We start from the raw sequence: 144,179 nt of genomic DNA, 5'->3' as shown, positions 1-144,179 counted from the left end.
AAATTGCTGCTTTGGACAGTTGTGCTGGTAACTGTGGAATAAGTACCTACAAGGTAGAATAACTTCAATGGTGCAGTAGAGTTTAAAAAGGAAAGCAAAACAAAAATAAAACCAAAACAGCACAACCAATGTGGGCACCATTGCCCAGTGCTATCCGTCTGGTTCATGTGTTGGTCTGTACTTTCTGGTGGGGCAGGTTTGTCTGTTTTGTATTGGGGGGGTTTTAAGTTTGCTGGTAGGGGGCAGTGTGCAGCACCTTTGATTGCACCAGAGCCCTGATTAGGAGGTGGGGCTTCCCTGATTAGGTGGCCTACAAAGGCAACCAAGCAGCCAGCCAGTATCACAGAAACCAGCAAACAGAGCTGGAAACAGGGGAGTCTGAGGCTAGGGGTATGTCTACACTACGAAATTAGGTCAAATTTATAGAAGTTGATTTTTTAGGAAGTGATTTTATATAGTTAATTGTGTGTGTCTCCACTAAGTGCCCTAAGTTGGCAGAGTACATCCACAGTACCGAGGCTAGCATCGACTTTTGGAGCGTTGCTCTGTGGATTGCTATCCCACAGTTCCCTTAGTCTCCGTCACCCATTGGAATAGTGGGTTAAGCTCCCACTGCCTGATGAGGCAAAAACATTGTTGTGAGTGGTTTTGGGTACATGTCATCAGTTGCTCCTCCCTCTGTGAGAGCAGCAGCAGACAATCGTTTCATGCCTTTTTCCCACGCAGATGCCATACCATGGCAAGCATGCAGCCCGCTCAGCTCAGCCGCCGCTGTTGTGTCCTGGGTGCTGCTGGCAGCAGACGGTGCATTAGGGCTGCAAACCTTTGTCACACTTCCGCTGCCACTCTGCTCTCCTGCTCTGGCAACAGACAGTGCAGTACGGCTGCAAAGCATCGTCACACTTCCCTGCCACTCTGCTCTCCTGCAGACGCCATACCACAGCAAGCATGGAGCCCACTCAGATCACCATGGCACTTATGAGCACTGTAAACACCTTGTGCATTATTCTGGAGTATATGCAGCACCAGAACCTGCGAAAGCAGGCAAGGAGACGACGGCACGCGGTGACAAGAATGATGAGGACATAGACACAGACTTCTCTCAAAGCATGGGCCCTGGCAATTTGGACATCATGGTGGTAATCAGGCAGGTTCATGCCATGGAAGCCAATTCTGGGCCTGGGAAACCAGCACAGACTGGTGGGACAGCATAGTGTTGCAGGTCTGGGATGATTCCCAGTGGCTGCGAAACTTTTGCATGTGTAAGGGCACTTTCATGGAACTTTGTGACTTGCATTTCCCTGCCCTGAAAAGCAAGAATACCAAGATGAGAGCAGCCTTCACAGTTCACAAGCGAGTGGTGATAGCCCTCTGGAAGCTTGCAATGCCAGACAGCTACTGGTCAGTCGGGAATCAATTTGGAGTGGGAAAATCTACTGTGAAGGCTGCTGTGATCCAAGTAGACAATGCAATCACTGAGCTGCTGCTATCAAGGGTAGTGACTCTGGGAAATGTGCAGGTCATAGTGGATGGCTTTGCTGCAATGAGATTTCCTAACTGTGGAGTGGTGATAGACGGAACGCATATCCCTATCTTGGGACCGGAGCACCAAGGCAGCCAGTACATAAACCGAAAGGGGTACTTTTCAATGGTACTGCAAGCACTGGTGGATCACTAGGGATATTTCACCAACATCAACATGACACTCACATCTTCAGGAACTCTGGTCTGCCTGAATGGCTGCAGCAAGGAACTTACTTTCCAGACCAGAAAATAACCGCTGGGGATGTTGAAATGCCTATAGTTATCCTGGGGACCCAGCCTACCCCTTAATGCCATGGCTCATGAAGCCATATACAGGCAGCCTGGACAGTAGTCAGGAGCTGTTCAACTGTAGGCTGAGCAAGTGCAGAATGGTGGTAGAATGTGCATTTGGACATTTAAAAGCTCACTGGCACAGTTTAGTGACTCAGTTAGACCTCAGCAAAACCAATATTCCCATCATTATTATTGTTTGCTGTGTGCTCCACAATATCTGTGAGAGTAAGGGGGAGATGGTTATGGCAGGGTGGGAGGTTGAGGCAAATCACCTGGCTGCTGATTACATTAGGGTGACCAGATGTCCCGATTTTATAGGGACAGTCCCAATTTTGGGTTCTTTTTCTTATATAGGCTCCTATTACCCCCCACTCCAGTCCCGATTTTTCACATTTGCTGTCTGGTCACCCTAGATTACATGCAGCCCAACACAAGGGCGATTAGAAACAAGGCCAGCTTTAGGCCTATTCCACCAATTCCCCCGAATCGGGCCCCTCGCCTAAGATGTCCCCGTGGCCAGTGAGAATCCCTTCCCAGCTAGAGGTGCCTTTTTAATTTTTACTCACCTGGCGGCGCTTCGGGTCTTCAGCAGCACTTCAGCGGTGGGTCCTTAACTCACTCCGGGTCTTCAGCGGCACTTTGGCGGAGGGTCCTTCGCTTGCTCTGGGTCTTTGGTGGCACTTCAGTGGCGGGTCCTTCAGTGCCGCTGAAGACCTGAAGAGAGTGAAGGACCCACCGCCGAAGTGCCGCCGAAGACTCAGAGCACTGCCTGGTGAGTACAAGCCTCACTTATTTTTCTTCTTTTTTTTTTTAGTCATCCCTGCCGGGCCCCCGTCAAAACTGTTTGAATTGGGCCCTGCACTTCCTAAAGCTGGCCCTGATTAGAAGAGCACAGCAGAGTGCCCTGCGCATCAGAGAAGCTTTGAAAACTAGATTCATGACTGGCCAGGCTACGGTGTGAAAGTTCTGTTTGTTTCTCCTTGATGAAAACCCGCCCCCTTGGTTCACTCTACTTTCCTGTAAGCCAACCGCACTCCCCTCCCACCTTTGATAACTGTTTGCAGAGGCAATAAAGTCATTGTTGTTTCAAATTCATACATTCTTTATTAATTTGTCACACAAATAGGGGAATAACTGCTAAGGTAGCCTGGGTGGGGTGATGGAGGAGTGGAGAAGGGAAGGACAAGGCCACACTGCACTTCAAAGCTTATTGAATGCAAGCCTTCTGTTGCTTGGGCAGTCCTCTGAGATGGAGGCCCCCCCACCCACGTTCTTGGACGTCTGAGTGAGGAGGCTTTCGAACTTGGGGAGGAGGGTGGTTGATTACACAGGGCTGCAGCAGTGGTCTGTGCTCCTGCTGCCTTTCCTTCACCTCAGCCATACACCAGAGCATATCAGTTTGATCCTCCAGTAGCATCAGCATTGAATCCTGCCTCCTCTTATCAGGCTGCCGCCACTGCTCCTCTTGCTCAGCCATCTATCCTTTCAAGCATCCCACCTGTCCTTGCGTTCATTTTGTGCTTTCCTGTACTCTGACATTGTCTGCCTCCATGCATTCTGCTGGGCTCTTTCAGTGGGGGAGGACTGCATGAGCTCAGAGAACATTTCATCACGAGTGCGTTTTTTTCACCTTCTTGTCTGCACTAGCCTCTGGGATGGAGATGATAGGAGGAACGTTGAAACATTTGCAGCTACGGGAGGGAAAAAAGGGAGAGTTGGGTTGACCATTTAAAATGGGTTGGTCATTTAAAAGAAGGGGCTATGGTTTTCGGGTTAATGTGCAGCACAAACCCAACTGCTGCAGGTCCCCGTTAAACTTCCCCTCACACCCAATTCTCTGGGATGATCACTTCACCCCTCCCCGCACCACGTGGCTAACAGCAGGGATGATTTCTTTTCAGCCACAGACACACAGCCCAGCAGGAACGGCCACCTCTGAATGTCTCCTTAATAAAATCCTCCTATTTCAACCAGATGACCATGAATGATGTCACTCTCCTGAGGATAACACAGAGAGATAAAGAACGGATGTTGCTTGACTGCATTCCAGTAGCTTTATTGGCCGCGAATACATCTCAAGTCTTCAGACCAAATTAATCATTAAACACGCTTGTTTTTAAACCATGTATTATATTTACAAAGGTACACTCACCAGAGGTGCCTTCTCCCCCTTCAAGGTCCGGGAGCCCAGGTTAGGAGGGTTGGGAGGGTAATGTCTCCAGGGTGATAAACAGTTCCTGGCTGTCAGGGAGAATGGTTTCTCTGCTTGCCTGCTGTGCGCTATCTTCAACCTCCTCCCCAGCATCATCTTCCTCATCCCCAAAATCCTCATCCCTGTTGTGTGAGACTCCCTTGCAGGAACCCCCTAGAATTGCATGCAGCGCATCATAGAAGCGGCATGTCTGAGGGTCTGACCTGGAGCGGCTGTTTGCCTTTCTGTTTTTTTGGTAGGCTTGCCTCAGCTCCTTAAGTTTCACTCAGCACTGCTGCAGGTCCCTGTTAAGCCTTTGTCCTTCATGCCCTTGGAGATTTTCTCAAATATTTTGGCATTTTGTCTTTCGGAATGGAGTTCTGATAGCACAGATTTGTCTCCCCATACAGCAGTCAGATCCTGTACCTCCTATTCGGTCCATATTGGGGGTCTTTTGTGATTCTGGGACTGCATGGTCACCTCTACTGATGAGCTCTGCATGGTCACCTGTGCTGATCAGCTTGCCAAGCTGGCCAAACAGGAAATGAAATTCAAAAGTTTGTGGGCCTTTTTCTGTCTACCTGGCCAGTGCATCTGAGTTGAGAGTGCTGTCCAGAGCGGTCACAATGGAGCACTCTGGGATAGCTCCCAGAGGCCAATACCGTCAAATTGCGTCCAAGTTCTACCCAGCGATGTCGATTTCAGCACTAATCCCCTCGCTGGAAAGAAGTACAGAAATCGATTTTAAGACCCTGTTAAGTAGACAAAGCAGGCTTGGTCGTGTGGACGGGTGCAGGGTTAAATCGATCTAACGCTACTAAATTCAACCTAAACTCGTAGTGTAGACCAGGGCTATGTCTACACTACACGTCTTACAGCAGCACAGCTGTGCCGCTACAGCAGTACCACTGTAAGGCACACACTGTAATTACTCTTTGCTAGCGGGAGGGAGCTCTCCCGCCAACAAAATAAAACCACTCATAACAAGTGGCAGTAGCTAGGTTGGTGGGAAACGCTAACTTACTGACAAAGAGCTGTCCACACCAGTGCTTTTCATCGATAAAACTTTTGTTGGTCAGGGGTGCAGCGAGGAAAGTGCAGTGTAGACATAGCCTGAGTGGAAGTCTGTTAAGGGACTTTGAGAGAGGGAGTGTCTGGTGTTCTGTTTTTGTTTTGTTTGTGTCTTTACTTTTCCCATTGACCAGAGTTTAGATGAGAAGGCTATGATAAATACAGAGGCAGCAGTGGTAAGGACCCATGGAATGGAGGAGACAATGAGGATGACTGGATGCGTAAGCTGCGGCATGTACGTTATCCTGGAGCAGGTACCTGAAAAGTGCTTCATTTATATGAAGTGCTGCCTGATAAAGCTGATGGAAGAGAAGGTCTGAAGTTTGGATACACAGGTAAAAACTATGGTTGAAGTTCAAAGGGGATATGAGCAGATGATGGAGGGAAGGCGAGAGGAGACTGAAGGGAAAACTCAAGACTTGCAGGTGCAAGCTGGACTGGAGAACTGTGAGAGGAGACTGCTGGACGAGTAAAGTGGCAAGTGGAAGCATGTGACTAAGAGACCCAGGCAGATAAAAAGACCAGCTAGTGAAGGAAAAATGGTTTTGATGAGTTGGAAAATGAAGAGGTACAGCAGGCAGTAACTGAAGGTGGGAGTGCGAGAAAAAAAAGAAGAACAGCTAAGTCCTACAAGAAGAGGGAAAGAGTCAATGGAGAGAGCCAGAGTTTGGAGCCGCAGGAGGATAGAGGATGACATGCAGAAAATAGCAAGTGAGAACAAAAGACAAGAGGACATGCAGCCGGAAAGAACAAAAGGAGGAAGGCTGGAGAATCACACAAACACCAGGAAGGGGCCTCTCTACATGACTCGGGATTCCCTACTAAGAAGAATGGACAGGTCTATCACAAGAGATGAACTGGAGAAGAAGAAGGATATGATCTCTGCCAGGAGCTAAGATACAGGATGTGGACCTGAGGCTGAAGAGGATCCTAATGGGAGCTGAAAAGAATTCCCTGATTTCATGTGGGAACAAATGATACAATTAGATTCTCACTGGAATGAATCAAATGAGACTATGCCAGGCTGAGAAAGATACTTCAGTGGGATTCTACCTGTTGCTAGAGGAGGCGAGACAAGATTATGATGATCAACAGTTGGATCAGGCAGTGATGCTAGGGCTTTGGGATGTTCAACCACTGGGAGGCATTCATGGACATGGGACTATTCTTGTGGGAAGGACTCCACCTGAATAGGAAGGGAAATAGACTTCTGGGATGGAGGTTGGCACAACTGATTAAAATTAGGAATTCAGGGGGAGATGGTTGGGAGATGCTCATGTAAACTCCATGCCTGTTTCAAACACTGACTCAGGGGCCTGGCCACGGGTGGGCCTAGGTGGGCTGCAGCCCACCCACTTAGCAGCCAGCCTGGCTCTGCTCCAGCGCTAGCACTTGCCCAGCTCCACTCGCCAGCCTCATGCTCCAGCAGGGTCAAGGGCATTCCAGACAGGAAGCAGGCAAGCCCCCACGCCCCGACCCCACTCCCCAGCTGGAGCACTGGGTGGGCAGAATGGGACAATCCCCCATGCCTTGACCCCACTCCCCAGCTGAAGCACTAGATGGGTGGAATGGAGCAAGCCCCCGCACTCTGACCCCATCCTCCGGGTCCGAGCCTGGGTTGGGGGGACTGGACAGAGTGTCCATCGCCCCCTGCTAGTCTGGCTGGAGGGATGAGGGGAGGCAACCCTCATCCCTCCTGCCTCCACTCCCCCATCATTGCCTGCCCGCCCAAAGTCGGGGCCCACTCAAGTGTCCAGTCCAATCAGGGTTGCTAGGACTGTAGGGTTGCCAACTTTGTATTGGCACAAAACTGAACACCCTAGCCCCATCCCTTCCCTGAGGCCCCTCCCCCACTCACTACATTCCCCCTCCCTCGGTGACTTGCTCTCACCCACCCTCACTCACTTTCACTAGGCTGGGGCAAGGAGCTGGGGTGTGGGAAGAGGTGAGGGCTCTAACTGGGGAGGAGGGCTTCAGGGTGGAGCTAGAAATGAGGGGTTCAGGGTGCGGGAGTGGGCTGCGGGTTGAGGCAGGGGGCTGGGGTATATGAGGGGGTGAGGGCTCTGGGCTGGGGATCCTGGCTCTGCGGTGGGGCAGGGATGAGAGGTTTGGGGTGCAGGAGGGGCTCCAGGATGGGGGGTGTGGCTGAGGGATTTGGAGAGGACTGTGGGTTGAGGCACAGGTTGGGGTGCTGGACAGATTGAGGGCTCTGGAATGGAGCTAGGGATGAGGGGTTCACGGTGCAGGAGGGAGCTCTGGGCTGGGGCAGGGGTTGGAGTGTAGGGGGGTGAGGGTACTGGGCTGGGGGTGTGGGATGTGGTTGGGGCTGAGGATGAGGAATTTGTAATGCAGGAGGGGTCTCCGGGCTTGCAGGGCTCAGGGCTGAGGCAGAAGTTTGGGGCTCAGGTTTGGGGCATGAGCTTACCTCAGGTGGCTCCTGGTCAGCAGCACAGTGGGGCTAAGACAAGCTCCCTGCCTGTCCTGGCACCACGCTGAACACGCCCTGGAAACAGCCAGCAGGTCCGACACTAGTAGGCGGGAGGGCCAGGAGACTCTATACGCCACCCGCTCTTGCCCGCAGAAACCACCACCCCCTGCTCCCACTGGCCAGGAACCAGCCAATAAGAGTGAAGAGCTGATGCTGGGGATGGGGGCAGTGTGCAGAACTCCGTGCCCCCCCCCCAGGAGCCGGGCCTGCTGGCCGCTTCCGGGGCACAGCACAGTGCCAGCCAGGACAGGTAGGGACTAGCGAGCCTTAGCACTCCAGCACTGCCAACCGGACTTTTAACGGCCCAGTCGGTGGTGCTGACAAGAACTGCCAGGGTCCCTTTTTGACCGGGTGTTCCAGTTGAAAACTGGACACCTGGTCACCCTATGGCTATGTCGCTGCACTGACCAGGAACAAAATCAAGTAAAAGAAGATACAGCAATGGAGAAAAAAACAACAGAGGGTAGGAGAATGGACATCAAGAGGAAAGATAATGCCAGTACCAATATCACCAACAGTCTGGTAGGCAATACTGGCACTAGAATGACCGTACCTAATCAGGCAAGGAATCTGGGCCAAGCCAAACAGAAACATAGAAGATATCTGCACATCAATGCAAGGAGCCTGGGTAACAAAATGGAGGAACTAGAACTACTGGCACAGGAAGTGAAGCCAGATATTATAGGGATTGTAGAAACATAATGGAATAGTAGTAATGACTGGCGCATAGGTATTGAAGTGTATGGGTTGTTTAGGAAAGACAGAATTAAAGGTGGTGGTGTATATTAATGAGGTAGACTGTAAAGAAATTAGAAGTAATGGAATGAATAAAATAGAATCTGTTTGAGTTAAAATCACTTTGGGGAAGAAAGGTAAAAAAGGCTCCACTTGGATAGTGCTTGGGGTCTGCTACACACCCCCAGGATCCCATATGGATAGAAACCTATTTAATATTTTTAATGAAATAAATTTTACTGGGAATTGTGTCATTATAGGAGATTTTAATTTCCCAGATATAGATTGGAGGACAAATGCTATTAATAACAGCAGATCCCAGACATTCCGGGACACGATTGCTGACATTTCTTTCCTAAATAGTCACCGAACCAACAAGAGGTGAAGCCATTTTAGATTTAGTATTGATAAGTAGCAAAGACCTCATAGAAGACAACCTTGGTCCATCCTGTGAGCTAATTCAATTTAAACTAAATGGAAGGATAAACAAAAATAAGTCTGCAACTAAGGTCCTTGATTTCAAAATAGCAGACTTAGAAAAATTTATCGACTTAATTAGGGAAATGGACTGTACTGAAGAACTCAAGGATCTGAATGTGGAGGAGACTAGGAATTCCTTTAAGTCAAAGTTGCAGAAGCTGTCTAAAGCCTGGATCTCAAGCAAGGGGGAAACATTCATCGAGAAGGGTTGCAGATCAAACTAGATGAGCAAGCATCTCAAACAAACTATTAAGAGAAAGCAGAAAGCCTACAAGGAATGGAATATGGGAAAGATCAACAAGGAAAGCTACCAGAAAGTATAGGGAATAAGTGAGACCTACCAAAAGCCAAGCAGAATTGGACCTTGCAAGGGAAATTAAAACCAATAGTAAGAGGTTCTATAGCCACATACATTTTTTTTTTAAAGCAAGGGAAGAAGTGGGACTGATAAACAGTGAGAATGGGGTGAAGATTAAAGATAATCTAGGCATGGCCCAACATCTGAACAAATACTTTTCTTCAGCTTTTAGTAAGGGTAATGAGGAGTTTAAGGGTAGTGGTAGGGTGGTAAGTGGCACTGATCTTATGAAGGTAGAAATTAACACATCCGAGGTGGAAGTCAAACTCAAAAAATTTATTGAGACTAAATTGCAGGGCCCAGATCATCTCCATCAAATAATATTAAAGGAACTGATATATGAAATTGCAAGCCCAATAGCAAGGATTTTTAATGAACCTGTAAACTGATGGATCGTATCCTACGATTGGAGAATTGCTAATATAATAGCTATTTTTAAGAAAGGGGAAAAAAGTAATCTGGGAAATTATAGTCCTTTAGTTCGATCCCAATTTTATGCAAGGTCTTACAACAAACTTTGATCGACCTTACAAAAGGTAGATCATGCCAGACTACCCTGATCTCTTTCTTTGAGAAGATAACTTTTTTTTTTAGACCAAGAAAATGCAGTAGAACTAATCTAGCTGAATTTCAGAAAGGCATTTGATACAGTTCCACATGTGAAATTATTAGTTAAACTGAGGACGATGAGGATTAATAGGAGAATTGAAAGATGGATAAGGAACTGGTTAAAGGGGAGACTACAGTGGATCATATCGGAAGGTGAACTGTCAGGCTGGAGAGAGGATAAGTCATGTACTTAGGGTTTAACAACAATAATTTTTGCTATAAACTGGGACTTTTCAGTTGGAAGCTACAAAGGAGGAGATAGAGCTGGGTGTACTGACTGATCACAGAATGACTATCAGCTGCTAATATGATGTGGTTGTGAAAAAAGCCAATGCAGTCCAAGGATGCACCAGGCGACGTATTTCCAGTAGTGTCAGGGAAGTGTTAATACCATTATACAAGGTACTGGTGAGACCTCATCTGGCATACTGTGTGCAATTCTAGTCTCCCAGGTTTAAGAAAGATGAATTCAAACTGTAACAGTTGCAGAGAAGGGCTACTAGGATGATCAGAGGAATCCTAGTAAAACCTACTTTACATTAGAAGACTCCAGGAGCTTGGCTTGATTATCCTAATCAAAAGAAGGCTGAGGGGAGATATGATTGCTGTCTCTAAATACATCTGCAGGGGTAGTCAATAGGTGGGCTGCAGGCTAAACCCAGACCTCAAGATGCTTTTGAACGGAGCCTGAAATGTATTTATTTACTTATTATTTATTTATTTATTTATTTATTTTCTCTGGAGTCTTGATCTTGACCATACCTTGACCAAAAAATTTGGACCTTGACAAAAAATAATTGACTACCCCAGCATCAGAAGGAAAAACAACAGAGAAGGAGAGGGGCTTTTTAAGTTAAGTGCCAATGTTGACACAAGAACAAATAGATATAAACTGTCCATCAACAAGTTTAGGCTTAAGTTATACTAAGGTTTCTAACCATCAGAGAAGTGAAGTTCTGGAACAACCTTGTAAGAGGAGCAGTGTGAGCAAATAATCTAACTTTAAAGACTGAGCTGCCTTCCCAGTACATTTTCCTACTGGGCCCTGATCCTCAAATCCAGCCCTGGAAGAATAATGCCTTCCAAAGCAGGAACAACTAGCTGAAAAGCTATAGCCTGTGTTATGTAGGAGGTCAGATAACATTATCTACTCCTGGAGGAATTCTTATCTACTCCTGGAGGAATTCTGCATCACTGTGGCTCAGCAGAAAAATGCCCCTGCCCCCCACCGATTCTCTATTTTCCACAGAAAATGGCTTCTGTGGGGAAGCAAAGAAAAGCTGCACCAGTGATCACTTACCCCTCCCCAGCAGCTCAGACATGTCTGTTTGGGCAGCCGGGGGAGAGGTAAATCACTGGGGGTCTGGGGTTACCCCGGCCACCCAGGGACATTAGTCCCGGCTGGGCGGGGGAGGACAAGATGAGGACGATGGAGACAGAGTTCTCCCCACCCCATGCCTTCACAGAGTAGCCAGGGTTGGGTCAGATCAACCCCCAGAAACTTCCCTTGGCTGCAGGAAGCTCGGCATGAGGGGGGGAAGCTTGGTGGACAGGGTTCTGGGGTGCAGGGGAGTGAGGCTTGGCGCGGTGGGGTTCTGGGTGTGTGGGGGAGTCAGGCTCAGCGGGGGGGTTGGGTGTAGGGGGGTCCATATGCATGGGGACTGGGCAGACAAGAGGAACAACTCCCCGTACAGTGACCCCTTCCCCCACCCCTGGAATCCCCCCACTGAGTCCGCCCTGCATCAGTTCTTCTCATTTATTTCTCCCATGTTACAATTACGAATAGACACTCTTCTTAGAGAACTGTCTGCTACTCTTCTCTTCCATCTGAGAACCTTCTTCCTTGCTTTTCAGTCGGAAGAATTTGTCAGATTGCTTGATTTACGGTGAAAGACCCCTGCTCTCCACCATACAATATTATTGAAGCCAGTCAAACAAGCCCACACAGTTCTGTCCCCAGTATATTGGTATCCTTTACACTGAAGCAGAGAACATACAGAAGAGAAATAACCTGCTCAAGCAACTCTATGCCAGAGCAAGGAAAAGAACTTTGGAATCCAGACTCTCAGTCCCAGGAATCTTGACGTTCAGTCCCATGGTCTTAGCTGTAGAGTATTCCCTCCTTTGTTCTAGGAAACAAATAGTATATCGCTTGTGATATTCCAACTCGTCTCCAAACTGTGGTTGCACCATCATGGTTTGATCCTGGGTCCCATCAAAGGCTGAGATTCCCAATAGCTCTATAACAATTCTGGATATGTTACACAGGGGAGTGGGAGGACAGAGTAAGTTGTCATTATGTTTAATCAGTCCCTAAAGTGTAATACTTTCCTTTGCGTGCTCTTTCTTATTCACACATCTATAAAACTTGCCACATCCGGGTGACAGCATCCCTCCAGTCAACCAGATTGTTTGCAAACTGGAAAAGGCATTCTCTCTTGCTCTCTGCAAGGGAGGAGGGAGAAAATGTAACAAGTTGCTTGTGGTTTTCTCCTTCCAGGTTGAGCGATCAGGTCTCTGTAGGGGGTACACGGCAATTTAAGGACATTTTATACCTCAGAAGAATCGCAATCAGTAAATTGCCAGGAATGTATTTGATTCTTCTGCCCTCCTCCCCTCGGCAGTGTGCCACCATTGAGTCTATTGCTATGGACATCTTGTTGTCTGTGGTCTCATGGATCCCCTCCTTTGCCAGCGGACACCAAATGAATTTCCCAGAATGCTGGTTCTCAGTCCAGCTCTCCTTACATCATACATTTAAAAATGTTTCTTTTATGAAACTAAGAAACGAAAAATTAAAAGAAAAGAGAAAAAAACACATAACCAACCTATAAAGAGAACATAAAAGCTATTTAATGGAGTGCATAATGAAGCAGAGAGGAAACAGGCTTGCATTGATTTTCTCTGACATTTCACCTATTAAATTATAAGCTTCTTGAGGAAGAGCTTAAATATTTCTTTCAGTCAATTAAAGCCCTTTAATGAGTAACAAAGCCACTATTGTCTTCAGCAGGCTGAGCTTGCATGACAGGCAAAAATCAAAGAAGAATAAGCTTTATGTGGAGACCCCAAAGAAAATGTTCTTCTCAGAGCGTTCAGTGGAGGGAGACACCCCAAGACCCCCTGAAATAGGCTGCCTGGGCTATTGGCATTTCATGGTAGGGGTTAAAGGAAAATTGAGGGTTAAAGAGTAATATGATCAGGAAAGAACCAAACCAAGAATTAGGTTCATGGTCTAGTGATCTGAGCACAGGCCTAACACCCAGGAAACTTTCTGATCCCAGCTCTAACATGGACTGATTCTTGGGGCAGGTCACTTCTTTGCCAATCCACAAAGGCATCTTGGTGTCTAATTCCTACTGACTCCCACTGATGTGAATGGGAGTTAAGAACCTAAACAGGTTTGAGAACCTGGAGTCCCCAACAACTCAGTCTCCCAAAATGTAAAATGGATAATGATATTAACCCACCTACCAAGGATGCTGTGAGGATTAGTTAATATTTTTAAAGTACTTTGAAGGTAGAGTTTGTTATTATCATTCTTCTGGAGGTCTTTGAAAGCTTTTGAAAGCAATAGTTCAGAGATCTCACTATGTAACAGAGGGTAAAAGGCAGGCCCAGATGATGACAGCCCCTTAATGAGAGACAAGATGGGAAAAGAGCAGTGGAGCAGCAAAGTGAGATACAATGTATTTATTTATTCCTTTGAGCATAAATGATTTTTTTATTGTAACCTCAATTTCACAATTCAGTATTTTCTGACACAAAAATTCTCTAGCAATACAAGTGAGAGAACGTGTGTGTGTGTGAGAGTGTCCACCCACGCACATTAACTGTAACAAAAGGTGAGTAAAAGCTGAGGGAAATGAGACCACCTGGTTGGCAACTCAGCTGCTGCTGAAAAATCATTTCTAGAATACAATGTAGAACAAGCAATGAGGTTTGTAGGATTTGGCAAGGGCCTGACTGAGAGACTTCCTTTGTTCAAAAAGCCCTTGAAACATCTTGAATATTAATGGCCCTCTCTAAACCACAGTCCAGTTCTAAGTGCTGTGCCACAATACTCAACCAAATTTTCAAAAGCAGCCTGCACTCAAAACCAGGGGCAGATTTTCAAAAGAGTTCAGTTCTCATTTGAACACCAGAATAAATGGACTGATTTTCAGGAGAGCTCTGCACATTGAGTGCTGCATCCCCTCCAGGACTACACTACAGAATCAGCTTTTGTTATGAAATTATGGTGCCCGATTCTCTCTGCCCTTGCTCTGTCGCCATTTGTACCTGTGCAAAAGAAGTACAATGTGAATGTAAAACATTGACAAATCAGAATAGAAGCATTTTACACCTACTTTGCACGGGTGTCAATGAGGACTGAAGGTTCAAGGCAGGGGAAATCAGGCCTTTGGTGTGGGATTTGAATTTGTGACCTGCCACTAAGTCAGAGTAGCCAGGTTTGAAGCCTTGAATACTAGTGATATGGTTTCAGCCATGCCTGTGGCAGGTTTTGTTTTTTAATGTTTCTTTCAAAATGGATATTAAAGCACTTAAGGACAAATCCAAATTCCATTGAAGACAATAGCAAACCTCCCATTGACTTCAGTGTGACCAGGTCCTAAGTTTGTTACTTTACATTAGGAATTGTCATTGCATCATATCAAAAGAGGGCAGTGAAGAAGGCAATGAAGACATGTCAATTACAGTACCAGGCATATCATGACTCCTTAGAAGCATTATACGTGTGACACAGGAAAATACAATAGACTTTTGCTGCAAAAGTCTGCCGAAGTATTTAGAGTCTGGAGATGCCATGTGATCTTACCAGGCCTGTTTAAAAGGGGTTACTCGAAGGAAATGCCACTTCTCCTCCTAGACCGAGAGAAGGAAGTAATAATATAAAATTAGCAGAGCTGGTGCTTGGAGTGACTGGTGGGAGTCACTAGAGTATATATCTATAGTGGGATTACTTGGCACATGGGCTAATATTCAAATGGCTCAAAAATACAGTAGAATGATGTTTCTCTTGTGGTTTGCTGCAGATGAGCAATTTTTATGAACTATTTTTATTAATAAATAACATTATAGCACCATAAATTAAACAAACTCTGTGAAAAATAGAGCAAAGCATGTTCCCTGCTGTGAAGAGCTTACGACATAATCTTACAATATTGGATTTCCTCCAGTAAGTTTCCTTGCAGTTTTCAAAATGTACTGGGCTTGATTAGCCATTTCCATGTACTTAATTTAGTCATTTGCACCGGTGCACATAGCACACTGGCTATGAAATGAAATGCTGCCATTCCAATGCAGTAATATTTTACACTGGTGTAAAATACTACAAAGTCTCAGGCAAAGGAGAATCACCCCTACTCCTTTCAACCCCATTCCAACTTTTCAAGGCTGTTACCAGAGTAAGCCAAACAGCTCCTAAAAGTTTCTGTCTGAATTTCATCCCTCACTGTCCCAGCTGAGCATTTTGCTAGTAAACTAATCTAGAGTCAAATGAGAAGGGGTCCCTTTTGGACTGGAATTACCCAGTCATTGCCCCAGGTGAACTGCATTACCTAATGAAGGCCAATTTAGCATCAAATGGGTTCTACATCATACAGTGATGAGTGTCAGCAAAGATAGGTAGAAAGTTCTATTGGCTCATTTTACTGTTTGGATGAATGAGCTCACACATGACAATCTCAGGTATTATAAATTGCATGCTGGAGAGAAGTGAGAGTGAGTTAGCCAGCCCTTTGCTGCATAGTTTAGATTTTGAAACTGTAGGTTTCAGCTATGCAGCCAACCCACAGTTTTGTTTGTTTTCTCATAAATTGTTGAGCTTATTAAGACAACAGGAAAAAGAGCTATTTCTTTTGTGTTGGCTGTGAGCTCCCAGATGCTGTGATTTCCAAGTCTCTGTCTCACTCATCCTGGCATTGTTGATAGTTTGGAGAGGGACAGTAGTTTTCTTTAGTCAAGGCCTTAAGAAATTTAAATTTAAAGTAAGGAAGAGATGGCCTTGTCTGTCTTCTTGGAAGAATTAAAAAGGGTCAATTTAAAAAAATCTCAAAACAATATGTATATAAATATATTTTTAAAATCTGAAAATAAAACCCTAAATTTAGAAAGTAAAGTAACCTCTAATAGTATTAAATAATGTATTTGTCTTTTAATATGAGGATCCAAGTGGGTAGCGACGGATGAAACAACCTATAGTGTGGTAGCACATTTCTAGTTAAAGTCCGAGTGCTGGTCTATACTACAGAATTACTTTGGTATAACTATGTTGCTCAGAAGTGTGAATAATTCACACCCCTGAGCGATGTAGTTATACTGACCTAAGCACTGGGGTAGATGGTGCTATGTCAGTGGCAGAGCTTCTCCCACCAGCATAACTACAGCCTCTCATGGAGGTGGATTAACAAGACCAACAGAAGAGCTCTCTCCTGTCAGCATAGAATAGCTCCATTTGCGCTGATGCAGCATTTTAAGTGTAGACCTGCCCTCTGAAACTCACTCACTGTGTAATCATCTTTTCTGTTATGTGCTGAAAAATTCATGTGCTTACAGATTGCTTTGAAAATTGCTATGCCTCATGGAGATTTGGGGTAGGACTAATGGTCCAAATTTGGCATTGTTTGAGTAAGGGATTTCTGAGATATATACCCCAGAAAAAACTATGTGACATCAACATTCTATGGTTCTATTGGGGTTTTTTTTGTGCATGCCTAAGGCTCAGTATGTGGCTCTGATCATCCCCAAACTGATATCACACACTCAGTATTTATCTCACTAGTGGCTGGGACCCTCTGCCCCTCTGAGGAAATAATATTTAAAAAGTGAATCAGGGTAAAAGTTGGCTCTACAGTGTGGCGTGAGCCAAGCTGATGAGCCAGAGAAAGTAATTTCTGCATATGCAGCGGAATTGTGATTCTGTTGCAAACCAGAGTGTTTTCAGATAAACTGAGCTCTGAATAATTGGCTAGCTCAAGGTAATGGCCTTTGGCCACTGAACTAGTATCTTCCCCATTTGCAGTGAGTTCAAGGCCTAGTTATGGCTTCTTTTTGAGGAATGTGTGTTATCCATATTAGTATTCTGCAGCAAGGGAGATACAGATCAGAAATTAGGAAAAGATTTTAATGGTAAGGGTAGTTAAGCTCTGGGGTAGGCTTCCAAGGGAGGTTGTGGAATCCCCACCTGTGGAGGTTTTTAAGAACAGGTTGGACAGACACCTGTCAGGGTTGGTCTAGTTTACTTAGACCTGCCTCAGTGCAGGGGGCTGGACTTGATTACTTCTCAAGGTCCCTTCCAGCCCTACATTTCTATGGGCTTGTCTCCATGTACTGTGAATCAATGCTGTGGTGATTGATCCACTGGGGGTCAATTTAGCAGGTCTAGTGCACACTGCTAAATCAACCACCGATCGCTCTCTCATCAACTACAGTACTTCATCGGAATGAGAAGCATAAGGTAAGTCAAAGGGAGCATTTCTCCTATCAACCCAGCGCGGTGTAGACACCGCAATAAGTCGACCTAAGGTTTGTTGACTCCAGCTACATCATTCAAGTAGCTGGAGTTCTGTAATTTAGGTCAACTTAACCCCATAGTGTAGACCTGCCCTATGATTCTGCAGAGGCTCTTTCTGATAGTTTTACCCTAAAAGCAAATGTTCTGGTTTAAGAGCCTGTAATGGGGTGGATTCCCCACGCTAGCCCTTCAAGAGCTGTATTAGGCCAGGTGGGCCCAATCAGCTAATTAGGCAGCAAGCAGGAGAGCTTTAGGCTGGGGGCAGCTAATTAAAGACAGGCTCACCTGTGCAGGAACAGGCAGAGTCTGTATAAAGCCAGGTAGCCAGCTACAGAGGGGTGATTGCCCAGAAACCCAATAGGTACAGAGGGGTGATTTCTGCTGCTGGGAAAGGCTGTGGGGAAGTAGGCGGCAGTCGTTCCCTGAGTATAGGGCATTGGAGGCTGACAAACCCGGGGAGGGGAAGCTAGATATGTAGGAAGAAGCCTAGGGAAACAGTACCAAATGGTTGGATTGTAGGGGGACTGTGGCTGCTGTTATAGGGTCCCTCGGCTGGAACCCAGTGGAGAAGACAGGCCTGGGTTCCCCTACCAGCCACTGGGGAGTGGCAATGGTATTGGAGGTGCCAGACAGACAGCAGTCTGGAAATTCTGTGAATTCCCTGGAAAGGGACTTTAGTGACCTGGCTGGAGGGCCAAGCCACAGAGAGGAAGCTGTAGACTTGGGAATGAGCAAGGAAGCAGAGTGAGACAAGATGGGAGAAGACAACACTAGAGAAGCATGATGGGGAGGGATAGCTCAGTGGTTTGTGCATTGGCCTGCTAAACTCAGGGTTGTAAGCTCAATCCTTGAGGGGGCCACTTAGGGATCTGGGGCAAAATCAATACTTGGTCCTGCTAGTGAAGGCAGGGGGCTGGACCCAATGACCTTTCAAGGTCCCTTCTAGTTCTATGAGATAGGTAAAGAGAGCAAGTTGGGAGAGCTAATCATCAGGAGGTGTTACTGCAGTGAGTGGACTCCTTGACAGAGCCAATATTGCAAAATGTTCTAAAGTCCATATGCATACTCAGATTTTACTCTAAAAGTATTATCAAGGGAAAATGTGTGGTATTAGTAGAGAAAAGATGAAAGACTCCAATAAGCAGTTGCTATGCTATAGGGTAATGCAATCATGCTATATGCACCTTACTCATTTCAAGCACTCGTGTGATCAAACAAAAGCAAGTAGCTGCAACTTCATCAATGTCAGTATGATCAAAGGATCTGTCAGCATTAGGCCACATACCCATAATAGAGGGCTCCATTCTAAGGCCTGGTGTAATGTCAATATTGACTAAAGCAGTGCTGTCCATCAGTCAAAACAGTAATTTGTTTATCATGGAAAAATAAGCACTTTTTTTTTCTGATGATGTATCCAGTCTACATAAATCAAAGATTTATACCTATCAGTACTCACCCCAACCTGCTATCATTTTGGAGAGAAAAAAGGTCCAAGCAAAATGTCAGACACTAGGAAAATTTGTCATGTGGCCCCTTTGAAAACCATGATACTAAACATCAAATGATACTTTTCTTCCACAAACTGCTATAGAGAAATCAAGCTGTGCATAAACTATAACAACCATTTAAAAATGATAACCCAAGGGATACAATTTCTTACAAGTTTTTCACCCCTTTAAAAGGGAGATATTGCGGTGACCTTGCCTGTATTGGTGCTACTGCCCTACCATCAAATTGCTGTGACCCATTAAAGCCAGGGTTTTCCTGGTTTTCAGAGGTTTAGATATAGGTACATTCAACATTCTGGAAAGGTACAAAATATTTCTGACCAACCTTAACTCGGCACTAACAAAGTTTACAGCAGCAAATTAAAATCTGAGGCCTTATTCTGTATTGCAAGGGGTGAAAGTCAAAGTAGAAGTTAGTTCTATATATATGTAAATATCCTTAACAATCTTATTAATGATACATTTAGTTATAATAATAGAATATTTCAAAATGGTTAAATGTTGGGGGGGCACATTATTTTCCATCTTCCTTTAGTTTGGATAGACTAATCAGACAGGACAATTTCACTTTCTGGATTTAATTCAAATTGAATAAAATGCCTTTAATTTAAATCTATTTCAACCTAGAGTGAAGCTAAATTGGTGCAGTTTACACTTTCTTCTAGCATCCTGAACTCCTCTATCACATAACTGACTCTCCTAGGCTAGGTCTACAGTACAAACCTATATCAGTATAACTACATTGCTCAGGAGTGTGAAAAATCCACAGTCCTAAGGGACGTAGTTATACCAACTTCACCCCACCCCAGTGTAGACAGCACTATGTCAATGGGAGAGCTTCTCCAACTGACCTAGTTACTGCCTTTTAGGGTACGGGTTAACTAGGCTGATGGAAGATGTGAAGACACATCCCTGAGAGATGTAGCTAAACCAATGTAAGTTTGTAGTACAAACCAGCCCTAAGAGTGACTGATCTAAGCTTCTTTAGAACCACCCCGACTCACCATTTGTAACTGGCATGCCCCTTTGCACATTGTAGTAGAGAGCAAGAGAGAGCTTGGAGCACTGGGCCTGGTGTACGACCTGAAGCCTGAATCACAGTTAGCAAAACCAGGCCATGCTATGAGCAAGTCAGGCCCTATCATAGGCCAAATGCTTGTTTACAAGTACATTGTCCGGGACATGAACTTGGCAAAGGTACTGCTAGCATTGCTAATATACAGGCACACCTAAGTACTAGGTACTGGATATTCATGCGAACACATTCCTGGGAACACGCCGATCTGGAATAAGACAAGGATGGGAGGACAGAAAAATATTGAAGGGGGAAGTTTTGTTCAAACCAGCAGGTACAAGGTGTAGAGTTGGTAACTAACCACATCAGAAGGGTAACACAAACAGGTTGCATATCAATGTTTAAAAGAGAAATCATAGGAGGGGCATTTCCACTGACTGAGCTGCTCCATTGTAAAGGGCATACATGTGTTAATGTACCTGTAACAATTGATCCAGGACACTAGAACCATGTATGGTTAATAATAAACCTGGACAAGCATGAGTCTATACTCTTTCTGAGTAGTACTATCAAGGTGTGCCAAGTCAGCTACGTATGCAGAGCTGGGACAGCACACAGAGAGACATACACTTTATATGTAAAATGAGTCAGTTTTTTGGCATGTGTCTCGGAGGATCATCTCCCTGATCTCCCCCACCACTCCCAAACCTCAAGCAGACCCTGTACATGATGAGGGGATCAATGTGAACAGAAATCAGTGAATTACATATGGGAGGGGATAACAGAAAACACTTTCACAAGCCCACCCCAGAATTCTGTGGCCAATTGTACTTGTTAATTTTGGCCTGTTCTGAGGCTGGGACTGAGCTGTCCCGGTGACTGCCAAGCCATAAGGGCACCCCTATTGCCATGGCAGCTGCTCCAATCAGAACTTTTTTATTTTCCCCATCATACTTTTAGAACTTTATGAGGGATGCATCATATAGTCCCCTTCTCCTATCCTCGCCATGAGATTTTCCAACAGGGCTGACGGAGGAGAGGAGAAAGGCTCCTTCAGTACCTGCTGCCGACTACTATGCCCATATCCTCAAAGAACTTTAGGCATCTAACTTTGATTTTAAAATCAATGGGAGTTAGGTGCCTAAATACTTTTGGGGATCTAGGCACTAGTGCCTACTTTCCCACCATGCCCCAGCATGGAGTTTGAAGGGCCAGTATTGAGATGGAACCTGGAGCACTCTTGCACCACCACCACTAAAGCTCTCTGTGCCTGCTAGGAGAAGTCTCCTCTCACATCAGCCAGGACAGACTCTCTCTCTTCCATTTTGCTCATACCTTCTCTAGAATTCCCCCCACAGTCTCAGTTTCTCCTTTTTTTTGTGTCCTAAACTTTTGTGTAGCATTGCTGGCCACAGATATATAGCTGCCATGTTCTGTCCCAGAAATAGCTGCATCTCAGGGGTAAGTGAAGTGTATTCTCTATGATGACATCGATGTTATATATCATCCATTGCTGTACTATCTGAGCACCTTATGGAATAGAAGAATTCAAACAAGTATAGTGTCTACATTACTCTAGGAATCTTCGTGCGCATCTCCATCATTGGCACACCAGCAAAGGCACAAAAGAAGCAGAAGGTATCACTATTATCATTTGCTAGCTGCTTCTTACGCAGTGGCATGTAATGCAGCATGTAGCATTTAAAAAGAAAGGCCCTTTATGTCTTTATGGGGAGGTGTATTTTTCTCATAGCTGATTTGTAGACAGAGAAAGAGAAGCGGGTTACGTGCAAACTAGTTCCTGGCTATTGCTGTCCTCCTTGAGCAGGGATAATTGGGCACATGGCTGACGGCGGATGCCCTGGAAACATAAAGCAAAGTAGATATCCAGAAATAGTATCATGGCAAAATTCATGTGGATACAATGAAGTGAAACAATAAGCGTCTTCTCAGGGTCTTCTTTGCCCTGACATAGGATTGAACCTTGAACTACTAAATTGGGTGAGTTGGGGCAGGGCTAAAGGTGAAGCTAGACCACTTGAGGCCCACATGGTTTGAGAAATTAACTAATTAGGACCTTTCAGCTGTGACGTCAAAGGGAGTTCCTGGTTCCACAGCTGGTTTGACACTGGCAAGGTTTTTGGAGGCTCAGGAGGTCTGAAAGGTCAGCCATTCCCTGAAAGCTGGTCTGTTCTGCTCCCTGTCTTCTTCCCCCCTCTAAGGCAAGCAGCAACTAAAACAAACCACAAAAATAGTTTATTTATCTTTTTGCTTTTCCAGTGCATTGCTAGGAAGAGACACTTCCAGTCTGTGTAATTATCAATTATGAGAGGGGAAGTTCAAAAATAATCAAAAACACTGGAGCACCCTCAGCTCCCCAAACCCTGGCTCTGCTCCTATATTCAATGAATGTGGTCATTAACTGGCTGCATGTGACCACCAAAGGAAGTTGAGCTGGAGTCTGTGTTAATCTTGGACCTTGCTGGTGACTTTATGGCAATGGGCCAGGATTCAGTTAACTAGGATAAGGAGCTATCTCCACAGTACAAGTGTGCCAATGCTGAAGATGCACAGTTGCAGAGCACAGGCTGAGCATCCTTTGGTTTGCAGGAATGAATATGGAGGGTGGAAAGCTCCCACATCCAGGTAAGTTCCAGAGGGTACTTTCCTATCCTATTTGTGCTCTCAGCCCTATACAAGATGGAGGCGTCCTTGGCACTACTACCATCCATCCATCCCTGCTGGGCAGACCCAGACCCCTGCATGATAAAGGCTCTTCCATGCTGCTCCTGTACTTCCATTAGAGTAAAAAAATATTTAATGGTCAAAATCAAGACAAAATGGTTCACTTGACGCCAACCAAATTTTTTCCCTATTTTCAATCCATGAAAATATTCAAGATTTTGACTTTTCATCTTGATTCAAGATGGGAACATTTTTTGATATCTCAATAGTTTTTCCATTGTGCAAAAATGTTTTTCCACTCAGCTTTACTCATGTCCGCTATGTTGAAGAATTTGCCAAAGCCTCACTTTGCTTAGCCAATAAATGGGTTGGTAAAGGGATGGAGAAAGGAAGGAATGTGGCAAGCACCTGCTGGAGCCAGCTGCAAATTGGAAAGACTGTACAAGTTACTCTTTCTGCCTTTGATTGGATCTGGGGACCATCTCCATCTTATAAGGAGGAACACTAGCTACAGGAGGCCTTTTATTTGGGAAGTTTGAACAAGCTCTCTGAGCCCAAAATGTTGCTATTGTTTTCTTTAAATATGGCTTCCACTCTCCTGTTTCCTCATGCATCTCCAGCATTTTATCTATTCTCCATAAGTCTGTTTTTCCCCTCTTTGCAGGGCTATTTAGAGGAGAATTTTGAGTAACTGTTTCTTTTTGTTCTCTGCAGAGAAGGGGTGCTTTGTTCTTTCTCTGTCTTAACAGGCACAAGGATCTCTGGGTAGCAGGCAGCCTGCTCTCCATGACTAACAGGGTTTGGATGGAATAACAAGCCATCTCAAATGACTTTTCCTGAGTGGAAATGGCTGGGTCTGTAATCCTGGAGTGCTCAAACCTGGTAGTGCTCAGTGGAGCAGAATTTCCTTCAGGGTGACTGCTCAGTAAAGCAGAATTTAATTAAGGGCATCAGTTTCTCTCTGTGATTCAGTGGGCCAAGAGCAGAGCTATCTACATGATCATGTTCCAGGGGAAATTCTTCTATTGCCACTAGTGAACATTAGTCTTGGGATTACAAATAAAATAATCCCCACAATTATCTTGCTTCTCCCAGAATACCCCTGCAATTCAGAAGGCATCTTCATTTAACTATCAAATAACCACATTGGGTGAAATCCTGGTCATTGACTACAATGGAGCCAGGATTTCACCCTTTATTTCTAGTTATTTTAATTTTTCTTCTCAAGAATGTTTTCCTGGAGTTCATTCCTTCTGTTTTCTCCTGCTTGTTAACAAGTACCTCCCAGTATTGGGGTGGGACTCATCCAAGCAAAAAAGTGGTACAAGAGCCTTTAATCTTTTGGTTTTCAGCTCAAGTTGAGATAGTGACTGAAAGACATTGCTATTGGCGATTCAACATCCTATATTAAATGAGTTGGCGGGTCTCAGTCTAGTTTTTATTGGATAGGTCCAAACATCATAGAAATCAACATCATAACTGGCAGCTGACTGGTAGCCTTAGCTCACAACGTTTGAAGAGGCCAGTGAGAATTAAGTCCTCATAGAAGCGATGTCCATCCAGAATCCAGGCTGAGACACACTGGGGGAATCTTATAGGGTTGTACTTACTCTGTTGATAGGATTTTGATTTCCAAGGCCATCAGTCGGGCATCTTTGCCCAATCCTTAATTAAAGAACAAACAAACCAAAAATGCATAACTCAAACTCTGCAAAATAAGGACTTAAAAGTTCTGGAAAAGTAAAAAACATGGTAAAATAGAGGAAAACAGAAGTTGAAGGAAAGATTTACTTAAAAGGGATTTTTAAGGTTAAGTAGCAAAAATAGTCAGCAGAACCAAGTGTTACTGAGTCTTTCAAAGCCTGTGTACCCATTATAATTGGTCTTTGCTCTATTTGTTAACCGTCACCACAGGTAGTACACAGAAACTCTTGAAAGATACTGGATTTTGTTGTATGGCAACACACAGAACTACCAAAATCTTCATAACTATTCACTTGACATGTTATCTTCCAAAGTATGTTGTTTTTTCCCCAGAAATGTACACAAATTTAAAAGGTTTGTTTTTCTTTCTCAAGGTCAACCAGGTTTTCTTCTGTTACCTTTCAAAACATACAGTCACATTTTTTTGCCAAAGCTCTTAAATACAAATATTTGCCAAATCTCTGGGAGCTGATGACATAAAGAGAGAGAGAAAAAAATCAGTTTTGGGGTATATAAATCCTATAAGACCTTGTGATAAATTCCTGGAATAACAGGGCTGTGTGCATCTGAGCAGCTGAGTGAGAGACTTTTTTGTGTCAATTCTTTATTTTACAGAACGCCCCTTTTCCTATATCCACATAGAACCTCTGACTGACACTACCTGCATGATATAGCCAGCTCACCTGGCGAGGAGCTCATCTGTGAGAGCAGCTGAATATTAAATCTAGAACAGTGGCAGTATCCATGTAATATGGCAGGATCAAGGTTAAATCTGTACTTTCAATGAAGGCCTCATTTTCCCCCTTATCTGACCTCTACCATGTTGTTCTGATTCTCAGCATAGTAGACTGACACAGCTTCACTTAGAACTCTTGCAAGATTTGACCCACAATATTTCAGCTAATGAACTCAGCTAATGCAACTCCTGATCAGCCAGCAGGGGTCATTGTTTACGTACTACCCTGTGCAGTACCCTACTGCCTGGTGAACTTCAGAGCTATATATTAGGGCTTGATCCACACTGCCACTTAACACTGGTATAAATCTACATTGCTGGGCGAGAGGGGGGGAGAATAAGCCACCCCCCTGAGTTGTGTAAGTTACATCAACCTAAGCATTGGTGTGGACAGCACTAGGTCAGTGGGAGAGCTTCTCCTGCTGACATAGCTAGCACCTCTCATGGAGGAAGATTTATTAAGCTGACAAGAGAGCTCTCTCTCGTCGACATAGAGATGCATTCACTAGATGCATTAATGCAGCTATGCCACTGTAGTGCTTCTAGTGTAGACTAGCCCCTACTCAGAAGCATGGACAGTGGTTCAGGGAAGAGGGTGAGAGATGGAGGGAGGATCTGAGTGTCATCTTTGCCTTGTTGCTTACAGACTTATTGAAAAACACCATGAAGAGAAGTCTTCCCTAGGGACATTTGGGTGCAAAATGACACAGTTTGAATGTAAATTCCCAACAGCTTTGTGTAGCTATATCAAGGAGTTTGAGAGAATGTGGAATAATAAGCTCCTTCTCAGGGAAAGGAAACTTTATTAAAAAGAGGATCTGGAGAGCTGAATGTGAGATATGAGAAAGTGTGTAATAATTATATGCTATAATTGTCAATTCTCAGGGGTTTTCTGGTCCTCCTTGAAGGCTAGTGGGCTCTGCAGAGGAGTATCTCTTCTGCATAGCTAGAGGAGCACTCAAGGAAGGCAAAGCCATTGCATAGAAGTTAAATGAATTATTTGCATCAGTCTTCACTACAGAGGATTTCAGGAAGATTTACACACCAAAGCCAGTCTGTCTGGGTGACAAATCTGAGGAACTGTCTCAGATTAAGGTGTCAGTAGAGGAGGTTTTGGAACAAACTGATAAATTAGATAGTAACAAGTCACCAGGACTAGATGGTATTCACCCAAGAGTTCTGAAGGAACTCAGATATGAATCTGCAGAACTAACAACTGTGGTATGTAGCCTATCACTTATACCAGCCTCTATACCAGATGACTGGAGGATAGCTGATGTGACACTGATTTTTTTTAAAAGGATCCAGAGTCAATATAGGCAATTACAGGCTAGTAAGCCTAACTTCAGTACCAAGTAAATTGGTTGAATTTCTCCGTATAAATTTTACATATGTAGCATCCCTTGCAATCCACCACCCCAAGTCAGGTTAGCTTAGATCTGTGACCGTTTATATGGCATAGTTGAAGATATAGATATAGATATAGATAGATAGATCGATAGATACACACACACACTCCAGGTTGATCACTTGTCACACTGGGTCATCAGTTCCTGGCCAAAAAATCTAATAAAAATGGAGGATGTGGTGAAAGGCAAGGGCTTCACTCAGAGCAGCGTTGCTCTGACAGGATTCAAGTCTGAAGATCATATCACAGTTTACCCCAGGCAGCATAACCCCATTTGTTTTCCTGCATGCTGTACTACCATTACCTGGAACGTCCTGTCTGGAACACTCTTCATCAAAAAACAGAAAAGGGGCACACTGTATTTCCCAGCTCCAAAGCCTAATCACGCCTGAGTTTCTCCTACCGAGAAGGAATGAAGACTGGAGAGAAGAGAAATGGTCTGTGTCTCCTTTCCATTCCCCTCCCCATTCCTTCTCCCCACCCCCACCCCCAAGCAATCAAGCTGAAGCAAGGTAGCAGGGTGCAGCGAGTGATTTGAGTCAAACCCTTTTATATCAATTTCAGTTTCTGCTGGGCATTCTTCTGACAGATTTCAAAAGGCTGTGTTGCTAATGAAAAACACACATGCTCTTGAAATTAAGTTAACTTCTTTTATAAAAAAGAAAAAAAAGGAAAGGAAAAATCCCTTTTTGGCTCTATTGTTGCATATTAGAACCATATTGTACATCGCACCACTTTCTGCCTTATGAGCAGAAATACAGTAGTTAGTGCAAACTAGAAGAGTCAGGGTTTCCTCCTCATCCCTTTTCTGTTTTGGGAAGCAGGAGTAAAATAATTCAGACAGGCCCTGTGTAGACAAAACTATCCTAGTTCTGTTCCTCTCCTTGTTGTTTTCACTAATTCCCCTTAATTTTTTTTTTACCATGCACTATAATTGCTTTGAATTAATAGGCCAAATTCTTCTGAATGCTGGAATTTTCAACCCAGATCCAGTTTAGGCTAGGAGTTGGAGTTTAGGTTCATGGTGGAACCAGAGCTAAGGTTTGAGTTTGGCACTGAAGTCTCACGAGATCAGCTGCTCACGCAAGATTTCTGCAACTGTGGCCATTTACTGGGGTGAAATCTCCACTATCTAGAGTGATGTCCGCAGTTTGGATCCTCTTTACAGTTTTGACTGCAAACTGGAACCAAAGGAACATGGGTGAGTTTGAGTCAGACAATTTAAAAGTTCAGTGGAGATGGATTTTATTTATTTAGATTTACCTTTTGTGGGGATTTAAGGTTCTCATTCCATCTCTAATTTTCATATAAAGAAAGTCACTCTCATGCTGGATTTCCCCTGGAATGTATTACTGATTACAGGGACCATCATTTAAAAACCTCTCTCCTTTTCTGATGGAGGAGGATGCATTTTATTAATTAGTGGAAAGTTGGGGGAGGGGTTAACAAATGCTACCAGCTTAAACTGTGAATTCTTCAGAGTAAGGCTCATGTCTTCCTATGTGTTTGTTCAGAACCTTAAACAGAAAGGCCTCAGTCCTGGCTGGTGCCTCTGGGTGCTACCTCAAGAGCAATGCAAAATAATAAGAAAAGCAGATTGGAATAAAATGAGTTTACTGGATCCGTACCTAAAAGGAATCATTTCTGAAGTCCAGCAAGGTCCAGCTAATTTGTGTTAGTTTTTGTGTGTCTCTGGGCTTCCTAGTTCTTGCTGGAAGCAGAATTGCTGCAAAAATGCTATGCGAAAGGCCATTTGTCTGGAATTAGCAGCCTATCCAGAAATGGAAGAAGTAAGTCTGTCACTAGAGAAGAGACTGTTTTTGTGGTATTTCCAATCAGATTTCTAAACCAAAGGGGTTTCAAAAGCTGTTCAGCTCTTGGAAGCTCTTGTGAACTAAAGCTCCAAACCAGGGAAGGCTGTCCATCCCTTTGTAGCTGACAATGATTTATGCCACTATTGTATCTCCTGGTGAGTTTGATGAAGGCACTTGGAACCAGATTCTGAGCTCAGTAACACTGATATGAATGAACAGTAATTCCACATAATTCATTGGATTTGCTCTGGGTGTACATTGGCGAAAGTGAGATCAGAATCTGGTACTCAGTGTGTGAGTTACATTCAGTTTGCACACCTGTCAAAATTTAAATTGGTAGAGCTTATCCTACCTTACCACTTCTGTTTCCTAAGCAACTCTCACACAACATGTAACCTACCCCATCATTTATGATACAGCTTAATGAGACACAGAGACTTTCCTGAGAGTTTCACCTACATCCCTGAGTTTCTGCAGGCTGCATATGTCTGAATTTGTCCTTCTCTTTCTAGGATTCTGAGGTGCTTCACTGTCAGATGCTGTGAAAAAAGTATTCAAAGTACAACAACTTAGAGATCTCTATTGCTGAGGTTTTTTAGAGCTGAACCATAATGTCAATGAGGCTGAAACTTGGAATTATCCCCTTACTGTATGGGAGTTGTTACATCCATTTACTTTTTTTATAGGCAACATCACCAGCTGCAGAACCAAGAAACACACGGAAACCAAATTTATAAAAGGGCTTGAAAGACAAACCAAGCTGGAGGAGTTCTCCTCAGCAGCATCTTCAAACTTTGGCACAGACCCAGAGCTCTGAACCATGCAGGGTTTGAGAAGAATTGTTTTCAATGGACAAGATGTCTTAAAAACAAATAAAAGAGAGAGAACTTGTCACCTTAAGGATGGAAATCTTTTAACAGTCATGTTGTGTCTCTGCCCCACTATCCTCAGGCAGCTGGAAGATGCACCAGGGTGATCTCAGTGGTAAACAACGTCCAACATGTTTTTTCCCACTTTAGATAATGAGCTGTTTTCAGCAAAGGTTGGCCCACTCAGTGAGACTCGTGGTGAGTTCAGGACCACAAGGCTTCCTCTTTGGCAATGTGCTTTCAAAAGTTTCCAAGACAATGACATCATGAGAAAAGTGCCCATGTGATGTTGCCAGACCTTGTTTTTGAGAGTTGTGTGCTGTTTCCCTCTGCTCTGCTTCCGGAAGGTGAGTTGGACACGTTGGGCTAGATTTTCAAAAGAGCTCAGCTTTCAACAGCTTAAAGTAGGGCCCTGGTATATGCGACCAGATTTCAAAAGTGCTCAGCACTCAGCAACACTCATTGTTCTCAAAGGATGCAGATCTTTTCACAGTCTGATAACTTATTTAGGTGCTTCAGCTGTTGGGTGCCGAACTTATTAGGAAAACTGACCCTTGGTCACTGAGACTTACCCATTCCAGGCTGAGTCTACACTAGTGAGCTTACAGTAGCACAGTTGTACCGATGCAGCTGCACTGCTGGAAGATCTCTTGTGTAGCCGCTCTATGCCAGTAGGAGAGAGCTCTCTCGTCAGCATAATTAAACCATCCCCAGCGAGCAGCAGTAGCTATGTCGATGGGAGACGCTCTCCTATCAATATAGCACTGTGAACACTATCACTTATGCTGGCAAAACTTATGACACTCGGGGGAGGGGGTGTTTTTTTCACACTCCTGAGCGACATAAATTTTGCAGACATGAGTGGTAGTGTAGACAGGGATGGCTCCAGGCCCCAGCGCACCAAGCACGTGCTTGGGGCGGCAAGCCGTGGGGGGCGCTCTTCCGGTCGCCGGGACTGCGGCAAGCCTGCGGAGGGTCCACTGGTTCCGCGGCTCCAGTGGACCTCCTGCAGGTGTGCCTGTAGAGGGTCTGCTGGTTCCCCGGCTTCAGTGGAGCCACGGGACCAGCGGACCCTCCGCAGGCACGCCTGCGGGAGGTCCACTGAAGCAGCAGGACCGGCAACCGACAGAGCACCCTCAGCGGCATGCCACCATGCTTGGGGCGGCGAAATGTCTAGAGCCGCCCCTGAGTGTAGACATGGCCCTGGTATTACTCAGATAAGTCTCTAGTTGGGCTTTATTAGAGCTGAAAGACCACTCCAGAATGCATATTTTCAGACCAAGTTCAGATTTGTCAAAAGCAGATGCAATTGCAATGGTAATATGTGAAATGAATAAATGCACTGGTCCAAATTCTTGCTCCTCTGCTCTGTGGCCACAGAGCTCAGACACAGCTCCAGAGCCTGGCTAAGAGCGTAGAACAAAGGGCAGAGAACAAATTTATGGCCACATATCCCTCGGGTTCCAGGACTGCAAATCAGTTTGCAGGTATGGAGATCACTAATGACACTAGAGACACTTCAAGCTACTGTCTGAAGCTGAGCTAGCTCCACTGCTGAGCAGCCACTGTGACCTCTGGCCACAAGAATCAGCAGCTAAATAGCACAAGAAGTAATGTAGTTTAGTGGGCTAAGGGCAGCACGAGGCGATAGATATTCCTGCATTATAATCCTGGCTCAGACACTGACTCCCTCTGTAGTCTTGATCAAGTCATTTCACTTTTTGGCCTTAATTTCTCCATCTGAGAAATGGGGCTAATAATGTTTACTCACCTCAAAAGGGGGGTAAGGATGGCAATTAATGAAGATTTATAAAGCATTGTGTAAGTGTTTAAATCACCAGAGTATGCACAACGCCCAGCAGTGGCTGGAAGCCCAGTGAACAATTGCCCCTTTCTTATTGGGTAATTGCATTCTTGCAAAAAGAAAATGAAAACGTTGCCAGTTATGCATAGACCTACCCCAGGATGCTGGACTCTATTTCTCCTGCAGTAACAGATTGGAGGAACCTGGAGATCCACTAACACAAATACTCTAGCTCTACAAAATGAAGTGGGTAGAAATTACAATGCCGGGCCAGTATCAAGAAGTCTTAGGATAGATGAGAATCAGACCTTAATATTTTGCTTTTCTATTGCACTGCTCTTTCTATTGATCCCAGAATCCTCAAATCCATGTCAAACATTATCTAATCTTTATGACATCCCAGAAGATAAATAAATGTCACTCTCCCCATTTTACAGATGAGTACTTTGAGGCTCAGAGAGGAGAAGGTATCCAGACTCTCAGCCTAGATAGTAAGATCTTCAGGACAGGCTGCACCTTTATTCTATGTGTAAAAATGCCATGCACAGCAATAGGCTCAAGATATCTGTGTGTGCTTGGTGATTTAATTTTGAAAATGAACCACACCATTCAAAGTTTAACTCATCTTAAGGCTTCGGGTTGTGCTGAGTTAAATCAGCCTTGCTTTCCCAAAAAGGTTCATGAAGCTTAGGGAGCCTTTTGATGAACTTTGGCTGAAACTGAGTTTGAAAGAAGACATAAAAACGGGTGTATTTGACTTTGTTTCTGATTTTGTAACTAACGTTTTAGTGATTTTCATGGTCAGAAAGATGGTCTTGAGTCAAAACAGTGGTTCCAAATACCCTGAAACTTGGGGATGGTTCTGATCCAGATTTGAATTCTGGAGCTCAAACTCACATCTAGTTTCAAGGAAACAGAAGATGAGGTGTTACATCTGCTTCCCCTGACAAAGTGCTATGTTCTGAGTAACTTTCTTCAGATCATTTTGAAAGAGTCTCCCTTGTTTAGCTGTGGCAAAGGAATAGTGTGGCTGGTTCACTTTTAAGTGATTTCTTTATCTTTCACAATTTTTTTCTAAAGTCTTTTTCCCTTTTGAGAACTCTAATTAATGAAAGTCAAAGCTTCGACCACGTTGTATTAGTTATCAGCAACATTCAACATAGTTAAACTATACCGGAAGCTTCTTTTCTGCCCCCTTCTCCTCTGTGAAGAGTGAACAAAGGTTTGGAACCACAAAGTGGGAAATGACCTGTGCAGCCAACTGCAAAGCTGCAGTTCTGATTTTTTCCTGTGAATGCATGAGGGGATTTACCAAAGTCTTGCAAGAAAGATGGAGAGGAAGGCAGGCAAAAGCCTTAAAAGAAGGAAAGCAGGAAGGAATATGTGAGGAAAATTTCTGTTCAACCCCCTCAATGTCACTGGAATAAAAAGACAGAGAGGAAAAACAATTTAGATATAAGGGGGCACTGTCCTTAAGTAAACTATTTCCTCTGGGATTAATTGCTGTCATTCAAAAGCATTTATCTTATTCTGAGATATCAGGGGCCCCTCGGGGCCTACCATATAGTGGCTGGATATGTTCCCATGGCGGCTGAGGGAAATGATGTTTCAGTTTGTGGATTCTGCTTGGGGATGGGGTAAGCAGGAGAAGGGAGACAGATATCTCATAAGAGAGAAAAATAATCCCCTGTGTCAGGAGTCCTTTCTGCTGAACACAGAAGCATTGATCGTTGTCTGGCTTTCTAAGCTATTGGGTTAGGAGGGGCTGAGGGCTTGTGGGAGCAGCTGGTGGTTAAGTGGCAGAACAAACATGTCGATTCATAGTTCATGCTACGGTGTGTTAACCAGCTCTAAGTAGCTTGAGGACTGCCTGAAACATAGCTCAGGGCTGTCTGTTTTGTAACAGTTCATCTTTCACGGCCAATTGACTCCTATGAAACAGAGTGTTTATGGCACAACAGAAATAAAGAGGTGAGTGATTCATCTGTTTCCAGGGTTTGAAAGGTTGGCTTGAGGAACTGGGTAGGTTTGAAATGAAAAAATAAAACTTGAAAAGATTTGAAGTTGGGTTTAGATTGATACTGTAGGCCACGTTCCAGGGCAAAAGAAACTGGATTCACAAACAATACACTCGTGCTTGCCTTGTCCTTTGCTTTCTTAGTTCCCATAATAGGAGGGAAACAATAACACTTAGCATGCAAACAGTGCCTTCTCCATGAGGATCTCAAAGCACATCACAAACAGTAAGTTAGCCTTCACAACACCCCTGAAAAGCAGATAATATCATTGTCTCCATTTGACATATGGAGAAACTGATGCACAGATAGGTCAAGTCACTTAACCTAGGCCATACAGAAAGAAATTCACCTCAATATAGAAAGTCATCACTCACCAAGTACACTGCTTAATTTTCAATTAACCCCTCAAAAAAGCTAAGGTGCAACTTACATAGTGCATAAGCCTTGTCTGCTGGCCTACAGCATGGAGTGAATTTCAGCCATAGTGATTAATGTGGGAAATGCCCTGGTTCCCAGTTGTGATGAAGTGGGACTGTTCTTAATATTTCCTCTGAATATTGTAGGGGTGCCTCAGTTTCCCCTATGCATTTCTTAAGTCTCTAGGTGGTGGGATAAGCGGGTGTAATTGTTGCCGAGCAAAGGGCCAGTGTACATAAAAGGCTGACACTCTGTCTCCTGGCAACTGACGGCCTGGGCTCTTCCCTCATGCAAGGTGATAGCTAAAGGTGTTGGAGAACAAAGGAATCAGGTGATCTCCTGGCCAGGGAAAGGGACAAAGCCCAGAGAAGGAGGGGCTTGACAGTGAGTCAGTTTGGAGCTGGCTGGGGATGTGGAGTGAAGTGCAGATGTGGTTGTCTGGCTCACTGCCCCCCAAAATGGACCTGGCTGTGGGGTCCTGTTTTCTGTACCTACAATCTCTGTTTTAGACCGTGTTCCTGTCATCTAATAAACCTGTTTTACTGGCTGGCTAAGAGTCATGTCTGACTGCAAAGTTGGGGTGCAGGATCCTCTGGCTTCCCCAGGACCCTGCCTGGGCGGACTCGCTGTGGGAAGCGCACAGAGGGGCAGAGGATGCTGAATGCTCCAAGGTCAGACCCAGGAAGGTGGAAGCCGCGTGAGCTTCTTGCCCTGAAGACAGTCTGCTCACAGAGAGGAGACTTCACCAGAGTCCTGACTGGCTTTGTGGGGAGCAGTTCCAGAGCATCGCCTGGGAACTCCATGGCACCAGTCCACTGCTCTAACCACAAGCAAGTGCTGCTTCTCCTAGCATAGTGCAACTATGTTTATTCTAAAAGCAAAGTGGCAACAAATCATCAATGAACACATTGAAAACTATGCTCTTCTACTTCTGTACCTGCTCCTCAAACCAGAGTTACATTACACAGTTTCTCTTTTCCCCTGCAGACCCCCTCATCTGACTGCTTCTTCCCCATCACACACCTGCCTCTTCTGAACAGCTGATGTTCTGTAATCCAGGTCATATTGTTTCACTAAAGAAAGGCCATACTGAGTTGAACCAATGGTTCATCAAGCCCAGTATCTTGTCTTCTAACAGTGACCAGTACCAAATGTGTCAGAGGGAATGAACAGAACAGGGCAATTACAGAGTGATCCATCCCCTGTCATCCAGTCCCAGCATTTGGCAGTCAGAGGATTAGGGACATGCAGAGCAGGGGTTGTGTCCCTGACGATCTTGGCTAATAGCCATTGATAGACTTCTCCTAGGAGCTACTAAGGGGTAGAAGAGCTGTCACAGAGAAGGTATGACAGAACTGGTCAGAACTAAGGAAACTTGATGGATAGCAGGCTCTTCTGGAGCTCCCTAGTTAAAGAAGGAGAACAGGCTTACCCAGGAGCAGGTCAAAACCAAGAGCAGGATGGTGATCCTGGAGGAGTTTGGCAGAGATAGGGCTCTCAGGTGGAGGGACCTGAGGAGTGGAATGATGTAGGGAGCCCACTTACAGGTGCCCTGGTCTCAGAGTGTGATGAAACAGCTGTAAAAAGTGTGGTGAGTGGCCAGTGGTGTGGAGAACTTGGAATAGGGATGCAGGAATTACAGAATGATGTTTATTCACTCACAGGTAGACGGACTGGAGAATGGGCCCTGGAATAAGGACAGGAGAACTTATGGCTTTTACTTTAGTGTCCAGGGATGTTCTCATTTTAGAACTGTATAAAAAAATGCCTAGAAGCAGGCCTTGAATTGGACTTGGAGAAAGACATCATTCATTTTCTGGGTAGTTGTGATGGTTACTGGTTGGGTCTATAGGCAAAAGGATGGGCAACTCAGTTGGCCCTAGGGACAGCAAAGGGGTAACTGAGGTAGGACTTTTCCTATCCCATTGTGGTTGGATGCTTGAGGGTGCCCTGGTGGGGTGGGCGCTGTGATATAATGTAATGGAGCTTCTCAAAAATCCACTATAATTGGAAGTGTCAGATAACCTAAATATAGGGGTTGCTACCAGCTCCCCCTTTCTTAATAACAATAAACTGTGGTAGGCTGTTGGGTTAGATTTGATCTCTGGAGAAAATTATCTTAACTCTTTTTCCTCACAATTTTGCTATAAAAATGCTTCATGTAGCTTCTGCTGAAGCTACTGTGTGTAACCACACAGCGGTAGGCGACCCTCTCAGCCAATAGCAGGGAGGGTTCCAGAAGCAACAAGCCTCTTGGGTAAATGAAAATAGAAAACATTCCTCTGTTTTAATATATGTCCTTTTACCTCGAAAACTGTTGTTCCTGCAAATGCATAAAGTGTTTATTTTACTTAATTTTGTGTCATTTTTCTTACATTCCTCCTCCCATCCCAGAGTCTTGTTTGTTACAATGTAGCTGAAGTCAGCAGGTGACAGACTGTATACGGAAGATACCACACGAAGGCCCACATAGAGAGCTCATTGCATGATCAGGAGCTAAAAGTGGGGAGGAAAGGGAGGGAAAAAATAAATGTCTCAAATACTAGAGTCTTGTGCTACAACTAAAATGGCAGTAGTTAGGCTACTGAGGCTGCCCTAGTAGAGGTTATCCTTACTATACCATTTATTAGTCAGAAAACAATTACAAAATATCTACTAAACAGATCAGGAGGCAATAGTTTCAAAATTTCTTTTGGCCAAGTAGCATTCTGCCAGCCAATTGAAATGCTGGACAATTCAAGTGTGTAATAAATATATTTCCAAGGTATGTAGACCAGAGGAGAGTGGCAGGAGGATGGGATTACAATAGGAGGTTTTGCTGTAGATCAGGAGTGAAAGAAATTGACAGGGCTGTATGTGAAGAGCCCAAGACTGAGGTGCATTGGCATAGCTGTGTGTGTGAGGAGCCCAAAACTGAAATAGCTGGAGTTGCTGCGAGCCAGAAGTCTGGACTGAGGAACACTGGCAGAGCTATGGGTGGGAGGTTGTGTGTGGTCTAAGTTTACTTCTTATAAAGAAGATAGCTTCTATTTGAACAAACATCTTTGCCCAGATCCTCAGTGGTATTTAGGATCCTCACTTCCAGTGAAATCGATAGAAGTGAGAAACCTAAATACCTTTTGAGGATGTGGGCCTTTGTAATTACCAGTGATGAAGAAGCAGATAAGAAGAAAGTGCATGGGAAACATATCTGGAGGTAGGAAGGTGTTTGAGAACAAAATATTAAAATGTGGCTGTGCTGTGGTCCTTTGTGCCAAAGACTGACTTCTTGATATAGTGACAGGGAAACAGAAAGGAATTTAATTGGCAGAACCAATTAGACACGGACTAAGAAATGACACCAAAGGGTGGGGAAAGGGTCTTAGAGGCTTTCTTGAGCCAATTGAACCTTCCTTTGAAGACTTCAGCTCATGCACATGTTCTCCAGGCAACAGACAAAGAAATAAGTTCTTCAATCCAGTGCAAGGGACTTCGTAAAATGCAGGTTAAGAGAGGCCTTGTGACTGGAAATGTACTAGTATTGAACTTCAAATAGTCTGTAGATGTTCTGTTCTAAGGTAGAGCAAATCAGTTCTAATCTAGGACTATTACTGTCGACCTATTGTAACCCGTCCATGAGAAGAAGTATGAATTCTTTTCCCCTTGTGTTGGAGGTCAAGAATGTTCCCATCTGGCCCCCTAAAGGCTCAGTGAGAAATGCAGCATCAAAGAGGAGGACAGGTGTTTGGTTTTTCTAATTCAGGTAACATTTTTCTAAGATTCCATTTTATTTAGTTCTTGTGAAAGGTTCTGGATTAGCAGTCCTGGAGAAGAGAACCCTCAGTTTACCCCCATGGAGTAGACAAAGCATGGGCAGTGGCAGTGCAAGCATCCTCATACTTTCTGCTAATGTACCCCCTGCCTGACATGGAGGCAAAACCTATAAGAGTGATGAGCCAGTTCAGGATTCTTTCAGTCTTTAGTTTCCTTTCTGAGACAGCCTATTAGTAATTAATACCAGCTATAATGGTGGGAGGTGTTGTGATTGCCTTTTTGTGGTCTGTGATGAAGACATCCATCCTCTGGGAACTGGAAAAAGCCCTACAAACTTGCTCCACCTGGGTCATCAAACAGCCATCAGATGGTAACACATTTCAATTACTGCTGACTTGTGCTGGATTTGAATGTATGAGTTAGCTATGGAAAGTTCTATAGTCCACAAGCAACAGATTGAGTTATCTAGCCCGTCAAAAGAATTAGAAATTATTTAAATAGGAGGAGCTGCAGTCACACTAGCTGGTGTGGAAAAGCATAAAGTAGGCAACTCTGATGCGTCAGAATATAAACCAAAGTTTAATTGCCTGAGGTTATGAAAAAAAATCTTCTACTCAAGTTATGCCATAATTGTCCGCAATGGGTTTTTTCTCTTTCCTCTGAAGCATCAGTCTACATTAACTAAAGCAGGAAGTGCCAACATCCTCATGGGTGGTGATTTCAAAGATACATAACTTCATTTCATTTGGATTTTTCATAGTCCACATAAAAACAATACCTAGTGCTTTTCCTCAGTAGGTCTGAGGTCAGTATCTGTCTTATTATCCCCAGTTTGCGGCGGTGCACACACGGGAAGTGGCTTGCCCAAGCTTACCCAGCGTGCTACTGGCAAAGCTGGAAATGGATCCAGAAGTCCTGAGTCCAGTCCAGTGCTCTGTCTGCTAGGCCACATTTGCCAAAGTAATTAATATCATTTGAATATACCCCTACACAGCCATGTTTTTAATAACAGTTTAAATTAGTCATACAATTAACAATTTAATTAATACAAGTTAAGATTTTGTCTAAACAACAAAGTAAAAGAAGCAGAGGCAAAAAGGCATCCTGTAAAAAATGGAAGTTAAATCTTATTGAGGAAAATAGAAAGGAGCATAAACTTTAGGCAAGTGAAGTCTAAAAATATAATTAGGAAGGCCAAAAAAGAATTTGAAGAACAGCTAGCCAAAGACTCAAAAAGTAACAGCAAACATTTTTTTTAAGTACATCAGAAGCAGGAAGCCTGCTAAATAACCAGTGGGGCCACTGGACGATCGAGATGCTAAAGGAGCACTCAAGTAAGATGAGGCAATTGTGGAAAAACAAAGTGAATTATTTGCATCTGTCTTCAGGGTTGAGCATGTGAGGGAGATTCCCACACCTGAGCCATTCTTTTTAGGTGACAAATCTGAGGAACTGTCCCAGATTGAGGTGACATTAGATGAGATTTTAGCACAAATTCATAATTTTACCAGCAATAAGTCACCAGGACCAGATGGTATTCATCCAAGAGTTCTGAAGGAACTCAAATGCGAAATTGCAGAACTACTAACTGTGGTTTGTAACCTATCAGTGGAATCAGCTTCTGTACCAGATGACTGGCAGATAGCTAATGTGACGTCAGTTTTTTAAAAAGGCTCCAGAGGCAATCCTGGCAATTACAGGCCGGTAAATCTAACTTCAGTACCGGGCAAACTGGTCAAAACTATGGGAAAGAACAGAATTGTCTGACACATAGATGAACATGATTTGTTTGGGAAGAGTCAACATGTTTTTTGTAAAGTGAAATCATGCCTCATCAATCTACTAGAATTCTTTGAGGGGGTCAACAAGCATGTGGGCAAGGGTGATACAGTGGATATAGTGTATTTAGATTTTCAGAAAGCATTTGACATAGTCGCTCACCAACAGCTCTTAAGCAAAGTAAGCTGTCATGGGATAAGTGGGAAGGTCCCCTCATGGATCAGTAACTGGTTAAAAGATAGGAATCAAAGGGTTGTATTAAATTATCAGTTTTCAGAATGGAGAGAAGGAAACAATTTGTCCACCAGGGATCTGTACTGGGTTTAGTGCTGTTCAACATATCATTCATAAGTGATCTGGAAAATGGGGTAAACAGGGAGGTGGCAAAATTTACAGATGATACAAAGCTACTCAAGATAGTTAAGTCCCAGGCAGACTGCAAAGAGCTACAGAAGGTGACTGGACAACAAAATGGCAAATGAAATTCAATGCTGATAAATGCAAAGTAATGCACATTGGAAAACATAATCCCAACTATACATATAAAGTGTTGGGGTCTAAATTAGCTGTTACCACTCAAGAAAGAAATCTTGGAGTCATTGTGGATAGTTCTCTGAAAACATCCACTCAATGTGTAGTGAAAGTCAAAAAAGCTAACAGAATGTAGGGAATCATTAGGAAAGGGATAGATAATAACACAGAAAATATATTGCCTCTATATAAATCCATGGTACACCCACATCTTGAATACTGTGTACAGATCAAGTCTCCCCATCTGAAAGAAGATATATTGGAATTGGAAAAGGTACAGAAAAGGGCAACAAAAATGATTAGTGCTATGGAACAGCTTCCATATGAGGAGAGATTAATATGAGTGGAACTCTTTAGCTTGGAAAAGAGACAACTAAGTGGGGGCATGATAGAAGTCTATAAAATTATGACTGGTGTGGAGAAAGTAAATAAGTTTTATTTACTTCTCATAACACAAGGACTCGGGTAACCAAATAAAATTAATAGGCACAGTCAACCTGCAGAACTCCTGGCCAGGGGATGTTATGAAGGCCAAGACTATAACAGGGTTCAAAGAAGAACTAGATAACTTAATGGAGGATAGGTCCATCAATGGCTATTAGCCAGGATAGCAGGAATGCAAAGCCATGCTCTGAAGTGTGTCTAACCTTCGTTGCCAGAAGCTGGGAATGGGCAACAGGGGATGGATCACTTGATGACCTAGTATGACTTGCCTTTAAGATACATATAAGAACAATCAATGAGCTCTCATCCTAGGAGATACTTGACATCAGCTGTTTGGGGTTTTTAAAGTCATGATTTTTGCCACACTGTGTTCATTTAAAAATGCTCATAAACTGAGGGACAAAAGTGAGAAGCCCCACCATGAGGAGGCATGATTCACACCTGCATTCCAGTTAAATCTTCTTCTCTTGATACTCTGACCACACCTCTCCCAGCTTTATGTCCTTCAGGGGCTGTCATTCATCTACATTACATCTCATCTTCACTTTCAAATCTCTGTGTAATACTCCTCTATCTGTAGGTCTCCTTTCTCCTTTTCCGATTGCTCATGCGGCCTGGTCTGTCCCTAAGGCACACACCTCAATGCCCCACTTTCCCCTGCATGTCTCTTGCCAAGCCATCTTTTGCGCCTGGAACTTGGACTTGTGCTCCACTTGATCACCCTCTCTGTTTTTAAATCCCTCCTAAAACTCTATCAGTGTTAATCAAACTTACATATCACTGAGGGTAATGATATTGCTGTGACCTGCATGCATTTAAGATTAGACCATCCACTGAGTTTCTGAACTGCATGTGGGATTTAAAAAGTCAACACCTTTGGGCCCGGGCTTGTATTTTCTATGTTTCATAAAAGTAGTGCACAATCCTCAGTAAATAAAAGTAACAAATATTTGCTCATGCACACTGCACCTACAGCATAGCTGAGCCTGTCCTGAGAGGGCAGATGAAAAGGCTAGTGAGAGAAGAAATCCTTTTTGTTGGTGATAGATTCACCACAATCCTAGAAGTGCTGCTAGGACAACTACATCAATACCACCAGGAAAGGACACAACAGGAGATAAGAAGACACATTTTTCCAAACAAGGTCAAATGATCTGATTTTTACTAGTTGCTGAGCACTGTAACTCTCACAAATGAGAGCAAAATACTTACCAAACAGTCCTCAGGAACATAAGAACGGCCATACTGGGTCAGACCAAAGCTCCATCTAGCCCAGTATCCTGTCTTCCAACAGTGGCTAATGCCAGGTGCCCCAGAGGGAATGAACAGAACATGTACTCATCAAGTGATCCATCCCCTGTCGGCCATTCCCAGCTTCTGGCAAACGGAGGCTAGGGACACCATCCCTGCTCATCCTGGCTAATAGCTATTGATTGACCTATCCTCCATGAACTTATCTAGTTCGTTTTTGAATCCTGTTATAGTCTTCACCTTCACAACATCCTCTGGCAAAAAGTTTCACGGGTTGACCATGTGTCAAAGCAACAGAAAGAACTGCCCTTGATCTATAGCAGTACTCTAATGTAAAAGATACTAGAGTGGGGTCTCCAGGGGAAAATGCACTGATTTCAGGCAGATTCTGGTGAAAAGAAAAATTTCACAGGAGACTGGAAGAAGCTAGGGGCCTTCCCAGCAGCTGTGAAAGTATTGGTAGTGGTGAGAGAGGGATGGCTCTGCCAGGGCTCCACTGGGGGTGTAACCAGGAGTGTAGGTTTGATCAGGTTCAGAATGACAACTGAGTTCTATATCATAAGGATCACAACCTTTTCAGGCCAATGTAGCAGCTTAGTAGCCTAATAACTCAACCCCAATTCAGCAGTCTAACCCTGTAGTGAACAGCTGGCTAGAGCAACATCTCTAAATGAGGAGTGTAGGGCTCTGACCAATACAGTTTGAGGCCCCACTTCTGGAAAGCATTTAAGCACATAATCAGTTTGTTGACCCCCAGAAGGATCCCCCTGGCACTGAGCTGATCCTCACATGGCTGGATCCACTGGCTCTACAGCCAGAATCCACTTGCAGGCCAACATAAAGCACAGTCTGGCCCTATTGCCAACTTCTGCCAGATCATGTACATGGGCAAGGGAAATATTTAGAGCTCTACTATTGTGGACTTGTCAGATTTTACAAATTAAAAAATGTTCACTATTTTCTTCTTTGCCTGGGAAACTGTACCTGTTTTCTTCAAAGTGTGGGACTTCAGTTTAACCTACATGCAGCAATTTCACCTGGTAGAAAGAGGGGGCCCTGCCCTACTTTGCCCAGGTGGGCCATGGTCATACAGGGTACTGTACAGCCCCCAACTCCTATTAGCGATTCTGTGGCTGAGGTTATGATACCAGGTTCTCATTTAGATACTAGGAGCCAAGAGGTAATATAGTGTCTCTTCCACCTTCCAGTCTCTGATGTATAAATTATGCTGACTTAGATTAATTGAGACTCAGTTACACCCAATGTGGGCCTGATTCAGAGGTGATGAGTACAGGGGCGCATAGTACATATTAGTATCGCTTATATAAGAATATATTGTACCCTAGTATTTTAGTAGATCTCTATTGATGTCAAAGAGCACTATTTTATGACTATTTATCATAATGAGGTTAGATAGCAGCAGTGTGCAGAACAGAGAGAAATATGGGCCTGATACTAGGGAAACAAATGGTTAGGTGGGAGAGATGAGGCATAATTTTCATTCATCAGCATGAGCTCCAAATCAAATTCTGGCAAGACATCAGGAAGAGAGGTGCCCACATGGCAGACTCCTGGATCTGACCAGAGCAGGAAGAGTGGAAAGATGATGTGACTCAGTACAGTACAAGGACACGCTGAGTGCTGCCTTTCCCAGACCTGAAGAAGAGCCCTGTGTAAGCTCAAGAGCTTGTCTCTTTCACAGACAGAAACTGGTCCAATAAAAGATATTAACTCATCCACTTTGTCTCTCTAAAATCGTGGGAGCAGCATGGGTACAGCAACACTGCAATCAATCCATTACAATGGGCCATAATCTGATCTCATGCCTGTGTGAATCCAGAGTATCTCTACTGGAATCCATTTACACCTATAGAACTGAGACTAGAATCTGGCCCTCTAATCTCAGAGAGGCCCCCTCAATGTTTCAGATGGTCTAAAATGTATATGTCTAGCTTGACATTCCTCAGAGCCTTTTATGCCAGGAGATCCTCCTCCATTATTTCACTGGGGCACTAGACAATCACGACTTGTGCTTCAACTTTGCAGTCAAGGCCACTATTAGAAATGCATAGACAGCACTAATGAGCTAGCTTGTTTGTGTCAGTTTAATTCATGTCTGCCTGCAAGGATTCCGGTGAGAAAGAAGAAAGGACTAAAGGATCCTACCCAGGACCTGTTGGAATAAATCAGCCCATTTCTCTCCAATGGATTGCATCATGATGTACCTGCCTCTGTCTGACATGGTGCTTTCTTGAGCCCAAGTGAAAGGATTCCACCCCCACCCCATGTCAAGGAGCATGTTATAAAGGAAGTGTTTCTTTTAAGAGGTTTCGTTAACCTTGAGTTAGGATGACATGCCAGGAGACTCATACAGGCTCAGCAGAGGCCTCTGACTGGAGCAAAAAAGCCCTTGTGCTCTCACATCATTGGTCTGAACAGCTATCAGGCTGAAATCTAAACCTAGCAGCCTGTCTGATGGGTGGGGGATAAGGCTAAAATAAACAAGCCCCCTGTTCAGTTTTCCTGAGCCTAGATGGGAATGGCTTGCAATTATACAGCAAAACTTTGAACTGATCCTGACCATGGTGACAGCTCTCCTCCTTTGCTAGAGCTAGTACTAGTGCTATGTGAGTAATTCCGAGTCCTACATTTGGAAAAACTCAGGCTGCTCTGTTTGCTTTTACATCCTGATTCAGGAAAACAGTTAAGCACATGCTAAAATCTATCCTTATTTAGGACAGCACTTAAGTATATGCTTAACTTTAAGCACATGCTCATCACATCACTATCTCCTCCCCATTTATGCCAGCCTCTTCCCTCTGATTCTCCTGGAATCATGGCCGCACCACCCAGAGAAATGAGGAAATAAAAATAACTTATTTACATTAGAAATTACACTAAAACCCTCAGCTGAGCTACTAAGATGATCTCATGCCTGTTGGGACTTGTACAGCTATATCACTCATCCTTCCTCACCCTAAACCCTCCCTACTGTCTGTTAACTCCACTCACTATGGCCTCTACAATTGGATAGTAAACTCTCAAGGGCCAGAACTGTGTTTTTGTTTGTTCTGTCAAGTGCCCAGAACATGCTCGAGTGCTCTAAAAGTAATAACAATAATAACAAAAGATCTACTATGTGCTCTCCAGTGCAATGCTTTAACTAATGCTAATATCCATTTGCATCATGCCTCATATCACAAAGGATTTTGCAAACTTACACTGACATACAAACTCTACACAAAGGTCACTTTGTCTGCCCACCACTGCAATACAGGAATGATCATGCAGGAATGATTTACAGGGTACGTCTACACTACGAGATTATTCCGATTTTACATAAACTGGTTTTGTAAAACAGATTGTATAAAGTCGAGCGCATGCGGCCACACTAAGCACATTAATTCATCGGTGTGCGTCCATGTACCTAGGCTAGCATCGATTTCCAGAGCGTTGCGCTGTGGGTAGTTATCCCGTAGCTATCCCATAGTTCCCACAGTCTCCCCCACCCCTTGGAATTCTGGGTTGAGATCCCAGTGCCTGATGGGGCAAAAAAAACTGTCGCGAGTGGTTCTGGGTACAGCCTCACCCCTCCCTCCGTGAAAGCAGCAGACAACCATTTCGTGCCTTTTTTCCTGGATGAACTGTGCAAACGCCATAGCACAGCAAGCATGGACCCTGCTCAGATCAAGACCACAATCGTAGACGTAAACACCTCGCGCATTCTTGTGCAGTCTATGCTGAACCAGGACCTGCAAAGCCAGGCAAGGAGGAGGCGGCTACAGCAGCGTGGTGACGAGAGTGATGAGGACATGGACACAGAATTCTCTCAAACCGCGGGCCCCTGCGCTTTGGAGATCATGCTGGTAATGGGGCAGGTTCTAGCCATTGAAAGCCGATTTTGGGCCCCAGAAACAAGCACAGACTGGTGGGACCACATAGTTTTGCAGGTTTGGGACGATTCGCAGTGGCTGCGAAACTTTCGCATGCGTAAGGACACTTTCATGGAACTTTGTGACTTGCTTTCCCCTGCCCTGAAACGCCAGAATACCAAGATGAGAGCAGCCCTCACAGTTGAGAAGTGAGTGGCAATAGCCCTCTGGAAGCTTGCAACGCTAAACAGCTACTGGTCAGTCGGGAATCAATTTGGAGTGGGAAAATCTACTGTGAGGGCTGCTGTGATGCAAGTAGCCAAAGCAATCATTAAGCTGCTGCTACGAAAGGTTGTGACTCTGGGAAACGTGCAGGTCATAGTGGATGGCTTTGCTGCAATGGGATTCCCTAACTGTGGTGGGGCGATAGATGGAACCCATATCTCTATCTTGGCACCAGAGCACCAGGACACCCAGTACGTAAACCGCAAGGGGTACTTTTCCATGGTGCTGCAAGCACTGGTGGATCACAAGGGACTTTTCACCAACATCCACATGGGATGGCCAGGAAGGGTTCATGACGCTCGCGTCATCAGGAACACTACCCTGTTTAAACGGCTGCAGCAAGGGAATTACTTCCCAGACCAGAAAATAACAGCAGGGGATGTTGAAATTCCTGTAGTTATCCTGGAGGACCCAGCCTACCCCTTGATGCCATGGCTCATGAAGCCATACACAGGCAGCCTGGACAGTAGTCAGGAGTTGTTCAACTACAGGCTGAGCAAGTGCAGAATGGTGGTAGAATGTGCATTTGGCCTTTTAAAGGCGCGCTGGCGCACATTACTGACTTGCTCAGACCTCAGCCAAACCAATGTCCCCATTGTTATTGCTACTTGCTGTGTGCTCCACAATCTGTGTGAGAGTAAGGGGGAGACCTTTATGGGAGGCTGAGGCAAATCACCTGGCAGCTGATTTCACGCAGCCAACACCAGGGCAATTAGAAGAGCACACCAGGAAGCTGTGCGCATCAGAGAAGCTTTGAAAACAAGTTTCATCACAGGCCAGGGTACGGTGTGACTGCTGTGTTTGTTTCCCCTTGATGAATCCTTCCTCGTTGATTGACTCATTCCCTGTAAGCAACCCACCCTCCCCCTTCAATTACAGCCTGCTTAAGCAAATAAATTCACTATCGTTTAAAAATCATGTATTATTTATTAATTCATTATAAAAAGAGGGAGAGAACTGACAAGGTAGCCCAGATGTGGTTTGGGAGGAGGATAGGAGGGAAGGAAAAGGCCACTAAAAAAATTTCAAAGTAATGACAGCCTTTTGGTTGGGCTGTCCACGGGGGTGGAGTGGGCGGGTGCACGGAACCCCCCCCCCCCGGGCATTCTTACACGTCTGGGTGAGGAGAGTATGGAACATGTTGAGGGGTGAGGGTGGTTACACAGGGGCTGCAGCGGCACTCTGTGATCCTGCTGCTGTTCCTGAAGCTCCACCAGACGTTGGAGGATGTCAGTTTGATCACACAGCAGCCCCAGTGTTGCATCCTGCCACTGCTGATCTTCCTGCCTACACCTCTGATCTTCCTGCCGCCACCTCTCATCTCGAGTATCCCAGCTGTCCTCACGTTCACTGGCATCTTTCCTGTAATTTGATACCACGTCCTTCCATTCATTCAGATGAGCTCTTTCATTGTGGGTCACTTTCATGATTTCCGAGAACATTTCGTCTCGCATCTTTTTTCCTCCGCCTTATCTGAGATAGCCTTTGGGTTGGAGTAGGGAGGCTTGAAAAATTTGCAGCTGCATGAGGGAGGGAAAAAAAGGGAGAGAAGTATTTAAAAGGATACATTTTACAGAACAATGCTTATACTCTTTCATGGTGAACAACACTATTTACCTTACATAGCACATGTGATTTCACTACAAGGTCGCATTTTGGATCTTAATATTGAGTGCCTGAGGCTCTGGTGTTAGAGATCTCACAGACGCAGGTCCGGGCAGCAGAATTCAGCTTGCGTGAGGCCATGGTAAGCCATTGTCTTTAGGCTTCTGTAGCCTTCATATACACAGTGCCCTCCTTTCCCAAATACCAAACAAATTTCATTCAGTGCTGCTTCTTTCCTGTTAACATGCAGCAGCAGAAACCACTCCCCACCATCCAATTCTCTGGGATGATCGCTTTACCCCTCCCCCCACAGCGTGGCAGGTATCATGGAAGATCACTGCGAAACACCCCCCTTCCCACCCCATCGTGTGGCTAGTAGCAGGGAAAATCCCTGCTAGCCAAACGCGAAATAGCTCAGCGCCATTACCCCCTTCTCCCCCCCTGCTTGGCTACCTGCAAGGAAGGATTTCTTTTAAGCAACAGGCAAATAGCCCAGTAGGAATGGCCATCCCTGTCCCCTTAATTAAATTCTTGAATTTCAACCAGGTTACCATGAACGATATCACTCTCCTGAGGATGACACAGCGAGATAAAGAACGGATGTTGCTTGAATGCCAGCCATCACCGGGACCATGTGCAGCTAGGCTTTGTCATGCAATGATACCAGATTACTTGCTACATGCATGGCGTGGTCAAGTGTCCTACCATGGAGGACGGAATAAGGCTGCCCTGCCCAGAAACCTTCTGCAAAGGTTTTTGGAGTACCTCCAGGAGAGTTTCATGGAGATGTCCCTGGAGGATTTCCGCTCCATCCCCAGACATGTTAACAGACTTTTCCAATAACTGTACTGGCCGCGAATGCATCCCAAGTCCTCAGGGCACATTAATCATTAAAAAATGCTTGCTTTTAAACCATGTTTTATATTTACAAAGATACACTCACCAGAGGTCGCTTCCATGGCTCCATTGTCTGGGCTAGTGGCTTGGGAGGGCTGGGAGGGTAATTCCATCAGGATGAGAAAAAGTTCCTGGCTGTTGGGGAGAACGGAGTGCTGTGTGCTCTCTGCAAGCTCGTCCTCCTCTTCCTCCTCCCCCTCTTCCCCGTCCGCAGAATCCTCAGCCATGGCTGAGATTACCACCCCCACCTCGGAATCCACGGACAGGGTGGGGTAGTGGTGGCGGACCCCCCTAAAATTGCATGCAGCTCAACGTAGAAGCGGCATGTTTTCAGCCCTGCCCCGGACCTTCCATTTGCTTCTTTGGTTTTCTGGTAGGCTTGTCTGAGCTCCTTAACTTTCACTCTGCACTGCACTGAGTCCCTGGTGTGGCCTTTCTCCATCATGGCCTTGGAAATTTTTTCAAATGTTTTTTCATTTCGTCTTTTGAAATGGAGTTCTGTTAGCATGGAATCCTCTCCCCATATAGCGATCAGATCCAGTACCTCCCGTGTGCTCCATGCTGGAGCTCTTTTTCGATTCTCAGGAGACTGCATTGTTACCTGTGCTGATGAGTTCTGAGTGGTCAACAGGAAATGAAATTCAAAAGTTCGCGGGGCTTTTCCTGTCTACCTGGCCAGTGCATCCGAGTTCAGATTGCTTTCCAGAGCGGTCACAGTGGTGCATTGTGGGATACCACCCGGAGGCCAATACCATCAATCTGCGGCCACGCTAACCCTAATCCGACATGGCAATACCGATTTCAGTGCTACTCCTCTCATTGGGGAGGAGTACAGAAACCAGTTTTAAGAGCCCTTTATAGCGATATAAAGGGTCTCGTTGTGTGGACGGGTGCAGGGTTAAATCGGTTTAACGCTACTAAAATTGGTTTAAACGTGTAGTGTAGACCAGGCCACAGAGAGGAATCTCTAAGAATTTCAACTTGCAGAGTGTCCTATTCATTCCTCCATAGGGAGGCAGGGTTTGCCCCATGCACTCCCAATGAGAATTCCATGCCTAATGCGCCAATCCCCTAAGATTTTCTTTGGATCTCTCGGGATCTTCAGGAGGCAAAGATATCCACACACTGCACTTGGCCTCAGCCTCACAGATCTCCCCCAGCTCCTGAGTAGCACAGTTCATCCAAAAGGAGTCTTCCTAGAGACCTTCCTAGATATGACAGTGATAGGCTATAGAAAATCATCAGATAACTATGTCCTTACCATGGCTTCCCCCAGAAATTCCTATGGCATGGAAGAGGAAACACCATAAGTCAATACTGACTTCTCCTGGAGTCCCTCATAGGGGCAGGGAGGAGAATACAGAGAGTTCCAGCTGGCTTCCCTTCCCCATCCACAACCATCCCTCCAGGCTTGGAACCCTTCCAAGGATGCAGAGTGGAATTGAGGACTCTAAAACCTTCTCCATGATAAAGAAGCCTATTTCCCAGCACTCAATGTATAAACTCTTGGGAAAGGAAGGTAAATTCCCACCGGCCTCTGTCTTTTAAACTTCTGCTGCTTCCTTTCCCCTGCCGCAATTTAGCGTTTCTCATTGAGTCAAATGAAACCTTCCCATAGGCAAACTCTCCTGTCATCTTCTCCAAGGTCTCTGACCTTAGTTTATACACTTAGAGCCAATCCCATTTTGACACATTCTTGCAGGTTATTGTGTCCTCCTGCCTTCTTTTGACAGAATTGAAATTTTAACTTTCACTTAGGTGCAATAATAACTCACTCTTAACCCCTGCAGTCAAGCCTTCTCATGTGCCTTTTCTTTTTCTACTGTAGACACAATTCATAATGATACACTTAAGTCATGGTAAATGGCCATAGAATTCTTCTGGGCAACCAAATGACAGCCACATTAGCACCAGATGAACTCAGAAAGTTTATTGTTATTACAATGAATACCAAAGTGAATTAAGAATGACTGATCAGCCACTTATTGTGACTTGACCCAAAAAATAAAATTTTATTTTTGTGAGGCCTGGGGGAATGCCAGAGGAAAAGCAACAAAAAACTGCTCTGCTCTTTTAAGAAGATTTCTTTAAAAAATTGATTAACCTCATGATGTCCCTTGAATGTTAAAGAAACAAAGCTATTCGCTATTTTCACTATCATTGTATTAACCCAAGGGGACAGCTATGGAAATAACTTGGAAGTGTCACAGTGCAATCAATCAGTTCCTTATGGTTAAGAATGCTTTAAGCTATAGTACCAAAGATATTAATAAAACTAATGGGGCATTTTAAATCGTGCTGAAAGATAGGATCGCATTTAGTCAGGAGAAAGTCAAGAATAAAGTGCTATGCCCAAAGTTCCTTATGCCTGGCCAGGAGGAAAAGGTTAGGAGATTCAAATGTCTGCATTTTCCTTGGTGTGGAATGCCCCTGCTGTCCCTGGAAAAAAGCAGGAACTCTTATTGAAAAGATTATCTTCCCCATCAATAATCCCCCTCTAAGATTTTTTTATTAGCAACCCCTATGGCAAAACCTGACATATTTACAGCTTGTAGTAAACTTTATGTATCTGCAACAATATTAATAATAGAGAGCCAGTGACCACAGCAAATCATTCAAGCTTTCAAAAAGTGAAAGCTTAGCTGTATTGAAAAAAGAGAGCCATGACAAGTTTGAAATCCTTTCCAAACACCCCCTCTGAAAAGAGAACTTTACCAAGATGAAAAAAGTGTGTTGGAGGATTGGAAACATAAGAATACATATCTTTTTTTTAAAAAAAACAAGCCTGATATCACAGGCTGAGGCTGAGCTGAGACAGAAACCTGATCTTTTACATGGAATGGGTAACATTTGGGTCTGTTTTACGCGAATTGCTCCAAGCTGTTTTGGTTAGAAATGTATAGATTTTAAGGTAAGGCGTACCATATAGGCAGTGCAGGTCATACCCACTTTTGGAACAAGTTCCCCCATTACTTTTCAGCTGAAAAAGGTAGGGTTCGAACTCTTCTTTCCTTGCCGGGAAACTTCATTTCTTTTAACACGGAGATGAATCAGGCAAAGGGACACTTGCATTTCCAGTGCCTGATTGCACTTTTCATCACTCTGTTAGTTCGCTGTCTTTCTTCCTCTCCCCTCTTATGAACTATCTAATTTTAGTCATAAACCTGCAGGAATTTTTGGTTATGGTTATTTCTTCCTTTCAAAACAATGCTTTTTTTTTTTTTTTTTTTTTTTTTTGTAATTCTACAAACCCTTCTGTGGTGGGAAGAAAATGTGCAATGTAAAAAGCTCAGAATAATATTTTAGAAGAGATAAAATGTAAATTTTCCAATTCTTTTTATTTGCTTTTCATTCTAAGCAATTCAATGGTCCAGTATCATTTATTTTTAATTAAATATCATCTATATTTATTCAATCATTTCCTGGTTTCTTAACTGAGAAATGGAATATCTTAATGCTCATTCAGTTTTTAAAAATGGATTTTTATTATATTTGGGTTCATTGTTTGTGTCTATATTTATATTGCTTGGAAAAGGAAATATTCATGGTTATAAAAATTTTAAATAATATTTTGAAACTAGAAATACCAAATATACAGTAATAATGTAAACAGGAATTATAACAGCTTTCTTCAAAGGTTTTTTGTTTGTTTGTTTTTAGTAAGAGGCAGTTTCTGGTATATCACTACAAAAAAGCAAGAACTAGTTTAATGTTGTTTTTATTATTATATCATGGTAGTTCCATACTATTCTTAAACTGAACATTCAAAAACAGTCAAGACAAACATTTCCATTTATTGATGAAGAATTAAAAATTTATCCCATTCAGCATTACCTCTGAAAACTGTAGCAGTAAAAATTATAAGAATCCAATCAATATTTTAAACGTTTAACTCAGGATTACTTAGTTTATTTCTCTTAGTAATTATATAGGTGAGTTTTTAAATATTTAATTAAAATAAAATGTCTTAAAGCATAAAATTCTAACTAGCATTCAGATTATTCGTGTTCAGTATAGAATCAATCATGGCTTTCTTATATGCTACAGTAATACTGTGAAATTTCTTTGCTGCACACTAATTTTTGTTTTCAGTCTGTCTATTTTCTTTGATATGAGTATATATTTGAATGACAATGTGTATACAGATAGAGAGATAAAAATTTACAATCACATATGTATGTATGTCTAGACACACGGTGTGGCTTGATTCTAAAGTGAGAACAAGGAAAATATTCAAGAACATGTTATATAAATCTCACCTTTTAAAACCATTGGGTTTTACAATTAACATTTGTGAGCTTTGCACATAAAGACGTCCCAAAGATTGTGCCTTCAGATTTTTATCTGTATCAGCCATTGTTTTTTCTCCTAATATGAGAGCAAATCACTTTTGATTTTTATTTGTTTTGTTTCACCAGTTCTCTCCTTCAGTATTTTCAGCAAGTCTGTTCTTCTGCTCTGCAGTGTTTGGGTTCTTTGCTTACTTGCTTCTTTTGCGGGGGGCATTGTTTGTTTTTTTTTGTTTTTGTTTTGTTCTGTTGTTTGTTTTTATTTTCCTCCTTATCTGGATGATATTTAATCCTGCTATCTGCAGAAAAATATATAGATTGCTGAAAAGAGGGAGAAATAATTCCTATCTTTAAAATAAAAATCATATAGACAACAAAGCTTTGGTGTCTAAAACCTACTCAAAATTTTAAATATCTAGAGATTTGAGAAAAAAATCAGTTAGTTTCTTCTTACTTGGCTTTCTCTTAAATATCAATTTATTTATATTACTTATTATTATTATTATGATTGTGTTCTGATACCTCTCCAAAACTAGGTTGCACTGATTGTTCCCTAACATTGCATACTAATTAGCTAAACCTCAAAAAAGAAACTTTTCTTTAGAAGTTTTCACTTTAATAATTGTGCCAGATTTGAAAATGAAGATGTTTACACTTCAGAATCTACAATACTTAGATTTTAAAATTTAAATAGCCTTCTTTAAAGCAAGCATCATTATTCTTAATGATATTAAGATTTAGAATATTTTTGGATATTTGACAATTTTTAAAGACTGCATCCTTACACACTTAATATATATAAAATATTATGGGGGTAATGTGTATACATGCATACATACATACACACAGACCCCTACCCTAAAGACAGATTATAAACTGCACAATGTTGACAGCTAGCAAGAAAATTATATGTGGGGAAAGCACTTTACATCCTAGCCTAGGGACAGAGGTGTTCTTAATAATAAGCAAGGAAAACATTTTAAAATGTTTTCTTTAAATTAAGAATCAAACAGAATTGTTTTAATGAATATCTCGAGTTGGAGAGTAACTTACAAGCTTCAGTTTGCTCCTACTATAACAAAATTTCCTTTGTGGTTTCCCATGTAAGATCAAAAGGAGTCAATTAACTTTTGTATAAGGTAAACAAACTTGTAACTTGAAATATCCTTTTGAATTATCTGGGCTGTGGAGTCAGGGCTTTTCTGTGCTGTGTCTCTTGTTTTTATATTACAGACATTTTCCACAGTGCTGGGGAAGGGACACTAGTGTGCCTGTCTGGTATGGGATGCTGGGAGTCATTGCTGTTTTACAGCAAACTAAATATTTAAATCCAAATGCTGTAATCCTGCCAAACTGAGAGCATTTGGAAGATTAATAGAATATTGTTCTGATAATATGAATTCATTCTCCAAAATCCTCTATAAGTGGAGCCTTAGTCACAAAGAAACATACTGCAGGGACTGCAGGAAAGCTGGATGTTCAGAAAGAACAGAAAGAGATGAGATAAGGGATCTGAATTTATTTTCAGTAAACCCCAGGTATGAGTATTCTCTTTGCTGAAAGGAATGGGGTAGAGAGGCCTTTACATACCTTTATATACCTTTTCTAGCCAGCAAGAACTGGCTGACAGAAGAGACTGAGCTCGAATCATTCTGAGCATCCAGGGAAAGCTACCACTGACAAGGCATGTTGCTTCCCAATGGGTTTTATTATTATTATTATTTATATTAAAGAAGTGCTTTGAGGTCCCAGGAACCTTATCGTGCTAGATGCTGTAGGCATGCAATAGTAAAAGACCATCCCTGTCCCCAAAAGAGCCTGCAACAAGCAAGACAACGGAGGGATGAGAGAAGGGAAGTACTGCTATAGTCTTTTGCAGATGGGGAATTGAGGAAAGGGGAGACCAAGTGACTTGCCCATGGTCACCCAGGAAATCTGTGGCAAAGCTTAAAACTGAACCCAGCTCTCCTGAGTCCCACAACAGTGCTTTAAACCCAAGGCTATCTTTCCTCATTTAACACTTCAGCTGGGTCTTACAGGATAATATAGTCTGAAACTGCTTCGTAAAGGTGACCTGGAAAGGATTTTTTCGAACAGGTATTTAAAATGTTTTGGGGGCCTGGAAACTCTCTGTCTGTCTCTTCCGGTACTTCTCTAGCTCACATCACCATAGTATCTTTGCCCTCTATTCTGAAAACTGATTCGAAGAGCTCCCTGAAGCAAATGAGGCTCCATCGGCTTGGAGAAGTGGGGCTTTTATTAAAGTTTCCACATCTCTGGCCCATAAGTCAAGGACTGAAAAAACAGCATAGACACTTCAGCGGTGGGTACTAGAGAAAATCCTAAACCAGGTAGAAAACTCCCAGGATGTATGACTGAGTCATCCAAGTAGTCCTTCAGCAAAATCATTGATTGCAAGACTTGGCATTCCTGGTATTTCTAACAGTAGGCAGAGAAGGAAGGGAAAGCAGAAGAAAACCTTTGAACAAAAAATGTATCAAGTGTTCTTCATACATCATAATACAGAAGCAAATTAAAAGGGAGGGAGGGGCACAAAACGAGTCCCTCCTCCTCTTTGCTGGGTACTATGAACCTTGCTCTCTTTCACCTCCGTCTGAATATTTACTCCAAAATGTCTTTTGCTATGTTATATGTGAAACCATTGCATTGCATCCCTAATTAGAACAAAACAGATCCCAAGGAAGCTTGTTACGGTGAACAGCCTAATGCAGCTTTGCTATATTATCAAACATATCTACTGGGCCAGGCGTAACCATTTGCTTGCCTAGGATGATGATGGGGAGAAAAATGGAATGCCATATGCCATTTGCCCAGGCAGGGTAACATAATGCAAGTTTGTTTGATGGTGATTGCAGTCTTGCAGTGTGGTTTCTTGTGTAATTGGACCTGGGTTTAAGTCTTACCTTCTTTATCCTTAACAGATGTAAAGTTACTGTGGTTTGAGGTCACTGGCTGTATTGGTAGATATGAATTGTAGAAAGCAATCATCCCAAAGGGAAAAGGAATGGGGGGTTTTGGAGCTTAATAGTTATGTTTAAGCTTATGTTTACCCATTTTATCTTTGAAAGTGCCACTGAGATTAATTCTCCCTTAGGTACAGCAGAAAGCTGTTGATTTTTCTTTTTTAATCAAACCCTAGCCAGTGCTTTCTGTTTCTCTAACTGCAAATTGAAATTAAATTGTCCATTGGTGAGAAAAGCAGCAGCCCTTCCCAGTTTGCTAGCTCAAGCTAACAGAAAAGTTTTTTGGAGTTGCACTCTCCCTTTACTCTTGGTTTAGTAGTAGTATTCAGGTAGTGTCCACAGTGTGCTAGAGAAAGACACAATCCCTGCCTTAAATAGCTTCCAATCTAAGTAAATGTGATAACTTCTTGATTGAAGTTCTGGGGGTACCTCTCCCCTGCTGTTGCCAGTTTTCTTTACTTGTATTGCTAGTCTAGAACAAAGAAACCAAGCCTACAAACCCTTTACTAATACCAAGTAACCTACGTTTGTATTATTTGTCTCAATGACTTAAGGGACTGCTCATGCATGTGTAAGAACTACTCTCATCCAAATCAGGAGCCTAGATGTTATGGTGCTGGAAGCATTTAAAACGTTTAAACAGAGCAGCAGTCACTAACATATAGCACCCAGTCCTTCAGTATATTGAGTCTCCGAACTCCCCAGTGACTTGAGTGGAAGTTGAGGGCATTCAGTACCTCTCATGAGGTGCTCAGCTACATGTTTCAAGGTCAGATTTAGGAGTGAGTTCATTTGTATTCACAATAGCTTTCTTAGTTTTCATCTCATCTCATTGATGGGCACCAAAGAAATATCTTAGACTGGTAGATTGTCTGGTAGATTCCAGGATAAGGATGTGAGCCACAAATTTCAATCCTGTATTTATTTTAATATAAGGATCACAAAGCACTTCATAAACTATACTGACCACTGAAATGCAGTAATCTCTGGGGTGGAGAGCAGTAGCTAGGGGAGACAACATGTTGTACAATAGTGGGAGAAGGGAAGATTTGGTCAAGGACATTGTGCAAGCTCCTGCTCTTACAAAAAATGTCCCCTGGGATCTCCAGTGTCTGCTCAGAACAGAGAGGACCTCACTTTTTAAAGTCCCATCAGAAAACTAAATAATGCTCCATTACCACGTGAAACCTTGTAATGATCCCATCCCTGTCTCCCCTTCCCACCCACCCTGTTGTCCTGGAAACCATGAAGCCCTGCAGGTTTGGCCCTGCTGTGTGTTAGTGGGCCCTTATTGTCATTAATATTCATTCATTCGCATTCATTTTCACACCAGTGTCATTTCACTGGCTGTAGTAAAGTTATTCCTGATTTATGCTAGTGTAAGTGAGATAATCATGAGGCCCTACATGATTTGTGTAGTTTTAATCCATCAGGTTATAAAAGCCCAGGTATTTCAAGATTTCTGTAGGGCAAACCAGCCCGTAAGCCCTTCTTTGAGGATTTGAGGGTGCAGATAGAATGGGATGATGGTTATATACATATGACTGGGTTTTGATTTTAACCCTCAAGTGGGTTTAACTGCTAGAGTTTGGGGGGTGGGGTTGGGGGGGATTGAAGGGGGAAGGTCTGTTCCAAGGGGGACCTAATGGTTTCTTGGGGTCTTTAGAATAGACTTTTCTGATCATGTCACCAGTGATTGAAATTAAGACACCTCGCCCCTCCTTCCCCACCTCTTCCTGCCAGACCCCTTTGGCGGGGGAAATGAGTTAGTAATATTCATAGATCTCACTCATTAGCCTTTCCTGCAGGATTTCTGAAGTGCACCAAGTGAAAGAGGTGGGGGAGAAATAAAGAAAACCCACTTTATTGTGCTGATGCTCATAAATTCACTGCGGGGTGATTTACAGCAGTGGAGCGGAGCACCTAACTCAAGTCAATGCAAGAGGTTAATATGAAAGGTTAAGGAACTCGGATCTGGCTGATTTATGGTCGGTCTGTCGGCTTTTATCCTGACCACAGCTCTGCAACTGTAGCTTAGGACTCTACAAGGCACAACAGAGAGTGATGGTGTTTGGAAAAAAAAAGTGAATATAGACATTATCCCTGCCTATAAAATAAAGGCCTCAAAGTGCTTAAATGACCAGGAAGCTTTAGTATCATCACATGCTACTGCAGGGGGACTGCCACTCCTCTCTAACCTTTGTTTGGTTTAGGACAACTGACTATTCCCCATAATCTTTTGTACCCTGCTTTGCAGTTTAACCTAGCCGCTGTATAGCCATGCCTCAGCCATGTGAGTGTATTACTAGTCATCTCAATCGTTAAATATTTGTTTGCGCCAAGGGCCTTAGGAAAACCCTAGTGATGTCCAAGAGAGCCTTTGTCAGTGATCTCTGGATTAAGCTCCAAACCACCATGGCATCCTACGTCATCAAAAACAAATGCTGTTAAGAAGCTGTTGCAAAATATTCAGTCTGCTGCATCGAAGTCCTGCAGAATCCAGAGACTAGTAAATATCCTTTTCCTTCTCAGATTGGCTGCCTTGACGTAAGATAATCAGGTTATTATTTGTTCGGTATTGCCTGGTTGGCAGAATATGATAAGCTAAGAACTCAGGATCTGGCTTAAGCACTTGCCTTGTGGATTGACTTCATTTCTACTGGCCTCTTACCAGCCTTTCAGTGAAGGGGTACACTCCCTTTCCAAGCTCTGGGAAGGATGTATGTGGCCATTGCTAAGTAGTGCCCTGTGGTATACTAAGGAGATAAAGTAAGAGGAAGAGAAAATGAGCAGGGTAGAAATAGAGGGCTGGATTTGTGGAGTTTCTCTAGATTTACACCACTGTAACAGAAAGCAGAATCTGGCTTAGTGTGATTACCACTGTGTGTTTGTAGGGGGCTGGGCAGGAGGCCTAGAAACACATCTCTACACTAATATTTCTCAGCAATCATCCAAACCCACAAGCAATATCCAGACCTATAAATCTTTTACTGGATTACAGAGGGTTGGCTTTACCTTCCCCACAACCCTTCCATTTGGCCATACACCTCTGGGGAACTAAGATTTATTTAAGACCGCACCTGTAACCATAAGTGTTGATTTCCCATTAAAGAGAAAGAGAGATTGAGAAATTAGGAGATTGTTTGATGGTTCTTGTCTTCTTCTTTTCCCAGCAATGCTGTAGTAATTCAATTGCCATGAGGAGAGCATGGTGTTCTCCAGAATAATTTATTGAACCCATGTCAGTGTGAGTCTTTGCCCATACAATTCAAAAACACCATTCACATGACTTCCATTAGAGAGCTGCTTTCTCAACAGCTCCATTCCAATATGGCTTAGAAAGGATGTTCATTTACCAACTGGCCAGCAGCACAGAGGAGACAGTGTAACTGTCTGTTTACAAATGCTTTTCCCTTTACTTGCCAAGAATACACTCTGGGTCAAAAATAGCCTTTGGGTTTACATGGGTTGGTTAAACAAATCATAAAGCTTTTAACCCCATTTGAAACCCAAGTCTCCTGGGGATTTCTGATCAGAGAGCTTTGGGAAAGGCATTGTTTGTTTCTTAGCCATATAACTTTCATTTTTAGTCAATTACTGTAGAATTAGTCAGGATGAATTTTAATATCTGTATATATAACTGCTAGTGGCTGCTGCTGCTTCTAGAGAAGAGGGAATATTAGGCTGATGATCAATATGAAAGAGACAATGAAATTAGTGAAAGTGAGAGATCAATTTTTCCTGCCCATGTCTCCAGCTCCTCTGCAGTCCATTAGGCAGGGAGCTTGGGAGGCTGGAAGGCTAGGTGGAAGAGATGAGGTTTGCATTTAGCTCTGAACATGCTGAGGTTAACGATCATTCTTATTTTATCTAACAGAAAGTTGCATAGTCTTGGTCCAGCTCTGTTGAAAGTTCTGACTCCCATAGGCACAGATCTCTCTCTTTTGGTCAGCAGCTTCATAGAATGAGCAAAATGTAGCTATCATGGGAGGTCATTGTTATAGAGAGAGAGTGTGCGTCTTAGAAAGCTATTACCAGTCCCTGAAAGGGCTTTGGAAATCAAAACAGAGACCTTGAACTAACCTCTTTGTTCAATAGGGAGTCAATGCAGAGAGCAGAACACTGGGGTGATGTGTTCACAGTGACCTGAGCTGCCAAAGCGATAGACTGATGTGTTTTATGCTACTTGGAGCTTTTTCAGTGAGAGTGGCTTCATTCATATATATAATGAGTTGTTATAAACCAGTCTGGGAGTCACAAATGTGTGGATCACTATGGCCAGATCTGTGTCTGAAAGGATAAGGTATGATCTTCCAGTCTCAGATGAAAGTGAGCATTTTATGCTGCCACAGCTATTTAGGAATTGAAAGTAAGTGAGAATTTAAGAGGACCCTTTCTTTGGACCACTTGAACAATCTCAGGGCAGAACCTGTTGGTAGAGGCATATATTGAGTTATATCATGTCCTTTGTGAGACTTGAAGCAAACTGCATCACCTGCAGGGTTCTCCTCACTTACTTCTGGAATGCAGAAGCCATGATAACAGCACCAGCAATGCTACCTAACCGTTTAGAGCTCATCAGTGAGGAATATAGTATCAATGTAATATACAGAAGCATTTAGATAGACAGAATGTAAATACCCTTGTCAGATACCTGAGTTCTGTTCCGAGCTCTCTCAGGGACCTGCTGTGTGACCTTGGGCAGGACACTTCCCCTCGCTGTGCAAGCGTTTTCCATTTTGTACAATGGGAATAACTGTATTTGCATTCCTTTGGAAAGTGGTTTGACATCTGCAGCCAAGAAGTGCTAGACAAGAGCTAAGTATTATCATCCCACTGGACTCCCTGGTTCTTGCAAAAAGTGCCCTGGGGTCTTTAAGGACTTTTACATCTTATCTAAAAGATAGCACCTCCAGCAGCACAGCATCCTGTTGCATCACACTGTGAAAATGGAGCTCAGTATCAATCATAAGAAAGACTGTCACAGAATAATCCACTCCCCTTCCTGCTGTGCATGGATGTCTGTTGGTATCTCCCATGCCCAAACAGTAATTCAGCCTCACAGCTTGTAGTCCAGGGGGGTACAGGTAGCAGCAAAATAGGTTTCACTAGAAGGTTTCATTGGGTTTTTGAACCTGAGACCTTGTATGTAATTTCACTTCAACCCCAGCCAGCACGGTACTCAAGTTCTTGTGAATGTGGTATCTATGAGTCTCTGCCTGGTTGTGTGGTTCAGTGAGCTCTTCCTTGCTGTTCATCCAAAAGCAAAACAAATGTATGGATTCAAGGAGACTGCAGCATTTAAAATAAATCTCTTCCCATCTCCTCAAAAACTTTTTAAAAGTCTCATTTCACATGTTTACATTGTTTAAATTATATCACACACACCCACACCTCAGTGAACCTTATCCTCAAGAGCTGCCTGGTCTGTGAGGTGGATGGGTGCAGATGGAACTGAAGTACACCACTCCAGCTGTCCAGAATTACATGTTATTCCCATTCTCCGTGTAACAATAATGTTAACACAATAAAAAAAGTGCTAATATCAAATGAAATGCTGAGCATCTTGGAACTGTAATAGTCCACTAGGTCAACTTGAGGGTCTTAGAGAATGTTTCCTTCGTGCTGCTCAATACTTTGAGAAGAAACTTCCTCTCTTCTCCTAACATTTTGTAGTTTCTCATAAAATAAAAAAATATAGCAGATGAAGGCCTCCCTTGAGTTGGAAGATAGGAATAAATATAACGGGTAAGTGTTAGGATCCTGTGTCTTGAACTCTGTCTGCAACAGGGATGTCAAACTCCTGGCCCACGAGGTGAATCCAGCCTGGTGGCTGTATTTATTAGAATAAGTCAAATGTTCCAAATAACGTTAGCTGGAAAAAAATGATTGTGCAAATGTTCCTGCTATTCATTGCAAAACACATTTGATAAATAGTATTTTCCCAGCTCTAATACTTATGAGTCCTGCTTAACAGATTCAGGGTTTGCGGCATTTAAGCTTCTATTTTTAAAAATATAGTAAATAATTTAAAAAGAGGGACCAGATCCTTAGCTAGTGCAAATCCGTCTCGTTTCACTAATTTTCAAGCCCTCCTGGTTGTGAAGATTGCAGATGTGACCATGGCCTAGAATTGTCTTCAACAGCCTCAAAAACAGCTACAAGAGATCTATGAGCTACTCTCATTCATCTCCACAGGGTGTTCACTAACGGGAGCCTGACAATGATAGCAGAGGGGGGATATTTTCAAATTATATAGGCACGCAACAGCCTGCACATAAAGTTACCTATTTTTGATGAACAATTACTCATGTGTAAAGGGGGTAAATGCATATGCAAATAGCCAAATTAACTAAAAGCAGGAATCAGAAAGCATTTACTAGCCTTATAGCAGGAATACCCTACTGACACACCCGCAGTACCTCCCCTTCTCCAGGGCAATGTACCTAGCATCACACTGTGACACTTTGTTCCAAGCCACTAATGAGGGGGTCGTTCTACCTTAGTGTGGGTTTGACTAGTGCCTACTTGAAATCAAAAGTCTCTTTGTGGTTTGGATTGCATTAAGACTAATGCCTGTTTCCCAGGGTCCTGACATATACTACTCAGGTGGCACTGAGACAGCGCAAAGTTCTCCCCAGTGGTAACAAGATGTGCTCCTGATATCTGGTTTGTTCCACTAAAGTACTTTCACCTATAGTGCAATTTGTAAATATGTCAGAGGAGCTGAGCTCAACAACTCCTTTAGATATCATTAGGTGCTCACAGGTCCCAGCACTTCTGAAAATCAGGAACACAATCTATAATTTATCAGGTCCCACTGGACCAAGGAATCAAACATAGTCACGTCATATAGTGTTACATGGATTGAGTCTACAGTGCCTCCATCTATATCAGAGACTTAAGTATCTTTAAACCCGCAATACTGGATGTTGGTGACTAACTCAGAGCTGGCCTTACCATAGGTGAGATTGTCTCCAAAAATGAATCCCCAAGCCACTTGAACTGAATTGGATGGTGACTCTTCTGTCCCTTAGCCCCAGGGTGGGAAATTGTTCCTCCCTGTCTGATCTTATTGCCAGATAGTGAGCATATCAGAAGATGAGTTGCCCCATGTCCTTTGGTCTCAGTGCCAGAGAGGAAGATACCACAGTAATTAATGTTCAGATACCATAGCAATCCACACAGTATAAAAACCCATAGATGAGATCAAAATGACCTGGTCCCTATGTTACTGAGTCTTCATGGGGCCAGTGAACAGCTGCAAATGGGAGGATGGGGGGGGTGTAAATGTTTGTAGTTATGAGATGTCATGGAGAAAAAATATTTTCTGCTTATCTTGTATCCATTTGGGGTCTGGAATGATTTGGGGGATTATAAGATTATTTTTCTCTAAAAGGAGGAAGCAATCTGAAAAATCCAGATCTCGGTTGAGCTGGGTAGAACAAAGACAGGGACATGTACGCCCTTGTGCGATCCTCCTGATATTACTGTCGATGCTGCCCTTTAGTTAATACAGGGTGAAATTCAGCACTGTGCAGACCACAAGCACCAGGCCTATGCAGTACTTAAATCCCACTTAACCCTAACCCCATAAGCTTTTTCTGGTCTTCTGCACAGTGCTGAATTTCATCCATAGTGAGTGTAAAGTGACCCAAGATCTACCACATGTACAGTTTACACATTAGCTATAAGCATGGGGACCATCACTTGTCAGTCATCAGCCTGATTCTATGTTTTGTTACAGTTCTCATCAGCCACAGGTCAATTTTTGCCTCCCTTGAATCAGGCAGAGTACAAGGATTTCTGCTCTTGGGTAAGTGATCAGAAGCTAATTCCTGCCTGGGTAAATATTCAGTGATATATGCGATTTTAATTGCTCCTACTTGGGTCAATAATCGTTGCTTGGAGCTTGTGTATTAGTTAAACATTGGCATGGCTCATTTGTGTGAGTCATTGGTGGGTTTGTCTGGTTGATTTTCCTGTTTAATGTTGAGTTAGTGTTGGTGAAAGGGAGGAACTGATGGCTTAATATATGCAGGTCAAGCTTTACGATGCTCCAAGAACCTCAGAAGTGACCTGCAGCACCCACTACTATTCCATCACCTGGTCCTATGTAACTCTACCAACATCCCTCTGTCCTAACCTCCAGCCCTCTGCTATTCCAGCCCTGTGCCTCCAAACAGTTCTGCCAATGCATTTCACCCACATCGTTCCAACTCTGAGCCTTTTCTGAGCACAGTCACCAACTATGCTCAGTTGGTTGGGATGTTCAGATATGGTGAAACAGTGAAATAGAACGGGAAGCTGTCCAACTCAATCCACTTGTGACTTAAGTCAAGATTTGAATCCAGGCCTCAATAAGTCACTGCATAAGGGTCAGTGACTTCAATAAGAGTTTTGCCCAAAAGTTTCACTAACCAGCTGCTCCAACTGATAAGCTCTCTTGTTTTCCTCCCTTCTTTTTCGAAGTGTTTGTTTCCCAGTTTGCACTGACTTTTATTGAAAACATCAGGCTAATAGCAACAGGGGGGAAAGTCGATTTTGCCTCTTTTCCCTTTTCTTTCTGGAATGCAGCCATCAAAATAAACATTAAATCCAAAATGCTGGGGTTTGAGTTATTACTTGTGAGGGTGCTGGGAGGGAAATTTATGGCAGCATTACTGTGTTTTGCTAGAAATCTCTTAATGCACCAAAGTGGGGAGGTGTATGTGTTTTTTATTAAAATGTTACACTCTATAAATCTGAGCAGCAGGGAGGACACAGGTGGCTCTGGGACTCAGCTGATTGGACTGTCATTTCTAACTGTCTTCCCACTCCATCCAACCACCAAATAAATGCAACCCATAGTCCATCTCAGTCCCAGACTGGAATCATTCTGGAGTGACTGATGTTAGCTTCAGTATTGTTGTTGTTGTTATGTTGTTTTGTTTTGTTTTAATTCCCTGCATTTTGTTCTCCTGACCTTTAACCCCCCCGCCCCCAAAGATAACACTTTAAAATCAATCATTCCTCTGGCTTGTTAGTTCTGTTGCCTAACTGAATGTTTGAATTCTCTGTCTCTTCCTCGTGTTGCTCCAGGTTTGTCCTATTGACAGGGTTCCATTTCTGGGTGACTGAGGTTTTACAATCTGAGGATGACTATTGAGCATATGTGTTCTAGATTACAAGGGGAAATCACTCAGCCCACAGTTTTCAAACCCAAATGCCTAAAGTTAGGGACCTAAATATCAGTGGGCTGATTTTCAGAGGAGCTGAGCTCCTGCAACTTTAATTGACTTCCTAGGATTTGTGGGTACTCAGTGTTTTTGAAAATCAGCCACTTTTATTTAGATGCCTAAATATGGATTTAGCAACCTAGCTGCAGGCACCCAGGTTTGGAACTCTGGGACACAGTTAATAGATTGTATGTATTGATTTGTAAATCATGTGTGATGGGAGATTTAGTGGTTAGAGCCCTGGACAGAGAGTCAGGACTCCTGAGTTCTATTGCCAAATCCCAAGTGATTAGCTGTGTGCTCTTGGAAAAGTTACTTCACCTGTGAGCCTCAGTTTCCCAATCTAAAAAAAGGAGATAATCATGCTTTCCTGGTTGTAGGCTTCATGCCTTAATAAGCCTGATCCTCTTCTGGTGTGTAAATAGGTAGTTTCTCTGGCTTATAATTCTAGAAGATCTGCCCCAGGATTTGCACAATTCTTTAAGATCAACAATTTGAAAGGGTTTTTTTTTAAAAAAAAACAAGAAATCTGATCATTTCTGCATATTTTTATGCTCTGTAAATCTGGGTTTGTTTGTTTTTAATCAATGCAGCTCTCACTGTAAGATTTAATTAATCTTCAGGGTTTTGTGGGCACTTGTAAATAAAAAGAAGGAAAATGTTTTTGAAGGAAAAATTGAATGAGGAAAAGAAAAGTAAATGTCATTGAAGTGACCCCAGGATCAGAGCAAGAAGATTCACAGAGAGACATTAAACCCCTGCCAGACTCACGTCTTCTTGGAGGTCTTATCACAACGGCAGGGAAACGCTTGTAATGGTAACAGGTTCGATCTCGGATTATGTCTATATCATGTGGTCCGTTTATGGCAAAGGGAAACAGTTAACATTTATTCTCCTGTGCCGGGGCTGAACCTAGCAACAGAAGTGATACCGTTAAGGTTTCCATTCTCCTGTAATAAACCAAGAATTTGGGGCAACCATGAACATTATCTAATAACTGGAAGGGTTGGTGTGTGCTGCCCGCCTATACCATTGTCTGGTTTAAACAATGAAAATGAGCCAAGCAAATTATTTTAAAGTGAGTCACTATTAAATGAATAAGAAAAACTCAGAGCAGAAAGATGTTATAAATGCAGCGGCGGGGAAGGGTTTGATTCCTCTCCTGAATTAAAGCAACTAAAATGTCTTGTCTCATCCTCTGGTGTTGCTTCCTCCTTCATTTGCCTTCTTCAGTCTCTGGGGCATTTCGTTGTACTTTTGCAAGAGAGGTTTTGGGTTTGTTTGCTTGTGTAACCCAAAAGGACTGTTTCTTCTCCTTTGCATGTCAGCCTGATCGCGATCCTATACGAGACAGGATTTGCTTTGTGGGGAAGAAGGGATGTCTGCTACTGGCCAGAGCAGAGCTCACTATTCTACCACAATGGAAATCAGGGCATGTGCTCCGAATTAGCTCCGATCGTTTGGCTAGTTAATGTGTCTTTTGGCGTGACACATTTATTTTAACTGTGCAATTATGAATGTGATTTCCCTTTACATAAATGGGAAGCCGGCTTGATCTCTGGTACGTGTAAGCCGCATGCGGTACTCACACACGGGGAAACTCTGTACATCTGAATATTAGTAACAAAAATTCTAGTGACTAATGATATAATAACAGCACTGTAAATCATTTTACTATCCATAATCGTGCGCATTCTGTTGCTGTTCTTACAATTAGTAATAAATACACAATTGGATTAGGATGTAGTGACCACATTGTACATTACTGTATTTTTCATAGCCATGTGCTATTTATTAGTCTTTTTTGTTTCAAATGATCATGGGATTTAGGCCCCATCAGAAATAAGTGACAACAAGTAAAACGAAGGAAAAATAACTGGTGTGTGATACAAAATCCGGTTGTATTTCTTTATTATATTGGCAAAATCGGCTCTAAAAGCCAGTCGGCGCCCGGGGAAGTTCATATAAACTGCACAGCTCTCCTTTAAAAGGCGAACGCGAAGGGTTTCCTCATTTTCAAGTGTGAGATTAGCTTCGTACGAGGAATAAGGGATTCAGTGGCTGGAGAATATTGCGGTGTCGCTAAGGCCTGGGGTTTCTTTCACTGAACACACCATAATTACAAATATCCCCGCTTCTCCGCCGCCTCTTCTCATCAGTTCTCTGCAGCAGGCACCAGCTGCTCCCCAGTCAAGGGAAAGTGAGCGGCTGCAAGTCAAGGGGCGCTTTCCTTAGTAGCTGGGTTACGGGGTGAGCGGGCATCCGAGTGTGGGAGAAAACCTTGTGCTGTGCTGGACTGTTCAAACCCCTGGCGGGGGGGGGCGGGCCGGGCCGGGCCGCGCTCCTGGCTCGAGGCGTGCATTGTCCACTCCCAAAGCTGGCTGTTAGCTGCAGAAATATTAGCCCTCGAGAGCAAACAAATAACGATACGCCCTTAAAATCCCAGGCCTGCCTCTCCCATGCAACCCTTTACCCACATCTCTCCACTCTGCAGCTGTCTTCTTCCCCTGTAGTCCTGCATGGCCCCTCTCCTCGCGCTCTCTCATGGGCACAGCATCTCCCGCTTTCATCCCGCCCCGCTTTCCCTTTCCCCCCATCTCTTTCTTCCCCTTCACCGCCTCCCCGCTCTCCGCCCCCAGTGCGTCGGCCTCCGCATTGGCTCTAGCTCGTCCCGTGCTTGTAAAGGTCACGGTGATCCGCTCAAGCTGCGCATTGACAGGTGCACGAAATGCCAGTAGATGCCTTTCGAGATGAAGTCCCTTCGCCGCCCCCTCCCTCCCCTGCCCTCTTTGTGTTGTGTTCCCGGGTAGAGGGCAAAGAGGAAATTCCCAGGGTTGGGACGCATCCCACGAGGGCGGTGAATGCCACAACTGCTGGAGGAGCTGATGCCAAGAGGCCGCAGCCGGAGCGCTTCCCACTGACCTCCAGCAAGGTCACGGGCACCCTGGAGAGAAGTCCTGGCTGGGGCTGAAATACCCCATTCAGAGCCATCAGCCCTGCCACCCGCTGACCCCTCTCCTTGCCTGCACCATAAGGAAGTGAGGAGCAAGCTCCCCTTCTGCTGCCCTCTCTAACGGGAAATTCCCCTCCGCCTTGTAGACTGTACGTCCAGAGTTCATTTGAAGGAAAATTAATTTCGATCCCACAGATGAAGGGCTTGATTAAAACCCATTGAAGTCAATAGAAAGACTGCACTTGACTTCTATGGGCTTTGGACCAGGCTGAATTACTCAACACAGACTGTTCCCCAGTGTGGCAAAAAAAAAAAATTGTCCTGGTCTCTGATTCAAATACAACAATGGGAAAGTGTCCCGGCTCGCACAGTCTCCTTTATATGGCTGGTGCTTGTACACCAGGGAGGTTTTAAAAAGCAACCTAGAGCTAGCTAGGAAGACTATAAGAAAAATAGCCACAGCAGAGCACTGGCTGAGCATCGCTCGCTGGCTTTGGCCAAGGCAGCCTGTAGAGAAGTGAAGTGGTCCTTAGCTTTAGACAAATGCCTCGCTTCTTGGTGGCTCTTTCTGTGTTAATTGTTATTCTTAAACTAAAGAATAAAATGCATTACAACGGCAACACTGGTCTGTAGAATAAACTCCATAGTATATTCAGTCATTTGCTTTCTCAAAAGTGACTTAGCCTTTGGGTCCCCAGATAGTGACAATCTACAGGGCACTGATTTTCAGAAAGTGATGAGCACATACCCTCTGAAATTCAGGCCCCTTGAAATGTCTCAGGTTGGACATAGCCAAAACCGAAAGCATCTAAAGTCCCCAGTCACTTTTGGAACTAGCAGGCCACTGAACCCAAGTTGGTACTGTAATGTGGGATGGGATCCCGGCCCTACTGAAATCAATGGCAGTTTTGGCAGTGGTATTTTCAGTGGGGCCAGGATTCCACTCCATTGACACAATCCATTTTCCAAATCCACAGACACCATTTTTTTCATCAACCTTTCCCCATTTTCGGGGTTTACTTTTTTATTTGGCTCCCTTGCATTTTGCTGTGTGGTTCACTGTAAAGAGTGAGCAGGGGAAGCCAAGCAGAAGCAATAATAAGGATGAGGGAGTGTTTTAAAAAACGGTACAAACTAAAGTCTCACTCACTCATCCTGAGCGAGCCCTTCTGGAAAGAAATATCTTTAAGAACGTAAATAATGAATGTGCAAAAATACTGTCAAACCCGCCGGTTGTCCCTGCATAAAATCATTCCTGAAGAGGCCATAAGATCATTGGGGACTGCTTCCAGGCCTCCTTCTTGTATTTTTAATCAGCTTTATTTTCTTATTCTATGACCTTTACTCAGACAAAATGTCCACTGACTTCAACGGGACTCCTGTCTCTGTAGGCTCCGGCCTCCATTCAGAATAACAGCTTGTATGACAAAACTGCAAGGAAGTTAATAGCAAGTTGAATTTTTCTTTCTTCTAGCAAGATACCAATTGAAAGAAAATCCCAACCCGCTGCTGCTGCTACAATACCTCAGAGAACCCTGAGCTAGCCTCTTCAGGGATCGTTGGCATGGGGATGAGGATGGAAGTTTAGTTTTAAAACCCTGCGGCAGACCGGACTATCTTGTAATAGCCAGAGGAAAGAATCTCATTGGGGCTCAGCTGAAGCATGGTTCAACCATGAATACGTGAGCAATCTAAACCATCCAGAAGTCAGACGAAAGCGAGTGGCCAGCTCTGCTTTAGGATCTGATCACCCAATGCTAAAAAGATTCTGTCCTGGTTCTTTGAAATGATGAAGGGATTGAGACAGTGAAATAACGGGAAGGAAGAAATAAGAAGGAAGGGCAGAGGGAATAAATTCAAGGCTTTGACTTGATTTGGTCTGTGGTGCTCCCTTCTGTTTCCCCACGCTGCTTTGCTCCCCAATTCAGAGCGTCGGGTCCCAGAAACTCTCCCCAGTTCAGTCCTCTGACAGCAGCGTTGCAGAAGCGCCTTTGCCTTTCTCATTTCTTCTTGTGCCCAGGCGCTACAGAACATAAGGTAATGCCCCCAACCTGCCTGTTTGCCAGGTCTTTTGTTTTTGTTGTTGCCATTCTGAGTTCTGCAAATGACCAGCTATTTCAAGATCTAGAATCTAATTCTGAAAACTGAGGACTTAGTTGCCTCTGAAGTTTTAATTGACATGCACTTTTGCATGATTTCTTCATTTAATTTAATTGAGGAGGGTTATTAATGTGGTCATTTACTATACAACATATCAAGTATCAGAGGGGTAGCCGTGTTAGTCTGACGAAGTGGGTATTCACCCACGAAAGCTCATGCTCCAAAACGTCTGTTAGTCTATAAGGTGCCACAGGATTCTTTGCTGCTTATAAAACATATGTAATAGGTGTGTATTCGCATATATACGTGTGTAGACTTGAATCTCATCTACTCAGCCTTTCAATTGTCCCTTATTTATCTAAGTCGTTGGATGATATGGAGTCTTACACAAAATTTAATATTTTTCAGTTTTTATTTTTCTCGAGTTGAGGGAATAGTAACTGAAAGGATTTCTTGAGGCCTCTTCTTCTGGACATCAGCTACACAGTTAATCACAACTAAAAGGCAAGTTTCCGTTGGGATTCTCTCCTGCCCAGGAATCCTTGGATAAAGTCAATCTCAGTATTTTTCCTCACACAGCAAATCTTGGAAGATTTGAAAATGAAACATCACATTGTTACTATATCTCAAAATAAGAAGGTTCGGGTCCATGTAACATTCCAAATATTTACATAGATTTGCAATAAATTCTTAAAGGAGACTAAACCACTGTGCATCAATCAGTTTGACCCATGGGACTGGAATCAGAACTCCTGAGTTTGTTTCTATCTGGATCTGTCACTAAAATAGTGGCAACAAATCCTTCCGTGAAACTTCTACCTCAGTCTGTCTTTGGTACTTTCATCATTCATGGTTAAGGCCGCTGGTAAAAGAGTAGGGGAAAGTATATTCACCTGTTTCCCTGATAAGTCACAAATCGATCCAAATATTAATTCCGGATTAAAGAGCAAGATCCAATCTGTTCTATAACATACATTCTTGTTGGTATCTATACCTGGGTCTAAACAAGTAACAAGCACACGAGTGGAATTACTATACCCAGCTTCATATCACATGCCTGAAGACTACGGCTATTTTGCAGCTGAGTTTTGTTTGGCACAAACTAGTGATTCAGAATGAAGGATCTCATCACCCCCCCTCAAATCAATGAGATTGATGCAGAATTCATAAAAGTTACAATGAACAGAGAAGATGGGACCACATGGCTTGTCATGGCCAGTCCCAATCGACAGTAAAATCTGAGGGGAGTGACACAGACACTGTGAAATCTGTAAAGCCTTTGCCTCCTGCAACAGAAAATAGCTGTGGGGAAAATTTAAAGGACAGGATTAGGGGATCCTTTCTGTGCAGTTTTTACAATTATCCTTGCTAACGGTGCTTGCAAATGAGACCGAAAGGTCCCACAATAATTTCTTTTCCGAAGCCAATGGCTATTTTTATTTTATTTTGCACGAAATTATTTTGTAATTTGTTCCTAGTTTTCCTCCTAACATCAGTGTAAAATGCAATCTTTAAAGCAGTGCGTCTGAAGCCGGGACTCTCTTCTCCACAAGCTTTTTAGACACTGGCCAGCCACTGAACAGGTGTTAAGTTTAACTGGAAATATTTGACCAGCATGAGCAAACTGTGTCCAAAGCAAAAAGAGAGACCCAAAATGAAATAATGGACGCAAGACATTCTCTTCTGGGATTAAACTACTGATGGAAGCTGCGCTTTGATCAGACAAAAAAAAAGTCGGTATGCAAAGCAAACACGAAATCTCTGTTCTCCTAAGAATCTAGAGCATGTGGGAAAAGAGGGAGACAGTGCAAAATCCCAGCAATTCTTCAACAAGTCAACCTCTCTGATCCACACTGGCGGCTCTCCGAAGTTTCTGTTTGATTGAAGTGGCGCTAAAAGGAAGCCTCAGAATAATAGAAACTTGTGGAGCAGATGCGGGTACAACAGCTACCGATTTTTAACTCGTTTGTATCAGGACGAAAAGAAGGGGAGTGACTATTAGTGCGGCATTTCACCAAGGGTGAGATTTCCCCGAGGAGGAAAGAACGTCTCTGAACCCCCCAGGGACAGCCCTTGAATTCTGAGCGTGGGGAAGTGGAGAGTGAGGGTGGGGTACAGCGGCTCTATATCCTGTGGGGGGGGGAGTCTGGGAGGGTGGGACCGGTCCGATTTTTCTGGTTTTCTCTGAGTCCTAACGTGAAAGATTAAAAACAACTATTATATAACCTGTGCTTAAGTGGAAGCCCATGTTCTGTGGGAATTTAGCAAGCAGTTCAGAATGTTCCCTCTAAATTAGCTATAATCGAGAGACAATTAAGAAGTCAGAATAGCAAAAGACGCAGCTGGATGTATCACTGTATCCACATGGGACTTTACAGGCGCGTGGTGACTTGAAGCAAGAAAAAAATGAGCCAAATTCAGCCTTGGTGCCAACTATTTGAGTTGACGTTGAATAATACCAGGAAAGGATTTGGCCAATAACGAACCAGGAGCCTGATCCAAAGTCAATTGAAGATTCCTACTGACTTCAGTGACGGCGTTGGATCAGGTCCCATTTCCTCAGAGTGGCCTTTCATCACCCAAGAAATGTGATTTCAAAAAAAAAAAAAAAATCTCCGAGAAAAACCACCAGGACAGAGGAAGGCAATGAAATGAGCTTCTCCCGCCAGTACCCAGCGTGGACTGTATTAGTTTAGTGGGAGACAAAAATAAAAGGTAACAAGCATTACACACTGAAGGGCCAAGAGCGCTGTTGCTACGCCAACTAATCCGGGAGCTCCTGAAATAAAGATGCAACAGTAATTCCGCTGCAAAAAATTTGGAGATTAGCACAGAATGTATCTCACCACCACCCGCAACACCAGCAATAGCGTTAGAAATAAGTTCCCTCAGCTCAGGTACAAAAAGGCGCTCGCAGTTTGGTCGTCTGGGGCAAAGCCTATGAGAAAACAAACTCGCAATAGTTTCCAAGAGCAGGTCTCTGCCAAAAAACAGAGGGGAAGAAGGTGTGAAAAACTACCCCTCCGCCACGCTATGAAAGGAGCCCACTCGCGGAATTGGGGGTATTTAGTCACAGCTTGGAAACATCTCCTCCTCTCACAGAATAATAGGAGACAGACAGACAAGGGATTGCAGGAGAGTGCTGGAGCCGTCCCCCAGCCTTCCAAGCTAGTCCCTGCACAGCTCAGGACTGGAGCCAGTCACAATAAAAGGGGTCCTTTAGCAAAGCGGGGGTACAAAAAGTGAAGCAACCAGAGCCTGAAAAAAAATGGTGATGGTTTTGGATGGGGAAGAGTGGCGGATTTAGCCTTACAATGAATATTTTAACCAGGAATCCCATTCCTTCCCATTCCCCTTGATTCCGCTCCTCTAAGGTTTTTAAAATAGAAATTGAATCCAGCCACTTGTTCAAAGCTGTATTGGTGAGCAGTTTGCCCAGAGAAATATGTTCTCTATCTGACAGATTAAATCATTAAGAATAATTAATCAGAGAGATTAATACAAATGTCCAGTAGGTCATAATCATATAATCAAATATATATATACAAAAGGTTATGCTAAAATCTGTGTAGATACCACCATATAAATGTGTATGAATAATATGCTGTCTCTGTATATACACGTATGCATATGTTTACAGATTAATTGCCGACCACTTTATTTTTCATTAGATACCACACGAGCCTGAGTTTTCCATTAGACCGAAATAGACTTTTATTTTGGAGCCTGAACTGCCTGAATAATCCTCTATCAAAAGAGGGCATCGCTACCATTTAAATTGACTCCTCTGTTTCTATTCCAATAAAGACTATCTGCTCGAAATTAAAACTTTGCAAGGATGCCACGCGCTATTTATTTCCCCAGCGAGAGGCTGCGGTGCAGCTGTGATAGTGTGGAGCTGATAAGCGTTATCAATTTCAGTGTACATGTTTGATTTCCCAAAGTAGCCCGGTCTGTGGTGGTTTGGGAAACACGATCGATTTCGCAAATAGGTCTGGTGCACTCGGTCAAACTCAACTGTTCATAGGCTCATGGAGTTCCAATATATCTAATCCTTATTCAGCAAGGACTTATTTTCAAAACAATATTAAACTGATGTGATCATGATGTGAACTGGAAAGCTGTCCAGGATTTTTTATATTTATTATACAAGCAGGCTGGGGCTGATCAGAGAAAGGTGAGCGTTGGTTTTCTCATCGATTTTATACTGATCAACAGACAGTGGGATCGCTTCAGTCAGATAATGGCCTGTTCAATACGTTTCCTGCAAATATCAAATGCGTTTGATAACATATTCGTGAGTCTGGCTTTCTGGGACTGCAGGAAAGTAGAAGAAGATTTTACGTTTTTCTTCCTTTTGAATAAAGGAACGAAAATCTGTTCTCCTTCAGTAAACCTGAAAGTCTGGGGAAATCAGCTGTGTGCTTATATTAATTTGGAGCAGAGACGGTGTATAATTATAGACTCGGTGTTTGCTTTTATTTGTTTACACAGCTTCGTTTACAACCAAAAATAATCATCGTTCGGATTTGTGAAGGGACTTTGAACAACAACAAAATAACATAGATATGAAAAGCAATTCTCTAATTATTTTTAATCGCTAGGTTTCAGTGAATTTTCCAAACACCCTTTACCTCGGTAACGGATCCTGCGTTAACCTCTCACTTCCAGTGACACAAATTGGTCATTAGAGAGAGAGTTTTATAGGAAACCTTTTCACAGTGCTGCAGATTATCCCTGACTGGAAGCTAATTAAATTTTCGTTACATCTTAATGCAACTAGGGGCTGGGCATAGCGAGTGGTGAATAGATTCACTGGACAGAACCTTGGTTTCAACTATCGAGAGATGCCGTTTTGATCATTCCTAGTGTATATTTATTGTTGTAGTTCAGGATCTTGGGAATCTCATGCCTTTTTAATGGTAGCTTTGCTGAAGAGAAATCCAAATACCATGCCGCACATTTTTATTCCAAGAGTTGTGAAATACCCCGGCATTTCTTGATTAAAGTGGTTGAGGCTGGTGCTGATTCTTTGCTAATAGAATTGCCCTCGAAACCACTGGCTAGAAACCCCTTTATTCGACACTCACGAATAGATATTTGCCTTCATTTCTGTGTCTAAAAGTTCAATGAACTCCAGCTACTTGCTATAAAACTGGGAGCCAGACCTGGAAAAGATGCGGTTGTCTTCGAGGCGAGATACTCACCCTGCAGAAAGAGACCCAGAGGAAAATCCCAGGCTCGCATGGCTGAGTTTTCCCTGAGGATTTCCCACTGGCAGTTCAGAAGTGGGTTTTTTTTTTTAGAAAGACGTATCGAGTTGATTTGGTTTTTATTAAGTCATAAGAGAGAGGGAGAGCGAGAAGGGGGGAAGGACGAAAAAATGAGGAAAGAATTAAGCAGGTAATAAAGAGAATAGCGAAGGGAAATCCGCTGAAAGCTTTCTTGGACCAGAAACTTGAGCAAGCCCAGCGCTGCTGCTCTGCTCCGAGGGAGACTTGAAAATGTTTTGAAATCTAATAAATGAATCCATCTTTGGCTATTTAACGAGGACCTCACTAGAAACCCCGGTGTGTAGTTGGGATAAAGGGCAGCCCGCCCCCTCTTGCTGCATCATAATGTATTTATTACTGATGTGCGATATAGAGTTTTGTCAGACACCGATATTTACAATGCGGCTTATTAGTATAAAATCTTCCTGCCTACTGTAACAATCCGCTTGAAGCGTCTAACCCGCTTCACTCCCTAGTCCCCTCCCCTCGGGTTATTCCTTTGCAATCAGGGTTATTATTCCCTAGGCCCGTTCTGTTCAATTCTAGTTTTGCAAATTTGCTTTTCCGACTATGTAACTAAATCTAAAAACGTGAGTCTGTTCCCCGCTAGTCCGAAGTGGGGGGTGGAGGAGGGAAAGGGAGGGGGAGAACACATCTGCAAAAGCCCCGAGTGTATAGTTAGAGACAAACGTCAATTCTCGTCTCCCCTCCTCGCTCCCCCACCCCTCCCAGCACACCACCGGTTGCAAGGACCTTGGGCCCACTAACTTGCTTAAGGGCAGGAGCCGGGCCTTCTGTCTTTAGCGATGTTTGGGCTCATCTCCCTCGCGGCATTAGGCAGGAATGATCATCCGGCTACAGGCCGCGAGGAAAGGGTTAAGGGCCTTTTTGACTGAAGAGCTGTGGATGCAGTTTGCGTAATATCTTTATTACTGAAAACTTCAAGGTAAGAGCGCGATAGAAACCAGATGTGAGGGATGGAAGAAAGGCAGGATTAAAAAAAAAGAAGTGTAAGGGGCAGCAGGAGTTAACTGGGGAAGCAGGAGTGGAGTCCGGTTCGGCTGATGGGACCCGGGCTGATGCTGGTTTGCTTTTAAGCCCCTTTGGGGTTGCAATTGACCTTTCAGTCCAGAAAAGGCTTCTTCTAGTCCCAGCCCCTCTCCAGGTTCCAGTCTCACCGCCTCGGAGGCAGATTATCTAGCAAAACGCCGCTCTGCTACCGGAGGGATTTTAATAAAAAATCACAGCAACAGAGAACTGTTTACATCTGATAGAGAAAAAAATGTGAAAATCTTCCCTGGGTTGTAATAATAATAACAATAAATTAATTACTAACACCTCTAAAAGCAAGGTATGGGTGGCTGTCTTCAGCCCTTAACAAGGGGCAGAAAAGTACCCAGCAACACTGAAAAGGTCTCAGAAAGTCATTGCCCGTCCTGGAGATGCCAGAGGGAGCGGGGCTGCTGCCAAAGGGTTAATTAGGAGGAAGAGTGAGGGTCTTAAAGAGATATGGCTGGGGGGGAGATCCATATTGCTTTTAATAAAGGACCTGATGGGAAGGGAGGGGGTTACAAAATCTAAGGTCTCTGCAGCTGCGTTGCAAAGTCAATAGTGAAGAGGGCCAGAACGAATCGAGTGTGTCATACCCATTAAATTGTTCCCTGCTCTTCCGCCCTGCACAGATCCCCATATTCATCCCCTAATTGCATTAATGTCATGTGTTTGATTTTCTATTTTTTAATCATAAAAAAGTTTTTTTTATGCAAAAGATCTGATCTCCCCCCCCACACACACTCCACGCTGCTCCCCTCCTTCCTTGGCCCCCTCCCCTCCACTGTCATCATCTACATATTAATTGTAGGAGAGGTCTCGGTTTTTGTATGTGTGTGGGGGGGAAAGTGTTGAGAAGAGTCTCTTTCGACTTTAGATAGCTTGGAGGGTGAGACAGAAGTGTGAGCGAGAGAGGGAGGAAAGGAGGGGCAGATCCCTTTCTCTCTGCAAGATCTTGAGGAGGCTTTGGGGATCTGGTCAGCTTTCAGGAACATCTGAATCCTCTTAGAGTTCCCTGGCCCAGCTGTGAGTGTGCATGTGAGACAGAGAGCTAGAGAGAGAGGGGCAGGCTCCTGCTGCTCCTTCAAGCGCATTAAGGACACTCGGGCCTTTTAATTTTAGGAATGAATGCTGATACTTGTGTTTCTTATTGTGATCCGGCTGCCATGGATTCCTACTACAACGCAGCCTCCCAGAGCACAGAGGGCTCCTCGCCTTTTAGGGCATTTCAAGCAAGTGACAAGTTCAGCCCTGCTTTCCTGGCCAGCAAAGGACAAGGCTTTGGTGACAGCAGCAGTAAGTGCCGGAGCCGCTATAGCCAGCAGGAATGCCAGTCCCTGGATGGCAGCGGGCAGGCTCCCAGCTCTGCTGGGGCACAAGGCTCCTTTAATAAATACCAGCAGCAGCAGCAGCAGCATCTCTACATGCCGCGAGGCCCCTGCAAAACTCCCCCGGAGAGCAACCTCAAGCTGCAGGAGAGCAGCAACCACAACGGAGCCCTGCAGGTCTCCTGCTACGGTGAGTCCCGTGCACACGGCTCCGGCAGGGGCATGTTTGCTGCTGAAAGTGGCTGGGGCGGGGGAAAGGGAGATGAGAAGAGGGGAGCGCAGATAAACTGAAGTGCCAGGAAAAGGGAGAAACGAGCGCGTCTTTGGTGGACAGGGCCACATGCTTGGGACCCGCTTCTCCTTCAGTGTGTGCGCTGGTCTGGTACCGGTGTCTTTCTAGCAGACACTTTGAGCAGTAACCCAACGCGGGCCGTTCCCCTGACACTGTCCGTGCGCCCCTTGCGGGCTTCGGAATCCCGTCTTCCAGTGCAGAAGAGACCATATCACGGGAGAGGATGGAAGAAAACAACCACATCCCCTCCCTTGCAGATGCACATACTCCCAGGAAAAGAGTGGGGTGGGATGTATAAAAGCTCCCCCCTACCCATTTTCCTGAGGTTGCTCTGAAATTGTCCCAGTAATGTCTTGGGGGCGGGGGCGATATGCGCGTTTTGAAACAAAGCAACAACATGCCCTCGGGAGAAACAATGGGTTTTATTCTGTTTTTTTATTTCGCAAAGAAATGACTTAAGTCATTCGCAGACTCGCATCCCTCTATTGTAATTTAATTGTTGTTGCTATTATTATTATTATAAAGCCAGTGCCTCGTTGTGTTTCCAAGCACAGCCGTGTTCCAAAAAAACCCCAACCTCTGTATTTTCTATGACAGCAGCTTGTTTCCTTTCGGCCCGCCTCAATAGAGTTATATATATATATAATTTCTCTAGCTCTGATGCACACCTAGATATGGCTATTGTGCCATTACAAATTAAAGAAAATCCGTAATTGCGTTCTTAAAAAAAGCCAACAAGTTTTAGTTAATCCCTACTCAAAATATTCCCTGACGTGGCCTTCTGTTTAAATGTGAATGCTGAGAGAAATCTGCCCTCTCCATTACTGGGTTATCTTTAGTATTCGCCTTTCCTCCCCTTGTTGATTTCTGCCCTGCGTTTGAATCATCAAAGGTAACACACTTGCATCCTCTTCATTTCATTAATGGCAATTAAGACATCTCCTCTCATTGGCGCTAAACTAAATAGAATTAAACTGGATTTATTCTCACTATCTTTCAGGGGGTGTACTTAAAATGATAGCTTAACGTGTATTTAGGCGTTTTCGTTATACTTGGAGGTTAAAAAAAATCCTATTCTTCTGGTTAAGGGAAAGTGAAAATAAAAATCTATCTGTCTCACAAATGCTAGTTAATTAACTCCTGCAGTCTGATTTCACTGCAGTTGAATTCACTGCTATTTCAAAACCGGGTCTCAGTGAGAGTTCATTTTTTTCCACTGTCCCTTCAATCAAAAGTTACTCAAAGCAGCCCTAGACCAGGAACAAACTAGAGGAATAAAGAGAGAGAAAACCACTAGCGATGCCAGTCAACGTGAGCAATGAAGAATTACAAATGAGAGATCAGAAGTGCAAAGGAAAGTTAAGTCTTCTGCAGCTCCTGCTTTTCCACAGTGCAGCAGCGGTGTGCTGGGGTTACTTCCCATCCGTCCTTCTTTAAACCCTGGTTTGGATTATGTATGAGCTACTCCAGTTGCTTTTATTTTACTATTCACTTTCTCTCCATACGCCTCCCTTCCTCCTTTCCAGACTTGAAACAAGTCAAAGGCACCTTTCCTCACCCACCCCCCCGCCACCCCATAAGCATCTCCTGAAGGCTTGGAGTGTTTGCTGACTATAGGAAAAGCTGGAAGGGACGGGGCCCGGGGTTACATTAACAAGCCATCCATCACTCGTGCTGCAAGGAGCCGGCCTGGGCAGCCCCTCTCAAAGGGGTGCAGCGGAGAAAGATGCTTTGAAATATGTGTACGGCCAATCTTCAGCTGTACTGTACCCAGCCCCGTTAGCTTCATTTATTTCCCCGAATGACAGCTGACTCCAGAGACACAGATCGAACCAGAGGTTCCTAAAGTCCAACGAGTAAAAAGGATAGGTCTCCCTTGTCACAGCAACTTGAAAGCTCCTCGCCTTTGGCAAAGGAGTTCCCCACCTTTGGTGAAGCGCACGGCAAGTCTGTGAGCTGTGCACCCGCAAAAGGTGCAGATAACGCGCGCAGTACAGGGAGAAAGGCTGCTAGGCAAGGGAGCTGTGAGCCACAGACTGCTGCCTCCGGCTATAATGAAATAGGCAGAGAGCACAACATGTAATCGCCGTGGAAAAATAAAACATCCCCTTATAATGGTCCGAAGAAGTCCCACTCCCCACCTGCTAAGGTCCGGGCTTTTGCGAGCTCCAGTCCCAACCTTTCCCACAGACACCATTCTGGATGGGAGGAATGTGGGACCTTCCTTCCCAGAAACGACCCTGCCCAGAAGAAGCCAGAGCGATTTAGATTCACTTCCCCGAGAACTGAAACTAAACTACCAGCGCCCAAGACTTCACACCCAAACATTTTCCTTCGGGGCCTTTGATGACAGAAAATACAGATATCAGAGTCTTGAAAGCGGAGACTTCCCCCAGAAATGCTGCAGGGAAATGGGTAGTGAGTTGCATGGATTTTGTTTGCTATGGGGCTTGCAGCACGAGTTCTCTTCCCCTCTCTCCCCCCCATAACATCGTGGCTGAATTGTCAGAAAGAAACAGTGCCGGGCAAATCTCTTGTGTCCATGTGGAATAGACACAATGGGGACTATGTCTATTCTTCTATACACTGGTCAGTGGAGCTACTCGAGACCTGCAGCGGTGTAACTGAGATCAGCGTCTGGCCCTAGGGCACTTCATGGGCAGAAAGAAAGATTTAGTGCATAAGGGGAGTTGCAAGAGTCTGAAAAAGAAATACAGATACAGCTTTCCCCATTCGATGTGCTGTTTCCAAATCCCCCACACCCCAACGCTTTGAAATTTCATCGCGCCGTTCTGTAACTCCACGCACCACTAATGGAACCCCAGGAGGGAATGCGCGGTGTCAGAGACCGGTACAGTGAGTTACAGCGAGTATGAATTTTAATATGCACGATGCCGAGCGCTCCGAGTTACCTGATACAGAGTTGTAATAGCCACATGCTCACCTAGAACATTATATGTCATTACCCTGAACCTTTCAGCCACTCATTTCCCAATACACCTCCCTGCGAATTTCAAGATGATAAATCAGAAGGCGCTGGGGCAGGAGAGGGAGAGGGGGAGGGAGGGAAGCATCTCTCTTTATACTCCCCAAACATGTGCCATCGATATGTTTTAAATAACGACTTTCATTATATTGGACTCCACTAAATAATTCGCTGGGCCTTTAACATAGATTGTAAACTTCTGGGGACAGAGAGGATCTATCTGCGTGTGTTCTGGGGCACTGGACGGGGATGGCGCTGCATAAGTCATTACTAATTAATTAGTGAATAAATAGTATTTGCGGCCATTCCTCAGAGGTGCCTGATTTCTCTGAAAACTCTCTGCTAACTGGAATTCTTTTTTTTAGGTGGAAAAATCCAGGGCAACATCTTAACATCTGATGACACATTACAAGGCTGTATAGAACCAAATGAATGTATCACCCACATTAATGCCACCAGGATTCTGTGTTCTTATCGATTGCATATTTAGGCGTTTGTTTATTTATTTATTATTAAGCAGAAATCCCAATTGACTAGTGGTACCATAGAACCCCTAATAGTTTTAAAAGTCTGGTGTGATGTGGCTTAGAATACATGGCAATGTAATAAAAGCCACGTGGATCTGTGAGGAGAATTAATAATAATAATGGCTAATGATTAAAATAGAGTCTGGTTAATAGTAAGTATCCACTGTGAGATTTGGACAGATTGCTGCATAGAGGGAAGAGAGGCATGCCAGACAGATGGAATTTCTTCTTTTCTAAAATTAAATGAAAAATTCAGAGCCGCGTGAGTTTATGTGGTTCTGTATCTGGAATGTAAAAGGCCGGGTTAACCCTTCCTTTGCGGGTTACACCATCCCAGAGACAGAATTCCTGCTTCACAAGCAGCTAAGAGGAGGGGGTGGGAGAGAAGCGAAAATCAGCTGGGCCTCCTGTTCGGGAGCCCAGGCCAGGGCTAGCTTCCCAGAGAGAGCGCGCTGTGTTGTTTTCAATAATTCTCCCACCATTATATTGAGTCGACACTCGCACGCAGGCCGCTGTGCCCTGGAATGATTTGTATACATTGGAAATTAGCATAATTGCAATAATGAATAATCGCTCTCTTGTATTTCTGGTTAACCAGGGTTGCAGTTTTGCCAAACCCCAGTAAGGATTGTACTAATCTCGGGCTTTCGGAGACCAGTCACTCTAGGCTGAGTTCAGCTCCCTGTGATACGGGCATATATGTCCAGCGGGTAGAGATATACAGTTGAGCATAACAGGCGACTGCCAATCCCGTCTTTTGGGGCAACTGTTTCTAGCTCTGTGTTAGCTAGTTCGGTGGCAAACCTAATCCCGAACCGTGACATTATCTCTGCTGACTGGCCCTGACTCTCCCCTCTAGGGCATCAGTATTGGACTGGCCTTGCCCCATTGGCCTCGCCGGAGTTACTCCTAATTTGCCCTGGTCTGGGGGAGACGCGGACTCTGGCGCCAGTGAGGGGTCGCGTTGGGATGAGGATGAAACACACTTGGGGAAAGAGACTTATGCCAAAAGGGAGAAAGGGGCTGATTCTAGCGGGTCCCAGTATCTAGGAGAACCATATCAGGGATCCCTTCTCAAGCATCATAACAACCCCCATCCTGGGTCCGTCAGAGCTGATCCTGCAGTGCCCAGGCTCTGGGCTTCGCTGCCACAGAAGGCTCTTGTGCCGGGACCTGGGCCAGAGCTGCTCCGAACGGTGTTGGCCAGAGATGCTGGAGCTAGGAGGGCTGCAGCACCCCCTGGCTTTAAGTGGTTTCCATTGTATGCAGGTTTACAGTTTGGTTCAATGGCTCTCAGCACCCCCACTCTACAAATTGTTCCAGCGCCCCTGGTGTGGGCCGCAGCCGATCCCAGGTCTGGCTGAGGGCTTCAGTGTAGAGCTGGGGCTGCGAGAAGCCTTCATTTGGGTTGTAAATGGCTGTAATAAGGCATTCCGGCTCACTAAATCGCCCGCTTCATGCTGGCCCCAAGCGGCCTTTCTTCGCTGGGCTGGGGGTGACCAACAAGCGTGGAGAGTTGAAGGTTTGGAGTTAATGGGCTCTGCAAACCAAGAATAATGCAGTTTTATTTGCTTGTTGTTTTTCTACCCGTTTACCGCCCCGCTGAGTGATCCGGACTGTATCTCCCTGGTAAGCTGGAGGGAGATCAGTGTTGGAGTGCCTAGCAAGTCTCTCTGGCAGGGCCTGCGCGGATTTGTTGCACTGGCTTTATTCCCTCTATAAAATTCCCGGCTGAGCCTTTTCCTTGGCCCCTTTATCTCTTGGCGCTGTCCTTTCTAACCACTCCACTTTGCCCTGCTAAGGACCCTCGCTCAGCCGATCCTTTGGGGCCTCCGCTGTCGCGTAGTGTATCCCGAATCTGAACAATAAGGTCTGATGCTGCCCCCAGCCCCCAAATTCCCAGTGAAGACATGGGATTTTGGATGCGCAAAGAATACACATAGGAGGGGCCCCGATCCGGAGTGCCGTAGTCTTCCTTTCCCCAGTCTTGTCTTCACTAGAAGACTAGGGCGAGATAAAAACCTGATTCTACCCCCGCCGGATGGCAGGACTTGGGCTAGTAAGGGAGGACCACTGGTGCGAATCTCAATAAGAGGATCGGCCCATACCTCCTTCTCTTTCTGAGTAGCTGTTTCCCTTAGCATGCATCTGATGAAGTGCTCATACTCCAGTACATTTATTAGTCTATAAGGTGCCACAGAACTCTTCGCCGCTTTTACAGATCCAGACTAACAGGGCTACCCCTGTGATATTTGCTTCTCTTTGTTAATTTAAACTGGCTTAGCCCTGTTGATTTCCCTTGGGTTTGGCCAGCTTCTGATGACTTCTAAAAATGCTGTCCCCCGCCGCCCTCCTCCACTTGCATCCAAAACACACCAAACTCCTTAACTCGGCCCTCTGCGTTTTTCTGATCATCAGCATCTAAAGAATGGGAATAAAAGTGACTGTGGGACTCGTTGCTGGTGTACCACTTTAAACACTGTTAGGTCCTTGGCTGGAATGTAATGCACAAACCTAGAGCTACGGAACGAACAGCAGAGATCCACTGATGGAGAGGGGTTTTAGGGATATATTGTTTTAATAAACACTTTGTTTCGAGGCTATAAAAAGCTTTTGGCTGCCCTACGCTACTGTCTACTGGATAGTAGCTATAAATATAGCATAAGGGAAAGTATAGTCAAGTGTAATAACGAAGCGACAACAGAAATGCTTCCAATTCATTTATGGCGAATTTTGATTGTGGGGTCACCGAGGCGAATGAAAGATTTTAGTTTGCTTAGTAATGCTCACTAGTCTTTTCATTTTGCGTTGCGGGCACAACATCTTCACTATTCCGATCTGCAATTTTTGCAAAAGCAAAGGAAATGGTCGAATCACTTATAACGTTTAACTTCCAAATTGTATTTGTTTTCGCTGAAATCAAAGGAGAGTGACTCAGACCGGGCATGCACCAAGACAGGTCGTGGAAAAAGATTTCGGAGTCTTGAGTCAAAGAACTTCGGTCTGATGTTTGTACAATAGACTTTGGATATTACTAATAGAATTTGCATGCTGTATGCACACTGAAGGCGTCTCTATCTCCTGAATGCAGCAGCACTGCTTTCCTTTTTTCACAGAAATCAAACTACCAGTTATGGATTATTCCCTAAATTGGAACTAGGAAAAAAGCACAGGTTATATCTTGGTTTAGAGGTGGGGGGAAAATATCAAGTGGTTTATGTATCAAAGTAATCTGAATTGCCATTTCTTTTCCGTAGAGATGAGGTAAATTACAGTTCTTGGAAAAAAAATATTGCTGTCTTGAAATACGGTTTTTTTGGGGGAAAAAAATCCTTTAGGAGAATGAAAGAGAAATATGCATTGGGATGTTTGCTTAGCGGGTTAGGTGAATGCAAACTGTTTTTCTTGGCAGAGGAAAATCTTTAAGTACAAAGTTATGCAGATAATAACGATCTATTTTATTTATGTGCAAATATCAAATGCAATCTATAAGGTTTTATCAATAAGAGTAGAAAGAAATTGCCACATGAATTAAAGGATCTCTCCACACTGTTATATTTCTGATATATTTCTAATGCACTTTCTTTATTTTTATTTTTACGTTTGCAAAATAGCGTCTAAGAATTTTCAAGCGTTTTAAAATGTACGAATACGAGAAACAACCTTGCTCCAGAACGAGCCATTAGCTGAAGTTAAAGACTTAAAACATGTTTGGGGCCTGCTCCAAAGCTCACTGAAGTCAATGGAAAGCTCCCATTGACTTTAATGGACTTTGTATTAGGTCCATAGATCCCTGTCTTGAAGGTGATCTGGGCAGCCAATCTCCTCTTCTCTGCGCTCTCCAAGCTCATAGAGGTGACATGTTATAGTGGAATTCTCCTGCCATTTGCTCTCTACGTGTGAAGCAGTTTTATTGAGGGAAATATCAATTCTTGCACATCTGCCTGCATCAACATGTGGGGGAGAGGAGATGGGTCAGGGCCCTGTGGGTCACACTTAAAGGGGAAGGAGTCTCCACAGTTTCGAAGTGGACATTTTAATGTAGGGATAGAAATATAAGGACCTCACTAGAGAATATACCCGAGGCGTGTCCTGCGTATTGCGTGTGGCTGGAGGCGCCGCCATAGTGCTAGCTAAGGAGAGGAGGTGGGCGAGAAGGCTCCTACTGGTGTATCTCGCTGTTTACAAGATGTCTGATGATTTCCCGCCAACAAGGCTGCCTTTCTTTTCGGGTTCTCTCTGCCCGGCTCGGCAGATCCCCGGGTGCCAGGAAGTTGAGGAAGGGACATCCTGAGAAGCTTCTCCTTCTCTCTTTAATGTCCCTTCCCCTCCTTTGCGTTCAGTGGGGCTGGGAGGCTGCTGGCAGCATCTTTGCTGCATGCGGCCACCAAGAGACATTTTTGTTAGTTTGCTTGCTATCCCCATCCAGGTGCGGGAGAGTCCCCTACGCTGAATTCCCTGAAGTCTCCATTCGCAAAGTGTTCAAGTGCCCCCACTCTCCCTCCTTGGTGTGTGCGTGTGTGTGAGAGAGAAAGAGATAGAGAGAGAGACAGAGCGCGCTTCTGGTGCCTTAGAGAGACTCCAGGGCGTGTCCCAATTCAGTGAAAGTAAAAGATCCCCCGGATTCAGGAAGGTACAAGAGAGATGCGGGTTGCTCTGAGCGATCTGGAGGCCAGGAACCGAAGCAACACGCTGGGCCTGGGGGGTACAGAAACTGGGGCATGACTCAATACTGGGTATTCTTGCCTCTCCCCTGGGGGACCTGTGGTCACCCTTCGCTGGGGAACGTATCATTTATACTTCCCTATCCCTGATCATAAACTCCCTCCACTCCTCCTCTTTCACCCCACTCCCCTCCCCTCTCCTCTCTTGATGAAGCATTTTAGACAGCAGTGGGACTACGAGTCGGTTAGATTCGCTGCTACTTGGGAAGGGGGATGGACGTGAGGTGACTTGTTGCACATGGTGACAGGGATCAGAGCTGAGAAAGAGTTTGAAGAGGGGCCAGTGGGGACAACGTAGTGTAGCCCCCTCCGTAGTTAATATCCCCTCTGCTTCACTGTGATTCTGATCATCAGCAGGTGGAGTAGAACAGCCATCTACCTCTCCCATTGGGGAAACGGGCAATTGTACATGTAAATAAACTATCCATTAACAAGACAATAATTTTCTTAAATGTGATTGATGCTCTGGGTTCCATTCTCCAGTGGACCCGCCAGTTGCATCGGCTAAAGGCAGCCGGAGATGCAGAGAGAAGTTGTTTCAGAGCCAATTGTTCTTCCTTTAATCTGCCCCCCCCCCAAGCAATAATAGATTGAAAGTCGTAGAGGGGGAACACACAAAGGGAGGGAGCCACTACGGCTGTGTCCCCACGGCAGCGTCTGGCACTGTCTGACGACGGGATTACACACACATATCCTGCCTCCACCTAGTTCCCCGCTCCATTTCCCCTCATCTAAAGCCCCTTCCTGCACCGCCGTACTGCCCTAAAGCCAGATGTGATGGATAGGGATCAGAGGGGAGCCCAGGTTCCAGATGTGACTGATAGGGATCAGAGCTGAAGTGGATCTCAGGAGAGATTAAGACTTTCTCTAGGCCGGGGCTGAATGGGGCAGGTTTTACAGGTCCTGAACTTTCACTCCCCTCCGAGGAGCTTTGAACTTGGCTCAGCTCCTGACAAGGGTCCTCACATCCAGATAAAAGGGTTGAGAGAGACTTCAGGTATCTACAGACTCTCTTCAGTGGTAAAGAGCAAGGGGGGATGGGTTGGAGGAGTAAATATGTTTTGAAGATACATAACTGGAGTAGCATCAAAGACTACATCGGAGAGCGAGCTGAAGGAAGGAAAGGAGAGAAGAAAAGCAAGGGGGGTGCGGGAAAAACCAGCCTAGCACGGAGGAAACGGACAGAAAGAAACCCGGCATGAAACACAAGCAACGCCAGAAGGGAGGGGGAATGAGACTTCCCCCGAAAAGCCAGGAAGGGAACCTGAGCGACAGGCCCGAAGAACAGGAAGGAAGAAGAGAAAGAGGCAAACACTGAAATGAGACAACCCCAGAGGAAGGGAAACAGGCTGGGAAGAGGAGGCAGAAATCAAGAGAGCGCAGCAGGCAGACATGTAGCGCGAGCGAGCAGCCGTCCCGTGGGCTCGCCTCTGTGCGCAGCTGGCTCCTTTGAGAAGCGGCCTCTTCCCATGTTTTATAATGCCAGGTTGGCGTCTTAGGGCTCCCCGAGGTGCAGCTGACGCTGCTTTGGCAACTGCCTTCTCTTTTTTACAATAGGGCCACCAGATCTGCCATTCAAAGGCTCCAGCAGCACCCTCCCAGGGAGGGAGGGAGCGAGCGTGCGCGAAGTTTGGCTAAACTTAGGTTTAAGCGGGCACTGGAGGTAGCGGAGTCTCCCCCATCTGCGTACACAAACCTGTAGGATTTCCTCAGCGAGCTAAGCGAGCAGCGGAGGAGTAGAAGGTATGGCTCGTGCGTGTTCCTGGGTCTTCGCAAGATGATTTAGTTGAGTTTGTTTCCAAACCGTTTTGCTTCTCTTGGCTTGGCCGGTAGATCTGGCTTGAGAGTTTTATAGGATTCCTGAACCAAGCTGTTTATAACACTGATGTGTCAACTTCCCCTTTATTTGTCTCTTTCTTTTCTAGACAGGAAGGTTTCTTTTCGCACTAGGGCTGTTTATTTTCAAGTTGTCCTGTGCTGATTGGAATGAACTCTGCTTTATCCATCTCTTTCTGCAAAGGTTTTACCAGCAGCAGGAGGAGGAGGAAAACAGAGTCTTAAACGTTTATTAGTCTGAATTGTTTTGAAAGCAACACGCTGCAAAACAGATGAAGAAGCTGATGGGGAGAGAGACTTGGGGATGCTTAACAAATGTGCCTTTACTAAGCGTTTGATGTAGGAGTCCCATTAACAATATATATTGATGCCAGATAACACACACAGAGCTCATTTGTGCTATCTGGGGCTGCAGGCTGTTTATTTTGTACTCCTTTTGGACTGTACGTTCACTGTGGTTGCATGACTAACTGGCGGGAGTGATTCACTGGCTGCTTTATGGCTGACTGCTCAAAACAAGTTGTGAATCAAAAGAGATTTTTTGGCTTTGGTTTCTAACCTCCCAAGTTAATGCACTCAGAATTTAAGGGGAGCTAATGTGCAGACTTCAGTCCCTCAGATCTAAAAGATTTATTCCCTTTCCAAGTCCTGCATGCAAAGCCTTGATGAGTTTCCCTTGTAAGAGGGAGGAGGTGTCTTGGTGGCTCTCAGCCAACCTCTAGTGCTTAAGGAAATCTCCAGCCACATCCCTAGCCACTTAGTTGTCCAAGTATCTGGCTCTGTTGTCAATTACATATTTAAATCTTTAAAGCCATTTATTATTTTGTCAATAACATTGCACTTCTATAGTGGCTTTCATCCACTGAGCTCTAAGCGCATTGCAAAAATGAGAAGGTATTATTATCCCATCTCATAGAAACTGAGGCAAGAGAAGGAAAGTGATTTGCCCAGGGCTGAACTGTGAGTAAGTGGCAGAATCAGGGAAAGAAACTAGGTCTCTTGATTGGCAGATCCTTATTAAAAGTATTAAACTGTAGCTGATCAGATGTTTTCATGTGCCCTAACCTGTCTATATCTTAAACCAGTTAACTTTGCAAAAGACACTAATGGCCTACATTTTCAAAAGTGAGTAGTAAATATGAATGACTCCATTTTTGGATGTCCAACTTGAGACACCCGAAAGGGCCCAGACTTTCAGAAAATGCCGAACATCTACCCTCTGAAAATCAGGTCTCTAAGATGTCCCATGTTGGGCATTCAAAAAATGAATGCATCCAAAATCACAAGTCATTTTTTGAAAATGTAAGGCCAATATCTTTGTAGAGAAGTATTTTCAGAAAGGAAAGAACATTAGTTCAGAATTAGGAACAACCTGAGGTGTTCCCCAGCAAGACTAGGACCTTTGTGATTTAAGAATATTTATGAAAAGATGAACAGAAATATTTCATATAAATAAGAAGAATGCTATAGTGATTTATACCAGTCACTGGCTTTTCAGCTGCTCCAGACTTTTAGATGGCAGTATACATATTGAAGGAAGAAAACTATCTATCTTTTAACAAATGATGCTTAGCTATACTTGAATATTGTATTTTCTTAAATATTGTTTATTGCACTTCACAATTTTTACTTCTGCTCTAGTGAATGGAGATCCATATTTCAACTGTTAATTGAGAAGAGATGCTATGATAGGATTGGTTCTAATGCCCTTGATCTTTCTAGGCTCTTCTTTCCATCATAGAGAGCTTTGGGGAAGGAGAGGAGAACTATGAAGGTGGAAAGGGAGTGGAAGGAGAGAGATGCAAAGAAAGAGAGAAATGGAGAGATCTGGAAAGAGAGTGGTGAGAAGGGGCAGGCAGAACTTTTTGTGATGTGGGCAGAGGGGCTTCACTGGGGTCTGAATGCAGAGGACTGAGGCAATCAGAAACACTCAAAAGCAAACAGAAAAGGCAACGAGGAAGACAAGAAGAGCCAGAGAAGCATCTGTAGTGTGACCCTGAGAGAAAGGCTGAGAATTTTTTGGGTAGAGTGCTGGTTAGAAAAAGAGGCTTGGAATATTGACCAAGGAAACTGTCTTCTGTTTGACTCTCATTTAGTTCAGGGAAACAGGATTTTATGTGTACTTCTTCATAAATAAACAGGATTGCGTCAAAAAAATACCTAGCTCTATCATCAATTGCTCCTCCGCACAATCCACAAGACCCCAAATATTGGCTAACTGCTCATGTCAAAAGAGTTAAGCTGTTAAGGCTGGGATCCGGTTTCCAAGGAGAAAAATTGTGAGCCAGTAATTCCTAATGATCTGAGATGGCACACATGATGAGTGTGCTCACAGAAATCATAGATGAACAAAAGGAAGTAAAACAAAACCAGAAGGAATTAAATCAAGATCTAAATCAAAAGCTGGAAGCTTCACAAAAGGAAATAAAGTTATATCTGGAGGTTTCCCAGGAAGGGAATGAAAACTGACCTGCAGGCAGAGATGAAATCATTTTTGGGGTAGCAACTACACAATGTCTATGGACAATGGGAGGCCCAGGTGCAACATTTCCAGTCTGGAATGGCAAGATGGATCAATGAGGTGACCAGTTACCTGACTTCCATGTCCCAGAAGGTTTTCCATTAAATAGGGGAGACTAGGAATGCTTTGGCCAAACTTGAACTTGCAGACATTCATGAGCTGCAGCAAGGACACAGGGAACTGAAAAATCACCTTCAGAAGGAAATCAAAGGGTCACAGACCACAGTGGAAAGCAGCCACTTGGATGAGGAATTGGGCCAGCCAGAGGATTTGGATAAAGTAGGACATTTACAACACTTCTCTCTCTCATTTGTAACCCACAGAGGCCCAGAGAGGATAGGTCAGATTGTCCCAGCTCAAGTAGTGCAAAACCCCACTGTCTTTGAAGGGAAAACATAATTGAGCCTTCAACCAGTCCTTGGCTTCACCCATAGTTCTGGTTAAGAAGAAAAGATGGTAGCATCAGATTCGATGTGTACTATAGAAAACAAAATGAAATCACGTATCCATTATCATGAATAGATGGTACGCTGGATGCTGTATCAGGTTCAGTCTGGCTTTCCATCCTGGATCTTAGAAGTGGGTATTGGCAAGTGGAAGAAGATCCAAAGGACAGAGAAAAGAATGCTTTCACAGCAGGGCAAGGCCTGTGGCAATTTAAAGGGATGGCTTTTGGCCTGTGTATCAGACACATTTGAGAGGCTAATGGAAAGAGCATGGAATGACACACCACTCTAAGGGTATTTGCTATACTAATATGATATCCTGGTGCATGCTAATACCTGATGAACATGAACTAACCCATTTACAAATGGTCTGCCATAAGCTTAAGGCTCCCAAGATGAAACTGAAATGTGAGCTGTGTCAAAAAGAGGTAACTTACCTTCTTGGGCACACAGTCGATAAGGGGAGAATTTCCAGTGCCAAAAAGAAAATCAAGGCTGTACAGAATTGGCCTGGCCCCCAGACACTCGCAGACATGCGCAATTGTGTAGGTTTCTATTCCTGTTACGGAAGGTTTATTTGTGGCTTTGCGAATATTATAAAACCACTGCCTAAGTTGAATCAGAAAGGCAAACCATTTCAGTTGTCAGCAGTGTGCAATTTAGCATTTTCAGAGTTGAAAAGGCTATTGTAACTGCTTCTGTCTTAGCCTACCCATGTTTCAAAACCCCTTTCATATTGGACACAGGTGTTAGTGCTTACAGTTTGGGGGCAGTATTGACCCAAGAGCACAAGGGACTTGAGAGGGTGGTGGTTTATTGCAGCAATAGTCTAAATTCTCCAGAGAGAAATTTTTATCCCACCAGAAAAGAACTCCTGGCACTGGTTAAATTTATAGAATATTTTCACTACTATTTGTATGGCAGAAAGTTTGTGGTCAGGACAGACCATGCATCCCTGCAACGGCTCTTTAGTTTCAGGAATCCTGAGGGGCTACTTGCCAAGTGGTTGGAAAAACTGCAGCTCTGTGATTTCCATAGTCACAGACAGGTCTGGGCACCAGCATGGAAATGCTGATGACTTGTCCAGATGGCCTTACTAGGAGGCTCATTACAAACACCGCCAGAAGTAGAAGAGCAAGGCGTTGGCTGCCCAAAGGAATGAGTGTGCTCAGAAACTGATGGCTGTCACCTCTCTTCCCATAATTTGCAGAAGTGTAAATGTTCCTGGTTCAGCCACTGAAACAATGGATGTGAGTTTGCAGGAATGGACTCCAGAACAGCTAAAAGCTTCCCAAAGAGAAGATCTTAATATCAGGATAGTGTGTGATTGGGAAATCATTCGGCAAATTCAGTCACTTTGGAATATAGTATCCCCTAAGAACACCACAATACAAGCTTTCTGCTCCGAGTGGGAAAGCTTGGAATTTTAAAGATGAAATATTGTAGAGGAGATGGGAAAACCCTGGAGACAATAAATATTGTTGAGAGGTATCTCCTTGTACCATATTGGAAAAAGGAGGTTTTGCGGTTATGTCATGATTTGAAAACTGCCGGACATTTTAAGGTTACAAAATCTTTGCCAGCTAAGGAATAATTTCTACTGGGTGAAATGCAGGCAGGATGTAGAAAATTGGCACAGGAAATGTGATTCATGCCTTGCAAAGAATGATCCCCCTTAGACTGAGGGAGTCTCTAGGCAGCAGTATCTCATGGGGACACCAAGGGAGTGCATTACTGTTGATGGACTTGGGCCTCTGCCTAAGAGAGTCTGGCAATCCATATTAGTTTGTAGCCATGGACTATTTTATAAAATGGCCTGAAGCTTATCTAATAAGGAATCAAGAGGCTGTGACAGTAAGAGGAGTCCTAGTAAATGAATTCTTCAGCAGATTTGGGGTCCCAGGTGAGTTACACGCAGATCCAGGGAGAAACTTTGAATTCAAAGTGTTTCAGCAGGTATGTGAGATTCTAGGGATCCACAAAACTTGCAACATCCCAGCATACCTGCAATCTGATTGGATGGAGCAAAGGTTCAATAGGACTCTAGGACTGCCTTTGTAGAACAGCATCAAAGGGAATGGAACCAGCATACCCCGTTTCTTTTGATGGCTTATAAAACAGCAGTCAATGAGAGTACAAAATGTACTCCAGCACTCTTCATGTTTTAGCATGAGCTCAGGATCCCAGCAAACTTTTTGTATGGAATTCCTGAGGTGGAACAAAGATTTGAACCATGTGGACTATGTAGAAACCCTACAATCCAGAACTGAAAAAGCCCACACCTTAGCTGGAGGAAATTTGATAGCCTCTGAAAAAATGAATAAAAACCCTCTATGATGGAAGGTCATATAAGGAAAGAAGGGATTTGGTTTGGTTTCACAACCGAAGGTGAAAGAAGGGTAGCAGCCCTAAGCTGGATAAACCTTGAGAAAGACCCTCTACAGTACTGACCTAAATAAAAGACATTATTTATAGGATAAAGTTGGGTCCCAGGACTAAACCCAACATTATTCATAAGGACCATCTGAGGAGGTACCAAAAGGACAGAATTCAGTGTGGCTACCCCTCCAAAACTGAGAATGTTGCTGTGGAAGCTAAGGCTGGGAGAGTCATGACAGTAATGAGTTCCCCATTAGAACAGTATGGGCAGTTTCTGTCTGTCAGCCAGCATTACAATGGACAATTTTTTGATGAGCTCTACTTGGGTTGTAGAAGGAAATTGGGCAGGGAGAGAAGAATGTCAAGGAGACTTGGATTAGAGTACAATCAGTTTGGATTGGTGATGTGAATGTGTTCTGACAGAAAAACATTATGTAATTATATGAACTATGAAACATGGCCCTTCACTGTCAAGATAGAAAAGAAGTTGGACACCATTCAGATGAAGCATCTCCGAACGACTGTAAACATCAAATGGTATAAACTGAAATTGAACAAAGAGATCCATTTGCTGTGGTTTCTGTCACCCAAAGCTCTTTTAAGGTGGTTTGATCATCTGGGCTACATCCCTACCAATTTCCCTGTGAGAATCATTTTTTTTTATTTCAACATAATGAAAGCAGGACGGAAACAGCCAACCAGAAGACCTAAAACACAATGGCTGGATGGTGTCAACAGATATCTGTCCTTCACAGGCATCCTACCTCACAATACACCAGATTTGGCTCAGGCCAGAACATCAAGGAGGCACATAATGTGTTCGCTAGCCTCTGCACTGTCCAAGAAACAGCATGAGAACTAACCAATTAAATGAACAGCTAAGCTTGTATCATTCGTAAATGGTAAACAATTTTTTTTCTTTCCATTTTGGAGGGGTCATAAAAGGCATCACCATTTTGGACTCACTAGGCACAATGGATCAGTTAAGATAGGGGCATGGTTATGCTGGGAGTTAGATGAAATCTCATTGAACCTGGTGGGTGTGGCAGCTGCCCATCATTCAGGATCAATGTAAGAAGAGTTAAACTCATTCTGGAGTAAAATAGCTTCAATACACAGGCCATATGCAAGGTGGCTCAGGAGCTGGGCTATGTGAGTGGAGGGGTTTTGCTGGGGACTGAATGCAAATACAGAGGCTTGAGTATTGTTTTGATGGAGCTGTTTGTGTATGAATGGATGCAGTCAGAAACATCTCAGAAGCAGATAGAGAAGGCAACAAAGGAAGCCCAGGACAGACAGAGAAGCACCTGTAGTGTGACTCTGAGAGAGAGCTTTTTGGGTAAAGTGCTGGCTGGAAAAAGAGGTTTGGAATACAGAGCAAAAAAATGGCCTTCTGTTGTTTGATTCCTACTGTGCTCAGGAAAACAGAACATTATGCTTATTCCTTGTAAACAAAGAGGGTTGTATCAAATAAATACCTGACTCCCTCATCAACTTCTCCTGCAAGACCCTGAATACTCTCTAACCACTTAGATGAACAAGGGTAACAGCTGCATCCTTCCTCTATCTTGTTATTCAGTGTAATTTTCTCTTGTATCAAAACAAATCCCAGCCAACAGATCATTCAGCCTCAACCCCCATAAATCAATCTCTTTGCATAAACTAGGACATCCATAGGAAGGGGCATTTTGGGCCCCAAGGCTTGTATAGTGTACATTACTATGATCCTATAAAAAGCATGTGTGTGTGTGTGTGTGTATACATATCAGTATGATGCTGGTGAAAAGTACTGGCCTATTTAACAGCCCTACAAAGTGAAGTCTTTTATCCACAGAACAGGTCAAGCAAAGGCTATAAAATATTCCCTGCCTATGCGCTACAGACCTGATGTAAGGGTTAGAGGAGCATTTAAGCTCTGCGTCCCATTCAGTCTTAGGGTCTGTGCAGGGAAGGAGACAATTAGTGGCAGCTGTGCTGGTATTTTTGTGATGTAAATGGTTGTCCACTAGAAACTAACCAAAGATCCACCAAATGCACTTCACGATGGCTGCTGAACAGTCATCAGTTGACAGTAACTTTGGTCACTTGACCATCTCTGGATTCACACAAGCAGACTAGAGGTGAAAGACACCATGGCCCAGATCCTCAAAGGTCCATTGTTTTCACTGGAAGTTAGGAGCCTAAATACCTATGAGGCTCTGGGTCCATTCCCATCCCTTTGAGGCTTGCTATCTGCCTGCATTATTTTCTAATACTTTGAACATTTCTCTTGTCCTTCATTGGAGGCTATCAAAGTGAACAGTTACTATTTAATCCTATTATCTGTCTCACTTTTTATTGTAGCATCTGAGCTCCACAACTTCCCTGCCCCTAATGAGGAAGGCAAGTATTATCATCCCCATTTTACAGAGGGGAAACTGAAGCGCAGAATCACTTAGCAAAGAATCCAGACCTTTGAACTCCCATTCTCCTGTTGGAAATGTTAGACCATCCTCCTAGAATGTCACAGAGACCTAGGTTTCCACATGCATGATTTTCCCATTGCTGTCACTTAACTGTTTAGCTCAGACCATGTGCTTTGCAAAGACACAAAGAGGATGCTTCCTCCATTTCAGCTTTACCCATTGCACCTGGGGCAGTGCTTCCACAGTGTGCCCCAGGACTGAAGCTGTAGTTCTGAAGTCCCAGCTTTCTGATACATACAGGCTCAGTGGGGGATGGTCTAACTATTTCCACTGAAGTAGTTGTTCAGTCAGGAAAATCATTCACTTCTGACTAGATCTAGTCTCCTGAGATGCCTGTGGTGGCACAAACAAAATGGGCTGCCTCAAAAAAACTTGATGAGGAAAATCTCTTACGCTTTTCTGCCTTTTTAGGGAGCCTACACAATTCTGACCCAAATACAAAGTGAGCTAGAAAACTGAGGAGACAGTGAAGCAGGAATTCTATCTGAAAAAAACAGAAACAAAAAAAACCCCAGACACAACAACTTTCCTTTCAATCATTCCACGGATCCTGGAGTCTGGGACAGTTTGGGAGTCAGAGTCTCTGGCAATACTAAGCAAATTTTCTTCCCTCCCTTTCTTTCCCTTCCTCGTATTCCCTGTGGTGAATTCCATGATTCTCAAGGCACTGGAACCTGAATTGTTTATCTGTTCTTCTTCCTTAATTTCATTCTTTCCAGGCCCCTGCAGATAGGCCCATCACTAAAGAACTGAGTGGAAGGAAATTGGCGGGGGCTGGGAGAGCTTGGTTATTGTCAGATGTGAAATTCTGAAACAAGAAGTACCTTTTGGACATGTCTTTAACAAATGTTGGTGCAATTTAATTTTTTATGACCGCTGATTTTTACCCTTCCCATGCACACACCATTTACATATACCTGCTCTGACTTGCATGTTCCATTAAATTCTCCCAGCTATTTTTTCCCTACTTGCACTCTGACTAGAAGAGGCATAATTTAAGGACTGTAATCCTGGTCATGAAATCTGCTCCATATGGACAGACTCTTTTGCCCATGCAGAGCTTTACTGAATTCAGTAGAACTCTTTGCATGCACACAAAGTTCTTCCCACATAGATCAGATTGTAAGATCCAGGGACTAAATTCTCTATCCAGAACTAGAGCTGAGTAAATTATCCTTTTTTCTGTTTGTGAATGGTCTATGAGAAATTTACGATTTTTGCAGAATTGTTGATCCAAGATTATTTGCTGAGCAGTTTTTGTGAGTAATCCAGGGCTGTCCGCAGGGGGTGGATGCAGAGCCCAGAGCGGAAGTGACGAATCCGTCACTTCTGGGACTGACCCATCACTTCCGGGACCAACCATGCCAGCCAATTGGTCCGGCCCATGAGGCCCCCCAAAGCACGGGGCCCAGACAGGTCACTCTGGTTCACTGTACCCAAGGGACAGCTCTGCCTTGAGCTGTAGCGTGTGAGGCATTCATTTGATATTTGAAATCTGACCTGTGTAGGTTAGCTGCAATTAAATGCATTAGCCTGTTTCTTGTTCCTTGACTGAAGAAGCATAACTGGGTAATGAGAATGGGACTGAGATGAGCAGCCTGAGGTATGGAGAGTGGGACTGGCTAAGTGAGGCGAGTGAGTTGAGGAGTCAGGGGTGAGGAAGAGATAGGACCAGGACAGGGACAGTTTGGAGGGGATGAGGCAGAAGGGCTCATGCTTGGGGGAAACAGGCAGAAGAATCTGTTCCCACTGGAACTGGGGTTCCCACACTTGGTTCGCGGCTTGTTCAGGGTAAGCCCCAGGTGGGCCATGAGACGCTTTGTTTACCTGAGCATCTGCAGGTACAGCTGCTCGCAGATCCCTGTGGTCACGGTTCGCTGTTCCTGGCCAATGGGAACTGCGGGAAGTGGCACAGGCTGGGCCACCACTTCCCGCAGCTCCTATTGGCCAGGAACGTGAACTGGGTGCTGCTAGTGCCTGTATCTGCGGACGCTCAGGTAAACAAAGCGTCTCTCGGCCCACCTGGGGCTTACCCTGAACAAGCTGCGAACCAAGTTTTGAAACCCCTGCACTAGAGCACGCTTTCCTCCAGAGCCTGAAATGGCACCCAAGATTCCTGAGTGTCAGCATTCCTCTGCTGTCAGCAAATACCTGTGAAGCCAATGGCAAAATCTGCCATCCCCCTCTAGTGCTGGTCCACACAGAGGATGACAACTTACTACTGCTATCAATTACTCTGTGAGCTCAAGTGGCAGAAGTCTCTGTGGTTGATTTAACATTTCCAACCCTGCTGATGACCTATATGGGTGTGAATATGATGCCACATGATGGAATATTTGGGGCGGGGGGTTCCATTTGCTTTTTTAAAATGTAGGTGTTTATGTGTAATTTCCTGTGTTATAATAATTTTATTAAGGTTGCAAAGTCAAGAAATCAAAAGTTAGGAAATTGTCTATGGAACCTTCATTCAGCCCCCATAATGCATGTGCCTTATGATCCAGTTTTTAATTACATGATCATATAGTATTTTTTTCCACTGTATGTTTACTGTATAAAAATCTTGATCCAGATCCAGTTCTCATTAAAGTCAATGATCATACTCCCACTGAAGTCACTAGTGCAGAATCAAGCCTTTAGGAAGTTAGAGTGGTAAGGAGTGAAATACTGAAAAACCTGATAGAAACAGATGGTTGTGACATCAAAGCCAAAATAGTGACGTAGAAAAAACAAAGAGAAAAATTCTGTTGGACACATGTAATCTTAGTTTTATTGTTTATTTGTGACAATTTAAAATTATTGCGGGAACTATTGACATTTTAGTGAAACAAAATTCACCATTTCATGTGCTGCAGTGAAAAAAACTAGTGAATGATTTCAGATGAGCAATTTATCCTTTGAATAATTCATCATCTCCTTTACAGTTCCACAAACAGGGTGCAATTGTCTCAATGTTTTGGTTGCTCAAAATTATCCAATGGCGTTTTCAAATGAATTTCATTTTATTTGTGCCTTACTATATACAATTAAAACAGATCAGCCCTGAGTCAGGTTGCTTAGTTGTGATGGGATCTGGCTAAGCTATAGATTTATAATGTTCTTTATAAATTTAGCACCCTTTCTAGCTAAGAAGTCATTTGCAAACTGATCCCAGTTTCTGTGAATGGCTTTGTTATTTGTAAGCTTTTGCCATATCATTTCTGTGGATCATGCTCAGCCTTTGGATTGTTTGTGAACAATGCGTTTTGACTCTTGGGCAATTGTGGTGTGTCATTGGTTGCCCAAATCCTGTGGTAGTGTTTCCACTTCCTGACTGGATAGCAAGAGCCTGTTAAAGGGGAGAATAATGAGCTTTGCATGTATGTGTTCAAATGAATAAAACAGCTGTGTTAAAACTAGTGAAACCTTCAGTATTTTCAAACATCTTAATAAGCTCATGGTGGTTGTGTCAGTAGATGGAGGCCTTCTGTCATCGAAGTTCAAGACCCGGCTTGGTCCCAAATTCTCTGGGCTGCTGGGATGAGTTCCGACCTTTGGAGGTGAACACCTCCTCTTTGCCCATTGAGGAGCCGCTGTGGTGACAGAGAGTTGCATCTAAACTTCTTCAGTCAAAAGATCATCCAACTTTGGGGACTCACATAGAGTCATAGAGATTAAGGCCAGAAGGGGCCACTCGATCACCTCCCTCACTGAAAAAATAAGAGGTGTGAGATTCTAGCAGCCGCTTAGAGCTGTGATTGATTGAACACTGTTAGGTGCTTTACCAGTCAGATCAGAAGCAAGAGCAGCACTAATGAGTCCCCTGTATTGGCAGCTGCTGTTCATACTGAATGCCAATGTAATAAGTCATGGAGGCAAGACATAGGGGGAAGGGGTCTGTGGAGGGAGCCAACAGAGGCCAAGAGTTTATTAAACTTCAATTTAACTGCAGTTGAAATATGCTCCTCTAACTCAGGGCAGCAGAGGTTAATGGAGTCCTGTTTGTAGATGTTTTATGGCACTCTTCTGGGATACATATAAAAGACTGGGACATTTTGAGTAATTTAAATAAATATTTGTTTAGACTGTGTAAAGGGCACCGGGAGTTTCCAGGCAGGTCAGACTCAGACCATTTCTTTCTTTCTTTCTAGTTGAGGGACATCTATTCAGTGATATACATTAAGAAGAACATATCACATTGACATCGGTTCAGTAAGAGGTTATGTTCTAGGTAAGGGAATATATTTCATGATGAGTTCAAGACCACACTAAGCCCTGGCCTGTGCTACAAACTGTGGTGTTGGTACTACTACTAGTCCCTAAGCAATGCAGTTATACCGACCTAACTCCTAGCATAGACAGCAGTGTAGGGCTTTTTCAATCAACATAGCTACTGCCTCTCAGGGAGGTGGGGTACCTACATCGACAGGAGAAGCCCTCCCATCGGCGTAGGTAGCGTCTTCACTAAGCACTACAGTGGCACATCTGCACCGGTTAGCCCTAAGATAAAAGCTTCCTTTGTCACACAGACCTCTGTCTGTGTAGGCCACATTTAATGCAGTAGGGGTATCAGTGGACTGAAGGGGTTGACAACATCCTCTAGACAATAGATGCCTCAGTGCCATATAATATTCTTTAGGGCCAGAGAATCCTGTCTAGCTCATGTTGGCTTCTTTTTCAACCCCTACCCCATTGCATCCATGAACATTGGCAGGATTCGGCTCTCAGATCCAAATTTCTCTCCAGTATATTTACAAATGTTTTATGCCTGTAGGGACGTTAGCAATTCCCTGTCCTGTAATGGGCAGTTAGAATGGGCATAAGCTTTAGCCTTATTTCTAAGAGCAGGCCTGTTTGGTAAAGGAACTAGGTGGGAAGAGAAAATAATTTTTTTGAATCTGAAATTTTTTTTTTAACTGATCACTTTTTTAAAACTGGGAAAACAGTTTGGGTAAAGTACCTGGCCCAAGCATCAGCCCAAAATTCAAAAGTAAACTGTTTTGTGCTTCAAAGTTCAGCCAACTTTTTTTTCTTTCATTTTCAGATGGCTTTCAATTTCCAATTTCCAGCTGATAACCAAATGGCCAAAATTCCCCAGAGAAGTTCTGTTCTTGGCTAAAAATGGATCTGAACTAGTATCCCAGATCCTGAGTGTAGTTTGGAGGGGAGAAGGGGGCATTGCCTCCGCAAACTGCAGGCAGGCACTTGGGGAATTTGTCGTCCCCCCACACCTCCCATGCATGACTTTATTGACCTTACTGGAGCTGCTACTATCAAAAATAGAAGTCAAACTACATCTGTGCCTCAGATGCAAACATCTCTAGACCCTTGGGTTTGTTTGAGATCTGGATCCAAGTGATTCTGAATCTCCAAATCATCTCTATTGTGTTGTTTCTGGCCCAGTATTAGGTTTCCATGAGGTTTCTGGTGCTTCCTATCTTGGGAGACTGTTAGATCAGTTTTGCAGCCCCAAGATGCTCACCAGGGCCATGATCCAGCAAACACTTAAGCACATGCTTAACTTTAAACATGAGTAATCACACTGAAATCAGCAGAGCTATGCACCCGCTTAAGTGCTTTGCTGGGTCCGGGCCATAGTTTAGGTATGTTTCAGATAAGCATCCACCATATTGTGTGTCCCTTTGGATTGTATCTCCAAGCCTTCTGAAGTTTGCTTGTCACTAGTTTGAAACAGGATCCTGTAATGCTAAGGTGGCTGAGCTCTTGCTCAGCTCATGACAAAATAACTCTAAGCTGCTTCTTTCCCTCCATTCAGTCCACTTGTTATCTTACCCTGAATGCTTGTATGCAAGGCACAAAGCAGGTGTCTTGAGTCATCTCTGGGAGGCACCTGAGCTTCAATGATGTATTTTTGACATGACTGTTTAATCTGTTCCTTTTGCAAAGGAGACTGACAGACAGGTGGAGACAGACAGACACATAGACAAATCACACAACTCCTGTCCATCTTGGCACTTTTTCATTATGATGAGCTGAATCATACTATTACTATAAGGTGGGTGCAAAACTGGTTGAAAGACCATAGTCAAAGAGTAGCTATCAATGGTTCACTATCAAATTAGAAAGGTTTATCTATAGAGCCCTGCATAGATAAAAGTTTATATCCACGGATATAAATTGGTATCCACAGAACCGCAGAGCTCTCCTGGGAACCACAACAGTGAAAGAAGCAGAACATGGGGTTGCCGCTCCCTGGAGCCAGCACCCAATGCCGGCAGCTCCTTCGGCGCAGCTGTACCACCCGTAGCCCCGCCCACTGGGGCAGGCACCAGGCTCACCAGCAGCTGTCCCTGGACATGCTCTTGTGTTCAAGTAGCACACATGCCCCCAGACAAGAGATGCAGACAGCTGCATGCAAGGGATGAAGGCAGAGCTGAGAGTAGGGCTGCGGGCGGTACAGCCTGCTGGAGGAGCTTCCGGCACTGGGCATTGGATCCTGGGAACGTAAGGACGGCCGTACCAGGTCAGACCAAAGGTCCATCTAGCCCAGTATCTGTCTACTGACAGTGGCCAATGCCAGGTGCCCCAGAGGGAGTGAACCTAACAGGCAATGATCAAGTGATCTCTCTCCTGCCATCCGTCTCCATCCTCTGAAGAACAGAGGCTAGGGACACCATTCTTTACCCATCCTGGCTAAAAGCCATTTATGGACTTCACTACCATGAATTTATCCAGTTCTCTCTTAAACACTGTTATAGACCTAGCCTTCACAACCTTCTCAGGTAAGGAGTTCCACAAGTTGACTGTGCGCTGCGTGAAGAAGAACTTCCTTTTATTTGTTTTAAATCCGCTGCCTGTTAATTTCATTTGGTGACCCCTAGTTTTTGTATTATGGGAATAAGTAAATAACTTTTCCTTATCCACTTTCTTCACATCACTCATGACTTTATATACTTCTATCATATCCCCCCTTAGTTTCTTCTTTTCCGGGCTGAAGAGTCCTAGCCTCTTTAATCTTTCCTCATACGGGACCCTCTCCAAACCCCTAATCATTTTAGTTGCCCTTTTCTGAACATTTTCTAGTGCCAGTCTATCTTTTTTGAGGTGAGGAGACCACATCTGTACACAGTATTCGAGATGTGGGTGTACAATGGATTTATATAAGGGCAATAATATATTTTCAGTCTTATTCTCTATCCCCTTTTTAATGATTCCTAACATCTTGTTTGCTTTTTTGACTGCCTCTGCACACAGCGTGGACATCTTCAGAGAACTATCCACGATGACACCAAGATCTTTTTCCTGATTAGTTGTAGCTAAATTAGCCCCCATCATATTGTATGTATAGTTGGGGTTATTATTTCCAATGTGCATTACTTTACATTTATCCACATTAAAATTTCATTTGCCATTTTGTTGCCCAGTCACTTAGTTTTGTGAGATCTTTTTGAAGTTCTTCACAGTCTGCTTTGGTTTTAACTATCCTGAGCATTTAGTATCATCTGCAAACTTTGCCACCTCACTGTTTACCCCTTTGTCCAGATCATTTATGAATAAATTGAATAGGATTGGTCCTAGGACTGATCCTTGGGGAACACCACCAGTTACCCCTCTCCATTCTGAGATTTTACCATTAATTCCTACCCTTTGTTCCCTGTCTTTTAACCAGTTCTCAATCCATGAAAGGACCTTCCCTTTTATCCCTTGACAGCTTAATTTATGTAACAGCCTTTGTTGAGGGACCTTGTCAAAGGCTTTCTGGAAATCTAAGTATACTATGTCCGCTGGATCCCCCTTGTCCACATGTTTGTTTGACCCCTTCAAAGAACTCTAATAGATTAGTAAGATATGATTTTCCTTTACAGAAACCATGTTGACTATTGCTCAACAGTTTATGTTTTTCTATGTGTCTGAAAATTTTATTCTTAACTATTGTTTCAACTAATTTGCCCAGTACTGACGTTAGACTTACCGGTCTGTAATTGCTGGGATCACCTCTAGAGCCTTTTTTAAATATTGGCGTTACATTAGCTAACTTCCAGTCATTGGGTACCAAAGCCGATTTAAAGGACAGGTTACAAATCTTAATAGTTCCACAACTTCACATTTGAGTTCTTTCAGAACTCTTGGGTGAATTCATCTGGTCCCGGTGACTTGTTAATATTGAGTTTATCAATTAATTCCAAAACTTCCTCTAGTAACACTTCAATCTGTGACAGTTCCTCAGATTCATCACCTACAAAAGCCATCTCAGGTTTGGGAATCTCCCTAACATCCTCAGCTGTGAAGACTGAAGCAAAGAATCCATTTAGTGGCCCCATAGTCTGCTCCTTTTGCTGCTGTAGTTCCCGGGAGAGCCCCGCAGTTCCGTGGATATCCGCATCCGCGGATATAAATTTGTATCTGCGCAGGGCTCTGTTTATTTAGTGGGGTTCCCCAGGGGTTAGTTCTGGGTCCAGCACTAATCAATATTTTCATTAATGACTTGGATAATGGAGTGGAAGGTATGCTTATAAAATTTGAAGACAACACCAAGCAGGAAGGGGTTGCAAGTGCTTTGGTGGACAGGATTAGTATACAAAATGCCCTTGTCAAATTGGAGAATTAGTCTGAAATCAACAGGATGAAATTCAATAAAGACAAGTCAAAATACTTCACTTAAGAAGGAAAAATCAAATGCACAGCTACAAACTGGGGAATAACTGGCTAGGTAGAGGTACTGCTGAAAAGGATCTGAAGGTTATAGTAGATCACAAATTGAATATGAGTCAGCAAGGAGATGTAGTTACAAAAAAAAGCTAATATTATGGGGTATATTAATAGGAATGTCATATGAAAGACATGGGAGATAATTGTCCTGCTCTACTCAGAACTGGTGAGGCCTCAGATGAAGTAATATGTCCAGTTCTGGGAATACGGGGACAAACTGGAGATAGTGCAGAGGACAGCCACAAAAATTGTAAAAGGTTTAGAAAAGCTAACCTATGAGGAAAGATTAAAAACACTGAGCATGTTTAGTGATGAGAAAAGAATACTGAGGTGGGACCTGATGACTGTCTTCAAATATGTTAAGGGCTGTTATAAAGAGGATGGTGATCAATTGTTCTCCATGATCACTGAAAGTAGCACAAGAAGTAATGGGCTTAATCTGCGTAAGGGAGATTTATGTAACATATTAGGAAAACATTCTAACTATAAGGGTAGTTAGGCTCAGGACTAGGCTTCCAAGGGAGGTTGTGGAATCCCCCTCATTGCAGGTTTTAAGAACAAGTTGGACAAACACCTGTCAGGAAAGGTTTAGGTTTACTTGTTCCTGCCTCAGCGCAGAGGGCTGGACTTCATGACCTCTCGAGGTCCCTTGCAGCTCTACATTTCTAGGATTCTGTGATCAAAGTATGCAGTACAGAGTTTAAACCATACCATAGCCAGGCTCTGGAGCTACATTCAAATCCCTCTAGTGGAATAAGCTTTGAAGTAAGGTTTTCCTTTTGTAACAAGTTGGCTGATTTCTATGTGGGGCCTGGAGTTGCCTCACTCTGCCCGTGGTTAGATTGAATATTGGGTGAAACCCATCTGAGTAATTTAAATGATTACACTGATAACTTTCACCTCCATTTGACCCTGATAGTTCAGATTCTCAGGTTACTCAATGTTTAGCCAAGACTGGCCTTTGAAGGGTAAATAGCTGAGGATCATTGCAGAGAAGATGGAGGCAATGTCAATTTGCTGGGGAAACGTCTGAAGGTGATGACCGATTGGGAGTCTGCCCCCCTCAATAAAGGGGGATGCCCACCTTTTGTTATTAAGATACTCAGTCCAAGGATTTTTTAGGCCCCTGGCTGCTTAGCAGTAGCGGCATTGGCCAGGACTGTTATTTTTAACAGCTGCTTCTGATTGGGAGACTGAAACATTTTCTTTCAGTTCAAGAACTCACCTAGGTGACCCAGACCTTCCTCATCAAGAAGGCTATCAGACCCCAAATCTAAAGGAAATTGCAAGTTTGTTTGAGGTACCCTGGAAATACTCTTTTGTCTCATTCTGCACCATACAGGCTCCAACTGAAAATACACTGCAAGGATATTGGGGGCGGGGGAGGGGAGTTAGCACCTTTCTTGTTAAAAGCAATGAGTTATGCCTGGTCTACGCTTAAAAATTAGATGAACCAAGCTACATTGCTCAGGGCCGTGGAAAAAGTTTGCACCCTGAGTGTCATAATAAGGTCAACCTAGCCCCCAGGGTAGATGCAGACAGCTCAATGGAAGAATTCTTCCATTGAGCTACCTACTGCCCTTACCTACAGCAATGGAAAAAACCCTTCTGTTGCTGTAGGCAGCATTTACACTACAGCAGCATAAGAGTGTAAACATGCCCTCAGATACCAACAGTTCAATGACAGTGCAGGAAAAGACAGAGACTTTATCCACTTGGAATAGCTCACACACACGTTTATGGAGACAGGGAAGTGAGCCCAGAAGCTGGGTTAGGATTTACTCCCCAGCTCTTTCAGGGCACATATGGGATAGGGGGGAAAGTGGTGTGTAAAAATGCAGTAGCTAACCCACTTTAACTAATGTGACTTTATACAGGACTTTGCTTCTAGCTCAGACAGGGCAAATCATGTTTAAAAACTCATTGGCTGATCTTGGTCAACCCGAGGGAGGAATCCCTGCTTAAGTGGGACTTCAGTAATGCATAGGCCTTGGGCTGACCTTGTACACACCAGTGAATTTCACTTTTGATGATCATGTTGCTTTCATTTAAAGTGCCACCTAGTAGCTTTTCTAACATATTGTATAACTCATCTGTGGCCACTGAAGAATTTCACGTGTTACAATACTGAAAACCATGGCCACTTAGAAATTCACAGGGCGAGCAAAGAGAGAACTAAGATCTTTCTACTTCAAACGGACAAGCTCTTAACTCAAGAATACTGCTTAGTTTGTCAGCAGTATAGCACCTTTGACACGCAGTTGAGGAACTTTATGCTTGTTCAGCAGAGGGCAGTGACAAGCACATGCACACACACCAGTTCATTACAATATTTTGCATTCTGAAAGTTGGGAAGTGAGCAGTGGCATAAGTCGCATGTTAAAGCAGCGGCAAAAGCTTTACTGTCCACCCCTGTCTTTCTTTCTAGTTCAGCTAAGTGCTATAGTAAGAACTCAGGGCATTAAGCATGCCCTGTTTGAACCAGCCATAGCCTCGGTTCAGGGCCTTCAGAATACACTATCTTGTACAAAAGTGGGTTTAGTAGTGTCCTTTAACTAGCATGAGAGAGAAACAGACAATACCAGCTGCATTTAAACAGATAATGTTGTGCTCCCCAAGTAGCCACAGGGTGTATGAATTCAACTAATCAGTAAACAAAGCAACATGTGCCTCTAAAGCAGATGTTTTATGGGATAAAAGAGACATGGTTTTAAGAAGCCCAACAAAAACAACAATAACCATAGAGAATAAAATTGCTCATGCATAAAAACACACACAGGCTCTGTTGCTGGAACTGACATGATGTGGGCTTGTTAGATGGGCTGAAGTTAAGGCTTACAAATCAGATAATTTATTCTAAAAGCCCACATAGGGATTATCAAAACAAAACATAGCCAGCCAGTCACTAAGGGTCATGTGCAGCCTGATATAAGCAGGGGATGACTCTCATGCAAGTATCTGGGCCAAACACTCTGGGGACAGAACTGGTGTTGTAAATTACACATTGGGTGTCAGATGACCAGAAAGCCAAAGGACCAACTTACAATGTGTAGCTTGCAGCACCCTTTACATCACTTCTGTGCTAGGCTCTCAAAGCCAGGGCTTTGGAGCGGAGCCCGGAGCTGGAGCCCGGACCAGTAGGTTTTATGCCTGGAGCTGGTGCAGAGCCGGAGCAGAGCAATTAAAAAATTTGATTGCTCCAAATCCCTGCTCAAAGCCCAGGCTCTTTTCAGGCTAGTATGTTGGGAAGGGCATCTGTGACTACTCAATACATCATTCTCTGCTCCAGGGCTTACATACTGTTATCCTCGCAGTCTGCTCAGCTTAGAAAAACAAGTCTTTCTTGAAGAGACAAGGCTTAGCTACTGTTACGATGAGTGCAAAGAAATTGGCCCTCTTATCTTCCGCCCAGGAGGAGGCGTGTTCTGGGCAGACTGCTGCATCTGTAGCCATTTCATGTTCTAGCATAACTGTGGCCAGCACCAACCAAGAATTTCAGAGTGTTCTCTATGCTGCAAATTTGACCCATCTGGAACATCACAGCAGCAGAGGAATGGGAACTCAGATCCTATTGCTCCATAAACACAGCTTCCACCATTTGAGTTAAAGAATCTCCAGCAGCAGCTAGCAGGACAGGGCCTATGACACAGACTTGGCCTGTTGTGGGTCCATTCAGCAGAGGGTGGTGATTCATACCCACATACTAGCCAGTTCCATGCAATATTCTCCTCTAGACAAGTGCAAAGCAGTGCGTATCTTACCATGAGCGGGGCAGCTACCCAGAATTCTGAGGCAAGTCAGCAGCTTTCTTCAGTTTCTGCAAGAGCAGCCAGACTTTTTCTTTGGTGTGGGTGAACAAAGGATCCCAAGACCAAACAGTCCTGCAGGACTCCAGCCCGTCACACACACACCTGCATAACAATGGTGGCAGACACCAAAAGATGCGACCCAGGAATTTGTATTCATCCTTATCCAGAGCTAAGGCAGCCTAATGCAGAGATGACCTATGAAGGGCACAGCATGCCATGGACTAAACATGCTCCAAATGGGCACAGCAGCTGAAGTGGGCTTTCAGTCAGCAGTCTGCAGTGTCCAAAGGGAGGCATCTAGCTGCTCATTTTATTTAGACTTTTAGCCCCTGGAGAAGAAACACAATGGGGAATTGGGAAGGAGCTGCATTTTATATGTGGCCTAAGGAAAAAATAAGTAGATCCCTTAGTCAGCACTTGGGACTTGATTCACTATGGCCTGGTGCCTTGTGCAAAGGGGGTATAAAATGTTCCCACATCAGAATGGTGGTGTTCACACCTGCTTTGCAGTAGGATAAGTGACCGCACAAGGTGTGGGGCAATGGAGAATCAGGGCTTTTGAATCTCCTTCTAATTCCAGTCACTTAGCAAAGTAACTGGTGCAGGAGTGTAGTTAGACTCTGTACTCTGCTGCAGATCATGGGCTGGCCCAGACTATTGGTGGGTTACGAACCTCTTGATTGCATCAGGGCTTCTGCTGAGATAGTGCTGGTAACACAGAGCTCCAGTGTTGTGGGGACTGGTGGAAGGACCCCCCGCCGCGGGTCTTCAGGGCACTTCGGTGGCGGCTCCGGGGGCAGAAGAACCCCCGCCACCAAATTGCCACCGAAGACCTGGAGCGGAAGAGGCTCCGGGGCCCTGGAGCGAGAGAAAGACCCCTCTCCAGGGCCCCTGAAAAACTCTCGTGAGGGGCCCCTGTGGGGCCCGGGGCCTGGGACAAATTGCCCCACTTGTTCCCCCCCCGGGCGGCCTTGGGCAGAACTAAGCCCTGTATTGTGTTTATGGCTCCATCTTACATTCCTTGTGCTAACCACTTGTGATCATTAAGGATCCCTGGGTACTTTTCATGTTAGTGAGCCAGCTCTGCAATAGTAGCCACAAGAGTAAGTGCCATATGCTTATGGTGTTGAGGCCAAATTCCAGTTGGGTTAACTACATTCTGCCTATTGTGCCTAAATTCCACCTACAATTTCAACTGATCAGTGTAATCTTTGCTTCTTCTAGAAAGTCTAACAGCTGCCACATCCCACCCCAGAGATGGCTGCATTTTTAGTGGGGAGCAAATGTTCCCTATCTGTGTGGGATCCCTCAGGAGGAAAGGCGTTGTGAAACACCCAGCAATTATTAATAAAGTGATAAAAGCCAAAACATTCAGATCTTAGGGTTGTGTCTCCCTCTGTGCTTGTACAGCATGAGGGTCTTTTCTCACTGGATGTGAATAACTCTGAGTGTTTGGACTTTTGTGAATCTAAATCCAGAAGCTCCATTTTATCTTTTAAACCAATACTTGGTTTGGTTTTTAAATGACAGCCATGTGTCAACTTCTGAAATGAAGTAGACAAGAGACATAAATAAAGGGCTGTAACAGACAACTTGGGGGGGAAAATATAATCGCTTCAGCATGTGTTAGTTAGGGTAGGATCACAAAGATTGGATATATTTACTACAGATGGCCAAGTCTATGGAGAGGATTCGTAATGTAAATCTTCCTCGCCAGCTATCTGCTCCCATATCCAGATCATAATAAGTTTAGCAGTGATTTTAAAACAGGCGTTCAAAAATGGCATGAACAGCCCAGATTAGGTTAAAGAATCTCCCAAAAATCTGGGCCTGAGAAATTAAAACCAAAATAAACTTAATTGCTCAAAGAAATAAGGGCTATATCATGACCTGTTTTTCCATGCCGGAGAGAAAGCGCTATAGCACTTCTCCATCGGCAGCTAGTCCAGCAGGCTTGCGCAGTTCTGGGTCCATTCAGCGGAGGACCATGGTACATACACATACGTTAGCCAATTCCATACAATATTCTGCTCCATAGAAGTGGAAAGCAGTATGGATCTTACCATGAGCGGGGCGTTTGCCCACAATTCTCGCCCAAAACCTTCAAAGGTTTTTAGGGGACAAACTCCAATTGATTTCACGGAGAGTTAAGAGCCTAAATTCCTCTGAGGAGCTGAGCACTCCTTACTCCCCTGCACAGGTTACCCACTTCACAGGTGGCCGGGCGGGCCATAGCCTCCTCAGAGCAGCTGTAATCTATCCCATGAAGGGAGAGGGCAGGATAGGGTGCCCCTTGTTCAACGCTCACAGCAAAGCTACAATTTAGACCTAAGGCAGCCCTTTAGCACTAGACTGGTCACCACTCACCAGGAGGAATGGGCTAGATAGGGCTAACAGGGCTCTTCTTTCACTAATAGCTATGGTTCAATGATGGAGCTGGAATATCATGATGTATAAGATACACGGTAAAGTCATAATATCAACTACATAGACACTACCTACATTAGCAATGGCAGGTTCCTGCAGGCCTCTTTGGTTCACTAATGATTACTAGGGGATCTGCAGTACTAAAAGACAGCGATAACCAGAGACTTTCAGTGTAAGTGCATCTCCCTGATCATGTAATTATCTTCAGTTAGTATCTATATGAGGCCTGACACTGCAGTGGGCTCCATGCAGACACAAGGCTTTAGCCACGTGCAACAATTTTCAGGATCAGGGCCTCAGATATAATGTGTGTGGAAATTAAAGGTAGGGCCAAATTTCATGTCAAAACATTTGTCATTTCAACTTGGGCCTAGTGGTGTTGTCTTTGTGTGAAATCTTCACATATCACTCCAGTGTGAACATTTCACAGTAAACGTTGAACTCAGTCTGAATGAAAGGACAGAATTCCAGGAAGGCGTGGCCCTATTACCCTCCACAAAATATAGTGATGTAGGTTCGAGCTGCTAATCCATGCAGCCTTAGTGATTGCATGTTAAACGTCTGTTACTCTGCTACAGGCACAATACCAGTAGAATCCACCTTAACAGGATTCAATAACAGGGTCCAACTGGGTGGATAAAAGAGGTGTCTCAGTGTAAATGGGCTACAATGCTTGATTAAGATCATTTGGGTTCACACTGAAAAGCTGATTGGCCAGACCTGAGGTCAGGAAAAAATGTTCCCTCTGAGTTTATTGGTAAGGACCTTCCTGGGGTTTGCCTTCCTGGACATCATCTGCTAAAATTTGGTGGGTGGGTTCCAAATGCTTAGTCCTCTGCAATAGGGGAGCAATTATCTTCCTCAGATTATCTTCTAAACCTACCCGGGAAGAGGGTAGGTTTAGAAGATAAAATAAAAAAAGAGCAAGTAAAAAATCACTTAGAAAAGTTAGATGCCTGCAAGTCACCAGGGCCTGATGAAATGCATCCTAGAATACTCAAGGAGTTAATAGAGGAGGTATCTGAGCCTCTAGCTATTATCTTTGGGAAATCATGGGAGACGGGGGAGATTCCAGAAGACTGGAAGGGGGCAAATATAGTGCCCATCTATAAAAAGGGAAATAAAAACAACCCAGGAAACTACAGACCAGTTAGTTTAACTTCTGTGCCAGGGAAGATAATGGAGCAGGTTATTAAAGAAATCATCTGCAAACACTTGGAAGGTGGTAAGGTGATAGGGAATAGCCAGCATGGATTTGTAAAGAACAAATCGTGTCAAACTAATCTGATAGCGTTCTTTGATAGGATAACGAGCCTGGTGGATAAGGGAGAAGCGGTGGATGTGATATACCTAGACTTTAGTAAGGCAATTGATACGGTCTCGCATGATATTCTTATAGATAAACTAGGAAAGTACAATTTAGATGGGGCTACTATAAGGTGGGTGCATAACTGGCTGGATAACCGTACTCAGAGAGTAGTTGTTAATGGCTCCCAATCTTGCTGGAAAGGTATAACAAGTGGGGTTTTGCAGGGGTCTGTTTTGGGACCGGTTCTGTTCAATATCTTCATCAACGATTTAGATGTTGGCATAGAAAGTATGCTTATTAAGTTTGCGGACGATACCAAACTGGGAGGGATTGCAACTGCTTTGGAGGACAGGGTCAAAATTCAAAATGATCTGGACAAATTGGAGAAATGGTCTGAGGTAAACAGGATGAAGTTCAATAAAGATTAATGCAAAGTGCTCCACTTAGGAAGGAACAATCAGTTTCACACATACAGAATGGGAAGAGACTGTCGAGGAAGGAGTATGGCAGAAAGAGATCTAGGGGTCATAGTAGACCACAAGCTTAATATGAGTCAACAGTGTGATACTGTTGCAAAAAAAAGCAAACGTGATTCTGGATGCATTAACAGGTGTGTTGTAAACAAGACACGAGAAGTCATTCTTCCGCTTTACTCTGCGCTGGTCAGGCCTCAGCTGGAGTATTGTGTCCAGTTCTGGGCACCGCATTTCAAGAAAGATGTGGAGAAATTGGAGAGGGTCCAGAGAAGAGCAACAAGAATGATTAAAGGTCTTGAGAACATGACCTATGAAGGAAGGCTGAAGGAATTGGGTTTGTTTAGTTTGGAAAAGAGAAGACTGAGAGGGGACATGATAGCAGTTTCCAGGTATCTAAAAGGGTGTCATCAGGAGGAGGGAGAAAACTTGTTCACCTTAGCCTCCAATGATAGAACAAGAAGCAATGGGCTTAAACTGCAGCAAGGGAGATTTAGGTTGGACATTAGGAAAAAGTTCCTAACTGTCAGGGTAGTTAAACACTGGAATAGATTGCTTAGGGAAGTTGTGGAATCTCCATCTCTGGAGATATTTAAGAGTAGGTTAGATAAATGTCTATTAGGGATGGTCTAGACAATATTTGGTCCTGCCATGAGGGCAGGGGACTGGACTTGATGACCTCTCGAGGTCCCTTCCAGTCCTAGAGTCTATGAGTCTATGAGCTGATGTCAGATGTCCTCAGAGTTATCCAGTGGGAGGAATGATACATTTTGTCAACGAAGATCCTTCCTTTCACCAGACTTGAGGGGTGGAAGGGGGATGGGAAGCAGAATCTGGATGAGGGAGAACTTGGATCTCCTGCATAGCAATGGAACAATAATGCTGTTCAGGAGCTTTGCTCCAAACTATACTAGCTTGCCATTGCACACTGACAAATTGTATCCAGTGGCTTGGGGAATCTGACAGCAGGTCACATGGTGTCCTGTGACTGAAAAGACTGCCAGCAGAGGCACCAGTACAGATCAGGAGCTGAATAGGTCTCCCTGCGCTGCTGTTCAGGGCAGCTAAGGGGTTCTGGGAAGCGTAGGGAAGGCACGGAACTGTATCTCTGGGTTTTTAGAGCCTAAAGGGTGTAATGAGAATAAGGCCTGGTCTACACTACGCGTTTAAACCAATTTTAGCAGCGTTAAACTGATTTAATGCTGTACCCGTCCACACTACGAGGCCCTTTATATTGATATAAAGGGCTCTTTAAGTCGGTTTCTGTACTCCTCCCCGACGAGAGGAGTAGCACTAAAATGGTATTACCATATCAGATTAGGGTTAGTGTGGCCGCAAATCGATGGTATTGGCCTCCAGGTGGTATCCCACAGTGCACCACTGTGACCGCTCTGGACAGCAATCTGAACTCGGATGCAGTGGCCAGGTAAACAGGAAAAGCCCCGCGAACTTTTGAATTGCATTTCCTGTTTGCCCAGCGTAGAGCTCTGACCAGCACAGGTGGCAATGCAGTCCAAAAAGAGCTCCAGCATGGACCGTACGGGAGATACCGGATCTGATCGCTGTATGGGGAAACAAATCTGTTCTATCAGAGCTCCGTTACAGAAGACGAAATGCCAAAGCGTTTGAAAAAAAAATCTACAGGCTACACAGTGCTGCGTGACAAGCGTAACGGGAAGCCAGAGACTCAAATGGACGCTCATGGAGGGAGGGAGGGGGCACTGCAGACTCCAGCTATCCCACAGTCCCCAGCAGTCTCCAAAAAGTATTTGCATCCTTGGCTGAGCTCCCAATGCCTGTAGGTTCAAACACATTATCCGGCGTGATTCAGGGAATAGCTTGTCAATTTACTCCCCCCCCCCCACATGAACGAAAAGGGAAAAAAATCATTTCTTGACTTCTTTCAATGTCATCCTATGTCTACTGAATGCTGCTGGTAGACGCAATGCTGCAGCAGTGAAGAGCAATATCCGCTCCTCTCCCCTCCCTGGTGGCAGACGGTACGATATAACTGATATCTGTCATCACCATCAGCCTGTGAGTGCTCCTGGCTTGCCTCAGGTGAGGTCGGTCGGGGGCACCTGGGTAAAAATAGGAATGATTCCTGGTCATTCCCAGTAGATGGGACAGAACGGCTGGTAACCGTCCTCATCATAGCAACTGGGGGCTGAGCTCCATCAGCTCTCTCTTTTTCCTGTGTAAAGAAAAGATTCTTTACTGCCTGGACTATCATAGCAGTAGGATGCTGGGCTCCTCTCCTCCGTACCTCTTAATGTCCTGCCTGGACTGTCATAGCACCAGGAGGCTGCCTCCCTCTCATTTTATCTCACTAACAAGTCACTATTTCTTATTCCTGCATTCTTTATAACTTCATGACACAAATGGGGGGGACACTGCCACGGTAGCCCAGGAAGGTTCGGGGAGGAGGGAAGCAACGGGTGGGGTTGTTGCAGGGGCACCCCCCATGAATGGCATGTAGCTCATCATTTCTGCCGGATCTGACACGGAGCAGCTGTGCTCTCTGATACACTGCTTCTCTAGTACACTTGCCCCATATTCTAGGTAGGACTGACTCTATTTTTAGAAACCATAAAGGAGAGATTGACTTGAGGAGTCATTCCCAGTTTTGCCTTTGCGCCCCCGGTCGATCTCAGCCAGGGGCACCCATGATGGCAGCAGACAGTATAGAAGGACAGATAACCGTCATCTCATTGCCAATTTACACCAGCAGCAGATGGTACAGAACGACTGGTAACCGTCTCTGCTATCATGCAAAAGCAAATGAATAATACTGTGTAGCGCTGGAGTATCGCCTCTGTCCGCGGCATCCAGTACACATACGGTGACTGTAAAAAAAAAAAAAAAAAAAAAAAAAGCTGAACAGGCTCCATGGTTGCCGTGCTATGGCTTCTGCCAGGGCAATCCAGGGAAAAAGGGCACGAAATGATTGTCTGCCATTGCTTTCCCGGAGGAAGGAGTGACTGACGACATTTACCAAGAACCACCCGCGACAATGATTTTTGCCCCATCAGCCACTGGGCTCTCAACCCAGAATTCTAAGGGGCGGGGGAGACTGCGGGAACTATGGGATAGCTACGGAATAGCTACCCACAGTGCAACGCTCCAGAAATCGATGCTAGCCTCGGACCATGGATGCACACACTGCCGAATTAATGTGCTTAGTGTGGCCGCGTGCACTCGACTTTATACAATCTGTTGTATAAAACCGGTTTATGTAAAATCGGAATAATCCCGTAGTGTAGACATACCCTTAGTGATGCTTACATTGCATCCTGGTCAAGGAAATCTTCATGATGATGTAGCTCAGAGTGACTAGAAAAAAGCCTGCATCCAAAACCTTCAAACTTTAGATCTAAACTTTGAGGTTATCTCTGCTTGCAAGAAGTCAGAACTTGTCTGTCCCTAGGAAGAAGTAGGTAATTTACTTCATGTTGGCATTTAACAGAACTATTTTGAGATTATTAGACAGGAGTGACTCTTTTGCTTGTGAAAGGCAAGTCTCCTCTCTTGGCAACCCTCTCTAGGCTAGAGAAATGCCATCCCCTCCATACAGGTCTGACGTATTCTCTGCATTTCACTCCTGGTCATTCTCACTTCCAACTGACAGTGGGTTATAAATGGGGTTTCTTCTGCTCCTGCCTCAGTCTCAACTGGGTCAATACTGGGTTGGAATTGGCACTTCAGAGACAGCCTGTTTCTGCCAATGGCTGAAGAGAGCAGAAGGCAAATGCTGCCATATCCATTCCTGGGGTACTTCTGTTGATATCAATGGTTGTCACACCAGTTCAGAATTTGTCCCATGGAGTTCAGTGTCAGCCATTTTTATGTTTGATCTTTAGGGCTGACCATAACTGAACCCTCCTGGCTTTGCTTCTCTCCACCATTCCTGGCATACTCCTGAACGGGGGCCATAAGAACCAAGTCACTAGGAAAAGAAACGTATAATGCTACTGTGGGATTCGTTTGTGCCTTTAAGACACAGCCTCAGATTGGGGATTCCTCCTTGACGCTCGGAGGCAGTGCATCTGCTACAGCATACTCCCCCTGCGTGGCTAGCTAGCTCCACTGGCCTATGCATAGTGGGCACTGGCACAGGCCAGCTACGCCGCCACTCCTACCCACCCCATTCCTTTAAGAGTGTCTCAATCTCCAGAGGCCACAAAAGGAGCTGCTCTTGTGCCATGCTGCTGTGCTCCCTTCCCTTGCCTTTCAGAGCAGCAGGGCACAGTCTGACCTATTGTGCCTTTCACCTGAAGATCTTGTAGCACTTTGCAAATACGTTTAAACTGTGCCAGCCTGCCTGGCGGTAGTTACATATGTAAGAGTCCATTTTACAGACTAGGAAATTATGGCTCAACTTGGCCTGGGTTGTGCACTGACAGAGCTGGGACCAGAACCCAGGAGTCTTGACTCGCACCCACAGCCCCCGAGTGTAACCACTAGAATGGCTCTCATCTAATCATGTGATCTACAGTTCCCCCAGTCAGATTTTTTTATCCCACCTTAGAGCTGAAAGGCACATAGAATATTTGACTGAGTATCACATTCTGATTATTTGATTCCTACTCATTCCTAGCACGGATGATCATCTCTGTTGGACTGTGGAACTGTCTCCATACAGCACACAGTGGGTCCCCCACCACCCGGGACATTTACAACTAGACTGCATAAATCTCTGGAGAAAATACCAAAGGAACAATCTTGCCTTGACACCCAAATAGAATGAATTAGCCTTTTCTCCCTCTGATTTCTGAGAGTCACGTATTTGGCCCTCCCTACTGTCTCAAAAGTACTTGCATGTCCCTGTCACACATGCTTCTTTCTCCTTGAAGACTAACTGCTGGAGATTCAGGCTTCTGGCTTTGAGTCCAATGTACTTTTTTTTTTTTTTTGGCACAAATGCCTGGGCAGCTATGTGTTTCACCTGCATATATGCACCATCCCATGCCCCACACACTGAAAGTGCCCCTCCCACCACCTGTGTGGCATAGCTGCAAAGTAATAACCACAGGAGAAATCAGTGCTCCAACCCCGCTGAGAATGGCATAGCCACTGGCCTCTCCATCTGGGCTGTCAAGACACCCTGTCATTCCCAAATGAGCCTGATTCACCCCTGCATCTGCAGGAGCAGCTGCGCCTTGGAGGACTTTGGCAGTACCATTGCCACCATCACCAGGCAATTGTATTCAGAGAGGTCTACTTCAAAATCCAGCCAGGAAGCCATATGAGCTGTGTTAGCAGAGGGCACTTAGGGGAGGTGTTCAATTATTTTGGCTCCCCCCCCTTGCACTCTAGGGGTAGCATCAGCTGGTTCCAGATCTCTCGCTAGAGAAGGGGAGGATTTGGGCAGTGAATGCAATGTGCTTTCATTCCTGGTGGATGTTCTGTGCCAATATAGAACACCTTGCGCTGCTGGATCCTAAGGATTAAATCCCGTCCAGTGGCTTATTCATGGCAGCAGAGCCTTTGCAGGAGACAAAGTACAGGGCCAAATTCTCCTCTCAGTGAATGTAATGCAACTCCATCAATGTCAATAAAATTATCTCAGTGTCATGAAGAGGAGAATTTGGCATATATACAGCACTATCCACCCTAAGATCTCAAGCACTTTATACACACAAACAGTCATATTCTAGAGTCATTAATCAACAGTTTTGCTCCATTAAGATGACCTGAATTGTTTAATCCCCATAATTATAATGCAGAGGAAACTCTTGTTGCCCCTTGTCATGGAAAGTTGTGCCTATGCAGGGTAATTTGGGGGAGAAGCTATTTATTTCCTTAGATTGCATCCTGTCTCTCATGTCATTTTTTTTTCCTCTGGGGTGATTCTCCTCCTAGCAACACAGTTTACTGCAACCAGGGAGGGACAAACCTCAAACTGTTTGGAGCAAGCCTGGGTTCAGAACAGATGCTTCCCCAATTATCTGAGCCATTTAAGACTCTAAAACAGGGCAGAAGATCTCATGGATCCCTGCAAAATGTCCTTTCCTTAGACTTCTACTTCTTAGATCAGCTGGAACCTGATAGTGCTGAGGAGTACTGGGAGGGGGGAGAATGAACTGTTTCTTGGAACCCCCCAAAGGACAAGGCTTATATCTACTAAATATCTATAGCATGTCTTGCCCCTATTTCCTACTCCTGTCCTGCCACTTCCAAAATTCTGCTTGTGCATCTTTTCTTGCCTTCAGATATGTGCCTGTGACAAAACCCCATGTGCAATGAATGGACTCTACGGGAGGTTGTAACCAGACACAAGTGTTTGAAAAATGCAAGGTGGTTGGTTAAGGTGGTACTGGTACAAGGGGGAGGCTGAGCTAAGAGTAGTGGGTTGACAATTTGGCTGAATAGCATGGACAAAGTCCTAATGGTGAAAGCCATTAGGACATTAGAATTGTCGCCCAAGGACTCTAACATATGGAATTTAAAATTAAGCTTGAAAAGTTTGTTGATTCTGCCCCCTCTTCTTTCATAGAATCATAGAAGATTAGGGTTGGAAGAGACCTCAGGAGGTTATCTAGTCCAACCCCCTGCTCAAAGCAGGACCAACACCAACTAAATCATCCCAACCAGGGCTTTGTCAAGCCGGGCCTTAAAAACCTCTAAGGATGGAGATTCCACCACCAACCTAGGTAACCCATTCCAGTGCTTCACCACCCTTCTAGTGAAATAGTGTTTCCTAATATCTAAGCTAGACCTCCCCCACTGCAACCTGAGAACATCGCTCCTTGTTCTGTCATCTGCCACCACTGAGAACAGCTGAGCTCCATCCTCTTTGGAACCCCGCTTCAGGTAGTTGAAGGCTATCAAATTCCCACTCATTCTTCTCTTCTGCAGACTAAACAAGCCCAGTTCCCTCAGCCTTTCCTAGTCAGTCATGTGTCCTGGCCTCTTAATCATTTTTATTGCCCTCTGCCGGACTCTCTCCAATTTGTCCACATCCTTTCTGTAATGGGGGGGGGGCCCAAACTGGATGCAATACTCCAGATGTGGCCTCACCAGTGCCCAATAGAGGGGAATAATCACTTCCCTTGATCTGCTGGAAATGCTCCTACTAATGCAGCCGAATATGCCGTTAGCCTTCTTGGCAACAAGGGCACACTGTTAACTCATATCCAGCTTCTCATCCACTGTAATCCCCAGGTCCTTTTCTGCAGAACTGCTGCTTAGCCAGTTGGTCCTCAGCCTGTAGCGGTTCAGTTCAGCTTTCTCCTTTATTCTGCTATAGTCACTGATAAGCAAAGTTAGCAGTGAAGTAATGGGAGTCATTTGGCTAAAGAGCTGTGATTCTTAAACACATCATGCTGCACTGTACTTGGTCTTTGCAAAATGTGCTTCAAGAAACCCTTACATGTCACAGGCTTGCACAATCCTGAAAGTACAGGTTAGGGCAGCCCACAGTGTGACCAACAGAGTTCTACAATGTGCACACACACCCTGTGTTCAGCACAAGGGGTCATCCCAGTTCCCAAAATGCAGTGCTCCACCTTGACTTGAGTAGCCAGGCCACTTGGATCTCTGTATGCTGGGAACTATAGTCGCCTGGAGATGTCCTTCCCTACTGAAGATAGGACCAGCAAAATCTGCTTCATTCTATGCAGATCAGTCCTGGTCTTTGGGCTCATAGCACAATGCTGAGCCACGTTTGGTCATCTCTGGTATAGGACCCTGCTAGGGCAGCCCATATTAACCACTCCCATAGATGGGACTAGGGGGAGGAGGCTGGTATGCACCAGGTGGGCACTGCTCAGACACTAGTGCAACAGCACAACTGGTATGGCAGGGCGGAGTGAGCAAGTTGATAGCCACATACATACCCAGTCACCTGGAGTCCTGATAACTCTGAACCTATCTTAAATTGGGCTTAAAACCAAGTGGTTCCTAAGGGGAGCTGAGTTCTGCTCAAAGAGGTGACATGGCACCACAAATCAGCTGTGGTTAAATGAACCAATAAGACATGGCAAGGTGTAAATTAGTGTGTATGATTCACACCTAGTGTGTTGAGAGAGGGTCATCAGCACAGCCAGGCTGAATTTACATCCCACACTTCCTACCCTAGCAGTGGGGTCTGGTTGCTGTGGAATGAAATGTTAGGTTGGAGAAATATGTGTGTGTGTGTGTATAATGACTCTGTTGATGAGAGCAATAAGAGATTTATTATTATTCTTTCTCTTACATACATATAATTTATTATTTTACACAGCCCCTCAAGTGTGTCTGGCATGTTATGGTCAATTATAATATGAGAGATACCTGCCCTATATTGTACATGCTGTAGGGTGTTTAATTAATCACCTAGCAATTACATAGCACATCTTGTGTTCACAGTTCTTTACAACTGTTCACTGATTAATCCTCAAACATTTAAACAGATGTGTACTGTAGTGTTCCCATTTTACAGCTAGGCACTGTGAAGAGAGGTTAAATTAATTGTCCAAGGTTCCAGAGGCAGTTGCTAGCGGAACTGAGATTAGCAAGTGGGTCTTCCTAATTCCCATTATTTAACCATGGTGCCTTCCATCTCACAGGATCCCAAAGCCATTAACTGTATAAAGATCACTTCACCCACCACTGAAAGTCAGCCACCTCTCGTGTGGAACACGGTAGCTGTTTAACAGCTGACAGGGACATTACATGACAGTTGGGGAGAGAAAGTAAAGGAACAATTCATCTCCAGTGAAAAGATTGTCAATAAGAGCCTTCCTTTTATCTGCATTTAAAGAAATAAAACATAATTTTTATTTTCTGTACATAACTCGAGGTATGTTTTTAAAGAAGCCCCAAAGAGGTTCTAGCCTTCAGGATAGGGTTTGAGACAGAAATTTAACACACAGTGTCAATAAAATTATTACCCTTTCTTCACTCTACTATTTTGATATGTCACTTGGTTAATTATTAATTGCTGGGGACACTCTGATGGGAAGCAGCAATTGGATTCCCTTTGTTTCCCTGAGGCTGTAAACTGACTAGGTAATACTCGAATGGGGGGAGGTTCCCGTGGTTCCATTATCTTATCACTTTCTTCAGTGATTGCTATGTTTTGTTCTTCTGCCTCTCTTCCAAAATTTATTGAAGCCCTAACAAAACACAGTGGACCTGTTTCCCCTCTTATTTTCATTGGTGTAAATCAGAGTGGTTCTCCTGATGCCAATGAAGCTATATGGGTGTACATGACAGGGCAACAGGGCCTATTGAACATAATATGTAGCTACCATTTGCAGTTGTTTTTTCTAGCAACCTGTATTCACCAGGAAAAGAAACATAGTTCAGAAGTTAGGCTGCTGACGGGGATGTCCAGTTTCAGTCCCTTGCTCTGCTATTAACTTCCTACATAGGCTTGCTCAAATCTCTCTGCCTTGCTATGCTTCAGTTCTCCCTGTTTAGAATGGAACATGGGGTGCTGTGAGGGTGAATACACTGAAGATTGTGAGATGCTCAGATAACACGGTAATGGCCATACATGCATCATAGAGAGATTTAGTTCAGATGACCTATTCCCATAGAAGGGAGCAGATTGCACTCGTCTAAACTGGAAATGATAGCCATTCCATACGCTGTTACCCCTTTTGGTACACAGGAGTCTATGATGGACACACAGGTCTGTGGAGGGTGATATTACTTTGATCAGCCTTCACTGGCATAATAAACATCATCTGAACTTTAAAGAAAACACAATTAGAGTCAAGTCTGACCCCCACAAACCGGATACTGAGACCCGCCAAATCCTGGGGAAATTCCACCCCGAAGCTGAGGTCTAGTGACAGTCAGTCCTCTGGAAATCAGCAAAGGCAAGGAGACTTGGGTTGGTTTGGTGCTCAATATGTCTAAATCTCAACAGTTTCTCTTTGTAGACAGCTGCAGGAACCTGCCTCTGCTTCCACTCTGTGGAGGGTGCTCCTGCAGGCCTCACACATTTGGCTTTGAATTTCACATTGAAACAGGTTTCCAAAACTCCAACCAGAACTGGGTGGGAGAGGCCCAATTTGCTTCCATTCTTTCCAGGGACATTCTGAGAGGGTGGAATTCTTACCCCTCCTCCTCCTATGGACTCATGGGATGCCTCGGTCTGCTTCTGCCCCCTGGTGGCATCAGTCTCACTTTCTGCCATGGGTTACATCCAGGGCATTATTACCAGAGTTGCAAAATTCCAACTGAATATAAATTAGTGTTGTTAATCTTCCCTTATGCCAGAAAAAGAATCCCCCTCTCTCTGCCCCTCTTCCCATTCATCTCCCAGCCCTCTCACATTTTAGCTCTAATCCAACCCCCACAGCTCTATCTCTCTCCTCCTATCCCTCTCCTTTCTCAGGGCCCCATTCTCCCATTGGCCTCTGTTCCTTCCCTCACCCCATTTCTAATATTCCCTCCTACCTCATCACCCATCTGACCTTTGCTCTCTCTGTTGGAGTTTTTTCTTTTTCCTACTGGAGTGACTCCTGTTCAGACTGATTCATTAGTCCTGGGCTTTACATTCTTTTCTTTCTCTCTCTCCCTCCAACCCTGTTTCCCCCTCTCTCTCATGCAAACAGGGAAAGAGAGCTCCTTGGGAGAGGCTGAGTTACAGTCAAGCTCCGAACCTGCGGGAATGGATGGCAGCTACCTCAGTGTGAAGGAGGCTGGGGTGAAGGTGCCCCAGGACAGGGCCAGCACTGACCTCCCCAGCCCCATGGACAAGACCGACTCGGAGAGCAACAAGGGCAAGAAGCGGCGGAACCGCACCACCTTCACCAGCTACCAGCTGGAGGAGCTGGAGAAAGTCTTCCAGAAGACCCACTACCCAGATGTCTATGCCAGGGAGCAGCTAGCCATGAGGACTGATCTCACTGAGGCCCGAGTACAGGTAACGGGAGAAGCTTTGGGGTGGATGGGGGCAGTGGGGTCTTCAGTGTGTGAACCAAGAACCTTCCAGGCAGCAAGATAATGAGTCTTAAAATTCACTGAGGCTTGTTAGGTCTGGAATATGGCTTTGTATTGCAATGTTACATCTTAGCTGAGGTTGCCTAGAACCTCACCCCTAATTCCACTTAAACTTACAGCCTACAGGACTGCACCTAAAGTCCATGCCACAGACTCATGCTCTTCTCTTAGGCAATGGGCAGCAATAGACCAAGATGCAGGGGGACCTTATTCCTGCCTGACGTTAGTGCAGACTTCTTTGCTTTGGATTAGTATCCTCTGAGGTTCACAGAGGCTCCTTGAGCTAATGGAGCAGTTTGGCAATCAACAAGGCAGCAGGTAGTCTTCAGTGATAGTTACTCCAGCAAAGCTCTCATGTCAATTATTTTGCTCCAAAAGAATCAGATGGGGACATCGGCTCACTAGCCACCGTGGCACCAACCTTTCTCATGCTACATCCCATTGCCGGCAAGGTGCGGGAGGCAGAGGTCATCATGATCTGCCATGCCAGGGAGTCTAAACAGAGAATGCAGAGACATAATTGAAATGGGTTTTGCTGCCTGGTTGGCTGAGCAGGCTCAGAGACAATGCAGGAAGCCTATTGTTTTGGGGCAATAAGTCATGGCTGCCACCTCCAAAAGAACAGGAGAGTCCAACAACAACCCCAGGCTGCAAAGCTGCCAGGTCTCATACAATTGTAAGCTGAGGCTTCATCGGTGCTTGCATAGAAGAGATCCCAGGAAGTGGCTATTTCTTGGGGACACATCGCAAATGCTGATGGTTTCTTCTGAAAGTCAGAGTACAGTCTCAGGTTTACTGATCACACATGGCACAGACTGACTTCTTTTGCTTAGGAATGGCAATGCTATGTCAGTGGTAGTGGGATGGGGGAGTCTCCTCCTCATGCTCATCCCAGAGAGTCTGGTTCATGCATTTTAGCTTCTCCAGGGGTGCTCAAGGGGGTGTAGAAGAGAGGATTTGGTACCTGATCTTCCATGGCCTTGCATGTTTCATTATTATTCACACTTGTGAAAAGTGAGTGACAGTATTGTACACTTTGCCCTAGTGGTGGCAATGACAACACAGAGTACAAGGTTGCAGTGAGTCTGGCGCTGTGCATGTTTGAGTGAATGAATATTCCCCTCTAGAGTCTGGCCCATAGACAAGTTAGGGGGCCTGCCACTGCTGGTAACTAATTGAGCACTACCTCACCTCTACAGTGACAGAAGCTTGTATTTTGGAGCCAAAGGACCGGAGTGCTAGGCCTGGCTCATGTGTGAGAGACTTAGCTAATATTTGTGTCTGTTGTCTGCAGACCTGGGTTTTGATACAACGGAGTGACCAGATTGTTAATCATATGCGCCAAAACTGTCCAGCTTTGCCCTGCTGCTGCCCCTTCACTTAAGACCTGTGCCAGAAAAAGGTGGCCTACAGAACTGAAGGTGACAGAAAACGTCCTGAGAATGGGCAGTGATCTGTGGAGATGGAGCAAGTGGCCAAGGCCACTAGAGTCCTTTACCTAAGGAAGCTCAAGCTACAAGAAGCAAGAGAAAACCTAGTGTTAGAACACACAGCAAGTTACCTGAGTCAGCACCACAGTATTTTTTTCACCTGCCAAATGGTTGCAACATACCTGAATGGATTTCACCTGCCAGATGAGCCCCCTTTCCTGGTGGCTTCCAGTCACCATAGCTCCATTGACTTTGTTGAAAGTTTGTTTCCTGAGGCTCTAACCTGTAGTGTGTGAATGCGTGGCTGGCCCATAACTGAACCTGAGACTCCAACAGGGAGCTTTATGGTCCCTAAGGAGCAGATATTGTAATAGGTGAACCAAAAGCCAGACCTTTCTCCTCCCTAGCCTGGTGGGGAGGAGGTGAGGTGGTCTGTGCTGTGAATTGCCTCAGTAAAAGCCTGGCCTGGTCCTGGAACTGCCTTCCCTCTGGCCAAGCTGGTCTCCCTCCAGAACTAAGCAGTCCCCAAAGCACTAGGTTGTAGCAGAGACAGAGCCCAGATGGACAAGCGATTGCTCTGGTTCTTTCCAAACCTCTCCCCAGCTCAAACTTTGCTAGTGAAATACCCGATTGGGAGCCAGGCACCTGGAGAAGAACTCACCCCAGCAGCAGACCCGGCACAGTGGGCTCTGTCTGCAGAGCTCTGGAATGGAGTGTCTTTGGAAATCATTCCACAACTTGGCCTCTTTCCAGATGCTGAAGAGGCCACTTTTCTGCCTGCTTCGGATTCTAATCTCCACAGCTGGTGTCTACAGGCAATAAAGCTGAGTTTCCCCTGAGGTGCAGCATGCTGTTCCTTTTCTCACTCCCTGTTTAAAGGAGCCAGCTAGCTGAGATATGGCATGGCCCAAATTGCAGTGACCTTAGCAGTTGACAATACCAATGTACGCCAAGGTTGCTGCAGTTACAGGGGCACTTTTATAGAAGTGAGTGCTCAACAAACTAGTCCTTCCCTTACATGCTACATGTAAACAAAGGCAGGAAGGCATGCAACCTCTAGCACAGCTTTGTTTATGTACAGCCTAGCCTTTTCTTTTCTCCTTTCAATTATCCTGGGCCATGGAGGTCCTCAATGGAGTCAGAAGGAAGTTACAGAACTATAGAACCATGGAAGCTGAAGTCTCTGGGCCCTCTTGGAAATACCCATCGGGAGTAAATGCTTGGTAACAAACTTTTAAACAGGGGAATCAGGAGAAGGAAAGATCAGGGCTAGGATGGGGATAATGGGTCAGGCACAAAAGGTTGCTCCCCCTAAGTGGGTCGCTGGCCATGTCTATGCATTCCTTCCTGCCCCCTCCCCCCATAAGTGGGTGGTGAGCCCCCCTGAGCAGCACTGCAGCTTGGCATGTATCCATCACAAATAACTACCACTGAAACCAGTACAGTGTGAGAGGCTGAAACAAATCTGTAGGACTTAGTGGATCAATGCACCTAGGTTACCAACTCTCCCTCCAAGCCCACGACCCCTGCCTTGCTTCCTCCTGGAGTGCCACCTAATTTTGTTTATATGGATCTGGTCTGGTTCTTTGGTGTGAGAGCTGCAGAAGGCTATGTGACCAGGGCAGGATCCTGAGGGGGCCCTTTGAGGTTCGACTGATCCCACGGCATGACCTTCCACCGCACCCCATAAAATACACATACAGAGCTCCCACCTTGTGCACATGTGCTCACATCTTCTGTCGAATGCCCGTCCTCATGCATAAATGCACACACAGACATCATTGCACCCCACCACCCATCTGATTCATGCACACACACACACCATTGCGAAGTCTCCATTCCATGCATATATGCACATGCGCACACACAGTGGTACATACCTGTGTATACACATGTACCACTGCGCCTCCCCCTCCCAGGCATACCCACATAATTGCTTATACGCAGCCCCTCCCAACCCCCATGCTGTGCACCCCAGCTCGATACCAACACATGAGCATATTTCTCACTGGCAGACAGTAGCTGTGATTCTGGTTTGCCATCTCCCCATGGGGTCAGCGCCAGGGAATGTCACCCCACTGCCCCTCCCCAGGGCAGGCCTCCTGATTGCAGGGCTGTTAATGAAAATCTTTTCAGTGTTGACCCTGTGATGCAGCAGAGGCTTGAAAGCAAGGGGGACATGTCAAACTCTGCTGTAGCAAAATCACTGCCTTGGTAAAAAAAGAAAAGCAAAGCAAGAAGTAATATATCTTGATCCCTTTTCCCCCATAAAACCCTGGGAGGCTGGTGGAAGGAGCGGAAAGACTGAGCTAAGCCTGCAGGAAATTAAACATGAAATGAAAACAAGCTCAAGTTATTCAATTCTCTCATCCCAGGCTCCAATTTCCCATTCCAGGCCACTGATAAAATGGTGTCCAGTTTCAGCGCTTAAAGATGAATTCTGGCTCTGTTCTTGCAGGCTGGAAAGTGAAGGGCTTGTGGCCCTCAGCAAGGGAAGGGGAGACAGCCTGGCCTTGAAAAGGGAGGAGCTGAGACAGACAGACACTGACAGACTGTGAGCCTGAGCGTGAGAGACAAAAGGGCAGCAAGAGAGGAAGAGAAAGAGACAGAGACCGTGAGAAAGAGAAAGATAGACAAGAGGCAGAGACCATGAGAGAGAGAGAGCTTGAGGGATTGCAACACAGACACAGCTGGAGCTGGACAGTGACAGAGGCAGAGAAATGCAGCCACAGACAAGGAGACAGAAACCCAAAGAGCTTCCCCTAGAGCTGGGCCCAGCCCCAGCCTCAGCCCCAAGCCCTACTCCTGAACTTTGAAGCGTGTGGGGGTTGGCTCTGAAACCCAGATCTCATTTCTGCAGAACGAGCCCCTCTTTCCTTTAACTATACTGAGCCCCCCCGACCGCCCATCACTTCTGTTTGCATCAGAAGCATAGGGGGATGTAAGCATGGGAGTGGGGCGTTCAGACTACCCAGCTGAGCTCTGTGAGGAGGGAGGGCATTTGTGCACTGTGTGAGACCAGGCAACGCCAGCTGAAATGGGGGACAGCAGAGGGGAGGAAAGGAGGAAGTTACTGACCTCTTTGTTACAAACTAGTCCCTGCCTCTCCTACCCCCAAACATGTATCCATGTATATGGATTGATGTACCACTATAAGGCTAGAGGTATATGGAGCTGTCATAGTATAATTCCCAAATCTGGACCTTAGCATCCAAAAAATGGGTAGTAGCAAGAATTCCCCTAAGCTTAATTACCAGCTTTGATCCTGAACTGCTGCCGCCAATCAGGACTTAGAGTAGAGCACCTGATAGACTCTGGTCTCCCCCAAAACCTTCCCTGGGGGCCCCAAGACCCAAATTCCTTGAGTCTCACAACAAAGGGGAATAAACCATTTCCCTTTCCCCCTCCTTTCTTCCTCCCAGCTCTTTAATAAAAAGAAAGAAAAAATAAAAGGTCTATCTCTGCAATTTAGATGGTAAAAAGTTACAGGGTCTGTCAGCTTATAGAAACTAAAAAGAAGCCTCCCCCAGCAAATACAATTTAAAATACTTCCAGCAAACTACACAATTGCAAATAAAGGAAAACAAATAAAAAGACTATACCGCCTTTCTACATTTGTACTCACAAAATTGGAATAGAAGATTAGAGAGCCTGCAGGTACGTGTGGTCACTCTCAGAGCCCAGAGAGAACAAAGCCAAACCCAAAAAACACACACAGAGGCTTCCCTCTACCGAGATTTGAAAGTATCTTGTCTCCTGATTGGTCCTCTGGTCAGGTGTTGCAGGTCACTGCCTGTTAACCCTTTACAAGTGAAAGAGACATTAACCCTTAGCTATCTGTTTATGACAGGAGCCATAGAACATTTTCTAGTCTATAGATTTTAAAGGGCTGATTTGTTCCTGTGCTATATCAGGACTTGTGAATACGCAGCCTGCAGGTGAAGAACACACTACACTACACTGCTGCCCACCCTGACCATTAGCATGGAGTTGCAGACCTCAGTGCGCAGTTCTGCCTCCTGACCCTAGTGGATAGGCCACATTGCATGCTGCGACCTGTAGTCTCCTCTCTATTAAAGGAACTCTGCTAAGAAAAGAAAATTGGGTTTGTACCATTTTCTGTTTCTCTAGAATTCAGTGAGAAGGCCTGGAAAGATTTGTTTTCTTGCTTTGCTTGAGCATTATATTATATGTTTTATCTGCCCTGTTTTTCCTGGAAGACTCTGTGGAAGACTGGAGGCCTAACAGTTTTATGAGAGCAAAGATGCAACTTTGGGGATGGATAGCTCAGGGGTTTGAGCATTGGCCTACTAAACCCAGGGTTGTGAGTTCAATCCCTGAGGGGGCCATTAAGGGAACTGGGGTAAAAATCTGGGGATTGGTCCTGCTTGGAGCAGGGGGTTGGACTAGATGACCTCCTGAGGTCCCTTCCAACCCTAATAGTCTATGATTCTATGAAAACATGACAGAGCAAAGGGACCGGGATTGTTTAAAGCATTTGGGTTTTGTTAACACTAGTTGAAGCTGAATGCCTGAATAAAAAGCCGGGAGGAAAGCTCGGTGTTAAAAATAAAACACTTCCTCCCACCCACAAAGGGCTCAGAAAACTCCCACTCCATAGGTGAGACCTTCGTCCAGAGTTTTGCTGGAGGTTTCCCTGAAAAGACGTAATGTCTCTGGTATTTCAAGAACCAAAACAAAAACAACAAAAGAGAGCCCTATGCACTATTTTTATCCCTTTGAAGTTTTCCTGTAAAGCTGAAGGTTGCTGCAGGATGCTCAGTTTTATACACATTAGCAGCCAGATGCTGTCCTAGGCTCTGGCCATGTAAAGGAGACCTAAAGTCAGAATATCAGGACATTTAAGGCTTTCCCTTGCCTGGGGAAGTCCCGGGTAGCATAGCATTGCCAGAATATGATGCACTCTGTTGTCTCAGTGGGGATCTCAGGTGTGTGGGATGGGGGATGTGCACATTGCATGAGACAGCTATATGTGTTTGTCATGCTCTGAGATGGGCACATGTGTGTGGCACATGTTCTCACCAGCCTTGTGTGCAGTGCACAGCACATTCCCTAGCTGCTACCCGTCTTCTATGCACAGCATGGTCTCCCCAGCATAGGGAGTAGCAGGGTCACCACCACTGACTGCATCTGCAGATCAAAGCTCTGTGGAGCTGGCCAGCACTGGGACTGGCCTCCAGCTGGGCTGCTCAGAGGTGGGGCCAGTGCTAGCACAAAGCAGACAGATGCCTGGGGCACCAAACCTGCTCCATTGGGATATTTTTTATATGCAGCATTACCTCTGTGTATTTTGGAGCCCCCTTTGGTTTCATTACTTCCCATAAAAATCCTACTCGTGGGGAGGGTTGCTAATTGCTGCAGAGCATGCAGGCTGTCCCTAAATGGGAAGATGTCAGTTGCAATGGAGCCTGCTAGCTGCAGCCCTCTCATGTGTGTGAGTGAGCTCCTTGCTGTCACACTGCTGGGTTCTAACCCATCCCCAGCCCACATGGCGAGGAAATCTGCTCATAAGCAATGGAGCTGTTTCTCACCCCCAAGCCCGTCTGTGACTTGACTGAAGGGTCAGGGTGAAATGCTCCCTGAGCTGCCATGTAGCTCCTGGCAGCTCCTTTCATGCACCAGCCTGAGCTGGACATTCCAGCCCCTTGTGACGGCATGCATCTGTCAGAACCCTTCAAAGCAGCTCTTGATGGATACATTTCACTGACCCACAGCTTCAGGAGGCTTTGAACGCACAGGAACTGGCTTTACAGGTGTAAATCATGAGTGACTCCATTTAAGTTGTGGCGGATAATCAGCTGAACGTGAGCTCCCAGTGCAATGCTGTGGCCAAATGGGTTAATGCGAGCCTTGGGTGCATAAACGGAGGAATCTCAAATAGGAGTAGAGAAGTTATTTTACCTCTGTGACCACTGCTGGAATACTGTGTCCCATTTTGGTGTCCACAATTCAAGAAGAATATTGATATATTGAAGAGGATTCAGAGGAGAGCCATGAGAATGATTAAGGGATTAGAAAACCTGCCTAATGCTGAAAGACTTAAGGAACTCAACCTGTTTTGCTTAACAAAGAGAGGGTTAAGGGGTGACATGATTACATATCTACACGGGCAACTAATATTTGATAATCGGCTGTTCAATCTTCAATCAAGCGGAGAAAGGTGTAACATGATCCAATGGCTGGAAGTTAAAGCAAGACAAATTCAGATGAGATATAAGGCGTTAATTTTTAAATTTTTAACAGTGGGAGTAATGAGCCATTGGAACAATTTATCAAGGGTTGTGTTGGATTCTTCATCACTGACACTTTCTTTATCAAGAGTGACTGTTTTTCTAAAATCTATAGGAATTATTGTGAGGAAGTTAAATGGTCTCTGTCATACAGGAGGTCAGAGCAGATGATCAAAATGGTCCCTTCTGGCCTTGGGATATATGAAGTCAGTGCAGTTACACTGATGTGCAGCCAGCAAAAGTCAGAACAGAATGGGGGTCTGAGACTTTCCACTGCCTAGACAAGACCCAAACAACTACATTTCAGCTAAGTACTTATTAAACCTCCATAGATATACAGCTGTAAAATAAGGGATGTGTGATAATAATAATAACTTAGCACTTTTAAGCATGAAGCAAGTGCCCACTACATTTCATGGAGCTTAGAAAGGAAGTGTTGTTTTACAAATGAGAAAACTAAGGAAGAGAAATTAGTGAGTTACCCAAGACCCTAGAGTTACCCATTGTCAGAGCCAGGATTAAAACTCTCAAGATCTCCTGGGTCCCAGATCTATGCTCTGAACTTGGCACCAACATATAGTCTATTTATTGAAGATCTTCATTTGATCCACATTGCTGATCAGAGGATGATAATTCAGTTCAGCTGAAGGAGCTAGTAGAGCAGGAATAGGGAAGCAGACACAGCCCAGTAATGTTCATGTCCCAGTAATGTCCCAGGCTCTCTAAATCAGGGAGGGTTTGGTTAGGGCTAGGCTGAGGTCATGGGTAAAAACATCAATTGGTCCAAACGAGGCTTGTTAGAGGTTGCCCAGCACAGCCCCAGCACAGTGAGTGTAGTAAGGAAAAAGCTGGCACTACTGCTACCTGCTCAGTAGATAAGTACATGAATTGACTGAGCCTGCACTAGCTATAGGCAAACAAGGAAGCTGCTAGGTTGGCAGATTTGGCCTAACCACCCCCCGATGGAGGAGCAGCTGAGCCAAACTTGAGTGGCACTGTGACCCTCATACACCAGGTTGCTACACCATTCCCTTAAATTTGGTCCAGCTGCCCTTCCATCATGACAGAGGGGGCAGCTGGGCCAAACTGGAGTGGCACGGTGGGACGGGGCTCCCTGAACTGTTGTATTGGGTGCAGATTGCCATGAGTGGCCTCTGCGAATTGAGACTCCAGGGCTGTTGATCTCATATGAACTTTTATACAGCACCTCTCATCTAATAGGAATGAACCCACACAGCAAACAGGGGAGGTTTGTCAGGATTATCATCTTTATAGAGAGGTGATAGGACATGACCAAGGTCACACAGAGTCAGTAGCAGAGCTAGAACTGGAATCCAAGTTTCTTCACTCCGGGGTCAGCATCATTTCCATTGGATCTCTCTGCCCTACTGTAAAAATGATGCCAGGTTGACACATGAAACAGCTATGTTTTTTCTTTCATTCAAGGAATTTTTCCAGTGGGTTTCTACAGCTCCCACAGGAATCCCTTGCACCAGAAAGATCCAACAATGGAAGAACCCAGATCTCAGCTCTGTAAATGCAGAAGCGATTCTCTTCCCTCTTGAACTAGGAAGTGTTTCCCACTTTCCTTCATCTTGAGAGGAACCTCAGTTCTCAGGGACTGGGATCCTCAGAGGAAGAGGAAAGTTTCCATTTATTTTTTGTGAAAACAATTTGTTGGGGAATTTACAATTTCCCCAGAGTGTCAGAAAGTGGGATCAGCAGCCATGGGATCCCTGGAGTGAAACTGAACAGAAAGTGAAAATGGCAGGGCTAGTATCCTTCTCTAAGCTGATGAAAGTGCTGAAAGAAACCACACAGGAGTATTGACACAAATTAAAAAACAGATTTTAAATTCTTACCAGCTGACTAATGTCGGGGGGGGGGAGGGGGCTTATCAGTGATGCAGGGACATTCGTCTCAACAGCATCCTTTTTACTTTAGCAGGTACAGGGCCGGCTCCAGGCACCAGCTCAGCAAGGGGCCAAGGGGAAGGGGTGGCACGTCGAGCTCTTTGGCGGCAATTTGGCGGCGGGTCCTTCGGTCCCTCTTGGAGGGAAGGACCTGCCGCCGAATTGCCGCCGAAGAATGAAGCAGCGATGGTAGAGCTGCTGCCGATCATGGTCGCTTTTTTTTTTCTCCCCCCTTTCCTCCACCGCTTGGGGCAGCAAAAACCCTGGAGCTGGCCCTGAGCAGGTAAGAAATTGCATCTAGTCAAAAATAAACAAGAAACTCTGATTCACTGAATTCTAGGGCAAGCAGTAAGTGGGGTACCCAGTTGCCTTATGTGGGAGCTCAAGTGCATGCCTAGATAGCTAGAACTGGGACCTGGGGTCCACTTCCATTGTATTGAAATCAATGGAAGTTAGGAGCCTAAATACCTTTGAGGATTTGGGCCTTTGTGCACCTGCATGTGGGCACTTGGCATCATATTTAAGATGCCTACAATCGAAAATTGTCCCTTGCCCCCAGTTAGGTTTGGGACTTCTACTGCAAAGCACTCTGGGTACAGCACAAGAGGTGTTATCTGGCAAAAGTCTCCCCCAGGTTGGTGTTCTGGGAGCTCCTACCTTCCGCTCTCTCCGGAGGCACTTTGAACTCACTCCATGCTCCCATCCTCTCTGATCTCTGCCATCTGTGCTTGTCTCCTCAGGTTTGGTTTCAGAACCGACGGGCAAAATGGAGGAAGCGAGAGCGGTTTGGTCAGATGCAGCAGGTTCGCACCCACTTCTCAACAGCCTATGAGCTGCCCCTCCTAACCCGAGCAGAGAACTACGCACAGGTGAGTGTCCCCTGCCCCATTCCGGCCTCTCGACTGCCCTGTTCAGCCTCTTTCAATCGCTCCCTCCCAAAGCCTGAGGCTAGCCATGGTTGTGATGCACTGGGGCAATGCTGGTCTATCTGGGAAGTGGTGGGCCAAGACTAGAGTCACTTCTAGTATCTGGGCAACAGATGCCTGACACAACACTGACTTATAGTCCCTTGTGCTTCCCACAGTAAGTCGGTCCTTCTGCGGAGACACACACTGTACTGACCTGTGAGCATCTCAGGCACAGTCTGGGATAGCACAGTCTGGAGCTATACGCTCTCCTCTTTCAGACTTACCTCTGTGGTGCTGCCTACAAAACACTGGCAGCTGATGACTGCTATGCAAGTGGTGCAATGAAGGCACTGTCTACTGGGCTAATTCTGCTCCTCTTGCTGTTACCTTGTTCTTCCCGCTCCCCCCTTTATTTATCTTTCCCATCAGCTTGTCACGTCCTGTCATAAACCTAGATTGCAAGCTCTGTGGGGCAGGGACCATCTTGGTGTTTGTACAACACGGAGCACAGTCAGTTCCTGATCTTGGACTCTCCCCCAAAATGCTGCCGTAATGCAAATCAATACATAAATGATAATTATCATTACGCAGCTTTCCCCAGCTCTTAAGAGTTGGCAGGTTGATCTTGATCTCCCATGCCCTAATATAGGGCTGTCCTTTGCAGCCTCCCCTAGGGTCGACACTAAGACCAACTCTAGACCAAGCAGCATGGACAATGATTCATTGGCCACACTCCATTCATTTCAATTCTGTTCTATTCATTTCTTAAATTATATTCTGTTCTGATCCCTGGATATTTTAGCTTCTGAAAACATTTAATTGGTTTAGAAAAGGTGAGAAAGGACCTTTAAAGTCATCCTTAAACAAATCCCCAGATGTCCCTTCCCTTTTAACACTAGTCCCTGCCTGAATCAAGTAGGAGTCATCAGGCGCAGGCTTCTCATCTGTTTAAATCTTCCAGGACAAGCTTGTCCCTCTGTGATATCACCAGACATAGCCTTCTTATACATTCATGCAGGAGGAGACACCAAACACCCTGCTCAAGGGTTCTGCATTTAGCTAGATACTTGTATGTCCCCCTTCAGCACAGCTGACCACCTCGTAATTGGTAATGTATTTATCCTCAGAAAACTCTGTGAGATAGGAAAATGCTATTACCCCCTTTTTACCGATAAGGAACAAAGGCACCAAGAGGCTAAGAGTAGGCCTGTTTTAGTCACTTAAGCCCCCATTTTGGCTCCACTGTGATCCACAAAATTCCCATCAAGCCCAGTAGATGGCTAAACTCACTCACTGACTAAGTTTTCAGGGTAAAATTTCCTATGGGGCTTGTGTTTCTGCCTCTGAGCATGTGCACTGCTGCTTGCCTCTAGGTGCCTGTATGCCTATTTCCCACCTAAGCTGTGGAGCAACTCATGAGCTGGGGGAAAACATATGTTTGGCCACCTAGGGCACATGCCGGGCCCAATCCAGTAGGTGTGCTCAGATGCTGCCTGCCAGATCAGGTCCCATTCAAAACCCAGAGTTATTCTCACACTCTGTTTCCCTCTGGCCCACTGATTGTTCCACTATGGATAAATACATAAATAGTCATTGAGCCAGACAGAGAGAGAAAAGACAACTCCCTAGTCCAGTGTTGGGACACCCATCTGGGAGGTGGAAGGAGATCCAGGGTCCAGTCCCCTTGCTCCAACCACTCTTTCATTATCTATCACCAGACTGGATTGAGGGATCCCCCATAGCTCAATAGTTAGACCACTTTCCTGAGAGGTGGGAGACCCCTGTTAAAATCCTTTCTCCCCCCGTGTCTGCAAGGGGGAACCGAACCTGGGTCTCCCATATACCAGGGAGTGCTCTAACCACTGGACTTGAAGGTGGGCCCCTCTGTGAGCCATTTTGTGTGGAGCACACCTAGCTTGTTCCCACAAGAAATGTTTTAGGTGCCTAAGCCATCTGACTCCAGGCAGCAGAGATAGGCATCTCCCTGCAGTTTGCCTTCCATGGGAGGGGGAGGCAGAATTAGCATCTCCCCTTGGCTAGCTTAGACAGCTCCTCACCTAGTGCTGAGATTTGTGGATTGCATTCTTAGGCGCCTGTCTTTCCCCATTCATCGTATGGGGGCTGAGGCACTTACACCTGGCTTTGTGGATCACAGTGTTGTTCCTGTGATTGTGGAGTTGACATGACGCTCACCATTGTAACGCCTAAGTCCCCTTTGGATACCACCCTGAGTGACATGCCCAAGGTCACAATGGGAGCCTGTGACAGAGCAGAGAATCAAACCTGCATCTTCCAACGCCTAGGCCAACACGCTAAACAGTGGCCTTCCTCTCTCATGTTCTCAGAAGGCTGACAAGGGAAGGACTCAAACTCTCAGTGGTAGTTGGGTTCGGTGGCCACAGCATGTCCCCTGGAGCCACCCAGTCTTTGTCATGCAGGATCTAAGAAATCCTGGGGTTTGCCAGGTCAGATGTTTTAAAGCTGAGCTTTGCTCCCCTCAGCTGCTGGGATTTCCCTTCCAACCTGAGCTGTCAGATGCGTGGTTGGCCTTCCTGGAGAGCACGGCATGCAGGCTTTCCTGCATCAAGGCCAAGAGCACTCGACCTTTCCCCTTGGTTAGCTTGCCCTTTGGATTGGAAGGAATAAGAGGCCCTTATTAAACAACGGAAAGACACCAAAGGATCTTTCAAGCAAAGGAAGCACTAGACTGCACTTTGTAACACTCTTCTGCCTTTGTACTTTCATTGCCTCCCTCCCTCCTCGCCACCTCCTCCCCCAGCCTAAAAAAATGTACTTTGCAGGAGGTAAAAGGTCAGTAGTGGAACAGAAGCCAGTGATGCTGCCGAGCTGTGGAATGCTGGGCTCTTCACACTCTGGCTCCATCTGGATCTTCTCTTGTTGCATTCTTTCATCTCATCCCCCCCCTTCCTCAACACACCTATTCCCCAAGGAAGGGCCTCCCGCTGCCAAACCCTGCTCTTCTTCTGCAGTATCATTTTGTTTTATTATTAAGATTCAGGATCCCAGATGGCCGGACACTTGAATCTGACTTTGCTATCTGGAGAGTGGGGGGCACGTGCAGGGGTTTCCTTTTTTTTCTCTAACCAGCCGGCATATGCTAAGCAAAAATTAACCAAGCAAATGGGAAATGGTCTGCCCCAGAACTGCAACCAGACCACACCAGTGTCTCTCCGACAAGCATACTGGAGTGCTGCAAACACTTTATTACCTATTTTTATTACACCCAGAGGCCCTAACCAAAGTCAGGGCCCAACTGAGTCAGGAACCATATACTCTCAAATGACAGGAACAGCCATAGGTACTGGGGTGGCTCCCCAATCTGCAAACCTCTTCATGGCCCACTCTGAGGAAGAATTTCTGGACAAATGCACCGTGAAATCAATGATATATCTGAGATACATCAATAATATTGTCATCTTCTGGATAGACCTCAACTCCCTCAGAGTTCCACGACAACTTCAGCAACAACCACCCATCTATTCAATTCTCTCTCAAACACTCCTGCACCAGCATCAACTTCCTGGACACCACAATCAGCTTCAGCAATGGAACCCTACCGACAACTATATACAACAAACCCACAGATCACCATCCTTACCTTCACAGATCCAGTAACCGCCCCAAGATATGTGTTATCTACAAATAGGCCCTCAGATACCACAGAATATGCTTCAAGGAGAAAGTCCAGAATACTTACCTTAAAATAAGGACACTCTACCAGAGAAGTAGATCGCATCATGGAATGGGCCACCCAAATACCCCAAGAGAACCTGCTTCCATATAGAAAACCCCTCTGACTGCACATCCCTCGTTGTCACCTATCACCCCACACTGGAACCCATGCAGGGCATCATTAAACAATTACAACCTATACTCGAGGGGAACCACATTCTGCAAGAAATCTTTCCTGAACCCACGCTTCTGGTCTTCAAACAATTCCACAGCTTCTTCAAACTCATCATCAGAAGCAAGGTCTCCACAGCCCAGGACCCACCAACTCAAAATGGCACCAGACCCTGCTATAACAAGAGATGCAAAACTTGCAGATATATCTCCACTGCTATGATGATCAACACTCCCACACAACACACCTACCAAGATTCATTGGTCCTACTTATGCCTATCACAACACGTGGTGTATCTAATCCAATGCACTAAATGCCACAATAACAATTACATCCGCAAAATCAGAGAATCACTACGCTCTCAATATAACACATAGAAGTGCACACCTGTCACAAAGTGATCACTCCACATCTGACCTTTCAATGCTTGTCCTCAAAGGAAACCTGCACATTACCTTCAAAAGATGAGCCTGGGAGCCTACATTTTCATATCTTTGCTAGACACTAAAAATCACGGTCTTAATAAAAACACTGGATTTATGGCTTATTACAACAATCTGTCCAGTGACCACAGGAGTGTTAACGAAGCACTTTCACTTAGACTATGGTTAACTACTTATGCTAAACAATCTGTTCCTCTTTTTATTTAGCTGGGACACTCTGCGTAGCTTTCCCAGACCTGAAGAAGGGCTTAGTGTAGCTCAAAAGTTTGTCTCTTTCACCAACAGAAGTGGGCCCAGTAAAAGATATTATCTCTCCCACCTTATCTCTGTAATATCCTGGGTCTAATATGTCTACAACATCATTGCAAGAAACTGAATAGACACACAGCAAGAGACAATATCTAATCTGAAGCACTTACAGTCTAAATCAGAGGTGGGCAAACTACTGCCCTTGGGCCACATCCGGCCCACAGGACTCCCTGAGCTCCTACCCCAGGAGACTAGCACCTGGCCCCTGCCCCGAGGTTCCACCTTCCCCCGCAGCCTCAGTTTGCTCTGCCACCGGCGCAATGCTCTAGGCGGCGGGGTTGTGAGCTCCCGGGGCAGTGCAGCTGCAGAGCCCAGCCTGACCCGGTCTCTGTGCTGCGTGGCGGCATGGCTGGCTCCAGCCGGGCAGTGGCTGCCTGTCCTGGCGGTCTGGGCAGCGCCGCTGCTGTAGCACCACCAGCCACCAGTGCTCCAGGCAGTGCAGTAAGGGAGCAGGGAGAGGAGGTGGGTAGAGGGCGGGGAGTTCAGAGTGGTGGTCAGGGGGCGGGGGTGTGGCTAGGGGTCAGAGTGGTCAGAGGGTTGGGAATAGGGGGGTTGAATGGGGGCAGGGATCCAAGGGGGGTAGTCAGGAATGGAGGGGTTGGATGGGGCAGGGGGGCAGTCAGGGGTAGGGGTAGGGGTTTGGGGGGGTCAGGGAGAAGGGGTGATTGGATGAGGCAGGGGTCCTGGGGGTAGGGGGCAGTCAGGAATGAGGGGGGGTTGGATGGGGTGGTGGGGGGCAGTCAGGAGCAGGGGTTCCAGGGGCTGTCAGGGGAGAGTGGGGGTTGGATGGGGCAGGAGTCCCAGGGGAGCCATCAGGGGCTGAGAAGCAGGAGGGGTTGGATTGGGGGTGGGGGCTGGGCCATGCTTGGCTGTTTGGGGAGGCACAGCCTCCGCTAACCGGATTTCCGAAAGTGTATGGAAGGCTGATGTGGCCCTCAGGCCAAAAAGTTTGCCTGCCTCTGGTCTAAATAGACAAGGCAAAGAGAGTGTGCAGGGAAGCATAGGCAAAGAGAGGTGAAATGGCTTGCTCAATATCACACAGTAGATTAGAGGCAGAACCCTGATCTCCTGAGTCCCATCTGCAGCCCTATCCTATCCTAGAGTCAATGCCTCTCAAGATTAGGGTCAGACTTAATGTGAATGGGTGCTAGTCCACTGACATCAGTGGAGCTGCACTCGCTTTTCCGTTGAGTCTAAATGTGGCCTGCAGTCTTTCAGCAGTTATTTCTGGTCCAGATTTCGCAACTGCTAAACATAATCTGTCATACCAATAACTAATGAATCCCCCCAGAAGCGATGTGCCTTGTAAAGGCCTTGACTTAAAGGTGAACGTAATATCCTGATGATGGCCTTTCTGTATCCTGCCCAGGACTGTGGAACAGTCAAAGAAGCCTCTCTCAGTGAGCCCATTGCAGGTTTCAGCAGGAGCCCAGTGCACATTGGGAAGGGACTTTGGGGGTCTATTGGATACTCTGAGGATGCCCAGACAGTGCAAACAACTCACCATCATCTACCTTCCTATGGAAGCTGTGTGATTTGTTTTAGAGTGCTCGCAATATGCTGGGACATAAGAATGACCTCAAACATTTTTCCCTGTATAAACCAGCATTCTAGGTTCTGCTTTTCCTTGGCCTCAAGTAGTGACCTTGCTAACATCTAAAGCGGGGCAGGAAATTGACCCCTTTGTGCTGCTTTAGGCATTTGTGGTGTCAGTCTTTGTTACAGGGTAGATACCCTACACTCAAGCCTTGGCAGCAAAGTAAAGGCACAATGATCTGCTGCCTGATGAACCTAGTGCATAGCACCTAGTAGTAGCCAATTCTGAGACTGGGGTCAGTTCCACTGGGGAAATCCTCTGAAAACTATGAGCCTGCTAGCAAATGCTCAGGATATCATTGTTCTTTCACGTGACTTGCTGAGCCTTACTGATTTATGTAGCTACAATCTGAAGTCTACCGAGCCTTCCATTTAACCAATTCATTGGTTAATTTGACCCCCCTGTTTAATTTGAACAAAATCTCTGGACATATGAACACAGCCTCTACTCCCTTTCATTTTGATCATTTCATGCCTCTGTTACAAAAAGGAAAGCTTCTCTCCCTAGCTAGAGTAAGTTAATTAGTCAATTCATAAGAAAATTTCTGTGGAAGTCAGAAGAGGGAAGAGGCCAGGGAAGATCCAGGTGGTGATAAAAGAGGAGAACAGCTACTGAGTCAGCATTATTAGCACATCGCCGTGCCACACCTGGTGTGATGTGCACACGGGGTGGTTGCATGGATGACTTGACTGAGCACTTACACCAATCAGCCTGTTTGGAATGGACTTGATGCCAATAGAGCAGATTCCTCTGTATTTCGTTGCTGATCGGAGCTCTTGTCATATTGCCATTTTAACTTGAACACGTGTCTATCAAATTTCTCAGGTGAAGTGTGGAAGGAGAGTTGACTCAGATCCCATCTCCAACCTCTCCCTACAAACCACCTGCCTAGCGCCACAACATGATCCCCTCTCATCTCCTTAGCCTGCACCTTAGACAGCTGAGAAATGTTGCTCCTTAGCACCTTCTCCCCAGCTGCCTTTTCTCCCTCACCAGCCACACCTTCAACACAGGACTGCTTCTGGCTTCCATGGCAGGAAGTACCTGGCTTAACTTCTTGGGCTCTGCTGCTTCCCTGGGTAGGGCAGACCCAGCAACTGTGGAATCAGGAGGGAACTGTCCCAGAAGCAGGCTTAGTCCTTCAGGATGATCACTCAGTGCTTCCTGTTCCCTCCTCTTCAGCAGCCTCTCCCAAAACCCAGAAACCCATCCCCATGGTGTAAAGCATTTTAGGATTAGCTGGTATCCAAAGGGTTAAACACATTTTCATTCCTTATTCACTGAGCAAAACAGCATGGCCCAACTTCATCTCAGGTGGTTTGGGGGCTAATATGGCACTCACTCATGAGCCTCCTTGCTGGAGGATGCTTTGTATGTCTCCAGAGAGACACACCCATTCTTTCTGGAAAACTTTCCTTGACATAGAATCGGATTTAAGATTTCTTCCCCTCTACTCTTACACCTTTCCCTTGCTCGTTGGTTACCTACACCAGGTTTGTGGCTAACGGGCCTTCTTTCAACCCTATTACCTGGCCAACAGGATTAACAGTCCCAAGTCCTCATAACCAACCCAGGAACAGCAGCTGCTAGACCCCAGAGGGCTGCCGATGTTGCTTGTGCTCTTAGCCCTTTTATTCCTGTAGCTCACATGTTCTTTCAAGCTAACCATTCCAATTCTCAGCAGGTGCTCAGTACATAAGGGGCTCATGGGAGCAATTTTCTGGCTGTACCCAGTATATTATGTCAAGCTGCATTAAGTGGAGTTTAAAATGAAGGGCCGTGGGGACTAGAAATAGACACGGAGCATTTCCCCTCTAGTTTTTTATTCAAATCTAGGCTGGGTTGGCACAGGCTGCAAGTTGTTCTCATGCAGTGGCTGTCTGGGGCCCTTGTGAAATGGGCTGATGGTTTTCAGGCCAGATTCTGGTGGCCAGGTGTCCACAGCACAGCTCGCATTAGCTGGCTCCCTTGCTAATGGTCTCATCTGGGAGACTGAGCCTTGACTGAGCTACAGACCCTGACTGTCCCTCTCCCCACTACAAGGGGCCCCTGTGGGTCAGGGTTGAGGCTCACGGGTAAGCAGGGCATGGGGTGATAGAAGCCAGGACTGTTCCTCCCTGTGCTATTCCAGTTCTTCCACTGAGCTTTCTTTTCCTCCCCCAGATCCAGAATCCATCCTGGATTGGCAACAATGGTGCCGCCTCCCCCGTCCCCGCCTGCGTGGTCCCCTGTGACACAGTGCCCTCCTGCATGTCCCCGCATGCTCACCCCCATGCAGCTGGTGGCGTCTCCGAGTTCCTGAGTGTCTCCGGCCCTGGCAGCCACGTGGGACAGACTCACATGGGCAGCCTCTTTGGCACCGCTGGGATCAGCCCGGGTATCAACGGCTACGAGCTGAGCGGCGAGCCTGATCGCAAAACCTCCAGCATCGCGGCCCTGAGGATGAAGGCAAAGGAGCACAGTGCTGCCATCTCCTGGGCGACATGACAGGGCTGCAGCCAACGCCCTCAAGACACTGACAGAACAAATGGGGACAACCAAAAAAACCCACCATCCGCTTGGACTCAAGACAGCCATTGCCTCCTCCTTGGGGAGCCAAATGCAGCACTTTTAGCTATCCTAGGTACAGCGAACACGTACTTTACTGTAAGTGGCGTGTTTCAAACGTACACACAGGGAGCTCCCAGCTTCCTGTGCTCAAGCAGGATAAGAGGAAGTGGCGGAGTCGCTCCTATCCCAGCTAGACTTGGGTTTTCTTTTAACATTTCCCTTTCACTGTCATGCTTGCGTTTCCCAATAACCAGGGCATTTCCCCCCCCCCCCCCGCCTTTTCTGATACCAGATCAGACTTTCCAATCAGCCACCAATCATTTTCTGTTGGTTTCCCCCTCCCTCCACCCATGTATTGAAGTGTCTTTTCTAATCCATTTTATTCTGTCCCATATAGGCAACAGCTGCAGGGGTGATGCCTGGCACCAGCAAGGAGGCACCTGCTGGGGTGGGCGCAGGGCCATCACTTTTGGCCTCTTAGCAGGAGTCACAACTAGCGATTTGAGTTTGCAATAGAGCTAGGGGGAGAATCTTGGCCCAAAAGAAAGAGAAATTACCCCCATTGGCTCCTGCCCCAGTTCCTCTTGGTGTTGTGCAAGCTTAGCTGAAGCAAAGACTTGCAGAGATGCCAAGGGAGGCTGGGGAAAGGGATGGTATGTCTTTTCCTACAGCACACCTCCGGGCTAGAGCTAAGTACCACCATTGCTGGAAAAGCTTCAAGTTACAGGCTAAGCCTATCAGCTACACCCTACTTCACTCACCTCCATTCAAGCTCATTAAGGGAGATAGGAGCTTCCCAGTGCCCCTCTTCTGCCTCTTAGGTGCTCAGAGGGGATTAACACCCAATAAGCTAAGGTTTTTTTTGCCTCTTCTAGGAAAAAGCTGGTGTTAGTTGGTTTGTAAGCACAGGTCCACAGCAGGGAGGGCATGGCAGGCCTTTAATCTTCCATCTTTTTAAAAGGTGTTTATCGGGTCAGCAGTTACTGGCATTTACCTACAGCTAGCAACTGTATAAGTGCAGCTGCTATGTGGGCCCTGCCCAGCATGGGTCTGTTGGTCTTCATAGCAGAAGCAAGATTCCCTTGAATCACAGCTCAAGCGCTAGCATGCGCCCCCTGCTTGCTGGCTTTCATGTGTTGTGGAATCCTCCACGCACACACTGATTCCAGGACAGCGGCTGCATGTACGGAATGATCCCTTGTCATTTCACCACCATCCTCCTACTGAACAGCATGCAGTAGTCTGCGTCCTCTGAAATGCTGGTCAGCAGGGTGCAGACAGGTAGAACCTCCCCGGGCTCTGTTTCCTTTGAGTCAATGGTATTTCTTACTGTAGTTCCTATTTGTTTCCTGGTACCCGGGGCTGTATTAACTATTCAAAGTTAAACTGTAAACCTTTGGGTGAGTTTTCCTGTGAGGCCACGTTCTTTCCAACCTTTCCATTGAGTCTGCGGTGCCAGGGATAGTCTCAGATAAAGCCATGGATACTTGAAGCAGCACTAGAAACAGCACAGGGTAATTCTGTCAGCATATGTAACACATGCACATGCCTCAAGTGTTGATGTTAAACAGCATTGGCTAGGGGCAGCTGGCTTTGGCACCTTGGCTTACGAGAAAGAGAAGCTGCATGATAGCTTCACCTCTCTCTTTTCACAAAAGCAAGGGTGGACCTGGCTATCCCATGTGATGTGGAGGCTCATTTCATCCCACGTGTAAATCCAGTAACTTCCAGAGCATTCAATCAGGATGAACTTGGCCTAACATGTTAAGGACAATAGCGAGTGCTATTGTAGCCATGTCAGTTCCAGGCTATTGAAGAGACAACGTGGGTGAGGTTCTTTCATAGGACCAACGTCTGTTAGGGAGAGAGACTTGTCTTTCTCTCCAACAGAAATTGGTTCAGTGAAAGACATTACCACACCTCCTTGTCTCTGGGTGCTAGGAAGTCAGTTCATTTGAGAGTATTAAGGGTTCTTTTCAGAGTCTTGTTTCACAATGGTTTGGAATGTCTCCAAAGAAACTACTTCCAAAATTCAGGTTTCTGGCTATGTGTATATATTATTATTATTTATGTACTGCCTAGCACACTGCTGTGCCCTATATAAATAATACAGCTATATTAGATCTAACATTCATATGTATTTATTAGACTAAGTGACACTAATACTTCTGTCTCTTTTTCCTCAAAAGTCTTTGGGGTCAGTAGAATTCTAAGCGAATCTTTCCCCCACACTCAGCAGTTGGGACATGCACATATCCAGAAGTCCATGTGAGTCTAT

At 44.8% G+C, this 144,179-nt stretch overlaps 1 protein-coding gene across 1 annotated transcript; it reads left to right on the top strand.

Moving 5' to 3' along the window:
* Positions 1-76,636: 76,636 nt before the first annotated feature.
* Positions 76,637-143,758, top strand: ALX4 (ALX homeobox 4). The gene is made up of 4 exons (XM_050955428.1): positions 76,637-77,046; positions 122,247-122,557; positions 132,969-133,097; positions 141,515-143,758. Exons 1-4 carry the CDS (start codon positions 76,653-76,655, stop codon positions 141,836-141,838), a joined length of 1,158 nt encoding a protein of 385 aa, XP_050811385.1. The 5' UTR covers positions 76,637-76,652; the 3' UTR covers positions 141,839-143,758.
* The last annotated feature ends 421 nt before the right edge of the window (positions 143,759-144,179 follow it).

Source organism: Gopherus flavomarginatus, chromosome 5 (assembly GCF_025201925.1).
Source record: "Gopherus flavomarginatus isolate rGopFla2 chromosome 5, rGopFla2.mat.asm, whole genome shotgun sequence".
NCBI classification, from domain to species: domain Eukaryota; kingdom Metazoa; phylum Chordata; order Testudines; family Testudinidae; genus Gopherus; species Gopherus flavomarginatus.
Note: the sequence above shows the minus strand (reverse complement) of the source record. Positions and strands in the feature narration are given on the sequence as shown.

Bases quoted from the DNA above. Each gene is read 5' to 3' on its own strand.
- ALX4 (XM_050955428.1), top strand. From the start codon at position 76,653: ATGAATGCTGATACTTGTGTTTCTTATTGTGATCCGGCTGCCATGGAT. The intron at 77,047-122,246 runs GTGAGTCCCGTG...TCATGCAAACAG, and splicing joins CCTGCAGGTCTCCTGCTACG to GGAAAGAGAGCTCCTTGGGA. The intron at 122,558-132,968 runs GTAACGGGAGAA...TTGTCTCCTCAG, and splicing joins TCACTGAGGCCCGAGTACAG to GTTTGGTTTCAGAACCGACG.